The 144,179-nt window shown below is 44.3% G+C and overlaps 6 protein-coding genes, 1 non-coding gene and 1 pseudogene across 7 annotated transcripts; 5 read left to right on the top strand and 3 right to left on the bottom strand.

The window, feature by feature from the left end:
- Positions 1-7,808: 7,808 nt before the first annotated feature.
- LOC147971953 (uncharacterized) lies at positions 7,809-11,692 on the top strand. The gene is made up of 8 exons (XM_087524185.1): positions 7,809-8,360; positions 8,498-8,608; positions 8,721-8,870; positions 8,977-9,075; positions 9,608-10,327; positions 10,443-10,537; positions 10,667-10,723; positions 11,254-11,692. The coding sequence occupies exons 1-8, from the start codon at positions 7,809-7,811 to the stop codon at positions 11,690-11,692; spliced, it is 2,223 nt and encodes a 740-aa protein (XP_087380311.1).
- Positions 11,693-11,736: 44 nt separating this feature from the next.
- LOC147971952 (uncharacterized) lies at positions 11,737-12,462 on the top strand. The gene is made up of 2 exons (XM_087522891.1): positions 11,737-11,800; positions 11,954-12,462. Exons 1-2 carry the CDS (start codon positions 11,737-11,739, stop codon positions 12,460-12,462), a joined length of 573 nt encoding a protein of 190 aa, XP_087379017.1.
- A 10,634-nt stretch (positions 12,463-23,096) lies between these two features.
- Positions 23,097-23,879, bottom strand: LOC147971951 (protein FAR-RED IMPAIRED RESPONSE 1-like). Its single transcript, XM_087524184.1, has one exon. It carries the CDS (start codon positions 23,877-23,879, stop codon positions 23,097-23,099), a length of 783 nt encoding a protein of 260 aa, XP_087380310.1.
- A 709-nt stretch (positions 23,880-24,588) lies between these two features.
- LOC147971950 (protein FAR1-RELATED SEQUENCE 5-like) lies at positions 24,589-26,201 on the bottom strand. Its single transcript, XM_087524183.1, has 2 exons — positions 26,090-26,201; positions 24,589-25,736 (listed from the first exon to the last, which is right to left on the bottom strand). The coding sequence occupies exons 1-2, from the start codon at positions 26,199-26,201 to the stop codon at positions 24,589-24,591; spliced, it is 1,260 nt and encodes a 419-aa protein (XP_087380309.1).
- Positions 26,202-27,520: 1,319 nt separating this feature from the next.
- Positions 27,521-30,611, top strand: LOC125509720 (tRNase Z TRZ2, chloroplastic). The gene is made up of 8 exons (XM_048674744.2): positions 27,521-28,014; positions 28,811-28,973; positions 29,050-29,120; positions 29,226-29,321; positions 29,389-29,502; positions 29,972-30,040; positions 30,161-30,235; positions 30,306-30,611. Exons 1-8 carry the CDS (start codon positions 27,610-27,612, stop codon positions 30,393-30,395), a joined length of 1,083 nt encoding a protein of 360 aa, XP_048530701.1. The 5' UTR covers positions 27,521-27,609; the 3' UTR covers positions 30,396-30,611.
- A 41,502-nt stretch (positions 30,612-72,113) lies between these two features.
- Positions 72,114-77,846, top strand: LOC147971949 (uncharacterized). Its single transcript, XM_087526464.1, has 5 exons — positions 72,114-72,396; positions 72,759-72,865; positions 75,813-76,629; positions 76,801-76,982; positions 77,163-77,846. The coding sequence occupies exons 1-5, from the start codon at positions 72,324-72,326 to the stop codon at positions 77,550-77,552; spliced, it is 1,569 nt and encodes a 522-aa protein (XP_087382590.1). The 5' UTR covers positions 72,114-72,323; the 3' UTR covers positions 77,553-77,846.
- A 1,344-nt stretch (positions 77,847-79,190) lies between these two features.
- On the bottom strand, positions 79,191-79,331 carry LOC147971948 (small nucleolar RNA snoR2/U65). The gene has a single exon (XR_015606939.1). It is a non-coding gene; the product is annotated as a small nucleolar RNA snoR2/U65 (small nucleolar RNA).
- A 3,125-nt stretch (positions 79,332-82,456) lies between these two features.
- Positions 82,457-122,834, top strand: LOC147971947 (uncharacterized; annotated as a pseudogene).
- Positions 122,835-144,179: the final 21,345 nt, after the last annotated feature.

The raw sequence follows: 144,179 nt of genomic DNA, 5'->3' as shown, positions 1-144,179 counted from the left end.
ACTCTAAAATTCTTTGAACTTTTCAAATGTTTCAGACTTATGTTTCATTAAGTAGATATACCCATATCTGCTTAAGTCATCTGTGAAGGTGAGAAAATAACGATATCCGCCACGAGCCTCAATATTCATCGGACCACATACATCTGTATGTATGATTTCCAACAAATCTGTTGCTCTCTCCATAGTACCGGAGAACGGTGTTTTAGTCATCTTGCCCATGAGGCACGGTTCGCAAGTACCAAGTGATTCATAATCAAGTGGTTCCAAAAGCCCATCAGTATGGAGTTGCTTCATGTGCTTTATACCGATATGACCTAAACGGCAGTGCCACAAATAAGTTGCACTATCATTATCAACTCTGCATCTTTTGGCTTCAACATTATGAATATGTGTGTTACTACTATCGAGATTCATCAAAAATAGACCACTCTTCAAAGGTGCATGACCATAAAAGATATTACTCATATAAATAGAACAACCATTATTCTCTGATTTAAATGAATAACCGTCTCGCATTAAACAAGATCCATATATAATGTTCATGCTCAACGTTGGCACCAAATAACAATTATTTAGGTCCAATACTAATCCCGAAGGTAGATGTAGAGGTAGCGTGCCAACCACGATCACATCGACTTTGGAACCATTTCCCACGCGCATCGTCACCTCGTCCTTTTCCAGTGTTCGCTTAATCCGTAGTCCCTGTTTCCAGTTGCAAATATTAGCAATAGAACCAGTGTCAAATACCCAGGTGCTACTGCGAGATCTAGTAAGGTACACATCAATAACATGTATATCACATATACCTTTGGTCACCTTGCCATCCTTCTTATCCGCCAAATACTTGGGGCAGTTCCGCTTCCAGTGACCAGTCTGCTTGCAGTAGAAGCACTCAGTTTCAGGCTTAGGTCCAGACTTGGGTTTCTTCTCTTGAGTAGCAACTTGCTTGCTGTTCTTCTTGAAGTTCCCCTTCTTCTTCCCTTTGCCCTTTTTCTTGAAACTAGTGGTCTTGTTAACCATCAACACTTGATGATCCTTTTTGATTTCTACCTCCGCAGCTTTCAGCATTGTGAAGAGCTCGGGAATAGTCTTATTCATCCCTTGCATATTATAGTTCATCACGAAGCTCTTGTAGCTTGGTGGCAGTGATTGGAGAATTCTGTCAATGACGCAATCATCTGGAAGATTAACTCCCATCTGAATCAAGTGATTATTATACCCAGACATTTTGAGTATATGCTCACTGACAGAACTGTTCTCCTCCATCTTGCAGCTATAGAACTTATTGGAGACTTCATATCTCTCAATCCGGGCATTTGCTTGAAATATTAACTTCAACTCCTGGAACATCTCATATGCTCCATGACGTTCAAAACATCGTTGAAGTCCCGGTTCTAAGCCGTAAAGCATGGCACACTGAACTATCGAGTAGTCATCAGCTTTGCTCTGCCAGACGTTCATAACATCTGGTGTTGCTCCAGCAGCAGGCCTCGCACCCAGCGGTGCTTCCAGGACGTAATTCTTCTGTGCAGCAATGAGGATAATCCTCAAGTTACAGACCCAGTCTGTGTAATTGCTACCATCATCTTTCAACTTTGCTTTCTCAAGGAACGCATTAAAATTCAACGGAACAACAGCACGGGCCATCTATCTACAATCAAACATACATAAGCAAGATACTATCAGGTACTAAGTTCATGATAAATTTAAGTTCAATTAATCATATTACTTAAGAACTCCCACTTAGATAAACATCCCTCTAATCCTCTAAGTGATCACGTGATCCAAATCAACTAAACCATAACCGATCATCACATGAAATGGATTAGTTTTCAATGGTGAACATCATTATGTTGATCATATCTACTATATGATTCACGCTCGACCTTTCGGTCTCCGTGTTCCGAGGCCATATCTGCATATGCTAGGCTCGTCAAGTTTAACCTGAGTATTCTGCGTGTGCAAAACTGGCTTGCACCCATTGTAGATGGACGTAGAGCTTATCACACCCGATCATCACGTGGTGTCTGGGCACAACGAACTTTGGCAAAGGTGCATACTTAGGGAGAACACTTCTTGATAATTTAGTGAGAGATCATCTTATAATGCTACCGTCAATCAAAGCAAGATAAGATGCATAAAAGATAAACATCACATGCAATCAATATAAGTGATATGATATGGCCATCATCATCTTGTGCTTGTGATCTCCATCTCCGAAGCACCGTCATGATCACCATCGTCACCGCCGCGACACCTTGATCTCCATCATAGCATCGTTGTCGTCTCGCCAATCTTATGCTTCCACGACTATCGCTACCGCTTAGTGATAAAGTAAAGCATTACAGCGCGATTGCATTGCATACAATAAAGTGACAACCATATGGCTCCTGCCAGTTGCCGATAACTCGGTTACAAAACATGATCATCTCATACAATAAAATTTAGCATCATGTCTTGACCATATCACATCACAACATGCCCTGCAAAAACAAGTTAGACGTCCTCTACTTTGTTTGTTGCAAGTTTTACATGGCTGCTACGGGCTTAAGCAAGAACCGATCTTACCTACGCATCAAAACCACAACGATAGTTTGTCAAGTTGATGCCGTTTTAACCTTCGCAAGGACCGGGCATAGCCACACTCGGTTCAACTAAAGTTGGAGAAACTGTCACCCGCAAGCCACCTATGTGCAAAGCACGTCGGGAGAACCGGTCTCGCGTAAGCGTACGCGTAATGTCGGTCTGGGCCGCTTCATCCAAAAATACCGCTGAACCAAAGTATGACATGCTGGTAGGCAGTATGACTTATATTGCCCACAACTCACTTGTGTTCTACTCATGCATATAACATCAAACCATAAAACCTAGGCTCAGATGCCACTGTTGGGGAACGTAGTAATTTCAAAAAAATTCCTACGCACACGCAAGATCATGGTGATGCATAGCAACGAGAGGGGAGAGTGTTGTCTACGTACCCTCGTAGACCGAAGCAGAAGCGTTGACACAACGTAGAGGAAGTAGTCGTACGTCTTCCCGGTCCAACCGATCCAAGCACCGTTACTCCGGCACCTCCGAGTTCTTGACGCACGTACAGCTCGATGACGCACCCCGGGCTCTGATCCAGCAAAGCTTCGGGGAGGAGTTTCGTCAGCACGACCGGCATGGTGACGATCTTGATGTTTAACCGTCGCAGGGCTTCGACTAAGCACCGCTACAATATGATCGAGGTGTAATATCGTGGAGGGGGGCACCGCACACGGCTAAGGAACGATCACGAAGATCAACTTGTGTGTCCTAGGGTGCCCCCTTGCCCCCGTATATAAAGGAGCCAAGGGGGGGTGTGGCCGGCCCTAGTAGGAGGCACGCAGGAGGAGTCCTACTCCTACCGGGAGTAGGACTCCCCTCCCTTTCCTTGTCCAAGTAGGAGAGGGGGAAGGAAGGGAGAGAGGAGAGGAAGGAAACGGGGGGCGGCGCCCCTCCCTCCTTGTCCAATTCGGACTAGGGGGAGAGGGGGCGCGTGGCCTGCCCTGGCTGCCTTTCCTCTTCTCCACTTTAGGCCCATGAGGCCCATTAACCCCCCGGGGGGTTCCGGTAACCCTCCGGTTCTCCGGTTTTATCCGAAACTTCCCCGGAACATTTCCGGTGTCCGAATATAGCCGTCCAATATATCAATCTTTATGTCTCGACCATTTCGAGACTCCTCGTCATGTCCGTGATCACATCCGGGACTCCGAACAACCTTCGGTACATCAAAATACATAAACTCATAATGAAACTGTCATCGTAACTTTAAGCGTGCGGACCCTATGGTTCGAGAACAATGTAGACATGATCGAGACACGTCTCCGGTCAATAACCAATAGCGGGACCTGGATGCCCATATTGGCTCCTACATATTCTACGAAGATCTTTATCGGTCAGACCGCATAACTACATACGTTGTTCCCTTTGTCATCGGTATGTTACTTGCCCGAGATTCGATCGTCGGTATCCAATACCTAGTTCAATCTCGTTACCGGCAAGTCTCTTTACTCGTTCTGTAATACATCATCTCGCAACTAACTCATTAGTTGCAATGCTTGCAAGGCTTAAGTGATGTGCATTACCGAGAGGGCCCAGAGATACCTCTCTGACGATCGGAGTGACAAATCCTAATCTCGAAATACGTCAACCCAACATGTACCTTTGGAGACACCTGTAGAGCACCTTTATAATCACCCAGTTACGTTGTGACGTTTGGTTGCACACAAAGTGTTCCTCCGGCAAATGGGAGTTGCATAATCTCATAGTCATAGGAACATGTACAAGTCATGAAGAAAGCAATAGCAACACACTAAACGATCGGGTGCTAAGCTAATGGAATGGGTCATGTCAATCACATCATTCTCCTAATAATGTGATCCCGTTAATCAAATGACAACGCATGTCTATTGTTAGGAAACATAACCATCTTTGATTAACGAGCTAGTCAAGTAGAGGCATACTAGTGACGTTTAGTTTGTCTATGTATTCACACATGTATTATGTTTCCGGTTAATACAATTCTAGCATGAATAATAAACTTTTATCATGATATAAGGAAATAAATAATAACTTTATTATTGCCTCTAGGGCATATTTCCTTCAATTAAATCATTGCATGCAAGTATTGAGAGAAAACTGACCAATGCATGCACTTTATGCATGCATGCATGGCAATTAATGCATTCGTAAACATAATTTTTTTGAGGAAAACAAAAGCATTAATTGGGTGCTTTTGCAAACTACAAAAAATATTCCACCACTCATCATCTACTTTGGTTGGTGAGATTTTTGAATTGAGCCTTATAAACCGGAAAGGAGGGAGTATTATCAGTAGTGTTTTTGCCTACCGAGCGCTACTGCTAACTGGGTATAGCAGCACCGTTAGAAAACCAGTGCTACTGCTACCAGTTAGCTGTAGCGCCTTACTGGTAGCGCTTGTACGAGCGCTACTACTAGGGTTTTCCCTAGTAGTGATTGTTGGGCCCCTCGCCATCCTATGAGCACCTTTGAAAGACCGAGCTGATGTGTCTTAAGATTGACAAAGTCACAATAATCACCTCGCTATCTAGAGCAACGTCGTCTCCCACTAGCCACTGAAGGAATATTTCGTCTTAATAAAACACACAAATGTTAAACATGGAATTGGATCCTTGGTGGACTGGGGTCCAACCACCCTCATAACCATCCAACGATAGATTGATTCTCAGTGCTCTCCACGCACACAAAAAGAGTTGGTTCTCAGTGCGTTTTTGCTTCGGTATGTCACGCCAAACCTGTTTGCACGAGCATAATTCTTCCAACGCCTATTTGCTTCATATCTTTCCTTATTTGTCAAATGTTCTAATGAGCACACATTTCTTGATAGACCTTCGAGAGTGTTCTACCTTTGAAGAGTATAAGACAAAATGGCCATCAATGCATTCGGCCGATTAAGACAAAGAATCCAGCAAAGATATATCATTCGTACATGCATTTTCCATGGACACCAACCTGGCGAGGAGACCGATGACCAGGGGCGACACAAGGTCAATGGCATCAGGCCCGATGGTGTGATTGTGTATGTAGCGCCTTCACTATTAGTGCATGCTCGACCATGAATTTGACAAGGTTTGTTGGATGTCATGGTGGCGCCCCTTGGATTGTTGTGGTTTTTTGGGTGGCGGTGGCTGCTTTCGGCGCATGGTACTTAAGGGGCGTGCCCTTCGCCACCTTCAAAGGCGGTGATGCTCACGGTTTGGTGTTGCGGTGCTTTGATGATCTGTCGTCTCTGCTCCTTCATGAGTCATGGGTCTTTCTTCTCCTCCATGGACTTACCATGTTGGTCTTGAAGGTCTTTCTTCGGTGCGGCGGATGTTTTTCTCCGTGGAGTTTCATTTGGTGCGTTGGTGTGTTTGTTCTCTCCATATGTCAGCTCCGTTGACCGGGGCGGGGGGGTATACGGTTTCACCCGATTTCCTCTAATTAACCGGATAACTATATTCTTTTATATGAAATTCAGGAAACCATGCCCCTCTTGAGGTGTTACTAAAAAGGGTACAAAGTTGTACTAAACCAGCTACGATTAATTTGGACATGAGGGAGTAATTAAGTTCACGAGAAATCTATCCATCAGTCGGCTGGTGGTTTGCAACAAATTCGCACGACGCGATAGCCGTTCGATCCGCATCCAACGCCCCGCGTCGTCCCTGTTGCGCACAGCGCGCGTGGCGCTAGCCGTTACGCCTGTGCTCAGTCGATGACAGGTGGGCCCGTCCGAAACCGCCCGTCTCACCCAATGCGCACGATCCCCACTCGCCCCCTCTCCCTCCTCGCCCACATCTATTTCTTCCTCCTCTGCTGCTGCGGTTTCCATTCCAGTCCCCTCTCGCTCCCCCTCCCCCTCGTCCGCGATGGTTCCTGGTGGTGGCGCGTTCCGGTTCATGGCGGACGGCGTCTGAATCTGCAGTGAGGAACGCATTCCCCACCTCTGTTTCCTTCCTGTTTTGCTCTACCGCCGTTCCGCCATTGATTTAGGGTGCACAGAGCCTTCGAATCCGGTGGTTTGTTGTTCCCATTAGGTTAGATTAAGGCCTGCTTCTAGTTTCTGAGTCAGCGTTGAGCAGCGCATCCCCCCTCCCCCCACCCACACACCCGCCCCACTCTGTTTTTCCTGTTGCTCCGCCTTCATGCTTTGCCGTTGATTTTTGGTGCTCGGATCCTTCGATTCTGGCCGTTGTTGTTGCTATTAGGTTAGATTAGGTCGCCTTCTATTTCCAGTTCAATATGGCCCGGACATCTCGTTTAATTTGTGGTAAGCGTGGGTGTGGATAGGTGTTAGTGGTGGCAAGCGTGGGTGTGGATAGGTGTTAGTGCTGTGGATGTGGATGTTTAGGACATCCAATAGTGTTTGGTGTTTATGGATTTCAAGTTGTGCATCAGTGGCTGGGTATTTGAAAAGTAACCCTAAGTTTTTTCACATAATGTTGTTTTATGTTGGTTTTTGTTTGATGCGGTGTGTCTATTGATTAGGCTTTGTGGTGCTCCAATTAGCATGTTTACAATGCTTGATTTTCTTGTGATGTCTTGTTATGTTCAAATATCATGATGTTTATATTGAACTTGCCAATGACATTTGCACTTAAATTACCAGATGCTGAATCACTGCTATTTATCGGTGGTGTCTTGTTATTGTTAAATTATCATGATGATTGTATTACACTTACCACTGTCATGTTACTGTAGTTATCAGTAGTTTACAATGCTTGATTTTCTTGTGATCTCTTGTTATGTTCAAATATCATGATGTTTATATTGAACTTGCCAATGACATTGCACTCAAATTACCAGATGCTGAAACACTGCTATTTATCGGTGTGTCTTTGTTATGGTTAAATTATCATGATGATTGTATTACACTTACCACTGTCATGTTACTGTAGTTACCAGTAGTTTTCTAGTCTAACTACATGCAGCACAATGCTCATTTCTCATTCATTTGTCTGGTTGTTTTATTAATGAACATGTGTGAATGCTATTTTTTATCAGTGGTAATTTGGTTGTAACTTGCCAATTGCATTGTGCCTCAATTATCAGTCACACATGCTTTTGTATACCTGTGTCATCTGTTTTAATTTTTCTAGCAGGTGTGATGAATCAATTGCAGTTTGCTTGTTTTCTTTTATCAGCTGTATTATTGCTTTGTCAAACACCAGTTTTATAAATGTTGCAGTTAAATGTGTTATCAGTGTTTCAAAGTCATCTAATGGTTTCATTTGCTTTTTTTCCTATGTGTGAGGGAGACAATGCCGAGGAAGCGCAAAGGAGATGGTGACGGAATCGATGAGGTTCCTTCGAAAAAGGCGAAACGCCCTCCTCCGCGGAACAGAGCCTCACCCAGTTCGCTTCTTCTAGCATGCAAGGACATGAATGATGACAGGAAGGCTGCCATTGATGATATGGATTTAACTAGCCTTCGGAATATCCACTGTGACCATCTATTCAACAATCTCAGTGTGTGGCTTGCTGATCTCTACGAACCCAATTCGCGTGAGGTGGTCGTACCAGGCCGAGGCAGGCTTCCGGTCAATGAGGAATATGTGCATCGTGTTATGGGCGTGCCGCGTGGAGGGAAGGATGTCCCTTACAACCTCCCTACTGAAGCTGATATTGAGTTAGGGCTTGAGTTGTTTTGCGAGCTTGGATATGCCCCTAAAATGACTAATCTCGTTGATCTCATAAAGGGTTCTGAAAATTCTGATGATACTTTCAAGCGTATGTGGCTTCTGCTTGCGGGGAATACAGTCATTGCCCCTACCACCTCCAACAAAATTAGCCCCCGATGGTATGCTGTGCTGGTAAGTTTTTTTTGTAATCATGTCATTTTCTTTCTTGTGTGCCTGATAACTTTACTATATGTCAGTGTGGTAACTTTCATTTTTTTTTTGTGGTGCATTCGGTGAACTTCAGTTTCTTTTTGTTTTTTAACTTGCAGCGGGACATCGATGGTATTAAAAACCTCAATTGGTCCAAATTTATTGCTGATGAACTACACAAGGCGCTACTAAAACGCAAGCCTACCAGGGGTTGCCTTCTCTTCTACAATGTAAGTGACGATGCTTTCCTCTTACCTTCTCTTCTGTCATTTGTCATTTCTTTGTCATATTGTGTCTGATTTTTGTTTGTGTTTACCGTGACGCTTGTATTTTTCTTGTCAGCTACTGTACATTCATGCGATTGATCTTTCTAGACTTGGCATCGTATTGCCTGATGGTCCTTTTCCCATCAATGTCTGGACAAAGAAGTTGATAACTCTTGTCCTCAACAAGGATGCTCAGGCTGACAAAGTTTCTTTCGGGAAACTACCGGTAATCTATATCTATGTTTTTCAGTTCACACACTGCTTTGCAACTACATTTTCTTTTCATTGTTTTTTGTTGTTACTTATCTGACATGTCGCTACATTTTTTCCAGTTGAAGCCTGAGTTTGGCATGAATTTCTATCTGTTTTGTGGTCTAGAAGGTCTTGACAAGTTTATGCGTGTTCATACTGCCCCAAGCTACAGTCAGGAGGTGAGCATGTAACTTAGTTTCTTGATTTTTTTCTGCTGTTTTATGATCTTTCATTGGCTGATAACTTATTTGTTGCACTAAATGTGGTGACCCTCTTTTGATGCCAACTTGACACTCTTTACTAATTTGTTTGTTTCCAATGTGTCATATCCTCTATAAAGGAATAATTATGATGCAAGCATGTGATAATTCTTAGTGTAATGCCTTGATAACTTTGTTGCATTCCTGTGATAACTTGATATCATGATAACTTCGGTTGCATTTCTTGTTATGATTCTTAGATAACTTATTTTTTTGCTGATATCTAACTATGCTGTTTTAGCTTTCTCGTATATTGATCTTCATTTTCATGGTGACTCAATTTTTGCTAAATCATGAATACATTCATTTGTTTACTGCAATGACACCACACATTTGTTTTTGGTATTGTTCTTTTGTGTGTGCTTTTTTATTAACTCACTATAACTTTTGTTGCATTTTGGTGATAACTTACTAGTTATTTCTATTTTTTTTGTATTTTTATGCTGAACAGAAATTTGCCAAATCAACTCAAATAGTTGCTCGGTTCACGTCCGCCATGGCTGGCATCATAGGCAATCTTGTGCAATCATTCACCACTTTAGATGATGAGGGCCATTCAGATGCATCCCGTCAGCTAGACGCTGGATTGAACGTTCTTTCTTCTGCCGCCCGTACGACGTCAAGGACTACGCGCTCATCGCAAGGCAGGCGGCCAGAAAGCCCTGGAAAGAATGTTGCTGAAGATTCTGACAGTGATGACGAGTACCACGGAGGCAATGATTCTGATTCTGACGCTGACTCCGATGATGATGATGATGATATGGACTATCGAGTTGTTCGTCGTCGCAGTAAAGATCCTTTTGTTGCTTCGGGAAGTGGTACCGTGGATGTAGATACGGGCAGCGGTCCAGCTGATGATGACACCACACATCTAGATGGTGCAACTGTCAAAGCTCATGATGGCATAGGAGCAGATGTTGAAGACACGCCTATCCGCCCTGTCGATGATAACCTCAATGAGTCTCAGATCATACTCACTGGCACATCTCATGCAGCATCCGTTGAATCAGGTGATGGAGGGCTTAGCCAGCAAGGTCTGACAGATACGCAAGCTGAGGCGGCCACTGAATCTTCTGTCAAGCGGTGTGGTACTCAGCTTGTGAAAAATTTGGCTTATCAGAGGTGCAAGAAACTGAGGCTGCCATCACCCTCCCGTTCAGCTTCACCAACTGTGCCATCACCCCCCCCCCCCCCGTCCAACTTCACCAGTTGTGCCTCCCAGCCCATCGCAAAGGCCGTCTTCACCAATTGCACTGTCAGCATCTGAGATTCATTTAGATGTGAAGAAAGTTGTGGTCCAGGAGCTTGGTATACCTGTGGCTGAAAAGGGAACCGGTGTATCCGTCCCACTATCCACCGTGCGGAAGGAGGCCCCACGCAGGTGAATGATTATTTCCATGGTCTTTTTTATCAATTATGTGCCTGAAACAACATGGTAAACACAGTTGTTTGAGTAAGGTAGTTTGGGTAATTTCATGCTGGTAATTAACTTGCTTTTTTTCCTTTGTAGGGCACCCGGCAAACAATCTGTTGCTGCTAAGGATTCAGGGATTGAACCAGTGAAAAGGTATTCACATTCTTACTTTCGTTTATGTTCAGTAGTTCTTTTCTGATTTTCTATACTGTTCTCATGTGCATTGAAACTATATTTTTGTTTTACACATACCAGCAAGATGGTTATTTTGTTATTGTTGTCTGATAACTTATTTTGATGAACATTGATAACTCAACTTTGCCCCCTGATAATTTAGAGTTACTAATCTTTATAGGGGTATGTGCTTGTAACATTTGGTTATTTTTTTTCATTCAATGCACCTATGTAACAAGTTGCTGCTGCAAAGGGTTCACCAAGTGTATCAGGAAAAATGTGTTCACATACCTTTCTAGTTTGCAGTTATTCAAAACTAATTGCTGGTTTTTTTGTTCATATCATTTGATAACTTTATATTTATAGTCCTTGATAACTCTGTAATTTTTTCCCTAGATGCTACTTATACATGAAGTATGTGACATCTTTTTTTTGTTTGAAACATGTGATAACTTAGGTTTGACAACATGTGTAATCTCACTACTACCCTTGTGTACCCATTTTTTCAGTTGTTCAAAAGATAAAACTGCTATGAAAAAGGTGAAATTCGCCAAGACCAGATCCTCTCCACGACTAAGGGCAACATTGTCGCAGACAACGTCATCAGAGGCAACAGAAGTTATCCATCTTGATGAATCACCCATGGCGGCATCTCTGTCTGAAAAAGCAGCAGGATCTAGCAAGGGCGCATCTGATGCTATTGCGGCGACATCGGCTAGTGTTTCTGATGATGTTGTTTTTCAGCTTGCTGCAACGGCAACTATTACTGCTGTTGTTGAAGATATCGCGAGCGTGGTTGTGGCTGTTGAATGTGAAAATGAAGTCGTCCCAAATATAGTGCATGATGGAGGTGAAGGTATTTCTGTTAGCCATTGCCTTTGTTTTTTTTGTTTCTTGTATTTTATGATGTTTTATGTTGACGATGTGTTGAATCTTTTTCCGCTGTAGCCGTTCGTGACACTGAGAAAGTTGTGGGAGGTACCCCAGTCAATATGCCTATTGATACGGCTATAGCTGGAGGTCAAGAGAATGATGCCCATAATCATGTTGGCACAGGTTGGTAACTTAACTTTCTTATGTTGATAACTTGTCTGTTTAATCCTTGATAACTCAAGTTAATGTTCTGGCACTAACAAATACAATGTCCTCTACATGTTTTCCTGATGCATTTTTTCCTTATTTGTGTGTTACTTGTGGTGTTTGAAGTAGTAGCTGACCCTACGTTGGATTCGAGCACCCCTGGAGCTGGAGAATACGATGGTAATTTTACGCCACCGAGCTGCTCTATTGGGCTTGATGCCGTCTTTGGTGCGAGTCCACAAGTGCCACCATCTACTGAAGCAACTCCAACAGCTCAAGCTACACCAGCATTGGCTCAAGTACCACCTGCAACACCACAAGCATCGGCGGCGGTGCCATCTGTTCAAGTACCATCTACAGCACCAGAAGCACCTGCGGCGGCGCCATCTGCTCAAGTACCACCTGCAGCACCAGAAGCACCTGTGGCGGCGCCATCGGCTCAAGTACCATCTGCAGCATCAGAAGCACCTCCGGCGGCGCCATCGGCTCAAGTACCACCTGCAGCACCTGCTACTGGCCCTGTCACTGTTCTAGGGCTCGCATCCCCTGTTGATGCTGGCTCGAAGGGCAAGGCAGTGGTGAAAGTTACCAAGGCGCAACCGGTTGCTTGGGCTCCGCCACCCAACTCTGGTAAGTGAAGACCTTGTGTCTTCGCTTTTATGCACCGAGAGTGATGGATTGAGATATGTCAGCGTACATCGTATTGTTTGTGCCTTGGTGTGCTCTTTTTATTTATGTGTTTGGAACTTTCTATCATTCCGTGTGTATGGATGAATGTAATACTACTTTCTATGCTTTTGTGTGATGTAATTGAACAGCTCTGCTTTCAGTACCCGGAATATATAATTCTGTTATGCCCGCTACAATTTTTTGTGCGATGCTAGCATAGACGATAACCCCATCCTCTTTCCCCCCTAGTAACTTTGTCAGTTCCGAAAGCCGATGTTATCCGTTACTGACTTTTAGTAGGCGCGTGATACGTACATCTCCTATCATTGCCTATTTATTTTCCTTAATCGATTGTCATGCTTACAAAACAATACTGCACTTTTAGTATCAGGTGTGTACTCTTATTCTGATAAGTCTATATGACACTATTTTGGTAACTCAAATGTTCAAATCCTGACAATTTACGAACCATTGATACCATAACTCCAGCCACATATGCATTCTTTACCAATTATGGGCTATACAATTCTTTTTGGTCTTCTTTTTACATGTTATGGTGATTTGTTGATATCCGAGTTGTTCCTCGTTGTGCACCAGTGATATCTAATTTGTTCCTTAAAATGCCCATACATGTGTGCTGGTAATCCACATTGAAATTACCTGGTACCTTCTATATTGTGTTCCTGATAACTTTGTGTATCTTGTCTCAATTTTCAATACTTGTTTTTTTGCAACAATTTATCTTGTTTATCACTACTCTTCTTGTCCTCATCACTCTTTTTTTATTTAAGTAACACCGGAAGCTGGTCGTGTGCAGGTGTATGATGTTGAGATTGACGATGATGAGGTTCTCATGTGGTGGGAAGTTTGAGCATGACAATCCAGCATTAAAAGGGAAATATAATGTTCAAATAGGTGATTTCTTTTTCTGCTCCATGAACATTGCAACCCTTGCACAAACCCCTTTCTTTGTTTTTCAACTATGGACCACCACTTGATAATCAAAACATGTGGCAGTTGATAAGCTTTGACCCATCACTTGATAATTCCTTGCCCCATCTGCTGATAACTCATGCTTTTCATTTGTTTTTTTTACTTTTTGTTTTAGTCATGTGCTTGTTACATTATACAGCTTAGTTATGTTTTTTCTGTTTTTACCAGACAACCCTCAAAGTCCAACATTTGTTACACCAGAGTTACCACCTCGCACAGAGCATTTAGTACGCAGTTCAACCCCTAAATACTTTATTTGGAAAGTTAGGGTCACCCACCCGTCCAAATACCTGCTCCCGCCTTTTGCCACCCTCACACTGAGCGAGGAGGAAGAGTATGTTTACAATGAAGTTATCAAGCATACTACTGATTCCAACTCTAAGATTAAAGAGTAGGTTTCCATCCTTTTTCTCATTTTTTAACATAAATCATTACTTGTGTGCCATTTTTTGAAATGTATTTTTTGAAATCTTTTTTTTGTTTTTTGTAGTGTTAGGGTTATCGACATTGATGGTAGGTGGGTCACCCTCGGTGAGCTTGCCGATTGTGTGAAGGGAGTTGGGCAACTATCAACCAGCATTGCCGAGTTACATGTTCGCATTCTCCAGTATAAGGAAACGCCAAACAGGCTCATCTTCCCTTGGCTGCTATCTGTGTATCTGTCGATAGGAGACTTCAAATCCAAGTGTGTATTGAAGTATTTTTGACGGGACAAGTCTTACATTCTTAGTCACCAGGATCAGGTATGTTATGTTCGCTGGATCTGGTAACTTTACAGTTAGTGTCTTGGTAACTTCCTGTTAATATCATGTAACTTACTGTTATCTGGGGATATTGTTTTGTTCTTCATGTCATGATAACCTCTTTCATGCACACTGGCAACTTTGACATTTCCGCCCTGATAATTTCTTTTTCTAGTTGCCTCCCATGTGAATTTCATGACCATTTGTTATCTTGGTAATTTTGTTTCTTTTCCAACTCCTTCTATGCTTACTGCCTTTTAATTTTTTGCAGCTGCTATTCCCTGCTTTGCAAAAGTTGGGCCTCGGTCCAGATGATGGGCATTAGTATGTGTTCTCACTAAATCTTAGGGCGAAGCGGTTTGAAGTTCTAGATTTATTACGTGAACAAGATAGTCCTTCTCTTCTCGAGCATGCAACAAGATACATGAACGCTATAAAGAAGGCTTGGTTCATAAATTACAAGGACTCGCATAAGCAAATTCAAGACTATGAACTTGTGTACATTGATGTGTTCAAACAGGATAATGGGTTAGTTGTGGATTATTCACTCTCTTTTTAACACCCCACTATATGTTTCTCATCCCTGTTTATTGACCTGGTCGCAAAACTCCAATTAAACTAATTTTGTGTTGTTTTTTCATCACAAATGTTTCAGCATTGATTGCGGATTTTTTTGTCTGCACGTACCTTGAGGTGTGGGATGGCAAAAATGTTCCAGCCTTAACTCAGGAACAAATTCTAGCTCTCCGAAAAATTATGACATTCAGGTGGTTAGATCATTATCAAAACAAATGCAAACAGTGGCGTTATCATCTGTTCGGCAGCGGGTGATGAGGTGATATTTTTTTTACTACTGTGTGATAACTTCTACCAAAATGTGTTGATAACTTTTTTATATGAATCTGTCATCGACAATGCCATGGAGCAAAGGGTGATGAGGTGATATTTTTTTTACTACTGTGTGATAACTTCTACCAAAGTGTGCTGATAACTTTTTTATATGAATCTGTCATCGACAATGCCATGGAGCAAAGTGTTAACATGTTGTTTTACTATAGTATACACAGTCCGAAGTCACTGACTATATGATAAATTCACTACTGTGATTATATTTTGTTAATAAGCAATTTTTAGAAGTGCAAGCAGGCCTAATTTTTTGTTCATAAGTAATACAATGCAGTGCTGGTAGCCTTCAAAAAATGTAGATATAAAAATATTGGATTTACAAATCCATGTCAATTTCATCATACATTGCTGTAACTGGCATAATAGGGTATTGATAGCTTGCTTAAATTATAGATATACACTTTTTGCATTACAAAGCAATTATAAATCCATGATACAATGCTGATAACTGGAATGTTATTGGGGCTTGTAGCTTGCACATTATGGTCCATGAAAAAATTGTAGCCACCATCTTTCCTTTTAATAGCACCTTCTTCATTTTTATCTTGCTAGGGGAGATTTGCATGTGCGTTTGTCATGTTCCAGACTCCCGCACACACCACATTTCCTTTTTGGCTTGGGTTTTGCAATCTCAAAACCTGACTGCTTTCTTTTTGACTTTGGCCGCCCCTTTGTTGTAGTCTTGGGAGGGTCTAGTATCAACTTTGTGTTTGAGGATGGAGCTGCATCAGGATGTGGGGTCTGGATGCACTACTAGGAAAATGGCTATAGATAGGATTGACACTAATGGCGCACCAGGGAAGTAGTGTGCCACTACTATATACTAATGGCGCACCAGTTGATGATGCGCCATTAGTGTGGAAGACACTAATGGCGCACCAGACAAAAGGTGCGCCACTAGTGATAATTTTTTTTTCATTTTTACATACATACTAATGGCGCATCCGACCGAAGTGCGCCATTACTAGTTCTAACTAGTAATGGCGCACAGGACAAGGAGTGCGCTAGTACTGAATTTTTTTTATTCTTTTTTTGCAAAACAACTAATGGCGCACCGTGTCACAGTGCGTCATTACTAATTTAAACTAGTAATGGCGCACTACTACGCGGTGCGCCATTAGTATATATATTTTTTTCACTACTACACGACTATCTCGGTTACGGTTATCTCGCGGGGCAGGTAGTCCACGGATTTTTTGGATGCGTAAGGTGCATGGATGACACAACGTATCGCCAGCTAGATAGAGATCCCGGGTCTTCGAAAACCGTGTTCATGGAACATCGACGTCCCCCTCGCCGCCGACGATCAACCGCACCCTCCCCCGCTACACAAATTTGAACATATTTTTAAAAAAATTATTATTGTTTTTATAAAAAAATATTACTGTTATGATTTAAACAAGTTTGAACATATTTAAACACAAATAAATATCAAACAGCATTTTAAATGCATAAAAATAAAAATGGGGGAGCCTGGGAATCGAAACCAGGACCTCCAGTGTGTGCTGCATGCTGAGCAGTCGGGCTAGTGGGCGGGTTCTGATGTAGATTGGGTTAGGTGGAATATAACCTGAGGGCTCGAACTGTAATAAAAAAACATTCTAATGGCGCACCGCTGCTGGGTACGCCATTAGTAAGTCCCCCCCCCACTCCACCTATTCCCCTCCCTCCCTTCCTCCCCACTCGACCTAATTTGCCCCCTCTGCCCCAACCGTACACCGCCGCCGCGCCTGCACGCCCCCTCTGTCCCCTCCGTCCCCTGCCGCCGCCGCCCCGACCCCCGCCCCCGCGCCCCCACGCCCCCCATCACTGCAGCTCCCCCGCGCCGCCGCCTCCACACCCCCGCGCCCCACCACTGCAGCTCCCCCGCGCCGCCGCCCCCACGCCCCCACGCCTCCCACCACTGTAGCTCCCCTGCGCCACCGCCCCCGCGCCCCCGCGCCCCGAGCCGGAGGAGGAGGACCAGGAGGAGGACGAGGAGGAGGAGGAGACGACGACCGCCAGCTCAGCCAGGCCACGCGACGTCGCCGTCCGCGCGCTGCTCTGCCCTACCTCAGCTCAGCCAGGCCGGCGTCGTGTACTCCCTCGACTGCAGGTGAGCCCCTCCCCTCCACTTCCTTCTTCTTCTTCTTCTTCTTCTTCTTCTTCTTCTTCTTCTTCCTCTTGCCCTCAACCTCTACTCTGAGTCTCGACCGCTGTGCAGGGCCCGTCCATCTCCGGCGAGCTCACCACACCACGCGAGCTCAACGACCGCTGTGCAGGGCACCACCACGCAGGTGATAGTTAGGTACAGTTACAAAAAATGGCTTGTAAATATGGTTAGGGTTTGGGAGTGGAGACCATGGCCATGGCTTGTAAATTGTTGTTGATTCTCAAGTAAATTTTTCTGTTAGGTACAGTTAGGTACAGTTACAGAAAAATTCACACGGAAAGGTTGTGTCATGCATCACAGGATTTGTAGGAGTTCTTGGAGCCACAAAAATAACTTTAGAACCCAGAGAGGCCTCAGACCAGCATCATAGGCAATAAGATCAGGCAACATCTGTTCTTATTAGTTTAACAGAAGAGAGAGGGATGGAAAAATAGACAAGAAAGCAGAATATAGCCAAGACAAGTAGCATCTATTCTTAAGCAGAGTATAAGGATAGCATAGAAGAAATAGACAGGGTAGCACCCAACTGAACATCTGCTTCTGCAGAACACTACACTCCACTTACACATGGTATTTTTCTGCAAATAGGACACCACACCCACAAGCACTTGGGCTAGTATCATTAGCAGTGCTGCTGTTGTTGGGGAACGTAGTAATTTCAAAAATTTCCTACGCACACGCAAGATCATGGTGATGCATAGCAACAAGAGGGGAGAGTGTGATCTACGTACCCTTGTAGACCGACAGCAGAAGCGTTAGCACAACGCGGTTGATGTAGTCGTACGTCTTCACGGCCCGACCGATCAAGCACCGAAACTACGGCACCTCCGAGTTTAGCACACGTTCAGCACGATGACGATCCCCGGACTCCGATCCAGCAAAGTGTCAGGGAAGAGTTCCGTCAGCACGACGGCGTGGTGACGATCTTGATGTTCTACCGTCGCAGGGCTTCGCCTAAGCACCGCTACAATATTATCGAGGATTATGGTGGAAGGGGGCACCGCACACGGCTAAGAAAACGATCACGTGGATCAACTTTTGTCTCTATGGGGTTCCCCTACCCCCGTATATAAAGGAGTGGAGGAGGGGAGGGCCGGCCCTCTCTATGGCGCGCCCTAGGGGAGTCCTACTCCCACCGGGAGTAGGATTCCCCCTTTCCTAGTCCAACTAGGAGTCCTTCCATGTAGTAGGAGTAGGAGACAAGGAAGGGGAAGAGGGAAAAGAAGGAAGGAGGGGGCGCATCCCCTCCCCCTAGTCCAATTCGGACTAGGCCTTGGGGGGGCGCGCGGCCTGCCTCTCCCTCTCCTCTAAAGCCCAATAAGGCCCATATACTTCTTCTCCCGTATTCCCGTAACTCTCCGGTACTCCGAAAAATACCCGAACCACTCGGAACCTTTCCGATGTCCGAATATAGTCGTCCAATATATTGATCTTTACGTCTCGACCATTTCGAGACTCCTCGTCATGTCCCCGATCTCATCCGGGACTCCGAACTCCTTCGGTACATCAAAACTCATAAACTCATAATATAACTGTCATCGAAACCTTAAGCGTGCGGACCCTACGGGTTCGAGAACAATGTAGACATGACCGAGACACGTCTCCGGTCAATAACCAATAGTGGAACCTGGATGCTCATATTGGCTCCTACATATTCTACGAAGATCTTTATCGGTCAGACCGCATAACAACATACGTTGTTCCCTTTGTCATCGGTATGTTACTTGCCCGAGATTCGACCGTCGGTATCTCAATACCTAGTTCAACCTCGTTACCGGCAAGTCTCTTTACTCGTTTCGTAATACATCATCTCGCAACTAACTCATTAGTTTCAATGCTTGCAAGGCTTAGGTGATGTGCATTACCGAGAGGGCCCAGAGATACCTCTCCGACAATCGGAGTGACAAATCTTAATCTCGAAATACGCCAACCCAACATGTACCTTTGGAGACACCTGTAGAGCTCCTTTATAATCACCCAGTTACGTTGTGACGTTTGGTAGCACACAAAGTGTTCCTCCGGTAAACGGCTCATAGTCATAGGAACATGTATAAGTCATGAAGAAAGCAATAGCAACATACTAAACGATCGAGTGCTAAGCTAACGGAATGGGTCAAGTCAATCACATCATTCTCCTAATGATGTGATCCCATTAATCAAATAACAACTCTTTGTCTATGGTTAGGAAACATAACCATCTTTGATTAACGAGCTAGTCAAGTAGAGGCATACTAGTGACACTCTGTTTGTCTATGTATTCACACATGTATTATGTTTCCAGTTAATACAATTCTAGCATGAATAATAAACATTTATCATGAAATAAGGAAATAAATAATAACTTTATTATTGCCTCTAGGGCATATTTGCTTCAGCTGTAAGTATATATAACAGCAGTAACCTGTAACAACAAGTATAAGTAGCTATTACCCAAAGGTTAGCCAGACCAATGGGAATAGACAGAATTAAGTAACCAACTCCAGGAACTAGAGTAGCATATTCAGTTAACTGAATCCAAACACCCTTTTTATCCTTCAATTTATGTTGTACTATAGTCAAGAGGATCTGATTGTCTGTAGTTCTCATCTCACAGCCATTCTGAAGCACTCGAACCGCAATGTCTTGAAATATCCCACCACAATTTGTTTAAAAAAATGTTTGTTTGCACCTCATCTACTGCTTGCTTCATATTAAGCCTGAACCATCACACCTGCTTAGCATATGATGGGGTCCAAAATCTGTATAACAGTTTAATTTTTTTGCATGGAAAGGTTCACCCAAATTGCCATTAAGAGAAACCAGAGCTCGCTACAAAGTCTCGAATACTAATCTTTATAACTATGTGCTTTCTTTTCTATATTTTCTGACAGGTGGCACATATGTTTCTGATGCCATATTTGTTGGTTTTTTCTGGAGGGTGATGATGTCATGTCTCTACCGTAGATTAAAATAAATGGAAGTTTAAAAATATGAGAGAAGTTGTCTTGACTAATTACATGTTTATGTAAAAAAGAATAGCAGGGATATTTTACAACTCTTGTGTGTGTAGTTGCTTGTTTTTACTGTAGTTGTGGCTGCTTTCTTCTTGTATCATAAAAATATCCCTGCTGCTGTATTTGTGATGATGATGTACTTGTGATGATGCTACTTGTGATCTTCAGAAATGACCCATTGGCGACTTCATTACGTGGGGATAATGATTTTGCAGGTACCCCGAGAGGCCCTTGAGTTTGCCGGAATGTCGATTAACTTCCGTTCCGGCAAATTCGGGTACTCCATATGTCCTATTTTCAGCAAAGGTCATGCTGAAATTTTCCGTGAATTTTAGCATGCCTTTGCTAAAAATAGGACATATGGGGTACTTGCGACTAATGCCTGTTATCATGCATGTTTTATGATCTGTTGTAAGGGTACTAATTGGTCTCTTCTGCTGCTTATCAGAGATGGCGGGAAGCAGCCACCGCCGCTCTGCGACACCGCAGTACGAGTTGGATGCTTCCGAGTTCTTCACTATCATACTTGGGACTTCAGTATCATCCATAACGCAGGTATATAAAATGAGAGATCTCCCCTTCACCCATCTCATTATGATATCTGTTGTTTGCTACATCACTCATTGTCCCAAACTGCAGAGGCTGCCTGACAGTTTTATGAACATGCTGATGGGTGAAGATCCGCCAAATAATGTGAAGCTGCGACAGGCCGGCAGCGGGTTTCGCAGGCAGTGGGATGTGGAGTTGGTGATCAAGGAGGGCCACATGTACTTGTCTCGTGGGTGGGAGAAGTTCTACCGTGCCTACGACCTGTGGCTGGGGTACTTCCTTCTCTTCAGGTACGACGACGACGCCACCATGCTCATTGTGAAGGTGTTCAACGCGACTATGTGTCGCATGCGCTACGCTGACGATGATGATGCCGGTACGTTCTGCCTCTTCTTATTCCTCTACATTTGGCTTTGTCTCACATCGGTTGTTAACGGTCATTGTTGCATTTGGACAGGTAATGGGAGCAGCAGCAGCGACTATGGCTGTAGCGAAAGCAGCAGCGATTAGCGAAAGCAGCAGCGATTCTGGCAGCAGCATAGACAACAAGAAGGATGATCCGGACTGGAGTGCAGGAGAAGAGGAGTAGAGTGGGGATGAGGAGCTGCAGGATGACGATAGGCATCAGGCTGAGGATGACCTAGCGCTGGTGGTGGCTGACCAAGGGCAAGAGATGGTGGTGGCTGACCATGGGCAAGAGATGGTGGTGGCTGACCATGGGTAAGAGATGGAGGTGGCTGAGGATGACCTAGCGATGGTCGTGCCTGAAGGTGGCCTCGCGATGGTGGTGGTGCCTGACAATGACCACGCACCGGTGGTGGCGCCGGCGATCCCATAGCTGGGCGACATGACCACGCCAATTGAGGTAGAAGACTACATCCCACTGCATCCACCGCCTCGCCGTTCTTGGCGCATCAGGATGACGAAGGAGAAGGAGAAGAACAATGCATGAGAACTGAACTTTGTTAGGTATGTCAGATCTCCAAAATGATATATATATATATATATATACTTAGTTACCTATGTTATCTCTAATATGCTTAGTTTCCTATAGGTTAGCTTCATTTTACCTAAGTTGGCTCTAATATGCTAACTTAGAGCTTATATGCTTAGTTTCCTATAGGTTAGCTCCAAAATAACTTATGTTAGCACAAAATGATCAAGTTTACATAATAAGCTTATAGTCTTTTTCTTATTCTTCTTCTTTTCCAAAATGACATAGGTTAGCTTCATTTTACCTAGGTTGGCTCTAATATACTAACTTAGAGCTTATATGCTTAGTTTCCTATAGGTTAGCTCCAAAATAACTTATGTTAGCACAAAATGATCAAGTTTACATAATAAGCTTATAGTCTTCTTCTTATTCTTCTTCTTTTCCAAAATTCTTCTTATTCTTCTTCTAGTGTTCTTCTTCTTCTAGTATTCTTCTAGTCTTCTTCTTTTTCTTCTTCTAACTTCTTGTTTATCATTTTGCAGATTTGATTTAATTCACGGAAGCTTGCATGGATGGAGTGTTTCTTTTCCATTTGTATTTTTATTTTGTATCAATGTGAAACTTTTATGAATTGATGGATAACGGTGTTGGATGAACAATGTGAAACTTTTGTAATATGTAACGATGGAACTATGTGTTGGCTATGTATGTATATATGATGGAACTTGTGTGTTGGCTATGATTGTTATATGGATGCTTGTTGTATATATATGTGTTGGATATCTCATAGGTGAAATAGTGATCTGAGATTAAGAAAAAAAAATAAAAAAATTGTTACTAATGGCGCACTACCATGTGGTGCGCCATTAGTATAGCAGACACCAGTGGCGCACCGTGGGCAAAACTAATGGCGCACTGCCTGGTGCGCCATTAGCATACCAGATACTAATGGCGCACCAGTGATGCGCCATTAGTAAAAAATTCTAGTGGCGTGATACTAATGGCGCACCGGTGGTGCGCCATTAGTAGGCAAAACCGGTGTGCCATTAGTAGGCCTTTTCCTAGTAGTGATGACAAAAGCATGATTGTTTTTGCTAGCATGTATCGTCACACGCACACTTTCTTGCTGTGTGGCGGGGTTACCCTCTCGCTGCACATTAGTAGCACTTTCTTGTTGTGTGGCGGTGTTCTCCTGTCGCTGCACATTAGTGGCACTTGTTTGCTGTGTGGCTGGTTTCTCTAGATGTCTTGCATGGGGGGTGTATTGGTGCTGTGTGACGGGGTTGTCTTCATTCATCCGCCCCACAGGTATCGAGTAGGGATCTGGCTATCCTTAAAACGATCCTTTTGCTTCTTCCTTTTCCTTTCTTGCTTTTTTAAGTTGATTGTTCTTCAGGGTTTCAAGCTCCTCCTTGAAATTATACAGGTGTTTTCTTGCCAATCTGGTCCCGTCATCTGTTAGGAAAGCGTCTTTGGCCGATGCCTTAAATTCTTTAAGAATTGACGTGTATCGCATGACGCTTTTCCCCTCCTCTGGCATCGACTTCTTAACTGTTGGCTGTTCGAAATCAGGTTGAATAAGATCCTCCTCTGGATCCCAGGTCCACCTCTTTAGGATGTACTTTTCAGGTATCTCGTATACCCCAATTTGGTACATAACTCGTAGTACGTGCGCGCACAGTAGACCGTCACGATCAAACTTGCAGTAACTACACGAGTATGTCTCTTCAACCATGTTTGCTTGCACATGGTAGTCCATGTCTCCATATTTTGGTATTATCCCACGCACTGAGCTGACCTTGAAAGTACCATCATCCAATGCGTCGCATTTGTATGCTGATTTCACCTTCATCTCCACCTGGAACTTGCAAAACAAGTTATGTGTGTACAGCCCCCGCGCCTGCATCTCCAGCGGGTTCATCGAGTACATTTCGGTTTCTTTGTACACTGTTTCCAACTGCTCTTTTGACACGCTAGCCATCACCTTATCCTGTATCGCAGTGTACTGTTGTGCGAATTCGACCAGTGAGTTGTTTGGGTTGACATACTTCTTGAGCACAGAGTTAAAACCCTCGCTTCTTGCCATGGTCTGCAAGAATGGGAAAAAATCATGCATATAGTATACCGGGACCCAACACTTCCTGTTCTCCCACAACCATTGGAAATGCTCGTTGTCGGTCTGGCCATGCGCTTCCATCATCACCCACCACTTGTGCTCAAACTCCTCAACTGCATTCATAACATAAACATGGTAACATCAAGTATTTGAAGGATGGTAACATTGGTTCAAACATATTTGGTAACTAGGGAACACCACTGTTGTTGATAATTCTGTCACACATACCTGGTTACTTTAGTTCAAGCATCATGGTAAGTACTTTGCACACAGGATAAGTTTTTTTTCCAAAGCGATTACCACTCTGTGTGTGTAGTAGAAGCATCATTTTTAACTAGCAACAAAAAGATACTCATATCAATCAGCACTAGCTGGTGATTGAAAAGTTTTTGTTGTAAGTAGTGGGGTGAACAACTGAAATGTGTACATCAAACAATGAACATGATAGGGGTAGTACAGAAAGCAATTAATGTAGGTAATTTTGCTATAATCCTCTGGTAACTTGTCACCTTGTTAGATGGTAACTGTTGTTATCATGCATCTAAACCCATTTTCTATGTGCCCATTTTTCTGTGTTTTAAGTTAGTGAGGGGTGAGAAGTAAAATACCAGCCAGGCTGTTGTCAACACAATCCTTGAATGCATTGTTTAGTGGCTTATTGTCAGCCATCAGCTTCTCAAGCTTTCTCTTGTGCTTTTTTCATTATATGTCAGCGACAATTCCTGTGTACTATCCCGATGAACACCTCATCAATAGCACTCCTCATTGCAAAATCTTGATCTGTTATTATGTTCTTTGGCGCAATTCCACCCATTGCATGCAAGAATGCATTAAACAGCCACACAAAGTTACCAGATAGTTCGTTTCGAACAAACCCACAACCAAATTGGATTGACTGCCCATGGTTATTAATGCCAATGAAGGGCGCACATGGCATTTTGTACATGTTTGTCATGTATGTTGTGTCAAATGAGATGACATCATTGTATCTAGCATATGCCCTGCGCGACGCACCATCTATCCAGAATAAATTTTCCACTCTGTCCTCATCATCAAGCTTTATTCTCCAATAGAAATCTGGATCTTGTGCCTTCATATCTTGGAAGTACGAGATTGTGCTCCCCACATCAGCATTGCGGTACTCCATCCGGAATTTAGCTCGCTGGTTTGCGATGTCCTTTGTTGTATATGGTACATCTTTAGGATTCCCGTAGAACCATTGCATTAGTTGCATCTGTCTTGCTGTCTCTATGTTGCATCCGTGCAATATCTTCAAGAAGTCCTGCTCATCTTTTGGAATGTTCCTATGTGTTGATAGGAACTTTGTCAAGGACGGCTTTCTTATTAGAGGGTGGTTGTGGTCATCGTTGAAGCGTTTGACTCTCCACCACGCATCCGTGTGGGTGATGTAAAGGTGGGCCGGACATCCCGACCTCATAACCTTCCCTCTTTTCCTCTTCTTCACGATGCCTTTTGGGTCCTGCACATCCTCTATCTCCTCCTTGTTTGTTTTTGGCTTGTCGTATTTCCCACAAACCAAGAGGACTCTGCTTACAGTATTGTCTTTAATTGTTTTTCTGTATTCCAGTCTCATTCCAAACCCATGTCTCAGTGCATATTGCCTGTAGTGTTCATAAGCTTCCTCAAAAGTATCAAACTTCATCGTTTCATCAGGAGGTTTCGGTGTGGAGTATGCCTCGGTATTTTTGTCTCCCTGTTCAGCATTCTCTCCTCCTGTTTCTGGACTCGCCGGCTCGCTGACTGAATGATCAAAGAAGCTTTCTCTCCCCCCTATGCTGCTAGTAGTCGGTTCTTTGCTTGTCTCTCGAACCACCGGGTTGCTTCTAGATGTAGCACCTGTAATGTGATTGAAAGTTGTTAATTTGTGTTATATTTTCTGCACGCCAAAACTAGTGGTATCTTGTACTCCAGTTGCTTGGTAAAGTTTGCATGCATTAAGATGTTTTTTGTATCTGTAAAGTGAAAGCACGTAATTCCAATTGTAATACAGATTGCATGATAATTCGTATGCAGTAAGTGTGGTAATTGTACCTAAATTCATGGTAACCTGTGCGCATGAAGCTACGTGATTGATGAACTGTTTCATGGTGAATGTGATAGTTGTAAATAACATAGGGTGGTAGTTGCAATTCAAGTACGATGGTAACAAGTTTGTGTACAAAAATGTGGTGGCATGGTAAATGTTTTACCTTCATCTGTTTTGGCAGAACCAAAGCTTGCCGTGTGTGCATATTCACACTGTTGGTTTGTCCCCACACCACTCATAATGATATCCACATTATCCCCGTTGTCATGCGCCATTTTCTTGTGTTGCAACACCTGCTAGCACATATGATTGCATCCATTAATTTTCCACACTTACAAGCAATTTTGATTATTTTTTCACAACAACTATATTTTTTTCCTTTTACTGCACTCATTACTTCTTTTTTATAACAGGTATCGTTTTGGCAGTAACCAGCATATGGGAGTATGACAGCAATAGTTTCTATCAACCTCATTTCATGAACATCATTTCTTATCAAAAAAGTTTGGTGGCAACAATGTAAATCAACACATGGTATTCTTGTAGTGATTTTAGCACCTTTGGTTCTGAGTTTTTCTGGTAATTTGTAATGAATTAGCATGATAACTTGTTCTGACATGGGTTTGTTCAATATAAAAAGGAAGAAAAGGATCTTTTTTATGTTGAATAAATCTTAAAGGATGCTGGTTACTCAATGCACACATTCTGGTAATCTATATTCATTCGAGATGGTATGTCAGTTTTAATGAGAAAATTCATACATGTATTTCTAACATGCTCCAAAAAAGATAGCTTGACAGATTGATGATGATAACCTATATGTGTTTATGTTGGTAACTTAATGATGAGGTAAATCAATGATGTAATCTGTAGGTAGGAACATGGACCAATTTTACCAACTTTTTGGTTGTAAAAGAGGAAAATTTAGTCAATTTTTTTGTTGGTAACCTGACTGAATTTGAGTGGTAACTCAATTTACAACCGAGGAATTTGATTTTATTGGTATGAAATGCAAATGCAACAGATGTATAGAGGTTGAATCACTTACCTCCTTTCTTTTTTGCCTGATTATGACGAAATAGAGACGAACTGATGTAACCCCTGTGATGTTGTTGTGGTAAACCGGGGCCCTCCCTCAAATCCTTGTGTTTTGGTGATGTTTTTCGCGGTTTCCTTTTTTTGGTGGATCAGATCTGGGGCGGAGGTCGCCGGCGATGGAGGCGCGCCGGGAAGAGAGGAGAGAACTGATCGGGGCAGGTGGATGTTTCTTGTGATGGAGGTAAGAAACTAGGTTTTGGGGTGGTAAGTCACGTGCAGGAGGGGGGAGGTGGGCCAAAGGGGCTGTGTTAACAGTCTTGGGCCTCAATGCGTTGCGCGCGGTGGGCCTCGCGAGAGAAGGCTGGGTCGTGGGTGGCGCTGCCGAAGTGGGTCACGCGCGGAGAGGGACGCAGGTTTTCGATCGTGCGGATTTGTCGCTAACCACCAGTCGACTGGTGGTTAGTCACGTCCTTAAGTTCAAACGAAAGGTATTTAGGACAAATTAGACGAAAATAATATCGCAACAAGGCAGGGGCTCCGGCGCGAAAACGTCTCGTTATCCTCGACCCGAGAGCACAGCAAAACCCCCAAACCCCCGGCACCGTCGCCACCGTTCGTGCCGTCCCAGCTCCGCCAGACGCCGAAATGGCGACCACCACCACCACCCTCTTCTCCCTCGCCCCGCTCCGCCTCACCCACCGCCGACTCCTTGCCCCCGCCCCCGGCACGGCCTCCCGCTTCCGGACGCTCGCCGCGAAGAAGGCGGCCGCCTCCACCGTCTCCGGGTCCGGCGGGGGCGCGGGGAGCGGGCTGCTCTCGGTGCTCGACCGGGCGCTCACCGACGAGGAGGAGTACCGCCGCGCGCGCGCCCAGGTGCAGCGCAAGGGCGTGGAGGCGGAGGGGTACGCCATCGAGGGGATCTCGGTGGGCGGGCACGAGACCTGCGTCACCGTGCCGTCCCTCAACGTTGCCTTCGACATCGGCCGCGGCCCGCTCTTCGCCGTGCGCCAGGACCACCTCTTCATCACCCACGCCCACCTCGACCACATCGTGAGCATTCGAGCCCTTTTCTGACTGGTCTCGTCGCTGTTCCGCTTGGTTAATTGGTTTGCTTGTTATGCGTCTCTAGCTAAGCTATGATGCGCCATTGCGAGATGGAGCTCTCAATTTTGCAATACAAATAGCTTTATATTATAGAAATAGACCGTGTTTTAGTACTTGTACCTTGCCTGCAAAACATGTTCTGTGTGATGCATTAAGTAACAATTTCTAGATGTTTCATGATTTGTTTTGCATTTACAGTTAACCTTTTCTCTGAAATCTTTGCTTAATGTAGTATATAAGACGTTTTAGATACTTATATTTATTTACAGAGGGAGTATATTAGTATTTGAGTCCATGGTAATCGATAATGGTAACTTATTAGTAACTGGTAAGTTAATTTGTTTAGCAAGATAGTCAGATACTGTTGTGAGGGATAATATCATCATCCTCAATAGGAGCCTTGGGGGTAAGTTGGCCTGAATTAGGCTGCTTAAAATGTTTTAAATAATCACCTTGCTCTATCAGTTGCACTTTTGAGGGTTAGCAATAGCTTCTTAATTATGCCATTTTATTTCTCTGCTGGAATGCAAATTAAGGTGAGATGCTCTGTTGTTTGCTATTTCAGTGTTCCCATATGCTCCAGTGCCGACTTACCGTTGCTGCTACAACGTGATAACATCATATATATCTCTTTCTCAAGAAAATTAGTGACGAACTCTTATATTTCAACATTTACATCCACTTCCACTAGAGAAAGAAAACTAATAGATCAGTTATTATGGGTAAACTGGCAACTTTTCAGGGCGGTCTTCCAATGTATATAGCAACCCGCGGCCTCTACAATTTGAAGCCTCCAACCGTATTTGTACCTCCGTGCATAAGGGATGATGTTGAGGAGATGCTTCAGATCCATCGTAGAATGAGTAGAATTGACCTGGAAGTTGAATTGGTTGCTCTTGACTTGGGTATGGAGATCATTTCACCGTTTGCCCTTTTGTTTTTTCCTTGTTTACTTCTTAATGTGCAGAATTTCTTTTTCAGGAGAAACATATGAAATACGCAATGACCTTGTTGCCAGACCATTTCAGACTCACCATACTGTACCCAGCCAGGTACTGCTCCTTGACTCAGTAGTTTAATAGAGTTACTCACCATGCAGTTACTGAACATAAGTTAATGCTTATCGTCCCATCTTTTTCCTTGTGAATACCATGAAGGGCTACGTCATATACTCTGTTAGAAGAAAGTTGAAAAAACAATATGCCCATTTGAAGGGAAGTCAAATAGTAAAATTAAAGCAATCAGGCTCTGAGGTGAGTTTTTGTTGTACTCTCAATCAGAAATGTTTCTTATTTTGTAACTCACTCTATGTTTTATTAGATTACAGATACCATACTGTACCCAGAAGTTGCCTTTACCGGAGATACAACATCTGATTTTATTCTTGACCCACGGAATGCGGATGCCTTGAGAGCAAAGGTTCTTATAACCGAGGTATTGTTCAGAATTTTCTTTTCCTGAAAACTCCTTTGCAATGTCAAGTTCTTTCCCTTCACTCCACAGACGGCAAAAGTCGGCCAACGTGTTTGTCTCCGCTGTACTTACATTATTAGGTAACATAAAAGAGAAAAGAAAATGTGGAATGCTATGAAACCGAATACATTTAGGGATTTGATATTGTTACGGAGCATGGGATTGAGTTAAGAAGCAACTAGATGGACAGTGATTAATAGTATAATAGGATGGTGTTCTTTGCATCACATATCATCAGATGTTAGAAACTGGGCTTTGTAACATGGCACCGTTGCTTATATATGAGTACAAGTATCACATTTGTTTTGTTATATAGAAGTAATAATTTCTGCTAGTTTATTCATCAGCGAATATCCCAAAGGCTGTCTGAACTTCCTCCAGTTCTGCACATCTATCATTTGGTTGCCGACATCTTTTGAAATTTTGGCAGGCAACCTTCCTAGATGACCAAGTTGATGTTGATCATGCTCGAGAGCATGGCCACATGCATCTGTCTGAGGTAATAGTTCCCATACTGACACCCCCTAGCCATAGAGCTTTGGGACAATTCTGATGATGAGGAGATATTTGTATATATTATACTATCAGTCACTAACATAAACCCTTTTATGCTTCCTAGATAATGGAGCATTCCCAATGGTTTAGAAATGAGGCAATTATACTCACTCATTTCTCAAATCGATATAGTCTTGAGGTATGTAGCCAGTGAACTATCAAACTACTGTGAAAATGCTACATATCTGACCAAAACTATCATTTTATAGGATATTCGGAAAGCTGTTTCCAGGCTACAGCCAAAGTTAATTTCGAAGGTTGTTGCTCTGACAGAAGGCTTCAAATCTGAATATAGCTAAGTGTACAGAAGTAGAACACCTGGTGTTTCTCATCCTGATCCACTGAACGTATGTTCACATTAGGAACTGCCACTTTGTTGACGAATTTATCTTATAGATATGGCTGTTTTATGAGGTCATATGTGCGCGTCTCTTATCTTTTGCCCCTAGTCTTAGAAAATAAACCTTGTACAGCTTAATGAGTATTTTTATGGAAGAAGTGCTTTTGTACTTGCATATGTAGGATATTCTGTACAGTACATAACCTCTTTCTTAGATACACTTCAGTTCAGAATAGCAAGGTGGAAAAAATACAATAGGTTGAAAAGGTGAAGGGCAAGAAACACAAAAGTACATATACTACTGCATGAAATTTATTAGGCCTTGAAGTGGCAAATATCTTTTCGTGATTATGAAGTGGCAAATATCATATTCCTGGGTAAACCATCTAGTCCATTGCTTCAGTACCATTTAAGTATCTGGTGTGAAGAAATATCCTGAACAATGAGCTTGTTCGTTGTGAACCCCTTTTCTTCCAGCCTTCCTGTTTTGATTTTTGATGTTGCACCAGATAGCAGGCCTTTTAGTATCTGGTAATAGCACAATGAGGTCTCTTCACACCAATGTCTTCTTCGCTTATACTCTCTGTGGATTCGTCATCACTGGAGTAATAACCAGCAGGATCGTTGCGTGCGGGAATGATGAATATGTCGGAGTGATCAGGAGATCTGAAGCTGACTCTCCTGGCTACACTGCGTTGGCTCCTCAGAGTAACCCTGTCGATGGAGAAGCTATCCTGGATATTGGGGGAGTTGTTCTCATAAGGGCAATCCAGGTTAAGCGGACGAACCTTCGGGGAATGCCTTCGAGGTGATGGTGCCCCAATCTCATCTCCCTCGAAGCTCTGCTGAGAGTACAGAATATCCTGAAGAGTATCGTGCCTTACTTCTGCCTTGACTATGCTGCTCTCATAGCGCTGCGGCTTCCCTCCAACGCATCTGGCGCTGCTCTCGCAGCGCTGCGGCTTCCCTCCAGCGCATCTGGCGCCGCTCTCACAACGCTGCGGCTTCCCTCCAAGGCATCTGGGCTTGAGTCTGCTGATGATTGCTTTGACATAGCAAGAACCGCATCCCTGTGACCGTGAGCCCATTTCCTCCCTCCCTCTCTTAGGTGGTGAAAGGAAGTAGCATATGGCTTAAGCAGTTCATGCTAGTCCCCCCTAGCAAATGTGTTTATAGATACGGCATGTGCTTGTGCTTGGTATTTGTTGGTCTTGGCTTTGTCAGACCTTGGCCGTGCCAAAGTAGGACAAACCAGGGAGGTTGGAGCAAAGAACACCAAGAAGGGGACATAGAGAACTTAGTTCAGATTAGCATCGGCTATGGTAATTATATTTTACAATTAACCTTATAGTTCGCCTTGGTGCGATTATTGTTGTCATCGCATCCAGTGAGGGATGTAAATCACAATAATCCTGGTCACATTTGGAGTTCAATATAGACATCCGCGGAGTATACGAAGACCTATTTTGGAATCCTGGCTAGAGAATTGTGGATGGTGGGGTGTGGCTAGGCAATCTTGTCATTACCTGTGTTCTTGTGACTGAGCTGGAACTCCCAGGTGAACACATAGGATATCCAGTGCTGCCACTTGTACAGGGTGTATACAAAAACAGAGTCCAAAGTATAGGTTTCTTCACTGTCCTAACGCCGTTGTTATCTAGTCTCCCTGGTATTTTTCCTTTAGATGTTTTAAAATTGTTGGATAGTGAAATGCTTGGAAGGTGGAAAGCCTCCCGAATCTGTGGTTAATTAAACCAGTCTTCTTCATAGTACCAACTCTGACATCATCGTTGTTTCATCCCTTTCTGTTCTTGCCTTCTTGGCATTGCATGCATAAATAAATAAAATCCAGACGATGGTACTGCAACTTGGCAGGTAACTTAATCTGATATGCCCTGATGACAATTAATTTCCTTGGCATGTACTATGATATAATTTCCATGTCCATACATATGTACCATTTGTTTTATGTTCAGTATCATAGTATTTGCTAATTTCATAAATATAAGATGTTTTGGATATTTCAATATGGACCACATACGGACTGAAATGAGTGAACAAACACAATAGAATATGTCTCTATACATCCGATTCAGATAAAAGTTAGAACATCTTATACTTGTGAAAGGATGGGGTACCGTTTTGTACAACATACTGCTAGGGTGCTGGAGATGATTTTGCGATTCCCAAGTATGAGGTCTATGAGCAACTGTCTAAACGCTGTTTGATGACCCAGGTGACCATGAGCTCATTTGTTTTCATTTATACACGAATTTGTATGAAAATTGTCATGAATCATCTATTTGGTAAAAAACAGCAAAGTTCAATATCAGTCTTCATGCTTCACAACGACATTGACTGGGGGACTAGCAGCAAGATCATGGTGAAAGGTTGATGAAACTAAAATTCCGGTTCTATGATGTATTGCTTGCTGTTGCCATTGCTCATTTGAGGGATGTGGTTGGTTTTAAGATACTAAGGGGTTTTCTGTAAATTGGAGCGGAGAAGTGAGGCCTTGTTGCAAAAATGTCACAGCTTACCTTACAGTCGTTAGATATAGATTTGATAGTCAGAAATGACGGATGACAAACATACCATCATCATCAACCGAGTCTTTTATAACTTTAACCCAAAATGGTGTAACGAATATCTTAAGGAAACAGTAGTGTTATTCAGTTGAACACCCCTTGCACTGCATCCGTAGCAAGTTGCACAGTGCAATAAGACTTGAAGATTCTATGACAACGTGAAGATTGTTGATTTCTTGTGACCATCTCTGCAAGTAATTGTTAGTCAAAGTCTTGTCTCAACCAACAAAATACGCCCTGTGTTTTGAAATGATTGAAATAGTTTCTTTTCTGCACTTTATCGTGCTTATATATTGTTGTGGGAGAAGGCCGTCTCAGGTGATTAATTGTTCAGGTAGTCGTTGGCGGTCGCCAAACTGTCAAGAATGATGTAATCAATGACCAATCTAGTGTTCTTTTAATGATCTTGGCTAGAAATCCATCTAATCGCCTCTTTTTTCGTTTAATAGAAATGAATATCTCATTTAGTTACCAAACTATATTACACTCATTGTTCCAAAATACCTATCATTTTATTAACCGTGTCAATTCTTTATGTTTGACTATGCATCATAAGAAATATCATAAAAATACAACTTATTATAACTATGCAAAGTATATAATAATTCAACCAAGTGAAAAGTTCTGAACTACATCTAAATATCAACAACTAATTACTCATAATTAAGCCATGGTTGGCTCCTTGGTCCCCACCTGAGCAATGCTACGTTAAACTAAAGGTCAATGCTTCTTTTTTCGTAACGAGGAAGCATGTGCGATAGGGGCCATCATTCGTGATTCGAAAGGAAGATTCACATTGGTAAAAAAAATCACCATGTGTCATAGTGGTAATTGGGTTAGGATGCAATGCAGTCTAAGCTAAATCAGACTCGTAGGAAGTGATAGAAGCATGTACATGCCAAGAGGTGCGGTCGAATGATGTTGCCAAGATCTTTGCGGTATGTTGCGTGGATTTGAAGCCAGAGATTAGGAAAATTGATCCGCAACATTCTCCAAGAGAAGTATCCGAGGAGGGGAATCACCACCCTTTGGAGACCGTAGCGATGCTCGTCTGCCTCCCTCCCTCCACCTACCACCATCGTCGCATCCACCATATTGTTGACTCCCCTCACCCCATCGCACCAACTCCCGCACCTACGGGAGTCCTTTCCTCTCTCAGTCCTCTACTCCTGGAGTAGGGGAGATCCTCCTCGTCCACACATGTGATTGATCATGACAGGTGTCGAGATCGTAATACATCCTAAACGTCTCTACAATTTTTTTATGTTTCATTACTATATACATGCCATATAGGCATAGTTTCATGATTTTATCGACTAGCATATTAATTAAGTGTCACCCAATGTTTTTAGTGTTCGTGGTTTAACAGAAAAGTTTATTTTACGGAGATCCAAATTTCTTGGAAAATTGAAAACTAAGTGTTCTTCAAAGAATGAAGAGATGGGCCAAAGATCAAGCAGAGTGGCCACCCAGGGCTCACGACGTGTGGGCGGCGTAGGAGGCTCCTCCACTACCTCTTGGACTCCTGAATCATTAATACCTTGAAAACCTTCGTTGTTTTCTTTGACAGCTTTTTGCCGCCACAGGCGGTTCCGTGGTGAACAAATCTAGCCCTTTTTGGCACTCTACCGGAGAATGTTAGATCCAATGTCGGAGGGGATATAGTCCTTCAGAGCCATGCCCACCAAGAATTGGAGGGGGGGACCCTTCTCCCATCTAGGGGAACGTCAAGGAAGAAGATGAAGGGAGGGGGCTCTCCCTCTCTTTCGGTGGCATCGGAATGCTTCAAAAATAAAAGATAGAAATTTGTCATTCTTGTTTTTTGCGAGAAGAAATTTGTCATTCATTTGTGAAACGTAACAATATCAGTATATGGGGCAACTAATTGTGGGTTACCCCTTGGCTGTGACATCCAACAGACATTTTTCAGGGAGAAAAGTCTAAAATAAACCTTCAACTCGTACGTCAAGTCTGAAATCGAACCTTAAACTCATAAACCCGGAAATCAGCACCCTGACCTTATCGATCCCAGTTAATTCCAACCGTATATTTGTTTGGGGCACCGAAAAGTTTTTTTTTTGAAAAAGGAGGTTAAGACCCCCAGCCTCTGCATCAATCGATGCATGCGGCCATTTTTATTTATTATTCAACAAAGGTCTAATAAGAACATATATCAAGTCATCCGAAGCTACCATTCACACCTACAAAACTCGATCATGTGGAGTGCTCTCACTCCCCATATCTAAATCGGGTGTCGTCGCCGATCCATCCACATAACGTATCAGAACCAACAACCGGTGCAGCAGACCTAAAACATACATCACATGCATAAGTTCTAGACGCTGCCATCTTCATCAGACCGCTGACCCATCTTCAGAGAGAGATCCGCATCATCCTTGTCAGTCCGTCCATCCGCCGACGCCATCATGGCGCCCGCTGACCCATCTTCAGAGAGAGATCCGCATCATCCTTGTCAGTCCGTCCATCCGTCGACGCCACCACGGCGCCCAACGGTGCCACCGCACCGCGCTCGTCCATCCAGACGCGAAGATTTTGGAAGATTTGTCGTGCGTAGCACCTGCTGATCAGGCATGACACAGCGTAGCACCTGTCGGCCAGGCATGACTTGACATCTCCACCAAAAGCTCCATGCAAGACGAAGCCGCTCCACCTCCTTCTTGTGACTTCCAGCGCTACTCGCAGCCATGGACCTCATACCAGTCAACCGCCCTGCAACCAAACAATAGACATCCAATAATGGTCGGTGACTCCAAGACGACGCCTCTAAGGAGGTTACGGTGTCAAGAACGCCGTCGTCATCCGATCTAGAAGCTAGATCTTAGGCTTTCGCCCGGAGATAGCACCGGTCAGACGAGGTGGTGGAGCTTCACGATGGTGCCTCCAAAGAGGAACACGGCGCCCAAAGGCGTAGTCATCATCGGTGTCGACCAAGCCGACACAAGGTTTTCATCTGTAGCATCCCGCCTCACTGCCATCCATGCTGCTGCTATGTCTAATGCTACAGAGCACGGGACCTCATCACCTGCCTCATTGGCATCGCATGTTGTAACGCCCCGAGACCGATGCGCCAGGTGTCTTCCAGTTATTCGTCGTCGTTGCCATGTCATTTGCTTGCGTGTTGCATCGTGTCATGTCATCATGTGCATTGCATCATCATGTTTCAAAACCTGCATCCGTCCGGGTCTTCCGGTTCTCTCCGTTGTCCGTTCTGAGCCCAGACACACTTGCACGCGCCCACGGCATGTCTGAAATATTATTTTATAAGTGGCCAGAAAATGTTCTCGGAATGGGATGAAAGTTGGCATGCGGTGTTTTTATGTTGTAGGTAGGCCGCCTGCCAAGTTTCATCGCGTTCGGAGTCCGTTTGACGCCCCAACGGATAACTATAGCGGCAGTATAGCCGGTCTAACGTCGGACGTTTTCGGTCTCCGAAAACTGTTGCCGGGCTTTCCCTCTCTTTCCTCTCTAGACCGTCTACACAGCCCACTACCTACCGTCAGGTCCAACCTAACCTCTCTTGTCAGCCCGCGGCCCTCCTCGCGCGCGTCCGAAAGCTGCCCCGGACCCGAACCGGACTTTCGTCGCCGTTGTGTCCAGATCATCCCCAAACATCTACAAAACGTCTCTATTTTGTTAATTAGACTTCCTAATTTATTTTTTCCCAACCCTCCGATTACCATCGTAGCGACAGATTAGTCTCTAAATGTATATATATATATATATATATACTCTAGTCTAAATCTAGACCAGGCGCTTGTCCTTGCCGCCGCCGCCACACTTATTCCCCAAATCCCCATCGGGATCTCACCCACAGCCAACCACAAACCTCCCCTGGTCTCCTCCTCGTTCATCGAACCAATCGCACCGCACCAGCTCCTCCCGATCCATCGAGCGCCTCCTCCTCCCTGTTCAGTCCAGAGGAGTGGAGCTCCTCCGCGCCCACGCCTCCTCGCACCTTCCTTCCCTACTCCCAAAGACAGCCACGAGCGAGCGCCCGAGCCCCTGTCGAGCTCTTCCTCTGCTCGCGCAACAGCATCTCGTCTTCGTCACCATGAGCCGCCAGGACCGGCCTCGTCCCTCTCCCTCCCTTCGTTCTCCTCCTCCCATCGTCTCTCTCTCTAAGTACTCTCTCTCTCTCAGGTGCCCGTAGCCGCCGCCCAGGGAGTTCGCCGTTGACCCCGTCTTCGCCAGATCCGGCCGAGATCCACCGGATCCGGGGCCCTGCGAATCGTTCCCGGCCTCACCAGCGTCACCGGACCCGTCGTCGCCGAAGCTTCATCGCGCCGCCGCTTCCTTCCTCCTGCTGCTGCGTTTTCTTCTCGAGGGAGACCGGCGCCCGACCTGAAGCCCGTGTCCCTGCCTCGCGTGGACCTCGCCCTGCCTCCGCTCGATCTGCCTACGAGGCCCAGCTCCGTCCTCCGCGCGAAGCCTAGTTACAGCAACGCCCTGCCTCCTTTCGCCTGGGCCGGCCTTGCCTCGGCCTGCTTCGGCTCCCGATGGACCTCCACGTCGCCCGCGCCTGGGCCTCCTTGCGCAAGGCCCAGCGCGCCAGCACCCCTCTGCAGCCTTCTCCTTTGACCGGGCCGAAGCCCATGGGTGAGGCCACCCACAAAGCCCCCCTCCTTTGTTTTATTTCTACCGTTGGGCCAGACTGCAGTTTTGGCCCGAGATGTGTTTTTTTTTCGCAGAACGTTTTTGCTAATTTTCCTGAGAACGCAGATTTACAGAAAAGCCCTTGCACTTCATGCATTTAATAACTCACCAACCGTGCATCGGATTAAAACAATTTATATATGAAACTTGCTTAGAAATTCATCTAGTTTCATAATATGTCACTCTCATCCATGTTTAACATGTTTAAAATGTTGTTTGTTTAAATTTGCTTAATAACTTGCTAAAATGATTTATTTCATAACTAAATAACCGTAACTCAGTTTGTAACAAACTTTATATGTAAATAGGGAAGAAAAATGTCTAGTTTAACATGGTGGCTTTACTTTGCATGTTTAACAACTCTAAAATTGTGTTTAGGGCAGAACAGTACCAAATCTAATATATGCATATGAGGATTTACCGGAATTGTTATTCGTTGCTTCCGGCCTCATTTAAGCTTGCCTAGATAGGTAGTTTTATTATGTTTCACCCTCTTGCCATGTTTAACAACATTTAATATTGTTGGGTACATAAACAAGTTCGAACCAAATAAGTCACGTGGTGTTTCGTCAATATGCAACGGAGTTGCATATTGAGCTCCACTTAATTTGTAGTATTGTTTGTGCATATTGCCATGCCATGCTTCATTAAACCGGACATGCATCATACTTGATTGTGCATCATGCCATGTTCATGTGTTGGTTGTTTACTATGTTGTTTGCTCCTTTTCCGGTGTTGCTTCTTCGGGTTGGTTCCGATAACGTCGTGTTGTGAGAATCCGTTCATCTACGTCCGTTTGTCTTCTTCATGGACTCGTTCTTCTCCCTTGCGGGATCTCAGGCAAGATGACCATACCCTCGAAATCACTTCTATCTTTGCTTGCTAGTTGCTCGCTCTTTTGCTATGCCTATGATACGATACCTACCACTCGCTTATCATTGCCTCTCATATTGCCATGAGCCTCTAACCCACCTTGTCCTAGCAAACCGTTGTTTGGCTATGTTACCGCTTTGCTCAGCCCCTCTTATAGCGTTGTTAGTTGCAGGTGAAGATTGAACTTTGTTCCTTGTTGGAACATGGAGATCGTTCCTTGTTGGAACATTGTTTTGCTTGTTGGGATATCACAATATCTCTTATTTAATTAATGCATCTATATAGTTGGTAAAGGGTGGAAGGCTCGGCCTTATGCCTGGTGTTTTGTTCCACTCTTGCCGCCCTAGTTTCCGTCATATCGGTGTTATGTTCCCAGATTTTGCGTTCCTTACGCGGTTGGGTAATAATGGGAACCCCTTGACAGTTCGCCTTGAATAAAACTCTTCCAGCAATGCCCAACATTGGTTTTACCATTCGCCACCTAGCCTTTTCTTTTCCCTTGGGGGTCGCGCGCCCAAGGGTCATCATTATTTTAACCCCCCGGGCCAGTGCTCCTCTGAGTGTTGGTCTGACCGAGCAGACTGCGGGGCCACCTCGGGGCAACTTGAGGTTTGGTTTTACTCGTAGGATGTCTCATCTGAGTGTGCCCTGAGAACGAGATATGTGCAGCTCCTATTGGGATTTGTCGGCACATTCGGGCGGTGTTGCTGGACTTGTTTTACCATTGTTGAAATGTCTTGTAACCGGGATTCCGAGTCTGATCGGGTCTTCCCGCTAGAAGGAATATCCTTCGTTGACCGTGAGAGCTTGTCATGGGCTAAGTTGGGACACCCCTGCAGGGTTTTGAACTTTCGAAAGCCGTGCCCGCGGTTATGGGCAGATGGGAATTTGTTAATGTCCAGTTGTAGATAACTTGAACCTTAACTTAATTAAAATGCATCAACCGCGTGTGTAACCGTGATGGTCTCTTTCCGGCGGAGTCCGGGAAGTGAACACGGTGTTGGAGTTATGCTTGACGTAGGTTGTTCTAGGATCACTTCTTGATCATAGTTTCTCGATCGTGCTTTGCCTTCTCTTCTCGCTCTCATTTGCGTATGTTTAGCCACCATATATGCTAGTCGCTTGCTGCAGCCCACCTCATACCTTTTAACCTTCCTATAAGCTTAAATAGTCTTGATCGCGAGAGTGTGAGATTGCTGAGTCCCCGTGACTCACAGATACTTCCAAAACCAGTTTGCAGGTGCCGATGTTACAGAGCAGGTGACGCAACCAAGCTCAAGGAGGAGCTCGATGAAGATCTTGTCCTTTGTGTTGTTTCGTTCTAGTTGATCAGTAGTGGAGCCCAGTTGGGGTCGATCGGGGACCTTGTCGCATTTGGGGTTCTTCTTTTATTTTGGTTCCGTAGTCGGACCTTGATTGTATTTGGATGTTGTAATGCTTTATTCATGTTTTGTGTGAAGTGGCGATTGTAAGCCAACTATGTATTTTTCCCCTTTACTTATTTACATGGGTTGTGTGAAGATTACATCACTTGCGACATTGCTTTCAATGCGGTTATGCCTCTAAGTCGTGCTTCGACACGTGGGAGATATAGCCGCATCGAGGGCGTTACAAGTTGGTAATCAGAGCCTTCCCCGACCTTAGGAGCCCCCCTGCTTGATCGAATTAGCTGATGAGTTGAGTCTAGAAAAAATGCTTTGAGTCATTTAGGAATTATATATCGGAGAGTTAGGAATTCTTTTTACTCCCCAGTCCCTTCGTCGCTCTGGTGAGGCATCCTGACGTAGAGTTTTGTCTCTTCTCTTCTCAAATTTCACTAAAAAAAATTTAGGATCACGCGGGTATCTTGGAATCGTTTTGATCGATTTGTGACGAGAACATTGTTCTTGGTGCCTCCTGTCATTTAGGGGTTGTGGCAGTGTCCCGGGGAGTTGAGCTCCGAGGTGTTGTCGTCACAATTTTATCGTTGCAGTTCTGGAATACCTGAGTTTAGTTTCGCCGACATCAAAAATCTCTTTTATGCAGTTGTTGGTGAGATAACCTCGACGCCACCCAGTACTGGGCGGGAGTTCGGGAGTATTGCCATAACTCATATAACGGATGCTTTTCAAAGGTTGAGGTAGACGATTTCCGAAGGTTTCTTGGTTATGTGTTGAAGGATGGATACTGTTGGATGTAGGATTTGCTAGTTTTGGGTGAGATATTATGCTTCCCCTGTATCCCCAACACCTGATTGCATAACCGGAAAGGTTCGGGAGTTTCATAGGTGGGAATTCAAGTAGCTCTTAGAATATCTTTCCGACAGATGTATGATATGAAATTGGGGTTCGACGTCTAGTGGTCCACCTATTCACGATTGGTTTTACAGTGGTCTCGTTGTGTCTTAAAGAGTCCTTGGCTATGCCGACTCGGGGACGCTTCGTATGTCATGTGCACTGCCTTGTACATGATGGTGTTGTACGATCGAGCCCGTGTAGGCCCCACCACGAAAATTTCAGACGAAATCTCTATCATATGTTTGTTCCGGCTTATTCCGCAAGTCAATCCTTTGTTTTGTTTTGAGTTATGGTATTCGAGTTGCTTCGAAGTCAAATGTTGATTCCATACTTTTCCTAAGCGGTGTTCTCATACTCCAATGTGAACACTAATCCTTCATGATAATCGGGATTGACATGTCAATCCTTTTTCAACCGGCGTGTCTCTCTTCAAGTGGACCCGATCATTTCAACATCAGCAAGATCAATTACCATTTCTTCTCAACGGTGTTTGTTTTCATCCGTCTCCAAGTTGCCTTTGTTTTTCCCTCCCTCCCACCCTTGTTTCTTCGAGGACTCAGATTTCTTAATCAAGTATCCATTTTATTCATGTGTATTTTCTCCATTCCTTTTCGTTAATGTTCTTACCCGGTGGTTCTCATGTAGATGCTCTACTAGTTCAATATTCTCCATTCTTTTCTTCTCCGGTGGATTCAATTCAAGCTTTTGGTGTCGATCACATCCTTTTCCTCGTTTCAAATATGTTCTTATGCCGGTGCACCTCTTAATCTTCCCCGCTTGCTATTCTATTGTTCCAGAGTGCTCAAGATATCTCAATAGGCTTGTCTTGTCATTCAAGATCCGTCCAACCTATTTCGAGGTTGTTATTTCAATTCAAGCCATTTAATTCAATCGGTGCAATCTTTCTTTTAAATCATTCAACGGTGTATCTTTTGAGTGGGCCCTAACCCACAGGTTTTTTTTCCAGGATCTTACCTGACTCTTCTTATTCTTCCGGAGTTATTCTCAAATTCATTTCAAAGTTTAACGTAAGAATGAGTTATCATCAGTCAAATGCTTTTCTCCAAGATCATTCTTTTCTTTCATCGTTGGTTCAACCTTTCTAATTTTTCATCCCGGAGTATCTCAACAATTTAGTGGTGTTTCTCATCGTCATTCTCAGATTTTGGAAGACCGAAGAAGATTCTTCTTTCAATCTTGCTCTTTTCTCTTCAAGATTCGTGATTCTAGCTTTATGCCATTCTCTCATAATTATTTTCGGTTGTGAGAATTCTTTTCACCCTTCCGGAGCAATTCAGGAGTCTTTTCAGTTTGATTATCCAGAGCCCATCATCTCAAAGTTATTCGTTCTCAGCCTTTCAGCTATCATTCTCCAAATCTTACCGGTGCATCATTCAATATTCTCTAATCAGTTCGTGATCCCTTCGTTCACTTATATCTAAATTCTCTAAAGTATCCTCGTTCATTTCATAATTCTTCCCGGTGTTCCTCTGTCTTTCCTTTGGTCATTTTAATTCTAACGGTGGTTCGGTCAAGAGTTCTCTTATTTATCAATTTATTCGATGTTCCAATCCTACCGGCGGTTCGCTGAAGACATTCTCAAGTTTATGTTATATCTCTCTTAATCTTTTCTACGAGAATAAGTAATATGTCAAATACGTTGATTGTCATCAATTTAATTGATGAAGGACAAGCATAATGTAATTCTTATTCTTGTTTCATCCTAATGATTAATTCCTTATTCCGGAGGTTCTTCAAATTCTCGATTCAAGTTGTCCATCTTTCTTTTCCGGAGTTCCAAGTTTCCACTCTATCTCGTCGAAAAGCTTCATCTAAATCATTGCAAGTCTTCACCTTGTGTTTCCGACTTCTCTTTATTTTGTTATTCTTTTGTTACTGGAGTTCTTCATGGAGGTTCTACATGATAGTTCATCAAGGATTTATTTCCTTCTCGAAGTGTTCATCGAGATTCTTTTCTAAGGAGCTCAAGCATTCTTCATCTTGCAATCCGGAGTGCAATTCTTTCTATCTTATCTTTTATGGTGGTGTTATGTCATTTTCGATAATTTTCCTTCATGTTTCACGATTCACAAGTTATCAAGAATGAGATATCTTAAATCCATCAATCTCTTCATTGAAGTATTCTTGGGTTATATTTCACCTGAAGCTTTCCCCAAGGATTGTTGCTATTTATGGTGCTTAAATGATCCAAGTTCTTCATTTATCCTCCCAGTGAAATAAGTTTCTTGTCTCCTTGTTCTTATCAATCAAATTCTTTTGCCGTGAGTGGCAGGTTGTCACCTCATATTTTGAGCTGTATTCCATAAGACCATATCAAGCTTATCTTTTCGTTGTTGTGTTTCCAACAACTCCGTTCGACCCTTCTCCCAAGGATACCTTTTCAAGTTCTTTTGTGGCAGAAGTTGGCATTTTCTTCTCCCTTCTTTTATTTCAATTATCTATATTCTATTCTTTCGTTCCGGAGGCATTGTGTTGTTGCTCTTTTCAACCAATCATCTCATTTTGTCAAAGATCATGCTCTTTTCATGCCTATCCATTTAACCGGAGTGTTGTGCCCTTTTTGCTCAAGTATCTTCTCATCTTATCAAGTTCTTATTCAATCCCTTCCCTTTTCAATCGAAGTTCTGCCCGAAGTTGTTCTTCCTTGTTCATCTTTTCTAATGGAGTGTTTTCAACTTCACGTATCTCCGTTGTAATATTTTCTCGAGTTGGCTATAACTTTTCAAGGTTCTTCGGTCTCACTCGTTTGTCAAAGAAGCAACTTAATTTTACCTCTTCTCTTTCTCTTCCGTTTGCCCTCCGGTGCCATTCTAGATCTCGGGACGAGATCCTCTCGTAGTGGTGGAGTGTTGTAACGCCCCAAGACCGATGCGCCAGGTGTCTTCTAGTTATTCGTCGTCGTTGCCATGTCATTTGCTTGCGTGTTGCATCGTGTCATGTCATCATGTGCATTGCATCATCATGTTTCAAAACCTGCATCCGTCCGGGTCTTCCGGTTCTCTCCGTTGTCCGTTCTGAGCCCAGACACACTTGCACGCGCCCGCGGCATGTCCGAAATATTATTTTATAAGTGACCAGAAAATGTTCTCGGAATGGGATGAAAGTTGGCATGCGGTGTTTTTATGTTGTAGGTAGGCCGCCTGCCAAGATTCATCGCATTCAGAGTCCGTTTGACGCCTCAACGGATAACTATAGCGGCAGTATAGCCGGTCTAACGTCGGACGTTTTCGGTCTCCGAAAACTGTTGCCGGGCTTTCCCTCTCTTTCCTCTCTAGACCGTCTACACAGCCCACTACCTACCGTCAGGTCCAACCTAACCTCTCTTGTTAGCCCGCGGCCCTCCTCGCGCGCGTCCGAAAGCTGCCCCGGACCCGAACCGGACTTTCGTCGCCGTTGTGTCCGGATCATCCCCAAACATCTACAAAACGTCTCTGTTTTGTTAATTGGACTTCCTAGTTTATTTTTTCCCAACCCTCCGATTACCATCGTAGGGACGGATTAGTCCCTAAATGTCTCCCTATTTCTTTATATATATATATATATATATATATACTCTAGTCTAAATCTAGACCAAACCCTGACTTCTAGGCGCTTGTCCCTGCCACCGCCGCCACACTTATTCCCCAAATCCCCATCGGGATCTCACCCACAGCCAACCACAAACCTCCCCTGGTCTCCTCCTCGTTGTCCCATCGAACCAATCCCACCGCACCAGCTCCTCCCGATCCATCGAGCGCCTCCTCCTCCCTGTTCAATCCAGAGGAGTGGAGCTCCTCCACGCCCACGCCTCCTCGCACCTTCCTTCCCTACTCCCAAAGACAGCCACGAGCGAGCGCCCGAGCCCCTGTCGAGCTCTTCCTCTGCTCGCGCAACAGCATCTCGTCTTCGTCACCATGAGCCGCCAGGACCGGCCTCGTCCCTCTCCCTCCCTTCGTTCTCCTTCTCCCGTCGTCTCTCTCTCTAAGTACTCTCTCTCTCAGGTGCCCGTAGCCGCTGCCCAGGGAGTTCGCCTTTGACCCCGTCTTCGCCAGATCCGGCCGGGATCCACCGGATCCGGGGCCCTGCGAATCGTTCCCGGCCTCACTAGCGTCACCGGACCCGTCGTCGCCGGAGCTTCGTCGCGCCGACGCTTCCTTCCTCCTGCTGCTGCGTTTTCTTCTCGAGGGAGACCAGCGCCCCGACCTGAAGCCCGTGTCCCTGCCTCGCGTGGACCTCGCCCTGCCTCCGCTCGATCTGCCTACGAGGCCCAGCTCCCTCCTTCACGCGAAGCCCAGTTACAGCAACGCCCTGCCTCCTTTCGCCTGGGCCGGCCTCGCCTCGGCCTGCTTCGGCTCCCGATGGACCTCCACGTCGCCCGCGCCTGGGCCTCCTTGCGCAAGGCCCAGCGCGCCAGCACCCCTCTGCAGCCTTCTCCTTTGACCGGGCCGAAGCCCATGGGTGAGGCCACCCACAGAGCCCCCCTCCTTTGTTTTATTTCTACCGTTGGGCCAGACTACAGTTTTGGCCCGAGATGTGTTTTTTTTCCGCAGAACGTTTTAGCTAATTTTCCCGAGAACGCAGATTTATAGAAAAGCCCTTGCACTTCATGCATATAATAACTCACCAACCGTGCATCGGATTAAAACAATTCATATATGAAACTTGCTTAGAAATTCATCTAGTTTCATAACATGTCCCTCTCATCCATGTTTAACATGTTGTTTGTTTGAATTTGCTTAATAACTTGCTAAAATGATTTATTTCATAACTAAATAACCGTAACTCGGTTTGTAACAAACTTTATATGTAAATGGGGTAGAAAAATGTCTAGTTTAACATGGTGGCTTTACTTTGCATGTTTAACAACTCTAAAATTGTGTTTAGGGCAGAACAGTACCAAACCTAATATATGTATATGAGGATTTACCGGAATTGTTGTTCGTTGCTTCCGGCCTCATTTAAGCTTGCCTAGATAGGTAGTTTTATTATGTTTCACCCTCTTGCCATGTTTAACAACATTTAATATTGTTGGGTACATAAACAAGTTCGAACCAAATAAGTCACGTGGTGTTTCGTCAATATGCAACGGAGTTGCATATTGAGCTCCACTTAATTTGTAGTATTGTTTGTGCATATTGCCATGCCATGCTTCATTAAACCGGACATGCATCATACTTGATTGTGCATCATGCCATGTGTTGGGGAACGTAGTAATTTCAAAAAAAATTCCTACGCACACGCAAGATCATGGTGATGCATAGCAACGAGAGGGGAGAGTGCGATCTACGTACCCTTGTAGACCGACAGCGGAAGCGTTAGTACAACGCGGTTGATGTAGTCGTACGTCTTCACGGCCCGACCGATCAAGCACCGAAACTATGGTACCTTCGAGTTTTAGCACACTTCAGCTCGATGACGATCCCCGGACTCCGATCCAGCAAAGTGTCGGGGAAGAGTTCCGTCAGCACGACGGCGTGGTGACGATCTTGATGTACTACCGTCGCAGGGCTTCGCCTAAGCACCGCTACAGTATTATCGAGGATTATGGTGGAAGGGGGCACCGCACACGGCTAAGAATATGATCACGTGGATCAACTTGTGTCTAGGGGTGCCCCCTGCCCCCGTATATAAAGGAGCAAGGGGAGGAGGCTGGCCGGCCCTATAGGCACGCCAAGGAGGAGTCCTCCTCCTAGTAGGAGTAGGACTCCTACTAGGAGGGGGAAGGAAGTGAGGAGGGAGAAGGAAAGGGGGGCGCCGCCCCCCCTCTCCTAGTCCAATTCGGACCAGGGGGGGAGGAGGCGTGCGGCCCACCCTTGCTGCCCCTCTCTCTCTCCACTAAGGCCCATATGGCCCATTACCTCTTCCGGTAGGGTTCCGGTAACTCTCTGGCTCTCTGGTTTTCTCCGAAATCACCCGGAACACTTCCGGTGTCCGAATATAGCCGTCCAATATATCAATCTTTATGTCTCAACCATTTCGAGACTCCTCGTTATGTCCGTGATCACATCCGGGACTCCGAACTAACTTCGGTACATCAAAACTCATAAACTCATAATATAACTGTCATCAAAACCTTAAGCGTGCGGACCCTACGGGTTCGAGAACAATGTAGACATGACCGAGACACGTCTCCGGTCAATAACCAATAGCGGAACCTGGATGCTCATATTGGCTCCTACATATTCTATGAAGATCTTTATCGGTCAGACCGCATAACAACATACGTTGTTCCCTTTGTCACCGTATGTTACTTGCCCGAGATTCGATCGTCGGTATCTCAATACCTAGTTCAATCTCGTTACCGGCAAGTCTCTTTACTCGTTTCGTAATACATCATCTCGCAACCAACTCATTAGTTGCAATGCTTGCAAGGCTTATGTGATGTGCATTACCGAGAGGGCCCAAAGATACCTCTCCGACAATCGGAGTGACAAATCCTAATCTCGAAATACGCCAACCCAACATGTACCTTTGGAGACACCTGTAGAGCTCCTTTATAATCACTCAGTTACGTTGTGACGTTTGGTAGCACACAAAGTGTTCCTCCGGCAAACGGGAGTTGCATAATCTCATAGTCATAGGAACATGTACAAGTCATGAAGAAAGCAATAGCAACACACTAAACGATCGGGTGCTAAGCTAATGGAATGGGTCATGTCAATCACATCATTCTCCTAATAATGTGATCCCGTTAATCAAATGACAACACATGTCTATTGTTAGGAAACATAACCATCTTTGATTAACGAGCTAGTCAAGTAGAGGCATACTAGTGACGTTTAGTTTGTCTATGTATTCACACAAGTATTATGTTTCCGGATAATACAATTCTAGCATGAATAATAAACATTTATCATGATATAAGGAAATAAACTAATAACATTATTGTTGCCTCTAGGGCATATTTCCTTCAGTCTCCCACTTGCACTAGAGTCAATAATCTAGATTACACAGTAATGATTCTAACACCCATGGAGCTTTGGTGCTGATCATGTTTTGCTCGTGGAAGAGGCTTAGTCAATGGGTCTGCAACATTCAGATCCGTATGTATCTTGCAAATCTCTATGTCTCCCACCTGGACTAGATCCCGGATGGAATTGAAGCGTCTCTTGATGTGCTTGGTTCTCTTGTGAAATCTAGATTCCTTTGCCAAGGCAATTGCACCAGTATTGTCACAAAAGATTTTCATTGAATCCGATGCACTAGGTATGACACCTAGATCGGATATGAACTCCTTCATCCAGACTCCTTCGTTTGCTGCTTCCGAAGCAGCTATGTACTCTGCTTCACATGTAGATCCCGCCACAACGCTTTGTTTAGAACTACACCAACTGACAGCTCTACCGTTCATTGTAAACACGTATCCGGTTTGCGATTTAAAATCGTCCGGATCAGTGTCAAAGCTTGCATCAACGTAACCATTTACGATGAGCTCTTTGTCACCTCCATATATGAGAAACATATCCTTAGTCCTTTTCAGGTATTTCAGGATGTTCTTGACCGCTGTCCAGTGATCCACTCCTGGATTACTTTGGTACCTCCCTGCTAGACTTATAGCAAGACACACATCATGTCTGGTACACAGCATTGCATACATGATAGAGCCTATGGCTGAAGCATAGGAACATCTTTCATTTTCTCTCTATCTTCTGCATTGGTCGGGCATTGAGTCTTACTCAATTTCACACCTTGTAACACAGGCAAGAATCCTTTTTTTGCTTGATCCATTTTGAACTTTTTCAAAACTTTGTCAAGGTATGTGCTTTGTGAAAGTCCAATTAAGCGTCTTGATCTGTCTCTATAGATCTTAATGCCCAATATGTAAGCTGCTTCACCGAGGCCTTTCATTGAAAAACTCTGATTCAAGTATCCCTTTATGCTATCCAGAAATTCTATATCATTTCCGATTATTAGTATGTCATCTACATATAATATCAGAAATGCTACAGAGCTCCCACTCACTTTCTTGTAAATACAGGCTTCTCCAAAAGTCTGTACAAAACCAAATGCTTTGATCACATTATCAAAGCGTTTATTCCAACTCCGAGAGGCTTGCACCAGTCCATAAATGGATCACTAGAGCTTGCACACTTTGTTAGCTCCCTTTGGATCGACAAAACCTTCCGGCTGCATCATATACAACTCTTCTTGCAGAAATCCATTCAAGAATGCAGTTTTGACATCCATCTGCCAAATTTCATAATCATAAAATGCGGCAATTGCTAACATGATTCGGACAGACTTAAGCATCGCTACGGGTGAGAAGGTCTCATCGTAGTCAATCCCTTGAACTTGTCGAAAAGCTTTTGCGACAAGTCGAGCTTTGTAGACAGTAACATTACCGTCAGCGTCAGTCTTCTTCTTAAAGATCCATTTATTCTCAATTGCTTGCCGATCATTGGGCAAGTCAACCAAAGTCCATACTTTGTTCTCATACATGGATCCCATCTTAGATTTCATGGCTTCAAGCCATTTTGCGGAATCTGGGCTCACCATCGCTTCTCCATAGTTCGTAGGTTCATCATGATCTAGTAGCATGACTTCCAGAACAGGATTACCGTACCACTCTGGTGCGGATCTTACTCTGGTTGATCTACGAGGTTCGATAGTATCTTGTTCTGAAGTTTCATGATCATCATCGTTAGCTTCCTCGCTAATTGGTGTAGGTGTCACAGAAACTGGTTTCTGTGATGTACTACTTTCCAATAAGGGAGCAGGTACAGTTACCTCATCAAGTTCTACTTTCCTCCCACTCACTTCTTTCGAGAGAAACTCCTTCTCTAGAAAGTTTCCGAATTTAGCAACAAAAGTTTTGCCTTCGGATCTGTGATAGAAGGTGTATCCAATAGTTTCCTTTGGATATCCTATGAAGACACATTTCTCCGATTTGGGTTCGAGCTTATCAGGTTGAAGCTTTTTCACATAAGCATCGCAACCCCAAACTTTCAGAAATGACAACTTTGGTTTCTTGCCAAACCATAGTTCATAAGGCGTCGTCTCAACAGATTTTGATGGTGCCCTATTTAACGTGAATGCGGCCGTCTCTAGAGCATAACCCCAAAACGATAGCGGTAAATCAGTAAGAGACATCATAGATCGCACCATATCAAGTAAAGTACGATTACGACGTTCGGACACACCATTACGTTGTGGTGTTCCGGGTGGCGTGAGTTGCGAAACTATTCCGCATTGTTTCAAATGTACACCAAACTCGTAACTCAAATATTCTCTTCCACGATCAGATCGTAGGAATTTTATTTTCTTGTTACGATGATTTTCAACTTCACTCTGAAATTCTTTGAACTTTTCAAACGTTTCAGACTTGTGTTTCATTAAGTAGATATACCCATATGTGCTTAAGTCATCTGTGAAGGTGAGAAAATAATGATATCCGCCACGAGCCTCAATATTCATCGGACCACACACATCTGTATGTATGATTTCCAACAAATCTGTTGCTCTCTCCATAGTACCAGAGAACGGTGTTTTTGTCATCTTACCCATAAGGCACGGTTCGCAAGTACCAAGCGATTCATAATCAAGTGGTTCCAAAAGTCCATCAGTATGGAGTTTCTTCATGCGCTTTACACCGATATGACCCAAACGGCAGTGCCAAAATAAGTTGCACTATCATTATCAACTCTGCATCTTTTGGCTTCAACATTATGAATATGTGTGTCACTACTATCGAGATTTAATAAGAATAGACCACTCTTTAAGGGTGCATGACCATAAAAGATATTACTCATATAAATAGAACAACCATTATCCTCTGATTTAAATGAATAACCGTCTCGCATTAAACAAGATCCAGATATAATGTTCATGCTTAACGCTGGCACCAAATAACAATTATTTAGGTCTAATACTAATCCCGAAGGTAGATGTAGAGGTAGCGTGCCGACCGCGATCACATCGACTTTGGAACCATTTCCCACGCACATCGTCACCTCGTCCTTAGCCAATCTTTGCTTAATCCGTAGTCCCTGTTTCGAGTTGCAAATGTTAGCAACAGAACCAGTATCAAATACCCAGGTACTACTGCGAGCATTAGTAAGGTACACATCAATAACATGTATATCACATATACCTTTGTTCACCTTGCCATCCTTCTTATCCGCCAAATACTTGGGGCAGTTCCGCTTCCAGTGACCAGTCTGCTTGCAGTAGAAGCATTCAGTTTCAGGCTTAGGTCCAGGTTTGGGTTTCTTCTCTTGAGTAGCAACTTGCTTGCTGTTCTTTTTGAAGTTCCCCTTCTTCTTCCCTTTGCCCTTTTTCTTGAAACTAGTGGTCTTGTTGACCATCAAAACTTGATTCTCCTTCTTGATTTCTACCTCCGCAGCTTTCAGCATTGCGAAGAGCTCGGGAATAGTCTTATTCATCCCTTGCATATTATAGTTCATCACGAAGCTCTTGTAGCTTGGTGGCAGTGATTGGAGAATTCTGTCAATGACGCAATCATCTGGAAGATTAACTCCCAATTGAATCAAGTGATTATTATACCCAGACATTTTGAGTATATGCTCACTGACAGAACTGTTCTCCTCCATCTTGCAGCTATAGAACTTATTGGAGACTTCATATCTCTCAATCCGGGCATTTGCTTGAAATATTAACTTCAACTCCTGGAACATCTCATATGCTCCATGACGTTCAAAACGTCGTTGAAGTCCCGATTCTAAGCCGTAAAGCATGGCACACTGAACTATCGAGTAGTCATCAGCTTTGCTCTGCCAGACGTTCATAACATCTGGTGTTGCTCCAGCAGCAGGCCTGGCACCCAGCGGTGCTTCTAGGACGTAATTCTTTTGTGCAGCAATGAGGATAATCCTCAAGTTACGGACCCAGTCCATGTAATTGCTACCATCATCTTTCAACTTTGCTTTCTCAAGGAACGCATTAAAATTCAACGGAACAACAACACGGGCCATCTATCTACAATCAAACATAAACAAGCAAGATACTATCAGGTACTAAGTTCATGATAAATTTAGGTTCAATTAATCATATTACTAAAGAACTCCCACTTAGGTAGACATCCCTCTAATCCTCTAAGTGATTACGTGACCCAAATCAACTAAACCATGTCCGATCATCACGTGAGATGAGTAGTTTCATTGGTGAACATCGCTATGTTGATCATATCTACTATATGATTCACGCTCGACCTTTCGGTCTCCGTGTTCCGAGGTCATATCTGTATATGCTTGGCTCGTCAAGTATAATCTGAGTATTCTGCGTGTGCAACTGTTTTGCACCCGTTGTATTTGAACGTAGAGCCTATCACACCCGATCATCACGTGGTGTCTCAGCACGAAAAACTTTCGCAACGGTGCATACTCAGGGAGAACACTTCTTGATAATTAGTGAGAGATCATCTTAAAATGCTACCGTCAATCAAAGCAAGATAAGATGCATAAAAGATAAACATCACATGCAATCAATATAAGTGATATGATATGGCCATCATCATCTTGTGCTTGTGATCTCCATCTTCGAAGCACCGTCGTGATCACCATCGTCACCGGCGCGACACCTTGATCATCATCGTAGCATCGTTGTCGTCTCGCCAATCTTATGCTTCCACGACTATCGCTACCGCTTAGTGATAAAGTAAAGCATTACAGCGCAATTGCATTGCATACAATAAAGCGACAACCATATGGCTCCTGCCAGTTGCCGATAACTTGGTTACAAAACATGATCATCTCATACAATAAAATTTTAGCATCATGTCTTGACCATATCACATCACAACATGCCCTGCAAAAACAAGTTAGACGTCCTCTACTATGTTGTTGCAAGTTTTACGTGGCTGCTACGGGCTTAAGCAAGAACCAATCTTACCTACGCATCAAAACCACAACGATAGTTTGTCAAGTTGGTGTTGTTTTAACCTTCGCAAAGACCGGGCGTAGCCACACTCGGTTCAACTAAAGTTGGAGAAACTGTCACCCGCTAGCCACCTTTGTGCAAAGCACGTCGGGAGAACCGGTCTCGCGTAAGTGTACGCGTAATGTCGGTCCGGGCCGCTTCGTCCAATAATACCGCCGAACCAAAGTATGACATGCTGGTAAGCAGTATGACTTATATCGCCCACAACTCACTTGTGTTCTACTCGTGCAAATAACATCAACACATAAAACCTAGGCTCGGATGCCACTGTTGGGGAACGTACTAATTTCAAAATTTCCTACGCACACGCAAGATCATGGTGATGCATAGCAACGAGAGGGGAGAGTGTTGTCTACGTACCCTCGTAGACCGACAGCGGAAGCGTTAGCAAAACACGGTTGATGTAGTCGTACGTCTTCACGGCCCGACCGATCAAGCACCGAAACTACGGCACCTCCGAGTTCTAGCACACGTTCAGCTCGATGACGATCCCCGAACTCCGATCCAGCAAAGTGTCGGGGAAGAGTTCCGTCAGCACGACGGCGTGGTGACGATCTTGATGTACTACCGTCACAGGGCTTCGCCTAAGCACCGCTACAATATTATCGAGGATTATGGTGGAAGGGGGCACCGCACACGGCTAAGAATATGATCACGTGGATCAACTTGTGTCTAGGGGTGCCCCCTGCCCCCATATATAAAGGAGCAAGGGGAGGAGGCCGGCCGGCCCTATAGGCGCGCCAAGGAGGAGTCCTCCTCCTAGTAGGAGTAGGACTCCTACTAGGAGGGGGAAGGAAGGACTCCTACTAGGAGGGGGAAGGAAGTGAGGAGGGAGAAGGAAAGGGGGGCGCCACCCCCCCTCTCCTAGTCCAATTCGTACCAGGGGGGAGGAGGCGCGCGGCCCACCCTTGCTGCCCCTCTCTCTCTCCACTAAGGCCCATATGGCCCATTACCTCTCCCGGTAGGGTTCCGGTAACCCCCCGGCTCTCTGGTTTTCTCCGAAATCACCCGGAACACTTCCGGTGTCCGAATATAGCCGTCCAATATATCAATCTTTATGTCTCAACCATTTCGAGACTCCTCGTTATGTCCGTGATCACATCCGGGACTCCGAACTAACTTCGGTACATCAAAACTCATAAACTCATAATATAACTGTCATCGAAACCTTAAGCGTGCGGACCCTACGGGTTCGGGAACAATGTAGACATGATCGAGACACGTCTCCGGTCAATAACCAATAGCGGAACCTGGATGCTCATATTGGCTCCTACATATTCTACGAAGATCTTTATCGGTCAGACCGCATAACAACATACGGTGTTCCCTTTGTCACCGTATGTTACTTGCCCGAGATTCGATCGTCGGTATCTCAATACCTAGTTCAATCTCGTTACCGGCAAGTCTCTTTACTCGTTTCGTAATACATCATCTCGCAACTAACTCATTAGTTGCAATGCTTGCAAGGCTTATGTGATGTGCATTACCGAGAGGGCCCAGAGATACCTCTCCGACAATCGGAGTGACAAATCCTAATCTCGAAATACGCCAACCCAACATGTACCTTTGGAGACACCTGTAGAGCTCCTTTATAATCACCCAGTTACGTTGTGACGTTTAGTAGCACACAAAGTGTTCCTCCGGCAAACGGGAGTTGCATAATCTCATAGTCATAGGAACATGTACAAGTCATGAAGAAAGCAATAGCAACACACTAAACGATCGGGTGCTAAGCTAATGGAATGGGTCATGTCAATCATATCATTCTCCTAATAATGTGATCCCGTTAATCAAATGACAACACATGTCTATTGTTAGGAAACATAACCATCTTTGATTAACGAGCTAGTCAAGTAGAGGCATACTAGTGACGTTTAGTTTGTCTATGTATTCACACAAGTATTATGTTTCCGGATAATACAATTCTAGCATGAATAATAAACATTTATCATGATATAAGGAAATAAAATAATAACATTATTATTGCCTCTAGGGCATATTTCCTTCACCATGTTCATGTGTTGGTTGTTTACTATGTTGTTTGCTCCTTTTCCGGTGTTGCATCTTCGGGTTGGTTCCGATAACGTCGTGTTGTGAGGATCCGTTCATCTACGTCCATTTGTCTTCTTCATGGACTCGTTATTCTTCCTTGCGGGATCTCAGGCAAGATGACCATACCCTCGAAATCACTTCTATCTTTGCTTGCTAGTTGCTCGCTCTTTTGCTATGCCTATGCTACGATACCTACCACTCGCTTATCATTGCCTCTCATATTGCCATGAGCCTCTAACCCACCTTGTCCTAGCAAACTGTTGTTTGGCTATGTTACCGCTTTGCTCAGCCCCTCTTATAGCATTGTTAGTTGCAGGTGAAGATTGAAGTTTGTTCCTTGTTGGAACATGGAGATCGTTCCTTGTTGGAACATTGTTTTTCTTGTTGGGATATCACAATATCTCTTATTTAATTAATGCATCTATATAGTTGGTAAAGGGTGGAAGGCTCGGCCTTATGCCTGGTGTTTTGTTCCACTCTTGCCGCCCTAGTTTCCGTCATATCGGTGTTATGTTCCCAGATTTTGCGTTCCTTACGCGGTTGGGTAATAATGGGAACCCCTTGACAGTTCGCCTTGAATAAAACTCTTCCAGCAATGCCCAACATTGGTTTTACCATTCGCCACCTAGCCTTTTCTTTTCCCTTGGGGGTCGCGCGCCCAAGGGTCATCATTATTTTAACCCCCCGGGCCAGTGCTCCTCTGAGTGTTGGTCTGACCGAGCAGACTGCGGGGCCACCTCGGGGCAACTTGAGGTTTGGTTTTACTCGTAGGATGTCTCATCTGAGTGTGCCCTGAGAACGAGATATGTGCAGCTCCTATTGGGATTTGTCGGCACATTCGGGCGGTGTTGCTGGACTTGTTTTACCATTGTTGAAATGTCTTGTAACCGGGATTCCGAGTCTGATCGGGTCTTCCCGCTAGAAGGAATATCCTTCGTTGACCGTGAGAGCTTGTCATGGGCTAAGTTGGGACACCCCTGCAGGGTTTTGAACTTTTGAAAGCCGTGCCCGCGGTTATGGGCAGATGGGAATTTGTTAATGTCCAGTTGTAGATAACTTGAACCTTAACTTAATTAAAATGCATCAACCGCGTGTGTAACCGTGATGGTCTCTTTCCGGCGGAGTCCGGGAAGTGAACACGGTGTTGGAGTTATGCTTGACGTAGGTTGTTCTAGGATCACTTCTTGATCATAGTTTCTCGATCGTGCTTTGCCTTCTCTTCTCGCTCTCATTTGCGTATGTTTAGCCACCATATATGCTAGTCGCTTGCTGCAGCCCACCTCATACCTTTTAACCTTCCTATAAGCTTAAATAGTCTTGATCGCGAGAGTGTGAGATTGCTGAGTCCCCGTGACTCACAGATACTTCCAAAACCAGTTTGCAGGTGCCGATGTTACAGAGCAGGTGACGCAACCAAGCTCAAGGAGGAGCTCGATGAAGATCTTGTCCTTTGTGTTGTTTCGTTCTAGTTGATCAGTAGTGGAGCCCAGTTGGGGTCGATCGGGGACCTTGTCGCATTTGGGGTTCTTCTTTTATTTTGGTTCCGTAGTCGGACCTTGATTGTATTTGGATGTTGTAATGCTTTATTCATGTTTTGTGTGAAGTGGCGATTGTAAGCCAACTATGTATTTTTCCCCTTTACTTATTTACATGGGTTGTGTGAAGATTACCTCACTTGCGACATTGCTTTCAATGCGGTTATGCCTCTAAGTCGTGCTTCGACACGCGGGAGATATAGCCGCATCGAGGGCGTTACACATGTCCCAGGCCGACCAGGGACAGCTGTGGCAAGGATAGGAGCTGAGGCATCCTGCTGGCCACGGCCGTGAGATGCACCCGACCTGGGCGAGACCTGCCCACATAGGGGCGGGCCAGATCCCCCCCAACACCAGGGTGAAGCGGCAAGGGAGGCCTCCGTCTCACGCTGCCGGTCCAAAGCCCGACCAGATCTGAGGTTCAGGCCCTCAGCCATACATCCACATGCAGCACACCGACCAGATCCCGTCGCCTCGCTCCAGTCGGAGAAGCGCCCCGCCGCCCCCGTCCCCGAGTAACGCCCACGATGAAGCGGCGGCGTGACAAGGAAGAGGAGGGAAGGTGAAGACGGCGGCTGTAGGGTTTCGTCCCCCGAGTCGCCCTCCTGGCGACGCGGGGGTCAGATGCGTTCGTCCACCGGAAAGTAAATGATCCCGGCAAGGATCACTTAGGCTGGTCATAGTGGGAGTAACATGGCTAGTAACATAGCGCAGTCCAAGACAAGTTTGCTTAGACTAGTCACAATGGGGAGTAACTTAGACTAGTAACATCGCATTTTACTATGCTATGTTACTACCTCCACAGTGGGTAGTAACATATGTGTGTTGTCATGTTATGGTTCATTTATTAGCCTATAGACTCATATTGTCTTGGTATGTGTGATGTTACAGTAACTAGCTAAGTTACCACCATCATCTCTCTCATCATTAAATATGTGTCATATAAGCAAAATTATCTTGAAAAGTGTGATGTTACTACACTAGTAGAAAACAGGGCTTTGGTCCAGGCCGGGTCAGCCCATTAGTCCCGGTTCAGTCTAGAACCGGGACCAATGTGGGCATTGGTCCCGGTTCGTGAGCCCAGGGGGCCGGCCGGGCCACGTGGGCCATTGGTCCCAGTTCATCTGGACCTTTTGGTCCCGGTTGGTGGCATCAGCCGGGACCAATGGGCCTCGCTCCTGGCCCACCACCATTGGTCCCGGTTGGTGGCTTGAACCGGGACCAAAGGCTCCCCTTTAGTCCCGGCTCATGTCACCAACCAGGACCAATGAGGTGCCTATATATACCCCCTCGCGCAAGAGCAGAGCACAGTGCTCTGTTTTTTCTGGCCGAGGGGGAGAGGGCTTTGTGGTGCTCTAGCTCACCTCCTATGCACATGAGGTGTTCGATGGAATGCCCGAGCCACACTACTTAAGCTTTCTCCTCTCGAAGCTCGACCTCCAAGCTCCATTTTCCTCGAGATTTGTCTAGATTTAGCGGTCCGTCACGCCCCATCCCCGTCTTCACCGCCGTCGATCACCCGCGCCGATCTCATCACCGACACCACCGTGATGAGCCTCTTGTTCTTATCTTCTTTCTGAAAGGAAAAATATTCTTACTTGTATGTTTAGATAGATACTTGTATCATTTTCTTACATTTATTATTGCATCTTATATAGTGCGATGGTTTTGGTATCCGCCCCCGTCGGCCCTCGTCCTGTCTATGATTCGGATGTGGTATGTATATTATCTTTATAACTATTGGTTCATTTATTGTTTATGAAAATTATGCCGACCAACGTGACATAGATTTTATTTATCTAGGATGTATGTGAATCGGAAATGCCAACTGACCCTATTGTCGAGAGGTTAAATTTAGTTGAAGAAGAAAACAATTTGTTGAAGGAAAAAAATAAAAAAAATTGAGGAGGAGAAGATGATATTGGAGTTGCATGTTGCGGATGTCGTCGATGATCAAAAGATCAAGATGGATGCAATGCGCTTGAAGATTAGAAAGATTAGAAAATATGCCATTCATACCGAGGCTTGGTATCATTATGCCGTTGGATCAGTTGTTACCTTGGTTGCGATTATGATCGCATTTGTTTTCGCATTGAAATGTTTTACATAGTTTCAATGTATGGTTTAATTAATTAGATGCTCTGGAGAGCTATATGTTGTTAGATGAGAATTATGTATGCACTTTGGTTTTAATGTGATGATGAACTTCTATTAATTTGGACACTTAATTATATATAATGCACGCAGATGAACCGGCAATGGATGTACGGTGACAGACACACCCGCGAGTACATTAAGGGCGTGCATGAGTTTCTCGATGCGGCTGAGGCAAACAAGCAGAATGGTTTTATGTGTTGTCCATGCACTGAATGTGGGAATACGAGGTCTTACTCTAACCGGAAAATCCTTCACTCCCACCTACTTTACAAGGGTTTCATGCCACACTATAATGTTTGGACGAGGCACGGAGAAATAGGGGTTATGATGGAAGACGGCGAAGAAGAAGACTACGATGACAACTATGTGCCCCCTGAATACGGTGATGCTGCAACGGGGGGAGCTGGTGAAGATCAAGAGGAACCAGATGATGTGCCCAATGATGCTGCAACGGGTGAAGCTGCTGAAGATCAAGAGGAACCAGACGATGTGCCCGATGATGATGATCTCCGCCGGGTCATTGTCGATGCAAGGACGCAATGCGAAAGTCAAAAGGAGAAGCTGAAGTTCGATCGCATGTTAGAGGATCACAAAAAAGGGTTATACCCCAATTGCGAAGATGGCAACACAAAGCTCGGTACCGTACTGGAATTGCTGCAGTGGAAGGCAGAGAATGCTGTGGCTGACAAAGGATTTGAGAAGCTACTAAAAATATTGAAGAAGAAGCTTCCAAAGGATAACGAATTGCCCGACAGTACATACGCAGCAAAGAAGGTCGTATGCCCTCTAGTATTGGAGGTGGAGAAGATACATGCATGCCCTAATGACTGCATCCTCTACCGCGGTGCATACAAGGATCTGAACGCATGCCCGGTATGCGGTGCATTGCGGTATAAGATCAGACGAGATGACCCTGGTGATGTTGACGGCGAGCCCCCCAGGAAGAGGGTTCCTGCGAAGGTGATGTGGTATGCTCCTATAATACCACGGTTGAAACGTCTGTTCAAAAACGAAGAGCATGCCAAGTTGATGCGATGGCACAGTGAGAACTGAAAGAAAGATGGGAAGTTGAGAGCACCCGCTGATGGGTCGCAGTGGAGAAAAATTGAGAGAAAGTACTAGGATGAGTTTGCAAAGGACCCAAGGAATGTATGGTTTGCTTTAAGCGCGGATGGCATTAATCCTTTCGGGGAGCAGAGCAGCAATCACAGCACCTGGCCCATGACTCTATGTATGTATAACCTTCCTCCTTGGATGTGCATGAAGCGGAAGTTCATTATGATGCCAGTTCTCATCCAAGGCCCTAAGCAACCCGGCAACAAAATTGATATGTACCTAAGGCCATTAGTTGAAGAACTTTTGCAGCTGTGGAATGAAAACGGTGTACGTACGTGGAATGAGCACAGACAGGAGGAATTTAACCTTAAGGCGTTGCTGTTCGTGACCATCAACGATTGGCCCGCTCTCAGTAACCTTTCAGGACAGACAAACAAAGGATACCACGCATGCACGCACTGTTTAGATGACACTGAAAGTATATACCTGGACAAATGCAGGAAGAATGTGTACCTAGGCCATCGTCGATTTCTTCCGACCAACCATCAATGTCGAAAGAAAGGCAAGCATTTCAAAGGCGAGGCAGATCACCGGAAGAAGCTCGCCATGCGCACCGGTGATCACATGCTTGCTATGGTCAATGATTTACACTACGTAATCTTTGGAAAGGGTCCCGGTGGACTAGCTGTTCCGAATGACGCTGAGGGACACGCACCCATGTGGAAGAAGAAATCTATATTTTGGGACCTACCCTACTGGAAAGACCTAGAGGTCCGCTCCTCAATCGACGTGATGCACGTGACGAAGAACCTTTGCGTGAACCTGCTAGGCTTCTTGGATGTGTATGGGAATACAAAAGATACACCTGAGGCACGGGAGGACCTGCAACGTTTGCACGAAAAAGACGGCATGCCTCCGAAGCAGTATAAAGGTCCTGCGAGCTACGCTCTTACGAAAGAAGAGAAAGAAATCTTCTTTGAATGCCTGCTCAGTATGAAGGTCACGACTGGCTTCTCGTCGAATATAAAGGGAATAATAAATATGCCAGAGAAAAAGTTTCAGAACCTAAAGTCTCATGACTGCCACGTGATTATGACGCAACTGCTTCCGGTTGCATTGAGGGGGCTTCTACCGGAAAACGTCTGATTAGCCATTGTGAAGCTATGTGCATTCCTCAATGCAATCTCTCAGAAGGTGATCGATCCAGAAATCGTACCAAGGCTATGGAGTGATGTGGCGCAATGTCTTGTCAGTTTCGAGCGGGTGTTCCCACCATCCTTCTTCAATATCATGACGCACGTCCTAGTTCATCTAGTCGACGAGATTGTCATCCTGGGGCCCGTATTTCTACACAATATGTTCCCCTTTGAGAGGTTCATGGGAGTCCTAAAGAAATATGTCCGTAATCGCGCTAGGCCAGAAGGAAGCATCTCCATGGGCCATCAAACAGAGGATGTTATCGGGTTTTGTGTTGACTTCATTCCTGGCCTTAACAAGATAGGTCTCCCTAAATCGCGGTATGAGGGGAGACTGACTGGAAAAGGCACTCTTGGAAGAGACTCAATAATATACAGGGACGGATATTCTTGGTCTCAAGCAAACTACACAGTTCTACAGAACTCTACCTTGGTGACCCCGTATGTCGATGAACACAAGAACAGTCTGCGCTCCAAACACCCGGAGCAGTGCGACGACTGGATTACATGTGAACACATTAGGACTTTCAGTAGTTGGTTGGAAACACATCTCAGAGGTGACAACACTGTTTGTGATGAGTTGTACTTGTTGTCCAGGGGACCATCTTTAACTGTATTGACTTACAAAGGATACGAGATAAATGGGAATACATTTTACACGATCGCCCAAGATCAAAAGAGCACCAACCAAAACAGCGGTGTCCGCTTTGATGCAGCAACCGAGAGCGGAAAGGATACATATTATGGTTACATAGTGGACATATGGGAACTTGACTACGGACCTGATTTTAAGATCCCTTTGTTTAAGTGCAAATGGGTCAATCTGTTAGGCGGCGGGGTACAGGTAGACCCACAGTACGGAATGACAACAGTGGATCTGAAAAATCTTGGGTACACTGACGAACCGTTCGTCCTAGCCAATGATGTGGCACAGGTTATCTATGTGAAGGACATGTCTACCAAACCGAGAAAAAGAAAAGATAAGAAAGCGAATACATCATACGATGAGCCAAAGCGCCACATAGTTCTTTCAGGAAAAAGGGACATCCTGGGAGTGGACGGCAAGACAGACATGTCTGAAGATTATGAAAAGTTTCATGAAATTCCTCCCTTCAATGTCAAGGCTGACCCAAGCATCCTGATAAACAATGAAGATTATCCATGGTTACGGCGCAATAAGCAAATGACACAAGCGAAGAAAAAGTGAAGACTTTCTCCCGCAACTATTATGATGATACCATGCCAAATTTTAACAGACGAGTATGCTATGCCAACTTTTTCAGAGTTCATTTGAAAACTATGAATTTAGGTCGAATTTTCTCTATAGGTGCATCTATGTTTGAATTTTAACTATTCAAATTTGAAAACTAATGGCACTAACAGAAAGTTTATATTTTTTCTAAAACTAATGACACTAACAGAAAGTTTATAATTTTGCTGACCTAAAAGCAAAAAGAATTAAAAAATAAAGCAAAAAAACAAAAGAAAATAAATAATACAGAAAACAAAACAAAAAAACTGGAAAAATAAAATAAAAATAGCAACAATAAGTATTTTGTTGTAAGTAGAAACAAAATAAAATAAATAAAGCAACAAAGAAAACAAAAAAACTAAAAAAGTGTTTTCAAATTTGAAAACTAATGGCACTAACAGAAAGTTTATAATTTTTCTAAAACTAAAAGCAAAAAGAATTAAAAAAATAAAGCAAAAAACAAAAGGAAATAAATAATGCAGAAAACAAAACAAAAAACTGGAAAAAATAGGGCTCACCCCTATAATATTTGTTATGACTAACTAAAATTACCAAATTGAGTATAATGATAAAACACAGTAATATTAAATAGCAGGAAAAAGATTGACTCAAAAATCAATTTTTATAGTAAAGTTATTCATAAACTAGTGATTCACACAAATTAAAAAAAATCAAATTTAAACTATTCAAATTTTAAAACTAATGGCACTAACAGAAAGTTTATAATTTTTGTGACCTAAAACAAAAAAGAAATCACTACAAAACTATAAGTATTTAGTTCTAAGTAGAAACAAAAAAAACAAAAAAAGTGCCACCTACTGGGCCCCCACGGCCTGAATACGACTAGAAACCCTACCATGGGCTAGGATTTAGGCCCGCGGGAGGCCCAGTAGGCCCACAGGCATAGATTGCAGTGTTAGGCCCGAAAGCCTGCTTTAGAGAGGAGCTCGAGAGGGAAGGCGCACCGCACCTTATAAACAGGTGCGCCTCCCTCTCAACTAGCGAGGTGGGACTAAATATTTGGGTTCGGGGCAGCACAAGCCTTTGGTCCCGATTGGTGGCACCAACCGGGACTAAAGGGGGGCATTAGTCCCGGTTGGTGCTACGACCCGGGACTAATGCCCCCCTTTAGTCCCGGTTGGTGCCACCAACCGGGACCAAAGGCCGCCTTTGGTCCCGGTTGGTGGCACCAACCGGGACTAAAGGGGGGCATTAGTCCCGGTTTGTGCCACGAACCGGGACCAATGCTCTTGCTATATAAACAACACTTTGCAGTTTTCGCCAAAATCCATCTGTTTCTTCTCGCCCCGACGCCTTCTGCTCCTCGTCGCCGTCGCCGCCGAGCCCTGCCCCGACGCCGTCAGGCTGGTGCACCTCGCCGTCGCCGCCGCCGAGCCACTGCCCCGACACTGTCGCCGCGCCCGCCGCCCCTTCCGGCCCCGACACCATCGCCGTCGCTGCGCGCGCCGCCCCTGCCCCGACCCCGTCGCCGTCGCCGCGCGCGCCACCCGTTCCCCGACCCCATCGTGGTCGCCGTGCGCGCCGCCCCTTCCCCGACCCCGTCGCCGTCGCCACGCGCGCCGCCCCTTCTCCAACCCTGTCGCCGTCGCCCCGACCACACGCCGCCACCTTCGGTCCGGCTGCCGGCGCCCTTTCCTATTATTTTTTTCATTATTATAAAAATGTGCATATATGTATATGTTCTCTGTGTATATATATTCATATATGCAAAAGTTAGATTTTAGAAAAACTTTATATATGCAAAAGTTTATATATGCAAAAATTTATACATATATGCAAGTATATAAGTATTTTATATATGCAAAAATTTATATATCTAGCTAGGAAGAAGGAAGAAAGGAAGAAGAAGAAAAACTTATATATGAGAAATGTATGTATGTATATATGAGAAATGTATGTATGTGGATACATGAGGGGGGGTCGATATACCCCCTCTCCGATAGCATTTTTGTGCATTTTAGGTTAGTGTATATATATGTTGATGTATATATGCAAAAAATAGATTTTTAGAAAAAATACTATTTTTTTCTGTTGATGATATGATGATGTTTTTTTCATATATGCATTTTTTCATATATGTATTAATTTTTTTAAGTTGTTAGTAGATATCGATTTTAGGTTAGTGCATTTTATCACTGATTTTAGGTTAGTTGATCGATTTAGTGCATTTTATGTTTGTTGCATTTTAGGTTAGTGCATTTTATGTTAGTGGAGAGGAAAAAGTAAAATAAGGAAAAGGAAAATAAGTAGAGAAAGAAGGAGAAGAAGAAGGAGAAGACGAGGAGAGGAAGAAGAGGAAGAAGAAGGAGGAATAGAGGAGAAGAAGAAGGAATATAGGAGCTTCTTCTCCTTTTTTTTCTCCTCTTTTTTTTCTTTTTCTTCTTAATTTTTATCGGGAACGAGGGTGTCGAGGATCGCCGAGGGGTCGAGGGTCAGGAACTAGGGTAGAGGGTCGAGGGTCGTTAAGGGGTCAAGGGTCGAGGGTTTCAGGGTCGAGGGTTCGAGGGTTCTATAGGGTCGAGGGTCGAGGGTTCCAGGGTCGTCTAGGGGTCGAGGGTTCCAGGGTCGTCGAGGGGTCGAGGGGTCGAGGATCGCCGAGGGGTCGAGAGAGGTTTCCTAGTGTCAAAGTATTGAAGAAATCCATGGCTTCATCATTAGCCGGAAGTAACCAGGGCATGACGAAGTCCTCCAAAATTATTTTGGAATGGTGTCCCGGATAGGATAATTTGCCTTTTTGTATGAATTTCAGCAAAGGCCTTCCAAATAATGATATTTGGAAGGTTCTTGCTGAACTTTGTACCAAAAAGCGAATTATCCTATCTAGGACTTCATTCCAAAATAACTTTGGAGAGCTTCGTACCATCATGCACATGTTACTTTCGCCTAATGATGAAGACATGGTTTTGTTAAATCCTTTGACACTATGCAACCTCCCGACCCCTCGGCGATCCTCTCGAACATGAGAGGAAGAAGAGGATCGCCGATGGGTCGAGGGTTCCAGGGTCGTCGAGGGTTCGAGGGGTCGAGGATCGCCGAGGGGTCGAGAGAGGTTTCCTAGTGTCAAAGTATTGAAGAAATCCATGGCTTCATCATTAGCCAGAAGTAACCAGGGCATGACGAAGTCCTCCAAAATTATTTTGGAATGGTGTCCCGGATAGGATAATTTTCCTTCTTGTATGAATTTCAGCAAAGGCCTTCCAAATAACGATATTTGGAAGGTTCTTGCTGAACTTTGTACCAAAAAGCGAATTATCCTATCTAGGACTCCGTTCCAAAATAACTTTGGAGAGCTTCGTACCATCATGCACATGTTACTTTCGCCTAATGATGAAGACATGGTTTTGTTGAATCCTTTGACACTAGGCAACCTCCCGACCCCTCGACGATGCTCTCAAACATGAGAGGAAGAAGAGGATCGCCGAGGGATCGAGGGTTCCAGGGTCGTCGAGGGGTCGAGGATCGCCGAGGGGTCGAGAGAGGTTTCCTAGTGTCAAAGTATTGAAGAAATCCATGGATTCATCATTAGCCAGAAGTAACCAGGGCATGACGAAGTCCTCCAAAATTATTTTGGAATGGTGTCCCGGATAGGATAATTTGCCTTCTTGTATGAATTTCAGCAAAAGCCTTCCAAATAACGATATTTGGATGGTTCTTGCTGAACTTTGTACCAAAAAGCGAATTATCCTATCTAGGACTCCGTTCCAAAATAACTTTGGAGAGCTTCATACCATCATGCACATGTTACTTTCGCCTAATGATGAAGACACGGTTTTGTTGAATCCTTTGACACTAGGCAACCTCCCGACCCCTCGGCGATGCTCTCGAACATGAGAGGAAGAAGAGGATAAAAAAAGAAGAGGAAGAAGAAAAAAAAGAGGAGAAGAAAGAATAGAGGAGTTCTTCTCCTCTATTCTTTCTTCTCCTCTTTTTTTTCTTCTTCTTCCTCTTTTTTTTATCGGGAACGAGGGTCGTCGAGGGACATAGATGTAGTGTCGTCGTTGTCGATATATACCCCCTCCCGATAGCTTACTATGATTAGGTAGACAGTTCTACGTTTGGCACTAATATATCCATCTGTCATGTTTGAATAATAATTGCCATGTTATAAATATTTGTAGAAACTATGGACACCGCCCTAGACGAAGCAAAAGAAGCGTTGTTGAGGGACATAATCGCAGAAGGAAGTGATGCCGTCTCATTGTTTCTCAACGAAACCGATGGTCTGGAAGGAGAGAGTGAACAAGCTGGCTACGGTGACCTAATGCCGGTGCAAGAAGAAGAACATGAGGACGGCTCCGGTGACCCAATGCCGGTGCAAGAAGGAGACCGTGATGACGGCTCCGGTGACCGAACCGAGTCCGGCCAGGTATATATATTAGTTAAGCCTGTGCTGACTAGCTGATTGATGCATTCATTGTTTTGGTATGTACACATATTAATTAAGTCTTTGTTCTTTTTTCTAGCCCTCCGGATCGAGCACAACTTCGGTAAAGAGACGAGGCCTGAAGAAAAAGTTGAGCTCGGATGAAAAGTTTGAGATCATAGCAATCACGCCCGACGGCCAACCGATTGAACCCCTCCGGACAAAGAGCGCATTTGTTGCTCAGTGCGGGGTTCTGGTTAGGGACAAGATCCCGATAAGCATTCAGCAATGGTTTTAGCCGGCTACAGAAGACCCTGAGGTGTCTTATGTCAATGATATGCAGAAAAATGATCTTTGGACTGAGCTGAAGTCAAATTTCACCCTACCGCCAGAGGATAATCCAGAGAACCCAGTTAAAGAGAAATTAATCAAGTATTTTACTCTTAAGAGGATGGCAGAACTATTCAGGAGGTGGAAGAAAGAGCTGAATAAGTTTGTCGAAAATAATAAGACACCAGAATTCAAGAGCAGATATGAGAAGATTAGAGATCACTGGCCCGCATTTGTGGCCCACAAGACATCGGAAAAGAGTAAGAAGATGTCGGCGACAAGCAAGCAAAATGCTGCGAAGAAGATGCTTCACCATCGCACGGGGTCAGGTGGCTACCTCGTAGCCCGGCCTAAGTGGGCCAAGACTGAGAATGATCTGGTTGATAAAGGGATCGAACTAGAGACAATTAGCTGGCCAGACCGTTGCCGGACTTGGTTCTTCGGGGCTGGTGGAACCTTGGACCCTGTAACAGGGAAGTGCATTTGGACGAACGATCAAATGGACATACCAGTCAGGAAGCTTAAGCAGTATATCGAAGCAACGCAGCAAGGGAAATTCTTTCCAGACAGAGAGAACGACGAGCTCACAATGGCCCTCAGGAATCCTGAGCACCCTGGACGGACACAAGGCACGCCAGGCTCCATTCCGTTGAAGGTTGGGTTTCCGGACGCAAGCGGTTACAAATCCCATGAGAGGAGGAAAAAAGTGCAGCAGACCCAAATCCAGGCGCTGCAAGCAAGGGTAGACGCGATAGAGGAACGAGAAGCAAATGCAGCAAACGTACTGCCGAAGCCTCCCCCGAAGCTACCCCGCCATCTCAGCGCAGAAGCAGCGTGGCTTCCACCGAGCTGCTTCAGCCGGAGCATGCCTTGATGGCTCCTGCCAGCTATCCCGTGGATGCTATCACGGAGTCTCAAAATTGCCACCTTATGATGCAATGGATGAATTTGAAGGTCAAGGCGGCTGTTGGCTCTGTTTATCCTACTGAACCCGGCGCAACTTTTCACTGCCGGCCGATTCCAGAAGGATATGCTAGAGTGATGGTGGATGAAATAATGGAGGGATTTGAGGACCTCCAGCTTGACCACCCTACCAGTGAAGGGGAGACTCGGCTGGGGTCTGCTCTGAAGACTCCATGCCTATGGTGGAAGGAGCTCATCAACCTTCCGAACTGGACGCCTCCGCCTCCTCCTCCTCCTCCGGCGAGTCAGGGCACTCTGCCTCCTCCTCCGGCGAGTGACGATCAGGGCCCTCGGCCGGCTCCTTCTCCGGCGCGTGGCGGCACTCCGCCTCCTTCTCCGCCTGCGCCGACGCGCCCGAGCAGCCAGCCTCCTCCTTCTCCGCCTCGTCAGCAAGGGCGGAAGAGACCTGCCGCCGCTCCAGCTGCTCCGGCGCGTCGTATTCCTTCTCCTCCGCCTCGTAAGCAAGTAAAGAAGACAACCGCTTCGTCTGCTCGGTCGACGTCTAGCAGTACAACCAGAGGCGGGAGGACATACAGATTCGGTCCTTCTCTGAAGACTCCAGAGAAGTTACCATATGAGAGGACCCCGGAGGAGAACGCCGAGATCGCGCGAACCGAAGTGGATGACTGGTTTCAAGGGTTGAGAGCAAAGAGACATCCATCTCCGGAGGAGAAGGTAGATCCGGTGAAAGTGAAGCGCACTTTGGCTGCCCTGGCAAAACCACCCAAGTCTTCGCCGAAAGGCAACTATGAGCGCATTATTGCAAAGACATGGGCCGAAGCGGAGCGGTCGGGAAGTACAGTCAGTGATCAAAGGCTGAAAGAACGACGAGCGGCTGGGAAACAAATTGCCCAGCTCGGCGAACAAGCGAAGCAATCGTGCCCCCCCCCCTCAAGGTGCCTAGCGACATCGTCGATCCGAGGATGGTGCCCGGTTATGGCAATGTTGACGATTACCTGCCCGATGATGTACATTATGATACCATGGAGGTGCAGATACACAGATACGAGTACGGGAAGCCTTTCGTCAAAGATGAAAAATCTTTAACAACGATGATGCGAAGATTACATGATTGGTACTTGAAAATCTGCAGAGAGTCTGGGGGGAGGAGTACTTTGTATGCGAGAGTTAAACCGGAGCATGACCTCGTTGGAATTGAACTGTTTCCTATTCCATTTGAGGAGTTCTATCAGTTTTTCAATCAATTGGCCCTCGATAAAACAACGATCACCTGCTACTGTCTGTAAGTACTACTACTTCTGTCATTAAGTCTCTCTATATAGCTCATCTCTTTCATTGCATGTATTTATAATTATCCTCACTATATTATGCAGAATGAAGATCGCCGAATTGAAGAAAAGACAAATCGGTGATATTGGATTCATTAACACATATCTCATAGATGCAACTGAGGTTCAACATCGTCCCGGAGATACCGAGGCCAACTTGCTACGATCATTCAAAAAAAATGAAAACAAAGATATAATACTCTTTCCTTACAACTTCAAGTGAGTGTTATTGTCTTGTGCATATTCGGTTTCCCTTATATATTAGTCCAGGTTATAGTAATGTAATTGATGAGTTATGCATGCGTGTGCAGTTTCCACTATATTCTCCTAGAGATTAGGCTTGAGCAGGGAGTAGTAACCGTCTTGAACTCTAAACGAAAAGATCCCCAGGAGTATGCAGACATGACTGAAATCCTCAAGAAGTAAGTTAAATCGATCATTATCCATCATATCAGCAACTTTGTTCATTTCTTGATATCAAGTAATTGTTTTCTTTGCCCGGCAGGGTTTGGAGAAAATTCAACAGAACAATTCCGGGACTGCCGAAGGAGCTGGAATTTAGACACCCGAAAGTAAGTACTATAGTAGCATGTTCCGCGCATCTCCTAGTGATTCAAGCGCTAGTTTCATCAATACCATTTAGCATTCTTGCTTATCATTTTGATTGACCTTTATTTCTTGTAAAGTGGTTGTGGTAGGAAAAAGGGAATGATTTCTGTGGATACTATGTCTGCGAGTCCATCCGCCACACGACCTGTGAGCGGGGCGGATACTCTAACGAACAATATGAAGTACGTAAATAACAACATTCACAATTTTATTTTATTACCATCATTTGTATTGAGTTTCATTCATTCATATATATATGTATTGACCCCCTTCTTCAAATTAGATGTTTCGGAAGCGGAATGAACTCCTAGCACCAGCTCGCATGCGAGCAATTCAAGAGGAATTGGCGGCATTCTTTCTTGACCAAGTGATCGCTAAAGACGGAGAATACTATGTGGACCATGAGTCCGTATGATTATATTTGTAAGAGATAATTATTGTATATATGTAGCCGGTAGTGTCGGATAGATATACGAGAACTTGTTGTTCGACCAATCTCTCGGAGAAGGAGAGGTGGTCGATATCACTTCTCTCTGTATGCATATATGTTCATGACGATCTTCTGTTTCCTTCGTTTGCTTACTAGCTAACTAGCGTGTCTAGTCCTCTCTATACGTATGTATAGTACGTAGCGTCGACCAAGCACGGACGTAAGAGAGGACACTTCTCTCTATTAATTATAGCTAGCTAACACAATATATAAAACACCTAAATTAACCCCCCAACCCCCCCCTTTTAAAAAAAACAAAAACCCCAGCCACAGAAATGCTGACGCGTGGATGCCTATTGGTCCCGGTTGGTGCCACCAACCGGGACCAAAGGGTCTCCTGCCTGGGCTCTGCGCACTGCCCACGTGGAGGCCCATCAGTCCCGGTTCTGGATTGAACCGGCACCAAAGGTACAGGGCATTAGTACCGACACTTTAGTCCCGGTTCAGAAACCGGGACTAAAGGCCCTTACAAACCGAGACTATAGGCCCTTTTTCTATGAGTGCTAGTGATGTTACTCCCACTATGACCAGTCTTATGTGGCATGTATTTAATGAGGAGAGATGTGTTTAGAATAACATAATATGTTACTGTAACATAGCGCTTTCCAAAAGAGGATGAGTCTACAAGTTAATAAATGAAGCCAACTATGACACTGCTATTATTTTACTTTGCACTATGAAGATAATAACTCAGACATTATGACCAGCCTTACTACGCTTGCTAATCATATTGGCCCACTCGTCATATACATCACCCTGCGACCGCATCATCTTCCCGGCGCGGAAGCGCACCTCCAGACTGGGAGGTAAATGAGATGCTTTGGATCAAAGGAATCGGAAGAGATGTAGCGATACACGGAGAATGGCACGGAGAAATCTCGCGGAATCGATGAAGATGGCCGGAAGAATTCAGATGAAATGGGCTTCAGGGCGAGACATTAATGTGGACATCAACTTCTCCTTTATTGCCGTGGTGTTGCAGGTCGGCGGAATCGGGCGGAGGCTGGGGATAGAGCGGCGGTTCTCTTCCTCTCGCCAGTCAGCATGCTCCGGTAGCCGTTGGCGGACTCGCTCGTCGTGCTCGAGCCCAAGTCAGACATGATCGATTTCCTCATGGGTTCCAAGGATGTCGTGTAAGAGCTCAGAGTGCCGCGACTCGTGACCATCAGCATCAGCGGCTTCCTCGTAGTTTTCCACGGCAATTTTCTGTTCTCGTGACCCTCAGCACTAGCATGTAGCCTCGTACTTCTCATCCAGGAGTACATGCTTGCGTACGAGCTCGCCTTATATAGGTTCGGAACAAACCAGACGAGCTGCACATCGTAGAGTTTGACATGGGTACGCCGCGGGAGTCGTCGGCCTGGACATCGCGTGGGGCATCACGAGCGCGCATGCCAGTGCTGTCAGGTACGCCATTGTCGAGTCACCATTGATGTGGGACGTGGGCCAGGGCAGACGGTGAGAAAATGTCTGATCCAGGCCGAGATTCTCTTTTCCTGCTTCGACAAACATGCCCAGGACTCAACTTTGTACTTGAGTCATCTATTCTCGAACGGAGAGAGTATAAGGTTGGGGACTAACCAGGATCAATAAGGTCAGGGTGCTGATTTCAAGGATAAACAGTTCAAAGTTTGATTCGGACTTGATGTACGAGTTTAAGGTTTATTTTAGACTTTTCCCTTTTTCAGGGGTGGGAGCACTCCACGTGGTGCGCTTGAGCGTCGCCACATTTCGCACGTTGAACGCTTCCTCCATCATGACTTTTTTTTTGTTGGATTATTTTGTTGTTTCGGTTTCCCTTTTTTATCTTTTTTATTTTTTCCTATCCTTTTGGTTTTCTTGGTTTTCTATTGACAAAAAATGACATAAATGCATTGTGCCACTTGACCCCATCAGAGGAGTTTGATGATAACTTTTGCAAAGATTACTTCCTTAACTCATGATTTCACTGTATATTTTGAGGGAAAAAAATACCGGTCCAGCCATATTGCCACTGGGCCTCTTAGATGGGCTGGTAAAAGGCAGGCCTCCAGGACGAGGTAGAGGCCCAGCAAGGCCTACTCGCGAAGCTCCTAGGGTTTGGTTCACGCCGCTGAGTGCGCGGCGGCGCCGATCCGGTTTCGTCTCCCGCGAATTGCCTTCGTCCGATTCAAAATCGAAATTGTAACTGGGACGGCGGGAAGGCGGTCACCTTTGCCGGGTTCAAATAGACAGAGAGAGGGGGGCAAAACCTGCCCCGATTTCTCGTGTCGGCTTCAGCAGGGTATCATGGGGCTGATGGCGCTCAGCCGGTTGATGTCCATGCGGCGGGATCGGCGCCACCGGAAAATCAAATCCCGTAGTAAGTCGGATCTTGCCCCTCCCTCCCGTCGCGTCGCCTAAGTTGTTTTTTGTGCAGACATACTACGTAGTATTATGCAGAAAATACTCGATTTTTACTCTTTCTGCTGTTTGGATATATAATCCTGCTGTATGTCTGGATATCAAGATATTTATCTCTTTGAGTAACCTATAGATCTCTTTTCTAACCCCAATTCGCACTGGTAAGTAACTGACTCACTGACCAAATGGTGACACAATATTACGGTTCGAGACGACACACCCAGCGTACATTACATACTGAAAACACTAGTACTAGTTTGTTGTTTTCTTTATGTTAATGTCTGCACTATTCATGACCATGGGTGATGTGTCCTGTCCCAGGTATGTCGATTGCTTCAGCGGCTAAACGAAAGGGCTCGCCCGGTCGACAAGTTGATAACCCACGAGGTCGCAAACGGAGAAGGTATTCAGTGCCGGATCTTCCAAAGGTACGCCAATACAACGCTGAGGATTCCTAGCCGAACAATGATATTCAGTGCCAGCCACTCTATTTCACAAATCATTGGAACTGTAGCTAGGCTAAATGTAAGCTGTGACAACATATTTTAATCAAGGACTTCATTCACTAATTTGTTGTTAAAAGTGTGAAAAACAAATAACCAGCTTCCTCGGAATGCTGGGCACAAGTATTTAAAACGTTACAACACACATGCCAGGCACGTTTGCTGTACAACCCACAGTTGTAAAAAGAACACTCAATGATTGAGATCATGTGACACATGGGCTTTGACGACAAATGGTTTCGGGTGGATCAAATGCATCTTCCAATCACTGACCTCCCAGTTCTCGGTATTACTGAATGGTGTGCCCGGCTGTCAATTTGCCTGCTGTAGATCTGTACGACAGGGTGCCCCCCTGTTACCACTCGTATTTGTGCTAGCCGTAGAGGAGTACAATCTTAGCCATGCTAGCATGTGTTAGACTGGCTACACTCATGAAGGAGTTGCTCTTGGATTATGCTGAGTCTATCAGTCTCAAGGTCAACTTTCAGAAATCAATTTTGGTACCCATAAACATTTTGGATCAGACTACCATGGAATTGGCTGCCATTTTCCAGTGGTCTGTTGGTACTACGCCGTTCACATACCTGAGCCTTCCGATGGGGACGACGCGCCTCTCTTGCTGATTTGATGCTGTTGCGCTGTCCTTGCTCTCCCATGGTAGCAAGCTGGCGTTGCTCAATTCAGTCCTCACCTCCATTGCATTATACCCCATATGCACCATCAAGGTATCTCCCAAGTTGGTTGAACAATTTGATAAAATCAGGCGCCGATGTCATTGGAGCAAGAAATCTGAACAAGGGGGGAAGTCCAATTTGCTTGCTGCCTGTGATCTCGTGTGTTGCCCCCAAAATCGTGGAGGCCTAGGAAATCTTGATATCAAGGTACAGAACATGGGGCTACTGCTCAAACATCTCCATTGCTTCTATAACAAGCATGACATGCCATGGATCAACCTTATCTGGTCAACATACTGTGGTAATGATGCCTCTCACAGTTCTGACCCATGCGGGTCCTCCTGGTGGCGAGATGTGTTCCAGCTTAATGACATTTACCAGGGCTAAAAAATTACAGATTCTTCTTCAAAAACCTGCTGGCTGACGGGGCCTTTGGATGGATCTGGAAATCCCAATGCACTATGAAGCTTAAGATTTTTGCCTGGCTCTTGCTTGCTGATCGCCTTAATACTAGAAAGATGCTTTAGAGAAGGCATTATAATGTTCGAAATGATGTTAATTGCGCACTTTGCACCCTTGCAGTCGAAGAAACAGTGGAGCACCTATATTTTCGTCTATTTAGCGTCGCTTGCTGAGCATTTGTCAGTATTTCCTGGTCTGCTGGTGGTGATAGACTTCGCCTTGTCCACTCCGGGCCGGGAGACAGGGGTGGTCCTGCCCTTTGTTCATGGAGATATTCGTCATGGCAGCTTGGAGTATGTGGAAAGAACAAATCACCATATCTCCCAAGGGATCGTTCCCTCCCATCGCTCCTGGATTGCAAGATTCAAGATTGAAGCGACTTCCTGCTGTTATCTCATAGGGCAAACCCTGGCCCTTTTATTTCTGCCTTTGCTAACTCTTTCACCTAGTCCAGCCCCCCCCCCCCCCCCCCCCCCCCAAAATGTAATTAAACAAGTTGTAGCAGCATAATGAATGTGGCTACCTTTCTGTCAATTACCAAAGTCATAAAAGATATCAGAATTATCTAAATAAACAATGTATATACCACAAGATGGTAAAACTTGCTCCATGCTTTTCTCCAGAGTCATCATATGTTTCATATCACTTTAATTGCCTGTTCCACGTTCTGAATAGATTGGTTCCGCATCCTGAATAGATTGGTTTGTCACCTCACTGAAACCTTGTATCTGATCCTTGCCTCAGAAAACAGTCCAGCCATGATCTCAATGGCAAGCAGGCACTTTCTAGCCTAACTAGCACAGTCTACAGATTATTTCTGAGTACTTGATTATTTATCTGAAGACAAATGGTCCTAATTGAAGGAACAAGCGATATTTCTTCCATGATTATGTAAGCCAAAGCTTTTGCCAATCTTAAGTCCAACTCTCCCTTCTTAAATTCACACGTCTCTATCTTTCAAATGTTCTTTCCTCCAACATTCTCTGAAGCCCTCTTGCTACCTTCTGTATGCTTCTTTGCACAATTCGCCTCCTGGCCAAACATTTACTGTCAGTTTCATTCTTGCTGCTTAAGTGACACAGTCTCTAGTTTGTCCTTTTCTGATCACAAAATTAAAGCCAACAAGTTCAGCAATTTCGGTCAAAACTTAGTCACTGAAGAAAAAAAATCAAGACAAGTTAAGAAGCCTACCTAGAGCTACTTTACATAGAATTCCTCTCATACTGTCTTAATGAGCCTAGAAGCATACAACTACGCACTTTCAGAGTTCCAGAACTGCAAGAACTGGCAAAGTTATCTGTTTTGATAAACTTGAGTGTAAGTGTGATATTTCACTACATTGTTGAAGTTATTTTCTGGAACATGTTTCTTCACGGCAAAAAAAAAAAGATGGTGTGCTTCTGCACATTTTATCCTACTTCCATATTTCCCACTAGAGCATTGGCTTCAGTGTTATGCCTTTTAGGAACAAGTAATACCGCTGTTTAGTGAATAAAACAGGCCACATTTTAGGAGGGCCACTAATGACACTGTCAAGAAAACCATTTCTTGATGTAATGCTTGATTTACCCACCACAATCGCATTCTGTTTTGCTATTTAACACTAATACAGCAGACGTTTCACAGAGCACCTGGCGCGTGATACTACTGCATATGGTCCTATTTCCCCCTGGTTAAAGGATCCACTTGCCTATACAATTCCAGTGTTAACTTTTCTCCTATTCTTGTGTTTGCAGGACATCTGGCATGATATACTGTCCCTGCTGCCACTGACTGATGCTGCTCGAGCTGGCTGTGTGTCTCAAACATTTCGGAGCTCCTGGAGATCCCATCCTAACCTCACCTTAAGTATGGAAACACTGCGCCTGGATGGACATACATGCAGAGAAGATAAACTGGGGCGGATTTTCACCAACAGAGTTGACCACATTATGAGAAAACACTCGGGTGGTGTGAAGACATTCAAGCTTCACTACTGTGGTTCTTTTTTTGACAGCAGTTATCTCAACAGGTGGCTTGAGATTGCTGTTACTCCTGGGATTGAAGAAGTCATACTTTCAATGCCTGCAGGATGCAACACAGTTAGTTACGACTTCCCATGCTCAGTTTTACTCAATGGGAGTGGAAACTCGATTCGACATCTTAACCTCGACCGTTGTGCTTTCCATCCCACAGCGGGACTTGGTTGCTTGACAAGGCTGCATCTGTATCAGGTGCACATTACGGGAGATGAGTTAGGACACCTTCTTTCCAACTCTCTTGCTATGGAAGAGCTGAATCTGAATCGTTGTGACAAGATCATCTGCCTCAAGATACCTTCCCTGCTACATCGGCTCAACTGCCTGACAGTGTTTCGTTGCGCAGCTCTGGAAGTGATAGAGAATAAAGCTCCAAATGTTTGCGCTGTTCACATTGATGGCGCCCTAGAGAAACTTCCAGTTGGAGATTTATTGCAAGTGAAAGAACTACAAATGCTGCATGTCGATGAATCTAACCTTGTTCATTATGCTCGTTCCAAGCTTCCATTCATTATGCCAAATCTTGAATTCCTCAGCGTATGTGTTCGGCTGAAGAGGTATATTCTCAAACTTCAGTTTTTCCTTTATTGTTTTGAAAGGATGGCTAGCAGTACATTTGATTGTCAGATGCAGGCACTATTCATATAGCAGTAGTCGTGTCATGGAATATGTTTAACCTTTTTTAGGGAAGAAGTATTTAACCTAGACCTATTCATCTATATGCAGATGTTCAGTACGCCACTCTTAGCTGTCAAACTCCTGTACCTTAAGAACCTGCAGATCTTTCTTGATGATGGACAGCTGGGGGGATTTTCGCCAGCCTATGATTATTTTTCTCTAGCTTATTTTCTGGATGGTTGTCCTGTCCTGGAGAACGTTATCTTGGGTGTAAGTCACTTCTCCTCTACTACTTATGTTCCTAAATGTAAGACGTTTTGGCAGTTTAATTTAAACTGCCAAAACGTCTTATATTTAGGAACCGAGGGTGTGCTTTCAACTATGATATCTAGTCTCTGCATGCTGTCGAACCATTTAACTCTAGCGTGTGTTGTGTTCCTATGGATGCAGGTATTACAGACTCGAGTAAAGCATGAATTGATTTCTGCTGGAGACTCAAGCATGAGACGGATACCAGGACATCAGTATCGCAACATGAAGAATGTCAGTATAATGGGCTTCTGCTCTGCAAAGAGCATGGTCGAACTAACCTGCCATATTCTTGAGAATGCAACTTCACTCGAGTGCCTTATGTTGGACACTGTATACGATAATCGGGAAGACACTGATGGATGTTGTGTCAAGGGATCTTCTGGTGAATGCCGCCCGATAGGCAGGAGTATGATCATGCACGCCCACAAAGGGCTATGGGCTATTGAAAAATATGTTGCGGAGAAAGTTCCATCCACAGCCAAGTTAAATGTTAAGAAGCTATGCAGCCGCTGCCATAAAATTAAATGAGTTGTGCAGCTGTGCAACCGTACCATTCTTTGTAGTAGTATTTGACTAATTTTTTCCTCATGTACCTTTGAGTCAACGAAACAATCTAGTGGTGCTGTACAAGTACATGAGCTGTGTTCTGTCCAGGCTGTTCTGTGTAATGCACATCATTTGTCGGATTGTATAAAATCCAAGGAACTTTCGTGCCCTTGCCAGAGAGGTCAGGCCTACCTTGTTCTTTCATGATTTTGTTCTTACAACGGTGACCTACTTAGCTTGCATTCCTTGTAGAAACTAATGTCACTCGACCATCAATTCTTCTGCTGCCAACATAAATCTTGCGAAACTTATCACCGGGATTCAGAATTAAGCATGTGTATCTGTAGGACAATTTGTTGCTAGCACCACAAGTGACATGTTGATTTACAACCTCTACATGGACGAGCATGCACAAAATACTTTTCTTCTCATTGAGACGGAAACTTGATAGGAAATGCATCAGTTTGTGTTCACTATAATGGCAAATTTAGCATCCATACAGAACTAGGAGCATCGACCGCCATGCAGCGACAGTCCTACTCAGGCACAACATTTTATGTTCCTTTTCAGTGAACCTACACACTCCGAACGCAGACAAGAATTTAACACAGACGGGTTGATGCAAGCACTTCAATCAGCTATAGTACTATAGAACAAATCATATTTGAACACATAATCAACAAAGCAAACATAGCATTTCAGCTTCAGAACGATTACACAGGAGCATTCCGACCACAGAAAATTAGAATCTACGGTAGACAAAGCAACTCAAGTTCCCCATCCTTTGGAGAATTGAGCCACGGAGAAAGGATCGGCTCATCAAGGGACAAGTCACATGATTTGAGTCACACCAAAACAAAGAACAAACGAAGCCACAGACTTCGTTTCGCTTCTGGTTGACACAGAGTTGGTGCACCAGGTTTAAGTGGAATACAAGTGATTCCTATAAAGAAAACAAAGAACAAACAAAATAAGTGCTCTTCAGACTGTTGATACAAAACTAGGTAGACAGAGCAAGAGCATGAATTGTGGAATTGACCAATTCGTATGAAAGAACCCAGGATTGTGCAAGTGCCGACAAAACAAAACATTTGAGAATGGGAGACACACGAACTAACACTTGGTAAACAACAGTATCAAGAACAAAAAGGACGAGATATCCAAGGATTGTGTATCCAGAAGATGCAAAAACTGCGACGATCGGGAGCTGTTCAATTTGGCTTCAGAAATTGCAGAATGGTAGCATGGACGCATAGCGACCAATAAGTCCCAAAAGATGGTATTGTTAACATGTTCTTCATCACCGGACAAATATGAACAAACACACAAACATCATTAGTCTCAAGCCTGGCTGGGCGAAAGCTCTTAGGCGGCAACTGTGAATGTTCAGAGAAACAAGCCTTTGTGATGCAGGAGCATATTGAACATACTATGTTTAGAGTGATGAAGCTCATTGAGAAACACAATGTTGACCAGGAAAAATAACAATGCCCAGACATCCAAGGAATTAGCAGCATCAGCTCTCAAGCCTGGCAAGGCGAAAGCTGGTAGGCGGCAACTGTGAATGTTTTGAGAAACAAGTCTTAAATTTAGAATCATCGCCATACTTTTCCCAGTACCAAATCAACTCAAAATAATAGGCTCCATGGACTTTAAACTGGAATAGTCTTAGGTTCCTATCAATGCGTGAAAACTGATTCCTGGCCCAATAATTGATCCCCTGGTCAATGCTTGTAGCTACCAGAGAAGGACCATTAGGCCCAAGTTAGCAGGCTAAGTCATAAAGAATCCATCAAGGACCGACTTAGAATCACGTACACTCTATGAAAGTACTAAAATACTGTTTGTGTGTTATAGAACAATGCTTTTCAGCTTTTACAACCTCAGAAAGCCACATAAAATTTCATCACTTCAAAATCTGACACAACATGTAGCTAATAATCACCCGGTACTCCATAGATAGCGCAAACATATGCAGTGAACACAATGTGCATCATCAGGAAATAGATGACTTCCCATTCACAGGAATAACATGTCCCAAGACTGTTTCAAGGTTCCATCAACTGATACTGGGTTAAAACATAACATCAAATAAACAATAAAAAGAGAAGAGATGTTCCTGAACATGGCAGAAAAGGCAAAAGCACAATGCGGCAAAGAATGGAGAAGGGATCCATTGCTACCTAGTGGCAATTATAGTTATTTTGTTCAATTCTGCCAGCACTCTACTCAAGGCTTTCAGAAGAGGGAGCTTATTTCTCGTTGTGTTGAATGGAAGCTTCGGTCCAGATAGGCAATCAAAGTAATTTGCAATGGTAAGATCATCGAAAGATATAAAAACTAGAGCAAAGCAATTCAACTGGAAGATATGAAATGTACAGTAAAATGAGCGCAAGCACATTAGTTCAAAATTTATTTACTTCATTTACATCAGAGAGCCAACGATTACCTATTACCATACCCAATCAAGAACAAATATAAAATCATTTACATCAGAGAGAGCCAACAACAATTTATCGCTAGCACAAATGCTAAGTAATGACTAATATAGACAAAATCTCAATCGATTGAGGGACTACAGACAAACCACATTGCATTTGTGTTGCATTATTCGTCTCAAGACCAACTCAGATGATCAAATCATCAAAACAAATCACAGACAAAAAGAGAATACAGTACTAAACAGCATCACATTGCCAACAGGTTGCAGCAGAGCAACATTCCTCATATATTAATATATAGCTTCGGTACACAGGTAGCAATACTGATAGCAAATACGGACATCCAGAATATAGAATACTGCTAATAACGGGTACGGGGACTGATTACAGAAATTCTGGATTGAACTGGGAACAAGAAACAAAGGTAGCAGTGCTCCTGGCGAAATTTCTAGCTACATAGTATGCTATAGTAGTTACGATTCCTTCACACTGATATCTACTATCATCTTGATTTCCTCCACCCACACTTACTTTCCGGTCTTCACGCGGTCGAACAGAGCCCGGCGGTTGCGGAAGAGGGTCATGTCGAAGAGGAGGGAGCGCATGATCTTGGCGAGGGCGGTGTTGAACTCCTGGGCGTAGAACAGCTTGAGCGCGAGGGAGCGCATGCGCTGTGCGAGCCCGCGGACGACGGAGACGAACGCCTTCTTCTTGTTCTCCTTCTTGCCCTTGCGCCCCTTGCCGCGGCGCCCCTTGCCCTTGCGGTTGTTGCGCTTGAGCGGCGTCCCGAAGAAGCGAAGAAGGGGAAGAAGGCCGAACTGACGGCGTGCACGGTGACGACGACGAGCGCGGTACTGGAGCTTGCATTCCCCATCCACAGGTACTTGCAGGGCCACCAGCCCGTCGTAGGCCCCCAGGAGCTCGTGGACGCGCGCCTTTGAGATGACACGGGTGTTGGGCGCGGCCTTGACGATCTTGCCCGCGGCGACGATGTCCTTGCTGAAGATGGTGTTGATGTCGGAGAGGTGGTAGAGGATCTCGTCGTAGTCGATGACGCAGCAACCATCCCGCAGCGCCTGAAGTGCCCGGATCATCTCCGGCACCTGCTTGATCGAGTCGACGGACTTGACGACCACCCGGACCTCCTGCCCGGCGACGTACTTGGCGGCGAGCCGGCGCGCTCCAGCGACCGACCAGATCGGTACCTCCACCGCTCCACGGTAGCCATTTTTTTGAATTGGGGATAGCCGTTGGAATGCTGTGGGAGCTAAACGCCATGCGGGTTTTATAGAAGTAAATAGCATAAAACTACTACTTTACAGGTTAGGGTTGTAAAAAACTATCGGTTTTTAATTTTTCTCAAAAAACTACCAAACGCGAGGTCGGCTGTTTCAAAAAACCCCAAATGACCGTTGTTTAAAAATTAAAACTATTTATGACAGCTCGGGCCCGCACCTAAACGAACCGCCTGTTTAACCGTTTGTTTGACCGTTAACTGACATGTGGGGCCCGCCTGTCAGTGTCTCTCCCCATTTTCTTCTCCCTAGCAATCTTCTTCTCCTCTCTCTCCCTAGGCCGAAGCACACCAGAGAACGTCGACCCTGCCTCCGCGCCGAGGCCGGCCACGCCGCCACCACCTCCAATCGGCGCCGCAGGATAGAGCACGTGGAGCCCCGCCTCCGCGCGCGGCCAGGCCACGCCGCCATCACCTCCAACCGGTGCCACTGGACTGAGCTGGTCGAGCTGCTCCACCCACCTCGAGCCAGCGCGAGGAAGAGGGAAGGGAGAGAGGCCGCGTGGCGGGGAGCTCACGGGTCACGGCGGTTACCGGCACGGCTCGCCGGCTAGAGGAGGCGGTGGCCGGCAAGGAGCTCCGCCTGGATCCTCGCTCGCCTGGAGAAGCCCCGCCCTCGCGCCCTTCCGCCTGACCCGCGTCCTGGCCTGCGACCTCCCCGAGCCGTCTCCTTCCCTGACCCGCGACCAGGCCGCCGGCGAGAGCTCCACACGACAACTGATGGCCGGCGAGCATGGCTGCGGGCACCCGCTCCTCTCGATCCAGAGCACAGCCATGGGAAGGACCCGATTGCCTTTTTAATTTGTTTGCAGGGACCTGATTGCTTTTCTAAAATATTTACAGGGGCCTGATTGCTTTTTGGAAATTATTAGATTATCATGAAGAAACAGACATGTGAGTGAACGGTCAAACAAAAGGTCAAACTAACGGTTCATTTAAGTGCGGGCCCGACCTGTCATAAATAGGTTTAATTTTTAAACAATGATCATTTGGGGTTTTTTGAAACAGTCGACCGCGCGTTTGGTAGTTTTTTGAAAAAAAATTAAAAACCGGTAGTTTTTTGCAACTCTAGCCTGTAAAGTAGTAGTTTTATGCTATTTACTCGTTTTATAGCCGGCGGCGACCGGGCCGAAGGAGGAGGGAACTGGATGATGGGGGCGATCCGCGTGATCGCCCCTCATTGGCTGTCCGCGGGCCACCAATCGATCGTCGGATCAGTGCTCAACGCATCCGATCAAACCGCAAAAACACACTTCGCTGCTAAACAGGACACGCGGCAACGCGGGAGGCGGGAGGCGGGTTGGCGGGAAGTACGTTTCCCATTTGCGCGGGTGATCCGCACACACAGCCAAAGTTTTCGCGCTTTTCTTTTTTCGTTTAATTTCTTTTTATTTGCAGCCCTCTACCTACTTCTTTCCTATATGACCCTGTTCTATTATTGTTTCTATTCTTCTCTTTTTTGTTTTATTGTTTTTCTGGGGGTAAATACATGGATGTATATTACGATTTCTTCAAATATATTACTCGCTCCGGTTCGAATTACTTGTCGCGACGACCATTTTTCAGAAAAAGAAAAAACTTGATCTATTATTGACACAACCGGAGACCCCCTCCGCTTGCCTGCTCCCATCCCCTCCAGCAAGCCACCGCGCAGCTCACTCGCGCCTCCTTGACTAACCCATATGCAGCTCGCCCGATCACTCCTCGGGAAAAAGGACTATTTCTCCTATATGGGGACGAGGGCAGCGACGAGCGTGGCTGTCCAACGAGGCGATCACTGGCTGTAGAAGTAAGCTGCCCCTTCCTAACTTATTCTAGAAGGCCAACCTAAACTTTCATTTAAGAAGCCTACCTAATTAAGGGTCAGCTAGTAGACTTCTAGCCATGTCGGCTTCCGAGAATATGGACCGGCCGAGGACCCCCAAAACAACCAACCAATGGGCCACAATTGTCGGGCCTAGGAGAATCAAGATGGAATCTTCCGAAGGCCGGGTGCGTACTCCAAGACTTTGAGACAATCTTTGGCACATTTATCCTTAGATGTAACCGACCTATCTGTAACCCTAGGCACCCCCAATATCTATATACACCGAGAGGTGAGGGCCATAGGCGCCAACTCATACACACACACAATCTCGTGATAGATCAACCTGCACCATGTACCCCTCAATCAATACAATCGGGGAGGGACATAGGGTGTTACTTATTCGAGAGAGCCCGAACTTGGGTAAAACCCGTGTCTCTATTGAAGAAAATATGCCCTAGAGGCAATAATAAAGTTGTTATTTTATATTTCCTTATATCATGATAAATGTTTATTATTCATTCTAGAATTGTATTAACCGGAAACTTGATACATGTGTGGATACATAGACAAAACACAATGTCCCTAGTAAGCCTCTACTAGACTAGCTCGTTAATCAAAGATGGTTAAGTTTCTTATCCATAGACATGTGTTGTCATTTGATGAACGGGATCACATCATTAGGAGAATGATGTGATGGACATGACCCATCCGTTAGCTTAGCATATTGATCATTCAGTTTTGTTGCTATTGCTTTCTTCATGACTTATACATGTTCCTATGACTATGAGATTATGCAACTCCCGGATACCGGAGGAATACCTTGTGTGCTATCAAACGTCACAACGTAACTGGATGATTATAAAGATGCTCTACAGGTATCTCCGAAGGTGTTTGTTGGGTTGGCATAGATTGAGATTAGGATTTGTCACTTCGAGTATCGAAGAGGTATCTCTAGGCCCTCTCGGTAATACACATCATAATAAGCCTTGCAAGCAATGTGACTAATGGTCGAGAGGTAAAGATTGATATATAGGACGATAGTATTCGGACACCGGAAGTGTTCCGGGGGTACCGAGTACGTATCGGGTCACCGGAAGGGGTTCCGGGCACCCCACCGGCAACTATATGGGCCTAATGGGCCAAGAGAGGGACAGACCAGCCCCTAAGGGGCTAGTGCGCCCCCATGTAGGCCGAAATAGGAGGAGAAATAAAGAGGGGAAGGGAGAAGAAAAGGGGAGTGAGGGAGTCCTGGATTAGGGGGTGTCCGGGTAGCCGGACTATACCTTCAGCTGGACTCCAGGACTATGAAGATACAAGATTGAAGATTTCGTCCCGTGTCCGGATGGGACTTTCCTTGGCGTGGAAGGCAAGCTTGGCGATGCGGCTATTTAGATCTCCTACTATTGTAACCGACTTTGTGTAACCCTAACCCTCTCTGGTGTCTATATAAACCGGAGGGTTTTAGTCCGTAGGACAACTTCATCATACAACAATCATACCATAGGCTAGCTTCTAGGGTTTAGCCTCCTCGATCTCGTGGTAGATCTACTCTTGTACTACCCATATCATCAATATTAATCAAGCAGGACGTAGGGTTTTACCTCCATCAAGAGGGCCCGAACCTGGGTAAAACATCGTGTTCCTTGCCTCCTGTTACCATCCGTCCTAGACACACAGTTCGGAACCCTCTACCCGTGATCCGCCGGTTTTGACACCGACATTGGTGCTTTCATTGAGAGTTCCTCTGTGCCGTCGCAATCAGGAAGGATGCCTCTTCCCATCTTTAAAGACGGCGCCGTTACTAAGGGAGCCTTGGCTGTCGGCCAAACTCTCCGGCTAGGTGGTTTTCTCATGACCGCCTGTTCGGCCGTTGCACCGACGGTGACCTCTCGGGTCATCAAAAGCAATCTTCATGTCAGCTCGGAACTCGTCGAGCAGTTAGATCCAATGGAGCTCTCTTCCGTAAACGAGCTCTTGGATCGCATTGCCGCCTTGGGGGTCACTACGGATTATGACCAGATTGGGCTTAAACCCGATCTAAGAGAAATTAATTCTCCCCAAGTTACCCATCATGTTGCCGTGGTAGAGGCACAGTGCGGTGACTCTTCATCTATCTTAAGGACTAGCTACATCCGGATTCCCGATCCCTCCAAGCCGGATACCCGCGGAGGGGAGGATGTAACTCAAGACCTGAACTTAGAATCAGGCAACGGGCTAGATTCACTGGACAACATCCAAGAATCCAAAATTCAGAGTTCGAAAACTCCTTGGCCTCTGAGTCTCATATTGGGTGAAGTTCCGGACTTAATTCCACCCACCCACCCGAACATAAGCAATCTACCCCAAATCAGGCAAAAGCCCGAAGAAACAGTACATCATTACTGGGCAAGGTTCCTCCTGGTTATGAACAGGATAAAGGACTGCCGCGAGGAAGACGCAATCTCAATCTTCTACAATAATTGCACGGACAAGGGAATCCTCAACGCCACAGGTCGTCGTGATCTTACACGCTTCGCTGACTTGGCATCCATAGTACAAAAGTACTGTGCGATGGAAAGCGCCCGGAAAACCGAAACTAAATTTTGGGACAATCCGGCCCTGAATAGAAACCTCGCCCGAAATAAAAGGGTGCATCATCATCAGACACCCGGGTTAAAAACCAAAAAACCAAAACCCTCTACAGGGCATGGAACCGTACTGGAGGGATGGCTTAATGGACCCTGTAAAATTCATAGTACAGAGGACGCCACACCAACTCATAGCCTTAGAGCATGTTGGATACTCCGGCAGGTGGCCAAAAGGGGCGAAGATCTCCTAATTCCGAAGGCCGCAGAAAGCCACCTCAGGGACTCCAGTACAGTCTTAACAGTCTTCGAGACTTTCACATCAAATAATATGCGAAAAAGAACACTCTGCAGCCTCGCCGAAGTCTATCAAGTAGCAACAATAAACCCATGGAGTGACATGGCTATTACTTTTAATGCCAACGATGAACCTAAATTCCGAACAGCTCGAGCACCAGCCGCATTGGTACTCAGTCCTATAGTGGACGGCTTTCGCCTCACCAAGGTACTCATGGACAGAGGCAGCGGATTGAACCTCATTTATGAGGAAACCCTTCAAAAAATGGAAATAGACTGGAACCGCATTGAGCGAAGCAGCACAACCTTTAGAGGAATAATCCCCAGTCGGGAAGCGTGCTGTGCAGGAAAAATCACACTAGATGTGGTATTCAGCATGCCGGATAATTATAGGTCCGAAGAGGTCACATTCCAAGTGGCCCCGTTCAGTAGCGGATACCACGCTCTACTGGGGCGGGAAGCGTTTACAATCTTCCAAGCAATACCCCATTACGGGTACATGAAGCTCAAGATGCCCGGGCCGAACGGAATCATCATTCTCGCTAGTGATCCGGACATAGCACTCCGCGCCGAAAACAAGACAGCCGCATTGGCCCTTGAGGCACTGTCCGAAGCCCTAGCGGCTGAGGAACTGACTACGCTGCGCTCCATGGTAAACAGGGACGATGTGATACTCGACAGAAGATCCAAGTCCACCTCTTTTAAACCGGCGGATGAAATAGTCCAATTCCAGGTCCATCCAACGGACCCCAATAAAACAGCTTCCATCGGGGCACGATTAAACCCCGATGTAGACGCCGCACTGCGAGAATTCCTACGGGAGAACTAGGACATTTTTGCCTGGCACCCTTCAGACATGCCAGGAATCCCACGCAGGCTGGCCGAACACAGCTTAAATATCCTAAAAGGATTCAAACCTGTCAAACAAGCCCTTCGGCGTTTCTCTGAGCCCAAGAGACAAGCAATGGGAGAGGAGCTAGCCAAACTATTGGAGGCCGGATTCATCAGAGATATAAAACATCCGGACTGGCTAGCAAACTTGGTGATGGTACCAAAGAAGGACAAATCCTGGCGCCTGTGCGTTGACTTCAAAGACCTTAACAAGGCTTGCCCAAAGGATCCCTTCCCCCTCCCCCGCATCGATCAAATTATCGACGCCACTGCAGGACACGATTCGTTGTGCTTCCTCGACGCATACTCCGGTTACCATCAAATCAAGATGGCCGAGTCAGACCAAGCCGCAATAGCATTCATCATCCCATACGGCCCATTCTGCTTCAACACAATGCCTTTCGGGCTCAAAAACGCCGGCGCAACATATCAGCGCATGATTCAGACATGTCTGGCAAACCAGATCGGCAAAATAGTAGAGGCATACGTGGATGATGTGGTCGTAAAAACAAAACATGTTGAATCTCTAGTAGACGACTTGAGGCTTACATTTGACAACCTCCGAGCATATGACATCAAGCTAAATCCGGAAAAATGCGTTTTCGGCGTTCCAGCCGGAAAGCTCTTGGGCTTCATTGTATCCGGTAGAGGAATCGAAGCAAATCCAGCCAAGATCTGAGCTTTGTCACAATTGGATATCCCAAAGGACCTCAAACAAATACAAAAATTAACCGGATGCGTGGCGGCTCTAAGCCGCTTTATCTCCCGGTTGGGAGAAAAGGCGCTACCCCTCTATCGCCTCCTTAGGCGCACCGAACACTTCGAGTGGACGGATGCCGCCACGGCCGGACTCGAGGAAATAAAAGCCATATTGGCAACAAACCCTGTCCTGGCCGCGCCAAACATCGGCGAACCAATGCTATTGTACATTGCAGCAACCCATCAAGTTGTCAGCGCAGTACTCGTCGTCGAACGGGAAACGGACGGACACAAATTCCCCCTTCAAAAGCCAGTTTACTATGTGTCCACTGCCCTCACCCCATGCAAATCACGGTACCCACATTATCAAAAGATTGCATATGCGGTATTCATGGCATCCCGGAAGCTACGACACTACTTTCAAGAGTGTTCAATCACAGTAGCATCGGAAGTACCACTCAACGATATTATAAACAACCGTGACGCAACGGGCCGGATTGCAAAATGGGCCATCGAGCTCCTCCCGTTTGACATAACTTATAGGCCAAGGCGAGCTATCAAGTCGCAAGTTTTGGCCGAATTCGTCGCAGAATGGACGGAGGCCGAACTCCCTAAAGAGTACGACACATATTCAAACTGGATCATGCACTTCGACGGTTCCAAAATGTTGGCTGGACTTGGGGCCGGCGTCGTTTTGACGTCCCCCACAGGAGACACAGTTCAATATGTACTCCAGATTATGTACACGGACTCCAACAATGCAGCCGAATACGAGGCCCTTTTACATGGTCTCCGGATGGCAGTATCCATGGGCATTCAACGCCTAGAGGTGCGTGGGGATTCGAACCTCGCGATATCCCAAATAAATGGAGACTTCGATGCCAAGGATCCAAAAATGGCAGCTTACCACAACGCCGTCCTCAAAATGTCAGCTCGGTTTGAGGCGCTCGAATTTCACCATATAGCCCGAGAAAACAATCAGGCGGCAGACGTCCTGGCACGCATCAGCGCAAAACACGATGCGATCCCCCCCAACATCTTCCTGGAAAGGCTGTTCAAGCCATCCGTAGTATGGGAAGGGGAACATGGCAATATTAGCCCGGACCCAACCGCACTGTCCGACGCCGAACAATCTGACATAATCGGAGGCTCTGCCAATGAAATCACAACCTCAGCCCACGTACTAATGGCCGTTATCGCCCCGTGGACAGAGCCATTCCTAGCCTACCTTACTAGGCAGGAACTCCCAGAGGACCAAAACAAGGCACACTGTATAGTGCGGCGATCTAAAGCCTATAAAGTCCATGAGGGAGAACTTTATAAGAAAAGCACTACCGGAGTCCTTCAAAGGTGCATCTCCGAAGAGGAAGGGCGGAACCTGCTGGCTGAAATTCATGCCGGACTCGGTGGCCATCACGCCGCAGCCCGGTCCCTTGTAAGCAAGGCTTTCCGTACAGACTTTTATTGGCCGATGGCCCGGGCGGACGCTTAGGACTTGGTCCAACGATGCGCCGGTTGTCAGCCTTTTGCAAACCAAAGCCATATGCCACCCACCGCCCTCCAAACTATCCCCATCACTTGGCCTTTCGCGGTCTGGGGGCTTGAAATGGTGGGACCCCTTAAAGGCGGAACCCACAAGAAAAAATACTTACTGGTCATGGTGGATAAGTTCACCAAATGGATAGAAGCCAAGCCTGTTAAGACGGCCGAATCCGGACCTGTGATAGACTTTATATCCGGGGTCGTACACCGTTATGGCGTCCCCCACAGCATCATCACCGATAATGGCACGAACTTTGCGGCCGATGAGGTAAAACTCTGGTGCAAAAACATGGGCATCAAGCTCGATTATGCTTCCGTCTATCACCCACAAACTAAGGTCAGGTCGAACGTGCAAATGGTCTCATCATGAGCGGCATCAAACCCAGATTAGTGCGGTCCCTCAAGGAATCTAACACGCACTGGGTAGAGGAGCTCGACTCCGTACTCTGGGGGCTGCGGACCACGCCGAATCGCACCACCGGATACACACCATTTTTTATGGTGTACGGCGCAGAGGCAGTCTTGCCCTGCGACATAATTCATGACTCACCTCGAGTGCGCATGTACGAAGAAAGGGAAGCCGAGCTCGATCGGCAGGACAGTTTGGACGCCTTAGAGGAGGAGTGCGATGTGGCAAAAGCCCGTTCCGCATTCTATCAACAGCAGGCTCGAAGATATCAAAGCAGAGAAGTGCGGGCCAAAAACTACAACGTTGGCGAATTAGTTCTACGCCTGCCGGATAAGAAAAAGGACAAGCTGAAGCCCAAGTGGGAAGGTCCCTTCATAATCGACTAAGTCCTGACTGGTGGAGCATACCGCCTGCGAGATGCATCGGATAACCGACTCGAGCCGAACCCATGGAACGCAGCCCGTCTCCGAAGATTCTATGCCTAGCGCCGGACTCTGTGTTTGTCTCCTTCCTCTGTCCATTTTTTTCATTTTGTCTTACATTTCTCTCCTTCCCCCCTTTTCTTTTATAGCCCTTAAAGGCTCCTCAAGTGACGTGCTACTCGTGCTCATTAAACCTGGGGGCTTCTTTAACAGAAGCTTATTTATACGGGCTTCATGCCCACCACATGTGTCAAACTTCCGCATGTACCTTTTCTTCACCATTATATGCATCGATATGACTTAAGTTTTGGCCAAGCTGGGTTGCCTGGCTCATGTGCTTACCCCTACGTTCCCGATTGTTCGGCTAGGTGGTAAAGGGAGCACCTCTGCATTGTTACTGCCGGATCAGCCAGATGTGTACCTCAGACTGGGTGAAGCCGAAAGCTAGCGTTCTTAAGGGAATATTCGGTCGGTGAACTAAAAGATGACCTTTTTTACTTATTTATATATATGCCCCCAGATGATTTTCCTGTGTTTGCAGTCCGGACATGCACTTTAGGGCATGCCTCCCAGAGAAAGGAACCCCTAACGGAACTATTCTCTCTGGAAGATGTTTCTTACTAACCATGTAATATAACATAACTAGTTGGGCACTTGTCTGATAAAGCACTAATTACCCCTACGCCTGGTCTCCATGCATACCCCAGTTCTTACATAACCGGTAGGGTATTCGGACACACTCTGGACCGTCAGGTCCTGAGGTTGAAGCGAAAAGGTCGGCAACGACAAACGATCTACAATCCGGCTAGAAGGCATTACACATGTCAATTAAAAATTACGTATTCACTCTGACTGATTGTATTCCTCTTCAATACCATCTAACAGGCTGTCTAACTTATAGTCCTGCTGGGAATACTTGGCGGCCAATTCTACTTGGTCGTACACTAAGCTTACAGGGATCTCCTTCCCGTCAGGCCCCACAGGTCCGACCTCGGCCATGTGGTTTGGGTCAGACTTCGTGTACCGCGTCTTCACCATGGCCCAGGCCTCCCTAGCGCCTTGTCGGCAGGCCGATATCTTCCACAACCGGAAGCGCCGCCGAGCTCCCTTAAGCTTCTCCGAAAGCTCTCCAAGGCCCTCAGGCATGGAGTGGGAAGGCCATAAGGCTTGGGCAACGCCTCGCATCGCCTGCCGAACTCGCTCGTGCAGTTGCGAGAGCTCGGGAAGAAGGTCACCCGTAGAACCGGGCATCTCCTCTGCAGGACGACCCGTTAGCATACCTACAGACATTACTCTGTTAGTCGACTTCCACGCCGAACTCTTTTCTTTCAAAGATTCGCTTAAGCACTTACTAAATATGCCGCGTCGAAGCCGCTGATTCTCCTTAGTGGAGTCCGACAGCTGGCCACGAACATCTTTAAGTTCAACGTCCAGCTTAGTGTTGGCATCCTGAAGATCATTCTTCTTCCGCCTCACCCTTGTCAGCATACTCTCACCGGCCTTTAGCCGGCGTAAGAGTTGTTGCCTCTCCGGATCCAGTCCGGCGCCATCTGCAATATGATTTGCCAGATTTACACCCACGCCGCACTTTGCAAGATACTAATCTTTCGAAGTGTATCTTACCAGAGGGGGTCTCTTTGGGCTCCCCTGCCGCGGCTAGTGCGGCCTCCAGTTGGGCTTTGCACTCTTCCAGCTCCTGGGACAGTACGGTTTTCTTCTCTGTGAGAACCTGCATAACAAATGATCCTTAAATCAGTTATTCTAACTGTTTCAAGTCTCGGGGGCTACTGGTATATATATATATATATATATATTTACCAAAAAAATTCTTACCCGTATGTCTTTTACATATTGCTCCGTGGCTCTGGCTAAACCATTTTGAGCGGCACGGAGGTACGCATCTCCCGAATTGAAGCCATCTAATGCCTCTTGGGAGAAACAAGCGTCGCGAAGAACTGTCCAGCGATGCCTGTGGTTCATGGCACTCTCCACCTCGGAATTGGTGGCAGACAGCCTGTCCGCATCCTCTGTCGGAGGAGCGTCCAGTGCGCGCCTTGTGTTCGTTTCCGCTTCCGGGCCAGGCGTTGGAACCTGGCTGGTGGAGGCGCGATTGGCAACCTCTCCGGATGTAGTCCGGCGAGGTCTCTTCGTCCTGAAGATAGCACGAATGTTAATATGCCCTGAAGGAATAACACCAGGGAAAAAGAGGGTGCGCTATACCTTTGCACCGGTGTCTCAGTCTGGACTACATTCCTTTTTACCCCACGCGGCCCTGCGGCCCCTCGTTGGCTAGCCGCCGCAGGTTCGGCCTCCCGCCTCGGAAACCTCCCCTGCAAAACACGGTCGTTGTCAGGAAAACTGAAATGCGTTAGAATGGATTCCTTCTCTAGGGGATGAGACTCCGCTCTCTGTTACCTGGGAGGCCGGAATTAACCCTGGGTAATCAGCCGTAATGGCCACCAAGGTGTTGTCCTTGCTTAGCTGATGAAACACCCCGTCGATCAGCTCCACCGATATGTCCGGATCCTCTTCGGAGTCCGGATCGAGGGACCGTTCTGGATCCTCGGGCTGTGGGGGACGGCTGTTTATATCCTTTACTTCCTGACGCAGTTCCTGCGTTGAAGTCGTTAGACTACATATTTAGTCATGGGAATATAAAACGGATGGGCAAGCACAATTGTCCACTTACCCAACTCGGAGGGTACATAGTAAATCCGCCCTGCGGGTTGACGCGGAGGAATTCCTCCTCTTCTCCCTTGTACAAAGAGGATAAGATCATTACTAGAGCGGCAGCTGAGGCTGGCCCCTTACGACCATAACGGGTGGCGTCATCCTCCCCGTTAAAATCCCACATGGGGTGGCCTCTATATTGAAGCGGCTGCACCCCCCGCATAATGCATGCGGCCATGACTCCAATCATGGTTAGTCCGGAATGAGCCAATAGTCTTATCCGGCCCATCAGGCGAAGGACGTCCCTGTCGCCTTCTTTCTGAGAGCTCCACGGACGCCAGCTTAGGCGTTTCTTTAAGGGAGCACTGTTGAATTCAGGGAGACCGACCCGGATAGGATCCGACAGCGGGACATCATCTATATAAAACCATTCCGAAGGCCAGTCCCCGGACGCCTTCTTTGGGGTTCCGGATAGATATCCGGTCCCGGCGATACGCCACACTTCGGCTCCGCCCACTTGATATATAGACCCCTCTTGAGAGCGGGGCACCAGGCAGAATAACCTCTTCCACAACGCGAAATGAGCCTCAACACCCAAGAATAGCTCGCAAAGGGCGACGAAGCCCGCGATATGCAATATAGAGACGGGCGTGAGATTGTGCAGCTGGAGGCCGTAGAACTCCAGGAGCCCGCGGAGAAACGGATGAATTGGAAATCCAAGTCCTCTTATTAGATAAGGGACGAGGCACACCCGCTCTCCTTTGGAGGGATTGGGGGTGCTCTCCGCTTGCTCTCCGCCATTATAGGTGGCGAGTCCGGCTCGGACCGGGACCATATAGGCCTAAGGGAGAAATCCCTTGGCCTGAAGCGACACTAGCTCACTGTGCGGGATGGAGCACCTCTCCCAGTCTCCAGGTTTAGGACTGGAAGGGCGAGAGGAGGAGCTGCGACGGCTGGCCATGTTGGAATGGACCTTTGCTGGAGGCACTCTGATGATTACTCGCGGAGAGGAGAAGGTGTGGTTTGGATCTGAATCCCCATCCCATTAAATAGGCGGCTCGTTTATGCGGCTAGGGGTGTGAATGTAAAAACACCCCAACTTTTCGCATTTGTTTGACATGTGGAAGACGACCATTATTGGGCGTGGAAGCCAAGGTGCGCTACATTACGAAAATCGGACATTATTTAGCAGGTACACGGAATTTGGAGAAGAACCCGCCTTGCAATGCCGAAGACAATCTACGCGCCGGACTCGTCATCATTGAAGCCTGGTTCGGGGGCTACTGAGGGAGTCCTGGATTAGGGGGTGTCTGGGTAGCCGGACTATACCTTCAGCCAGACTCCAGGACTATGAGGATACAAGATTGAAGACTTCGTCCCGTGTCCGGATGGGACTTTCCTTGGCGTGGAAGGCAAGCTTGGCGATGCGGATATTTAGATCTCCTACTATTGTAACCGACTTTGTGTAATCCTAACCCTCTCCGGTGTCTATATAAACCGGAGGGTTTTAGTCCGTAGGACAACTTCATCATACAACAATCATACCATAGGCTAGCTTCTAGCGTTTAGCCTCCTCGATCTCGTGGTAGATCTACTCTTGTACTACCCATATCATCAATATTAATCAAGCAGGACGTAGGGTTTTACCTCCATCAAGAGGGCCCGAACCTGGGTAAAACATCGTGTTCCTTCCCTCCTGTTACCATTCGGCCTAGACGCACAGTTTGGAACCCTCTACCCGAGATCCGCCAGTTTTGACACCGACAGGGAGGATTCAGCCTCCCCCTTCCTTCCCCCCTCTCTTTCCTTTCCCCTCTGATGAATAAGGAAGGGGGGGGGGCGAATTGGGGAGGAACCCCAAGTAGGATTCGGCCTACTTGGGGCGCCCCCTTGGCTGCTCCCTCTCCCTCCCACCTATATTATAGGGGGGAGGCGCCTAGAAGACACACCAACATCTGTTAGCCGTGTGCGGGGCCTCCCTCCATAGATTACACCCTTGGTCATATCTTCATAGTGCTTAGGAGAAGCCCTGCACTGATCACTTCATCATCACCATCACCATGCCGTCGTGCTGATGGAACTCTCCCTCGACACTTTGTTGGATCAAGAGTTCGAAGGACGTCATCGAGCTGAAAGTGTGCAGAACTCGGAGGTGCCATACGTTCGGTGCTTGATCGGTCGGAACGAGAAGAAGTTCGACTACATCAACCCCGTTGTCAAACGCTTCCACTTTCGGTCTACGAGGGTACATAGACACACTCCCCCCCTCTCGTTGCTATGCATCTCCTAGATAGATTTTGTGTGAGCGTAGGAATATTTTTGAAATTGCATGTGACGTTTCCCAACATCTATTACCATCGTACCAAGGCTACTAGCTTGGGACTCCTACTCGAGATCTGCTGGATCTAATTCCATCATTGGTGATCCATGCAGGTTCCTGCTACTTCTTGAGCTTGCGTTGATTTTTCCCTTGAAGAGGAAAGGGTGATGCAGCAAAGTAGAGGTAAGTATTTCACTCAGTTAAGAACCAAGGTATCAATCCAGTAGCAGGCACAAGCAAGTCTCCAATCTATGCACTTGCACAAACTAACAAACATTTGTACACAACGCGAAAAAGGGGTTGTCAATCCCTTCACGGTCACGAACAAGAGTGAGATCTAATAGAGATAGGTATAAAAGGTAAATAAAAGGGCAAACTAAAGTAAATATAAATAAATTGCAGCAAGGTATTTTTGGGTTTATAGATCTGAAAATATATGACGGAAAATAGACCTGGGGGCCATAAGTTTCACTAGAGGCTTCTCTCTTCAAAGAAAACATACGGTGGGTGAATAAATTACTGTCGAGCAATTGATAGAAAAGTGCAAAGTTATGACGATATCTAAGGTAATGATCATGGATATAGGCATCACGTGTGTGTCAAGTAGACTGAAACGATTCTGCATCTACTACTATCACTCCACACATCACCGCTATCCAGCATGCATCTAGAGTATTAAGTTCATAAGAACGGAGTAACGCCTTAAGTAAGATGACATGATGCAGAGGGATAAACTCAAGCAATATGATGAAAACCCCATCTTTTTACCCTTGATGGAAACAATACAATACGTGCCTCGCTACCCCTACTATGTCACCGGGTGAGGACACCGCAAGATTGAACCCAAAACTAAGCACCTCTCCCATTGCAAGAAAAACCAATCTAGTTGGCCAAACCAAACCAATAATTCGAAGAGAAATACAAAGATATTTAATTATTCATAAAAGAGTTCAGAGAAGACTCAAATAATATTCATAGATAATCTGATCATAAATCCATAATTCATCGGATCTCGACAAACACACCACAAAAGAATATTACATCGGATAGAACTCCAAGAACATCGAGGAGAACATTGTATTGAAGATCAAAGAGAGAGAAGAAGCTATCTATCTACTAGCTATGGACCCATAGGTATGTGGTAAACTACTCACGCTTCATTGGAAGGGCAACAAGGTTAATGTAGAGGCCCTCCGTGATCGAATCCCCCTCAGGCAGGGTGGCGGAAAAGGCCCCAAGATGGGATCTCACGGGAACAGAGGCTTGCGGCGGTAGAGAAGTACTTTGGTGGATGATGTTACAGGAATATTTCTGAATTTATAGTGCAAACATTAGGGTTGGAGGACTCCAGAGGGGCCCACAAGCCTTTAGGGCGCCCCTAGGGTGCACCTAGTAGGCTTGTGGCCTCCTCGGGAACCTTCTGGCCCCCTCTCCAAGTCCTGTTGGTGTCTTATGGTCCAAGAAAAATCATCGCAGAAGTTTATTCCGTTTGGACTCCAGTTGGTATTCCTTCCCTGTAAAACTCAAAAACAAGGAAAAAACAGAAACTGGCACTGGGCTCTAGTTTAATAGGTAAGTCCCAAAAATAATATAAAATAGCATATTATTGCATATAAAACATTCAAAACAGATAATATAATAGCATGGCAATAAAAAATTATAGATACGTTGGAGACGTACCAAGCATCCCCAAGCTTAATTCCTACTCGTCCTCGAGTAGGTAAATGATAAAAACAGAATTTTTGATGTGGAATGCTACCTAACATATTTATCCATGTAATCTTCTGTATTGTGGCATGAATATTCAGATCTATAAGATTCAAAACAAAAGTTTGATTTTGACATAAAAGCAATAATACTTCAAGCATACTAATAAAGTAATCATGTCCTCTCGAAATAACATGGCAAAATAAAGTTATCCCTACAAAATCATATAGTCTTGCTATGCTCCATCTTCATCACACAAAGTATTTTATCATGCACAACCCCGATGACAAGCCAAGCAATTGTTTCATACTTTTGGTGTTCTCAAACTTCTTCAATTTTCACGCAATACATGAGCGTGAGCCATGGATATAGCTGTTGGGAAATGTTGCATGGAAAACAAAAAAATTCTACGCACACGCAAGATCTATCAAGGAGATGTATAGCAACGAGAGGGGGAGAGTGTGTCTATGTACCCTCGTAGACCGTAAGTGGAAGCGTTTCACAACGCGGTTGATGTAGTCGAACTTTCTTCGCGCTCCAACCGATCTAGTACCGAATGTACGACACCTCCGCGTTCTGCACACATTCAGCTCGATGACGTCCTCCGCCTTCTTGATCCAGCAAGACGGCAAGGTAGTAGATGAGTTCTGGCAGCACGACGGTGTGGTGACGGTGATGGTGAAGTGATCTCTGTAGGGCTTCGCCTAAGCACTACGAAAATATGACGGGGGGTGTAAACGGTGGAGGGGGGCACCGCACACGGCTAGGCAATTGTCTGTTGTCTGCTAGGCGACCCCCTCCCACATATATATAGGTGGGAGGGAGGGAGGAGCAGCCAAAGGAGGCGCCCAAGTAGGAGGAACCCTACTTGGGATCCCTCCCTCCCAAGCCGCGCCCCCTTTCCTTATTTGGAGTGCGGGGAAAGGCAGGGGAGAGTGGCGCCCCCCCATTCCTTTCTCCCATGGGAGGAAAGGCAGGAGGGGCTGGCTGATACGTCTCTGTCGTATCTATAATTTTTGATTCTTTCATACCAACATTATAGAACCTTCACATAGTTTTGGCAACTTTTTATATGATTGATTGGACTAACCTATTGATCCAGTGCCCAGTGCCAGTTCCGGTTTGTTGCATGTTTTTTGTTTTGCAGAAAATCCATATCAAACGAAGTCCAAACGCGATAAAATTTTACGGAGAATTATGTTGGAATATATATGATTTTTTGGACTCGGAATCAACACAAACGGGGGCCCACAGTGGCCACAGGACACCAGGGCGCGCCCTAGAAGCCAGGCACGTGGTCGTGGGTTGTGCTCACCTTGTACATCGGTTGGGGCTCTACTTCGGGCGTGATGACCCACAAGTATAAGGGATCTATCGTAGTCCTTTCGATAAGTAAGAGTGTTGAACCCAACGAGGAGCAGAAGGAAATGACAAGCAGTTTTCAGTAAGGTATTCTCTGCAAGCACTGAAATTATCGGTAACAGATAGTTTTATGATAAGGTAATTCATAACGGGTAACAAGTAACAAAAGTAAACAAGGTGCAGCAAGGTGGCCCAATACTTTTTGTAGCAAAGGACAAGCCTGGACAAACTCTTATATAAAGGAAAGCACTCCCGAGGACACATGGGAATTATCGTCAAGCTAGTTTTCATCATGCTCATATGATTCACGTTCGTTACTTTGATAATTTGATATGTGGGTGGACCGGTGCTTGGGTACTGCCCTTCCTTGGACAAGCATCCCACTTATGATTAACCCCTCTTGCAAGCATTTGCAACTACGAAAGAAGAATTAAGGTAAACCTAACCATAGCATGAAACATGTGGATCCAAATCAGCCCCTTACAAAGCAACGCAAAAACTAGGGTTTAAGCTTCTTTCGCTCTAGCAACCCATCATCTACTTATTACTTCCCAATGCCTTCCCCTAGGCCCAAACAATGGTGAAGTGTCATGTAGTCGATGTTCACATAACACCACTAGAGGAAAGACAACATACATCTCATCAAAATATCGAACGAATACCAAATTCACATGACTACTTATAACAAGACTTCTCCCATGTCCTTAGGAACAAACGTAACTACTCACAAATCATATTCATGTTCATAATCAGAGGGGTATTAATGTGCATAAAGGATCTGAACATATAATCTTCCACCGAATAAACCAACTAGCATCAACTACAAGGAGTAATCAACACTACTAGCAACCCACATGTACCAATCTGAGGTTTGGAGACAAAGATCGGATATAAGAGATGAACTAGGGTTTGAGAGGAGATGGTGCTAGTGAAGATGTTGATGGAGATTGACCCCCTCCCGATGAGAGGATTGATGGTGATGACGATGGTGATGATTTCCCCCTCCCAGAGGGATGTTTCCCCGGCAGAACAGCTCCGCCAGAGCCCTAGATTGGTTCCGCCAAGGTTCCGCCTCGAGATGGCGGCGCTTCGTCCCGAAAGCTTCCTTCTTATTTTTTCCAGGGCAAAAGACACCTTATATCAGAAGATGGGCATCGGGGGGCTTCCAGGTGGCCCACGAGGCAGGGGCGCGCCCTCCACCCTCGTGGACAGTGGGTGGCCCCCCTCTGGTGCTTTCTTCGCCCAATATTTTTAATATATTCCAAAACTGACTGTCATGGAGTTTTAGGACTTTTGGAGTTGTGCAGAATAGGTCTCTAATATTTGCTCCTTTTCCAGCCCAGAATTCCACCTATCGGCATTCTCCCTCTTCATGTAAACCTTGTAAAATAAGAGAGAAAAGGCACAAGTATTGTAACATAATGTGTAATAACAGCCCATAATGCAATAAATATCAATATAAAAGCATGATGCAAAATGGACGTATCAGGGCGCGAGGAAGCTTATATCCGGAAAAAATCATGTTAAAATCTCAGCGCAATCGGAGTTAATCACGGATCTCCGGGAATATAAGAAACGGTTTTCGGCCAGATCTGGGGAACATGAAACAGAAGAGAACAGAGAGGGAGATCCAATCTCGGAGGGGCTCTCGCCCCTCCGCCGCCATGGAGGCCATGGACCAGAGGGGGAACCCTCCTCCCATCTAGGGGGGAGGCCAAGGAAGAAGAAGGAGGAGGGGGCTCTCTCCCCTCTCTCCCGGTGGCGCCAGAGTGCCGCCGGGGCAAGGATCGTGACGGTGATATACATCAACAATCTTGCTACCGTCAACACCAACTCTCTCCCTCTCTATGCAGCAGTGTAACACCCCTTCTCTCCGCTGTAATCTCTACTTAAACATGGTGCTCAACTCCATATATTATTTCCCAATGATATATGGTTATCCTATGATGTTTGAGTAGATCTGTTTTGTCCTATGGGTTAATCGTGATCTTGGTTGGTATGATTGTATATTTTATTTATGGTGTTGTCCTACGGTGCCCTCTGTCTCGCGCGAACGTGAGGGGCCCCTGTTGTAGTTGCAATATGTTCATGATTTGCTTATGGTGGGTTGCGAGAGTGATAGAAGCTTAAACCCGAGTAAGTGGGTTGTTGCGTATGGGATAAAGAGGACTTGATACTTAATGCTATGGTTGGGTTTCACGACCTTAATGATCTCTATTAGTTGCGGATGCTTGCTAGGGGTCCAATCATAAGTGCATATGATCCAAGTAGAGAAAGTATGTTAGCTCATGCCTCTCCCTCATATAAAATTACAAGAATGATTACCGGTACTTGTTATCTATTACCTAGGAACAAATGACTTTCTTGTTGAAAAAAGCTATCTACTTTTATTACCTTGCAATTTATTCGTAGTTTTATTCTCGCAAATTACTCGTAGTTTTGTTCTTGCAAAATAGTTTCATACTTGTTTTAGGTAAAGCAATCGTTAAGTGTGCGTAGAGTTGTATCGGTGGTCGATAGAACTTGAGGGAATAATATTTGTTCTTCCTTTAGCTCCTCGTTGGGTTCGACACTCTTATTTATCGAAAAAGGTTACAAACGACCCCCTATACTTGTGGGTTATCAAGACCTTTTTATGGTGTCGTTGCCGGGGAGCAATAGCGTGGGGTGAATATTCTCGTGTGTGATTGTTTGCTTTATCACTAAGTAATTTTTATTTTTTGTCCTAAGTTGTTCTCTATATTTAGTTATGGATATGGAACATGAAACACCAAAAAAATTAGTGGGACTTGCTACTCATGGAGATGGGGAACCTCCTAAAACCCTCGATGCTCGTTATGTGAAAAATATTATGCACTACTTTGATAATCCTGAGAAAACCCTGTTCAACTTGGATCAACGTGAATACTTTGGGGATTATCGCTTGACACAAAAAGGGAAACTATTATGGGATCAAATTGATATGTTGCATTGGTATGCTTGGAATTTATGCTAGAGATATGATTATACTTGTTGCTCTAGGATGAACGCTCCACATCTTCCCCTTTCATGCAAATTTAATGATAACGAAACCTTGTCTTCTTATGCTAATGGTATATATGATTACTATGATGTGGAACGAATAGAAGAATTTGTTGCTTTTAAGGGTGCTTATGAAATTGAATCTTTGTTTTTAAAGTATGAAGCTTTTGATGATGATGTTTATAGAGCTGAAAATTTTGCCATCCTTAAATATTGCTATGATAATTATAAATATAATTCTGATATTGATGAATTTATTGAGAAAATCTCCGCTGTCCGAGAAGAGGCTAATATTTTGCAGGAGTCTATGGAAGAAGGAATTGATGAAACTGTGAGTTCATTGGATGAAAAAGATGATGAGGAGAGCGAAGAACAAAAGGAGGAAGAGCGGATTAGCTACCCGTGACCATCTTCTAATGAGAGTAATTCTTCAACTCATACATTGTTTAATTTCCCTTCATGCTTACTGAAGGATGAATGCTATGATAATTGCTATGATCCCGTTGATTCTTTTGAAATGTCCCTTTTTGATGAACTTGATGATTGCTATGTTTGTGGCCATGATTCCAATTTGAATTGTGCTTATGGAGATGAACTTGCTATAGTTCCTTATGTTGAGAATGAAATTGTTGCTATTGCATCCACACATGGTAATCCTATTATCTTTTTGAATTCTCCCAAGTACACTATATCAGAGAAGTTTGCACTTATTAAGGATTAAATTGATGGGTTGCCTTTTACTATTGCACATAATAATTTTGATGAATGTAATATGCATGTGCTTGCTGCTCCTACTTGCAATTATTATGAGAGAGGAACTACATCTCTGCCTCTCTATGTTTCCAACACGATAGAATTGCAATAAACTTCTTATGCTATGTATTGGCCTTCACTTGATGTGCATGAATTGTTCTTGTATGACATGCCGATGCATAGAAAGGGAGTTAGACTTCATCATTGCATGATTTATGTTGCTTTGTGCTAATTACTAAATTCCAAATCATTGTTAATTAAAATTGGCTTTGATATACCTTGGGATCTGGGTGGATTCATTACTTGAGCACTTTATGCCTAGCTTAATGGCTTTAAAGAAAGCGCTGCCAGGGAGACAACCCGGAAGTTTTAGAGAGTCATTTCTTTCTGTTGAGTGCTTTTATAAAGTTTAAAAACAAAAAAATATAGAGGGGAACTTAAAAACTTTTTTACAAAAGAGAAGTGATTGGAAGTTATGCATTGGGGAAGTGAGGGTCGACCTTGAACACTTGTGTTCATGCTCATGGAAACAATGTAGAATTTTTCATGAGGATTCTCACAAAAATAATTACCCCCTTGTACAATTCCATTGTATTATAAAAATAATGTGCCAATATTTTCCTTTAGGATGAGTAGATTGCTTGTTGGTATGTGCGGTGCAAAAACAGAAACTTTGGCTGTAGTGCGTGATTTTACATTTTTTACTAGAACGTCGAAAGTTTATGAAACTTTTTGCACAGTCTTTATATACAAGTTTTTTATTTTTTCCTAATTGTTCAGAATTTTGGGAGTACCATAAGTATGGTGAATGTTCAGATTACTATAGACTATCCTGTTTAAGACAGATTCTATTTTTGATGCATTGTTTTGCATGTTTTGATGAAACTATCGATTCTATCAGTGGTATAAGCCATGAAAAAGTTATATTACAGTTAAACAAAATATGAATTGGTTTGCAACAATACTTAGAGTAGTGATTTGCTTTATTATACTAACGGATCTTACCGAGCTTTCTGTTGAGTTTTGTGTGGATGAAATGATCACAGATCGAGGAGGTCTCGATATGTGGAGAAGGAGGAGAGGCAAGATCTCAAGCTTGGGGATGCCCAAGGAACCCCAAGTAAATATTCAAGGAGACTCAAGCGTCTAAGCTTGGGGATGCCCCGGAAGGCATCCCATCTTTCTTCAACAAGTATCAGTATGTTTTCGTCTTCGTTTCGTTCATGTGATATGTGTGAATCTTGGAGCGTCTTTTGTGCTTAGTTTTTACTTTTCTTTTATGCACCATGCTGGTATGAGATAGTCCATGGTTGATTTATAGAATGCTCATTGCACTTCACTTATATCTTTTGAGTGTGGCTTTATAGAATGTTTCATGTGCTTCACTTATATCATTTGAAGTTTGGATTGACTGTTTCTCTTCACATAGAAGACCGTTGTTTGTAGAATGCTCTTTTGCTTCACTTATATTTGTTAGAGCATGATCTTTTTTAAGAAAGAACTAAACTCTCATGCTTCACTTATATCTATTTAGAGAGTCAACATGAATTGGTCAATTGCATGGTTAGTCATAAAATCCTACATAAAACTTGTGGATCACTGAATATGATATGTTTGATTCCTTGCAATTGTTTTGCGATATAGAGATGGAATATGTCGGAGGTACTAGTAAACGGTTGTGGTTAGTAAGAATATTGCTGTTAAGGTTTGTGATTCCCGAAGCATGCACATATAGTCTCTCGTTATGCTATGAAGTTGGAGCATGATTTATTATTGATTGTCTTCCTTATGAGTGGCGGTCGGGGACGAGAGATGGTCTTTTCCTACCAATCTATCCCCCTAGGGGCATGCGTGGTAGTGCTTTGCTTTGAGGGCTAATGAACTTTTGCAATAAGTATATGAGTTCTTTATGACTAATGTGAGTCCATGGATTATACGCACTCCTACCTTTCCGCAATTTGCTAGCCTCTACGGTACCGTGCATTGCCATTTCTCACCTCGAGATGTGGTGCAAACTTCGTAGGTGCATCCAAACCCCGTGATATGATACGCTCTATCACACATAAGCCTTATTATATCTTCCTCAAAACAGCCTCCATACCTACCTATTATGGCCCTTCCATAGCCAATCCAAGATATATTGCCATGCAACTTCCACCGCTTCCATTTTGATGACTTGAGCACTCATTGTCATATTGCTTTGCATGATTGTAAGATAGCTAGCATGATATTTACATGGCTTGTCCATTTTTATATCGTTGTTATGCTAGATCATTGCACATCCTGGTACACTGCCGGAGGCATTCATATAGAGTCATACTTTGTTCTAGGTATCGAGTTGTAATTTTTTATTTCTTTTGAGTTATAAGTAAATAGAAGTGATGATCATCATTATTCATTTTTAGAGCATTGCCCCAGTGAGGAAAGGATGATGGAGACTACGATTCCCCCATAATTTGGGATGAGACTCCGGACAATGAGAGAGGAAAAAAGAAGAAAAAGAAAAAAAAGAAAAAAAGAAAAAAAGGAAGAAAAAATAAAAAAACAAAAAAACAAAGAGAGAAGGGGCATGCTAGTTCCACACTTGTGCTTCAAAGTAGCACCATGTTTTTCATATGGAGAGTCTCCTATGTTGTCACTTTCATATACTAGTGGGATTTTTTCATTATAGGATTGGACGCACACCCACTTAGTTTTCATATTAAGCTTTCATACACTTATAGCTCTTAGTGCATTCGTTGCATGGCAATCCCTACTCCTCGCATTGATATCGATTGATGGGCATCTCCATAGCCTGTTAGTTAGCCGCGTCGATGTGAGACTTTCTTACTTTTTTGTCTTCTCTATATTTACCCCTATCATCATACTCTATTCCACCCGTACTGCTATATCCATGGCTTGCGCTCATGTATTGCGTGAGAGTTGAAAAAGCTGAAGCGCGTTAAAAAGTATGAACCAATTGCTCGGCTTGTCATCGAGGTTGTGCATGATAAATACTTTGTGTTAAGAAGGCAGAGCATGACAAGACTATATGATTTTGTAGGTATAGCTTTCTTTAGCATCGATATTTTGAAAAACACGATTGTTTGTTGGGATGCCTAAGTATTGATGTCTTTATATCAAATTATGGACTATTGCTTTGAATCACTTATGTCTTAATATTCATGCCATGATTAGATATATGATCAAGTTTATGCTAGGTAGCATTCCACATCAAAAATTATCTTTTTTATCATTTACCTACGCGAGGACGAGCAGGAATTAAGCTTGGGGATGCTGATGTGTCTCCATCGTATCTATACTTTTTGATTGTTTGATGCCAATATTATACAACTTTCACATATTTTTGGCAACTTTTTATATGATTTATTGGACTAACCTATTGATCCAGTGCCTAGTGCCAGTTCCTATTTGTTGCATGTTTTTTGTTTCGCAGAAAATCCATATCAAACGAAGTCCAAACGTGATAAAATTTTACGGAGAATTATTTTGGAATATATGTGATTTTTGGGACTCGGAATCATCACAAACGAGGGCCCATAGTGCCCACAAGACACCAGGGCACGCCCCAGGAGCCAGGCGCGTGGTGGTGGCTTGTGCTCACCTCGTACGTCGGTTGGGGCTCTACTTAGGGTGCAAGGAAGCTTATATCCGGAAAAAAATCGTGTTAAAATCTCAGTGCAATCGGAGTTACGGATCTGCGGGAATATAAGAAACGGTTTTCGGCCAGATCTGGGGAACACGAAACAGAAGAGAACAGAGAGGGAGATCCAATCTTGGAGGGGCTCTCGCCCCTTCGCCACCATGGAGGCCATGGACCAGAGGGGGAACCCTCCTCCCATCTAGAGGGAGGCCAAGGAAGAAGAAGATGAAGGAGGAGGGCTCTCTCCCCCTCTCTCCCGGTGGCGCCGGAGTGCCGCCTGGGCAAGGATCGTGACGACGATCTACATCAACAATCTTGCTACCGTCAACACCAACTCTCTCCCCCTCTATGCAGCGGTGTAACACCCCTTCTCTCCGCTGTAATCTCTATTTAAACATGGTGCCCAACTCCATATATTATTTCCCAATGATCTATGGTTATCCTATGATGTTTGAGTAGATCCGTTTTTTCCTATGGGTTAATCATGATCTTGGTTGGTATGATTGTATATTTTATTTATGGTGATGTCTTACGATGCCCTCCGTCTCGTGCAAACATGAGGGGCCCCCACTGTAGGGTGTTGCAATATGTTCATGATTCGCTTATGGTGGGTTGCGAGAGTGACAAAAGCTTAAACCCGAGTAAGTGGGTTGTTGCTTATGGGATAAAGAGGACTTGATACTTAATGCTATGGTCGGGTTTCACGACCTTAATGTTCTTTAGTAGTTGCGGATGCTTGCTAGGGGTCCAATCATAACTGCATATGATCCAAGTAGAGAAAGTATGTTAGCTCATGCCTCTCCCTCATATAAAATTACAAGAATGATTACCGATACTTGTTATCGATTACCTAGGGACAAATGACTTTCTTGTTGACAAAAGCTATCTACTTTTATTACCTTGCAATTTATTCATAGTTTTATTCTCACAAAGTACTCGTAGTTTTGTTCTTGCAAAATAGTTTCATACTTGTTTTAGGTAAAGAAAACGTTAAGTGTGAGTAGAGTTGTATCGGTGGTCGAATGAACTTGAGGGAATATTTGTTATGCCTTTAGCTCCTCGTTGGGTTCGACACTCTTATTTATCGAAAAAGGCTACAAACTATCCCCTATACTTGTGGGTTATCACTAGCCCTCCCCCTTTTCCTTCCCTAGGGCTTGCCAAACAAGGGAGGGGGCGCACCAGCCCCCTTGTGGGCTGGTCTGTCCCCTCCTTTGGCCCATAAGGCCCATAACTTGCCGGGGGGGGGGGGGGGGGTGAGGGGTGCCCGGAACCCCTTTCGGTGACCCGATTCCTTCCTGGTACGTCCCGAAACAGTTTCGGTGTCCAAATACCACCATCCTATATATCAATCATTACTTCTCGACCATTTCGAGACTCCTCGTCATGTCCGTGATCTCATCCGGGACTCCGAACAACATTTGGTGACCAAAACATAACTCATATAACACTATATCATCAACGAACGTTAAGCATGCGGACCCTACGGGTTCGAGAACTATGTAGACATGACCGAGACACCTCTCCGGTCAATAATCAATAGCCTGGATGCCCATATTGGCTCCTACATATTCTACGAAAATCTTTATCGGTGGAACTGTTATGACAACATACGTAATTCCCTTTGTCCATCGGTATGTTACTTGCCCGAGATTCGATCATCGGTATCTCAATACCTAGTTCAATCTCGTTACCGGCAAGTCTCTTTACTCATTCTGTAATACATCATCTTGTGACTAACTCCTTAGTCATTTGCTTGCAAGCTTATGATGTGTATTACCAAGAGGGCCCAGAGATACCTCTCTGATACGTCTCCAACGTATCTATAATTTTTGATTGTTCCATGCTATTATATTATCTATCTTGGATGTTTATGGGCTTTATTTTACACTTTTATATTATTTTTGGGACTAACCTATTGACCCAGAGCCCAGTGCCAGTTCCTGTTTTTCCCCTTGTTTTAGTGTTTCGAAGAAAAGGAATATCAAACGGAGTCGAAACAGAATGAAACCTTCTGGAGAAGTTATTTTTGGAAGGAAAGCTACCCGATAGACTTGGAGTGCATGTCAGGAAAGAAATGAGGGAGCCACGAGGTAGGGGGGCACGCCCACCCCCCTAGGGCACGGCCTCAACCCTCATGGGCCCCTTGTGGCTCCCCTGACGTACTTCTTCCGCCTATATATCTCCATATACCCTAAAAACTTTGGGGAACAGAATAGATCGGGAGTTCCGCCGCCGCAAGCCTCTGTAGCCACCAAAAACCAATCGGGACCCTGTTCCGGCACCCTGCCGGAGGGGGGAACCCTCACCGGTGGCCATCTTCATCATCCCGCTGCTCTCCATGACGAGGAGGGAGTAGTTCACCCTCGGGGCTGAGGGTATGTACCAGTAGCTATGTGTTTGATCTCTCTCTCGTGTTCTTGATTTGGCACGATCTTGATGTATCGCGAGCTTTGCTATTATAGTTGGATCTTATGTTGTTTCTCCCCCTCTACTCTCTTGTAATGGATTGAGTTTTCCCTTTGAAGTAATCTTATCGGATTGAGTCTTTAATGATTTGAGAACACTTGATGTATGTCTTGTCGTGCGTATCTGTGGTGACAATGGGATATCACGTGACTCACTTGATGTATGTTTTGGTGATCAACTTGCAGGTTCCGCCCATGAACTTATGCATAGGGGTTGGCACACGTTTTCGTCTTGATTCTACGGTAGAAACTTTGGGGAACTCTTTGAGGTTCTATGTGTTGGTTGAATAGATGAATCTGAGATTGTGTGATGCATATCGTATAATCATACCCACGGATACTTGAGGTGACATTGGAGTATCTAGGTGACATTAGGGTTTTGGTTGATTTGTGTCTTAAGGTGTTATTCTAGTATGAACTCTAGGGCTGTTTGTGACACTTATAGGAATAGCCCAACGGATTGATTGGAAAGAATAACTTTGAGGTGGTTTCGTACCCTACCATAATCTCTTTGTTTGTTCTCCACTATTAGTGACTTTGGAGTGACTCTTTGTTGCATGTTGAGGGATAGTTATATGATCCAATTATGTTGTTATTGTTGAGAGAACTTGCACTAGTGGAACTATGAACCCTAGGCCTTGTTTCCTAGCATTGCAATACCGTTTACGCTCACTTTTATCGCTTGTTCCCTTGCTGTTTTAATATTTCCAGATTACAAAAACCTATATCTAACGTCCATATTGCACTTGTATCACCATCTCTTTGCCAAAATAGTGCACCTATACAATTTACCATTGTATTGGGTGTGTTGGGGACACAAGAGACTCTTTGTTATTATGTTGCAGGGTTGCTTGAGAGAGACCATCTTCAACCTACACCTCCCATGGATTGATAAACCTTAGGTCATCCACTTGAGGGAAATTTGCTACTGTCCTACAAACCTCTGCACTTGGAGGCCCAACAACGTCTACAAGAAGAAGGTTGTGTAGTAGACATCAAGCTCTTTTCTGGCGCCGTTGCCGGGGAGGTGAGTTCTTGAAGGTATATCTTTAGATCTTGCAATCGAATCTTTTTGTTTCGTGTTTTATCACTAGTTTAGTTTATAAAAGAAAACTACAAAAAAAATGGAATTGAGTTTGTCTCATACGCTTCGTCTTTTAATATCTTTCGTGAGTATGATGGAAAGGAAAATTGTGCCAAAGTGTTAGAAGAAGAATGTATTAAAATGTTTGGCACTAAATCTTTGAATGATGAGCATGATTGCAATGTTGTTAGTATGAACTCCTTGAATATCCATAGTACTAATGATGATTGCATTAGTTATGATGAAAATGTCTCCTATAAACATGTCAATTTTTGTGGAGTGAATTGGGTTTGCACGTACACACCAAATAGGGAAGATAGATATTGCAAGAGGCATAAGTGTTTAGAAACTAAATGGTTGCAAGAAAGGCTAGATGCGTGTGCTGAAAATTTAAACTTTCTTAGCCATACTTGTGAACTTTGCAATGAACATGATCATTTCAGTACCCAATGCAAATTGTTTCATGATCGTATCGTGTCCAAAAATTGTGATGACTTGATTTCCCTTGCACATCATAATGAACTTAGTTTGCTCTTGGGTTATGAAGAAATGAAACGTATAACTAAGGATATTCCAAAATTTGCCCTTGATAGAGTTCTTCATTTTGATCTAGAGGAAATTTATATGTATTGTGCGGTGAATTGCATTGAAAATCCTTATATTGCCAATTACATAAAGAAAAGAAAGCAAATAGAAGATGAAGAGAACACTAATGAAAGGGAGGAGACTTCCCAATATTCTCCTATTATTTCTTACGATGAATCAGGTAACAAGGAGGAGCCTTCTATTCAACCAATCTCATTAATAAGGAGCTCCAAAAAGAGGATTGAACCCACAAATGATGTGGTGAAGAAGAAGAAAAGAAAAAGGAAGAGAGGTAAAAAGGTATCTCTCTCAAATAATGTTGCTCCTATTATTGTTGTGCCTCATGAAAATGAATCAAAAATAATTGTGGAAGATGATGCATTTGATGATGATCTCGTTATGCCTATTGCTTGTTGTGATGATTATGATTGGGAAGATAATGATACTTCTTATGATCTTGAAAATCTATATGAATGCCTCCGGCGGTGTACCGGGATGTGCAATGATCAAGAGTGACATGTATAAAAAATATGAACGGTGGCCTTGCCACCGATACTATGCCAACTACATGATCATGCAAAGCAATATGACAATGATGATATGTGTCATAATAAAACAGAACGGTGGAAGTTGCATGACAATATATCTCATAATGGCTATGGAAATGCCATAATAGGTAGGTATGGTGACTATTTTGAGGAAAGGAAGGTATATGGTTGGTTTAATGCATCGGCGAAAGTTGCACGGTACTGGAGAGGCTAGCAATGGTGGAAGGGTGAGCATGCGTATAATCCATGGACTCAACATTAGTCATAAAGAACTCACATACTTATTGCAAAAATTTATTAGCTATCGAAACAAAGTACTACACGCATGCTCCTAGTGGGATAGATTAGTAGGAAAAGACCATCGCTCGTCCCTGACCGTCACTCATAAGGAAGACAATCAAAGAATAAATCATGCTCCGACTTCATCACATAACGGTTCACCATACATATGCGTGCTACAGGAATCATAAACTTTAACACAAGTATTTCTACCAATCTACAATTACTCACTAGCATGACTCTAATATCACCATCTTTATATCTCAAAACAATATGCAAGGAATCAAACTTCTCATAGTATTCAATGCTCTTTATATGAAAGTTTTTATTATATCCCTCTTGGATGCCCATCATATTAGGACATATTAGGACTAAATTCATAACCTAAACAAACTACCATGTTGTTTAAAGACTCTCAAAATAATATAAGTGAAGCATGAGAGTTCATCAATTTCTATAAAATAAAGCCACCACCGTGCTCTAAAAAGATATAAGTGAAGCACTAGGGCAAACTGCCTAGCTCAAAAGATATAAGTGAAGCACATAGAGTATTCTAATAAATTCATGATTCATGCATGTCCCTCTCAAAAGGTGTGTACATCAAGGATGATGGTGTCAAACTAAAAAGCAAATACTCATATCATACAAGACGCTCCAAGCAAAACACATATGATGTGGTGAATAAGAATATAGCCTCAAGTAAATTTACCGACGGATAGAAGACGAAAGAGGGGATGCCATCCGGGGCATCCCCAAGCTTAGATGTTTGGTTGTCCTTAAATATTACCTTGGGGTGCCTTGGGCATCCCCAAGCTTAGGCTCTTGCCACTCCTTATTCCATAGCCCATCAAATCTTACCCAAAACTTGAAAACTTCACAACACAAAACTCAACGGAAAACTCGTGAGATCTGTTAGTATAATAAAATAAATCACCACTTTAGGTACTGTTGTGAACTCATTCTAAATTTATATTGGTGTTATATCTACTGTATTCCAACTTCTCTATGGTTCATACCCCCGATACTACCCATAGGTTCATCAAAATAAGCAAACAACACATAGAAAATAAAATCTGTCAAAAACAGAACAGTCTGTGGTAATCTGTAGACTTCGTATACTTCTCTAACTCCAAAAATTCTGAAAATTAGGACAATAGAGGCAATTCATATATCAATCTTGTGTAAAAGGATCCACTTGCCTATACAATTCTAGTGTTAACTTTTCTCCCGCTCTTGTGTTCACAGGATATATTGTCCCTGCTGCCACTGACTGATGCTGCTCGAGCTGGCTGTGTATCTCAAACATTTTGGAGCTCCTGGAGATGCCATCCCCACCTCACCCTAAATAGGGAAACATTGGGCCTGATTGGAAATGCATGTGGAAGAGATGAACTGGGGCGGATTTTCACCAACAGAGTTGAGCACATTATGAAAAAACACTCGGGCGGTGTGAAGGCATTCAAGCTTCGTTACTGTGGTTCTTTTTTCAACAACAGTTATCTCAACAGGTGGCTTGAGATTTCTATTACTCCAGGGATTAAAGAAGTCATACTTTCAATGCCTGCATGATGCAACACAGTTAATTACGACTTCCCATGCTCAGTTTTACTCAATGGGAGTGGAAAATCGATTCGACATCTTTACCTCAACCGTTGTGCCTTCCATCCCACAGCGGGACTTGGTTGCTTGACGAGGCTGCAACTGTATCAGGTGCATATTACGGGAGATGAGTTAGGGCACCTTCTTTCCAACTCTCTTGCTATGGAGGACCTGAATCTGAATCGTTGTGACAATATCATCTGCCTCAAGATACCTTCCCTGCTACATCGGTTCAACTGCCTGACAGTGTTTCGTTGCACAGCTCTGGAAGTGATGGAGAATAAAGCTCCAAATGTTTGCATTGTTTACATTGATAGCACCCTAGAGAAACCTCCAGTTGGAGATTTATTGCAAGTGAAAGAACTACACATGCTGGATGTCGATGAATCTAACCTTGTTCATTATGCTTGTTCTAATCTTCCATTCATTATGCCAAATCTTGAATTCCTCAGCTATGTTCGGCTAAAGAGGTACATTCTCAAACTTCAGTTTTTTCCTTTGTTGTTTTGATGAAAGGATGGCTAACATTACATTTGATTGTCAGACGCACACACGATTCAGGTAGTAGTAGTTGTGTTATATGCATGGAATATGTTCAACCTTTTTTAGTGAAGAAAGTATTTAACCTAGACCTATTCATCTATATGCAGATGTTCAGTACACCACTCTTAGCTGTCAAACTCCTCTATCTCAAGAACCTGCAGATTTTTCTTGATGATGGAGAGATGGGGGGCTTTTCCCCACCCTATAATTGTTTTTCTCTAGCTTATTTTCTGGATGCCTGCCCTGTCCTGGAGGACTTTGTCTTGGGTGTAAGTCACTTCTCCTCTAGCTTTCAACTATGATATCTAGTCTCCGCATGCCGTTGATCCATTTAACTCTAGCGTGTTGATACGTCTCCGTCGTATCTACTTTTCCAAACACTTTTCCCCTTGTTTTGGACTCTAACTTGCATGATTTGAATTGAACTAACCCGGACTAACGCTGTTCAGCAAACTTTCCATGGTGTTATTTATGTGCAGAAACAAAAGTTCTCGGAATGACCTGAAACTCCACGGAACATCTTTTTGGAAAATATTAAAAATACTGGAAGAAAAATCCACGTCAGGGGGCCGACACCCTGTCCACGAGGGTGGGGGGCGCGCCCCCTTCCTCGTGGGCCCCCTGATGCTCCACCGACCTGGACTCCAACTCTATATATTCACTTTCGGGGAGAAAAAAATCAGAGAGAAGGATTCATTGCGTTTTACGATACAGAGCCGCCGCCAAGCCCTAAAACCTCTCGGGAGGGCTGATCTGGAGTCCATTCGGGGCTCCGGAGAGGGGAATTCGTCGCCGTCATCATCATCAACAATCCTCCATCACCAACTTCATGATGCTCACAGCTGTGCTTGAGTAATTCCGTCGTAGGCTTGCTGGACGGTGATGGGTTGGATGAGATCTATCATATAATCGAGTTAGTTTTGTTAGGGTTTGATCCCTAGTATCCACTATGTTCTGAGATTGATGTTGCTATGACTTTGCTATGCTTAATGCTTGTCACTAGGGCCCGAGTGCCATGATTTCAGATCTGAACCTATTATGTTTTCATGAATATATGTGAGTTCTTGATCCTATCTTGAAAGTCTATAGTCACCTACTATGTGTTATGATCCGGCAACCCCGAAGTGACAATAATCGGGACCACTCCCGGTGATGACCATAGTTTGAGGAGTTCATGTATTCACTATGTGCTAATGCTTGTTCTGGTACTCTATTAAAAGGAGGCCTTAATATCCTTTAGTTTCCATTAGGACCCCGCTGCCACGGGAGGGTAGGACAAAAGATGTCATGCAAGTTCTTTTCCATAAGCATGTATGGCTATATTCGGAATACATGCCTACATTATATTGATGAATTGGAGCTAGTTCTGTGTCACCCTATGTTATGACTGTTACATGATGAACCGCATCCGGCATAATTCTCCATCACCGATCCAATGCCTACAAGCTTTCCATATATTGTTCTTCGCTTATTTACTTTTCCGTTGCCATTGTTACAATCATTACAAAACCCAAAAAAATATTACTTTTGCTACCGTTACTGTTACTTCCATATTACTTCGCTACTAAATACTTTGCTACAGATACTAAGTTATCCAGGTGTGGTTGAATTGACAACTCAACTGCTAATACTTGAGAACATTCTTTGGCTCCCCTTGTGTCGAATCAATAAATTTGGGTTGAATACTCTACCCTCGAAAACTATTGCGATCCCCTATACTTGTGGGTTATCAAGACTATTTTCTGGCGCCGTTGCCGTGGAGCATAGCTCTATTCTTTGAGTCACTTGGGATTTATATCTGCTGGTCACTATGAAGAACTTGAAAGATGAGAAAACAAAAATCTATCCGTCAACTACGAGGGGAGGTAAGGAACTGCCATCTGCTCTGCACTTGATTCACCTTCTGTTTTGAGTAAGCTTGCGACACTTAAACCTGCTTCTGCTATTCGTTCTGATATGTCGCATGTTATTGATGATGCCACTTCTGCTATGCATGATACTTATGATGAAACTACTTCTATGCTTGATACTACTGTGCCACTTGGTGAATTTCTTGATGAACAACTTGCTAGGGTTAGAGAGAATGAAATTATTGAAACTGATAACATTGATGAAAGTGATGACGAAGACTCTCCTGTTGTTCCTGAGGGTTATGTTTTTGAAAAAGAAGCTGCTCTAGCTATTTTAGCTTGCAAAGATAGATACAAGCTCAAGAGGTTATTAGCTAAATGGAAGCAGCAATCTCTTAATGCTAGAATGAAACCTGGCCCTGCTTTTGCTACTTCACCTATCTGTGTTACTGATAAGGATTATGAATTCTCTGTTGATCTTGATATAATCACTTTGGTTGAATCTAATCCTTTTCATGGCTATGAATCTGAAACTATTGTGGCACATCTTACTAAATTAAATGATATAGCCACCCTGTTCACTAATGATGAGAAATCTCGCTATCTTTATATCCTTAAAATATTTCCGTTCTCATTAAAGGGTGATGCTAAGATATGGTTTAATTCTCTTGATCCTGGTTGTGTGCATAGTCCCCAGGATATGATTTATTACTTCTCTGCTAAATATTTCCCTACTCATAAGAAACAAGCTGCTTTAAGGGAAATATACAACTTTGTGCAAATTGAAGAAGAGAGTCTCCCACAAGCTTGGGGGAGGCTTCTCCAATTACTTAATGCTTTGCCTGATCATCCTCTTAAGAAAACTGAAATACTTGATATCTTTTATAATGGACTAACCGATGCTTCGAGAGATTACCTGGATAGTTGTGCTGGTTCTGTTTTCAGGGAAAGAACATCGGATGAAGCTGAAATTCTATAGAATAATATGTTGACAAATGAAAATAATTGGACACTTACGGAGCCAGCTCCAGAGCCAATTCCTGAGCCTATTCCTAAACCAACTCCGAAGAAGAGAGGTGTTCTATTTCTCAGTCCTGAAGATATGCAAGAGGCAAAGAAATCTATGAAAGAAAAAGGTATAAAAGCTGAAGATGTTAAGAATTTACCTCCTATTGAAGAAATACATGGTCTTAATTTACCGCTTGTTGAAGAAACATATGATCTTAATCGATTACCTATTGAAGAAACTCATGGTCTTGATAACCTGACACAGGGCTATAGATTTGATGAAGGTGATATTCCTCACTATAAGTCTGCTAGACAATGCTTAGAAGAGTTTGATAATTTTATTGTCAAACAAGAAAACTTCAATGCTTATTTTGGTAGACAATTGAAATACAATTCTGATACGCTTGAACACTTGGGTGATTATATGTCTAGAGTTAAAGGTGAAATTAAAATCATTACTAAACATGCTTCTATGGTTACCACTCAAGTAGAACAAGTACTTAAAGCTCAAAATGATTTGTTCAATGAATTAAATAGTAAGAATAATGATTATGCTGTTAGAGTGGCTACTAGAACTGGTAAAATGACTCAGGAACCTTTGTATCCTGAAGGCCACCCTAAGAGAATTGAGCAGGATTCTTAGAGAAATAATATTGATGCACCTAGTCCTTCTAAAAAGAAGAAAAAGAAAAATGATAGGACTTTGCATGCTTCTAGTGAACCTATTGCTGAACCACCTGAGAATCTAACTGATATATCTATTTCTGATGCTGAAACACAATCTGGTAATGAACATGAACCTAGTGAAAATGTTAACGATAATGTTCATGATGATGCTCAACCTAGCAATGATAATGATGTAGAAATTGAACCTGCTGTTGATCTTGATAACCCACAATAAAAGAATCAATGTTATGATAAAAGAGACTTTGTTGCTAGGAAGCACGGTAAAGAAAGAGAACTATGGGTTCAGAAACCCATGCCTTTTCCTCCCAAACCATTCAAGAAAAAGGATGATGAGGATTTTGAGCACTTTGCTGAAATGATTAGACCTATCTTTCTGTGTATGCGACTAACTGATATGCTCAAAATAAAACCTTATGCTAAGTATATGAAAGAAATTGTTACTAATAAAAGAAAGATACCGGAAGCTGAAATTTCCACCATGCTTGCTAATTATACTTTTAAGGGTGGAATACCAAAGAAACTTGGATATCCAGGAGTACCCACTATACCGTGCTCCATTAAAAGAAACTATGTTAAAACTGCTTTATGTGATCTTGGAGCCGGTGTTAGTGTTATGACTCTCTCTTTATATCATAGACTTGATTTGAATAAGTTGACATCCACTGAAATATCCTTGCAAATGGCTGATAAATCAACTGCTATACCTGTCGGTATTTGTGAGGATGTGCCTGTTGTGGTTGCAAACGTTACTATTTTAACGGACTTCGTTATTCTTGATATTCCCGAGGACGATAGTATGTCTATTATTCTTGGAAGACCTTTTTTGAATACTGTAGGGGCTGTTATTGATTGCAACAAAGGCAATGCCACTTTTCATGTTAATGGTAATGAGCATACGGTACACTTTCCGAGGAAACAACCTCAAGTCCACAGTATCAACTCTATTGGAGAAATTCCATCGATAATTTTTGGAGGTTTTGAATTTCCTCTTCCTAGTGTCAAGAAGAAATATGATATTCTTATTATTGGGGATGTGCATATCCTCGTTGAGGTAACATAGTGTTATTCGAAATTTCTCCGGTTCCATGTTATTCGGAATGAGTTTGTTAACAAGACTTGATCAACCTTGTTAGTGGATTCCTTTTGATGAGCATGAGATGGATGAATCTAGAAGGCACAACCTTCTGTACCCTCTTTCTACTTTCTGTTATTTAGTTGAAATAAAGTAAAAATAGTATTTTTCTGTCTGTTTTCTGAATTATCTGTGCAATATAAAAATACCCCGAAAATAAAAGTTCTCCAAATGCCCTGAAAATGGAATATGATTTTTTTGGAATATTTGAGAATATCTGGCACTGAGAACACGACAAGGGGAGCAAGCACCTGGCCACGAGGGTCCAGGGCGCGCCCCCTGCCTCGTGGGCCCATGGTGGCTCCCCTCCACTTATTCCTGCACCCACACACTTCTTCTTCCTCCCAAAAAAAATCACCATCCAGCTCAAGCACGAGTTCTAGCTCATTTTGCTGCGATTTTCGATCTCCTTGCTCAAAGCACCTCTCACAAAACTGCTTGGGGGGGATTGTTCCTTGGTCTGTGACTCCTCCATTGGTCCAATTAGTTTTTGTTCTAGTGCTTTATTCATTGCAAATTTGTGCTGCCTAGGTGACCATGTTCTTGAGCTTGCATGTCAAATTTATATGGTTCCAAGTAGTTCTAATGCATGATATAGTCTCTAGGCACTTGTAGGAGTAGTTGCTATCAATTTTGTTGAGCTTGGTTCACTTTTATTTTGAAGTTGCTAAAAATTTCAGAAATTTTCAGAAAATAATGAAGAGACTTTTAAGGGGCTCATCGAGCCGAAGCTCGAAGGAAAAGCAAAGTGAAGAAGCACAGAGGCCCAAATATAATTTGCCTCGCACAGCGGAGGTTCGGCCGTGTGAATGGCCTTCCAATGATTTCTTGAGAGCAGCCGGGATTTATGATGATTTTTATGAATTGGCTGAGAATGCAGGCCTCACCGACTTCCTCCGCGACCAATGCAATCAGTATCTCTTACTCACCAATACTTTTGTGCAAAACTTCTACTATTATCCTAAGGAAACACCTCCTTCAGTAGAGTTTCATTTATATGATGTTGTTAAGAAGATGCCACTAGATGAATTTTGCAAGGTTTGCAAAATACCTTTTGAGGGTAGTTTAGATGAACCACATCATGAAGATGTGGATGGGTTTATTGACACTATTACTGTAGGGGAAACTAGGAAGGTTTCCGATGCAAGAATCACTAGCATACATTTTCCTGTTTTACGCTATTTTGCCATATTTGCTAGTCGTTGCTTAATTGGTCGCGGAAACTGTGGAAACCTTAGTGTTCCTGATATTATCATTTTGTTCCATGGTTTATTTTGCGATAACACTGTTAGTATGGGCGGTATTATTGCTAAATGGTTAAGTTTGAACCGTACAAAGGGCCCCATCTTTGGAGGTATTTATGCTTCACGCATTGCTGCACATTATAACATACCTATTAGGCACTACGAAAAAGAAGAAAAATTGCTGCCCACTGCTTATTTAGATTATAAGAGTATGGTAGCGCATGACTTTATTGTTAAGAATAGGGAAGGAGCGCTTAAATACAAATTGTTCTTTGATAAACATCACCCTGAGACTATCACCTTGCCTGATCCTTCCTTGTTTGATTTATCTGCAGGTCTGTATCTCGTTCCGCTAGCGGCCATTCACGCCTACCAGAACCCTACTTCAGCCACAGAGCAGGAGCCGGAACCACAATTTGAGCTTCCACGACAATCTAACTACCAGTAGGATCTGGAGATGATTGCCAACCAAGTGGCAGTCAGAGTCCTCTGCATCTTAGTACGACCCCAACTACAACTATGGATATCCACCGGGCCATCCGTGGCAATAAACCAACTTAGGCCAAAAGCCTAAGCTTGGGGGAGTACGTATTTCCCGCCGATAGTACATTTATGTTTACACACTCATTGCTAGATGTCAGTGCTCATACTCTTTCACTGTACTATCCATGATAGTTTATTTTTCCTTTTTATGCTTTCTTCTTGTGTGTTTGATAAACTTTAAGAAAAACAAAAAAATAGTGTAGTTTTTAGTTAGTTTACTTTTCTTGTTGTAGTAGTAATAATTAAAAAGAAAACCCAAAAGATTTCCTGTTCTTCTTTTGCTTGTTGGGAGCTTTCCCATGTAAATAGTTTTATTTCTTTTCTTTTCTTTGGGGGTCGATAGGAGAAGACCATGATTAAATTGTTGAAGTGGCTCTTATATGCATTATTGTTGATTTAACCAAGAGCCCATATTGCCTTGTCTTCTCCTGTTTATTGAATGCTTGCAAATTCCAGCTTAGTCCAATGCACGTGCACTCTTGTTATTATTCACATCGTTCAGTCATGCAAGTGAAAGGCAATTATGACGATATATGATGGACTGACTGAGATGAGAGAAGCTGGTATGAACTCGACCTCTCTTGTTTTTGTAAATATGATTAGTTCATCGTTCCTGATTCAGCCTGTTATGAATAAACATGTTTGCAATGACAATTAGAGATCATAGTTGCTCGTGCCATGCTTGATTAGCTATGAGTTATAATGGTTTACCTTGCGTGCCAACATGCTATTAAAATGGTTGCGATGTGGTATAGTGGGGTGGTATCCTCCTTTGAATGATTTAAGTGACTCGACTTGGCACATGTTCACACATGTAGTTGAAACAAATCAACATAGCCTTCACGATATTTATGTTCATGGTGGATTATATCCTACTCATGCTTGTACTCAATGTTTATTAATTTTAATGCATGTTCATGACTGTTGTCGCTCTCTAGCCGGTCTCTTCCCAATCTTTTGCTAGCCTACACTTGTACTAAGCGGGAATACTGCTTGTGCATCCAATCCCTTAAACCCCAAAGTTATTCCATATGAGTCCACTATACCTTCCTATATGCGGTATCTACCTGCCGTTCCAAATAAATTTGTATGTGCCAAACTCTAAACCTTCAGATGAAATTCTGTTTTGTATGCTCGAATAGCTCATGTATCAACTAGGGCTGTCCGTATCTTCCATGCTAGGTGGGTTATTCTCAAGAGGAGTGGACTCCGCTCCTCACTCACGAGAAAATGGCTGGTCACCGGGATGCCCAGTCCCATGCTTTATGCAAACTAAATCAAAATAATTCCAAACAAAACTCCCCCTGGGACTGTTGCTAGTTGGAGGCACTCGTTGTTTCGAGCAAGCCATGGATTGATGCTTGTTGGTGGAGGGGGAGTATAAACTTTACCATTCTGTTTGGGAACTGCCTATAATGTGTATAGCATGGAAGATATCGCCATCTCTTGGTTGTTAGGTTGACAATGAAAGTATGCCGCTCAAAATATTATTTATCTCTATTTCAAAATCGAGCTCTGGCACCTCTACAAATCCCTGCTTCCCTCTGCGAAGGGCCCATCTATTTACTTTCATGTTGAGTCATCACCTTCTTATTAAAAAGCACTAGCTAGAGAGCACTGCCGTCATTTGCATTTATTACTATTAATTTATATTGTGTATGACTATGATTGGATCTCTTTTACCATGAATTACAATGTCTAGTCAGTCCTTGATCTTTAAAGGTGCTCTGCATTTATGTTTTGTGGTCTCAGAAAGGACTAGCGAGATACCATCTTATTATATCATATCATGATTGTTTTGAGAAAGTGCTATCATTCGAGATTTATTATTATTGCTCGCTAGTTGATTATGCCATTGATATGAGTAAACATGAGACCTAAGAGTTATTGTGCATGTGCTTAGTAATAATCTTTGCTGAAAACTTGAATGCTAGCTTTACATATTTACAACAACAAGAGCAAACAGAGTTTGTAAAAGTTTTTCTTTATCACTTTCAGTTTATCAACTGAATTGCTTGAGGAAGAGCAAAGGTTTAAGCTTGGGGGAGTTGATACATCTCCGTCGTATCTACTTTTCCAAACACTTTTGCCCTTGTTTTGGACTCTAACTTGCATGATTTGAATGGAACTAACCCGGACTGACGCTGTTTTCAGCAGACTTTCCATGGTGTTATTTATGTACAGAAACAAAAGTTCTCGGAATGACCTGAAACTCCACGGAACATCTTTTTGGAAAATATAAAAAATACTGGAAGAAAAATCCACATCAGGGGGCCCACACCCTGTCCACGAGGGTGGGGGGCGCGCCCCCTGCCTCATGGGCCCCCTGACGCTCCACCGACCTCAACTCCAACTCCATATATTCACTTTCGGGGAGAAAAAAAATCAGAGAGAAGGATTCATCACGTTTTACGATATGGAGCCGCCGCCAAGCCCTAAAACCTCTCAGGAGGGCTGATCTGGAGTCCGTTCGGGGCTCCGGAGAGGGGGATTCGTCGCCGTCGTCATCATCAACCATCCTCCATCACCAATTTCATGATGCTCATCGTCGTGCTTGAGTAATTCCATCGTAGGCTTGCTGGACGGTGATGGGTTGGATGAGATCTATCATGTAATCGAGTTAGTTTTGTTAGGGTTTGATCCCTAGTATCCACTGTGTTCTGAGATTGATGTTGATATGACTTTGCTATGCTTAATGCTTGTCACTAGGGCCCGAGTACCATGATTTCAGATCTGAACCTATTATGTTTTCATGAATATATGTGAGTTCTTGATCCTATCTTGCAAGTCTATAGTCACCTACTATGTGTTATGATCCAGCAACCCCGAAGTGACAATAATTGGGACCACTCCCGGTGATGACCATAGTTTGAGGAGTTCATGTATTCACTATGTGCTAATGCTTTTTCCGGTACTCTATTAAAAGGAGGCCTTAATATCCCTTAGTTTCCATTAGGACCCCGCTACCATGGGAGGGTAGGACAAAAGATGTTATGCAAGTTCTTTTCCATAAGCACGTATGACTATATTCGGAATACATGCCTACATTACATTGATGAATTGGAGCTAGTTCTGTGTCACCCTATGTTATGACTGTTACATGATGAACCGCATCCGGCATAATTCTCCATCATCGATCCAATGCCTACGAGCTTTCCATATATTGTTCTTCGCTTATTTACTTTTCCATTGCTATTATACAATCATTACAAAACCTAAAAAATATTACTTTTGCTACCGTTACCGTTACTTCCATATTAATTTGCTACTAAATACTTTGCTGCAGATACTAAGTTATCCAGGTGTGGTTGAATTGACAACTCAACTGCTAATACTTGAGAATATTCTTTGGCTCCCCTTGTGTCGAATCAATAAATTTGGGTTGAATACTCTACCCTCGAAAACTGTTGCGATCCCCTATACTTGTAGGTTATCACGTGTGCGTTGTTTCTATGGATGCAGGTATCACAGACTTGAGTAAAGCATGAATTGATTTCTGACGGGGACTCGAACATGAGATGGATATCAGGACATCACCATTGCAACATCAAGACTATCAGGATAATGGGCTTCTGCTCCGCAAAGAGCATGGTCGAACTAACCTGCCATATTCTCGAGAATGCAACCTCGCTCGAGCGCCTTACGTTGGGCGCCGTATATGACAATAGTAGTTATGAAGATGCTGAAAGGAATTGTGTCGGGAGAAAAGGTGAGTGCAACCCGCAAAGCAGGAGTATGATCATGCACGCCCACAAAGGGCTGGGGTTTATTTCTAAATATGTCGTGGAGAAAGTTCCCTCCACGGTTCAGTTGAGTGTGAAGAAGCTCTGCAGCCGTTGCCACAAAATTTAGTCCAAGGTGTTTAGGTAGCAGTATCGGGCTACAACTCCCTAGCGTCGCACACAAGATCTATCAGCGTCTTACTGTAATGTAAAATGATGGTGACAGTTGCATGGCGATATATATCAGAATGACTATGAAAATACCATGATAAGTAGGTAAGGTGGTTGTTTTGAGGAATGTATTTGGACTTATGTGTAGGAGAACATGAGAAAGTACTCCCACGGGATTTGGATGTATAATTGAAGTATGCTTCAAGTCTAAAGATGAGAGTGAGCGATGGTTGATACCAAAGAGGCTAGCAATTTAAAAATGATATGAAAGTGCTTAAAGCTTTTGAACTTGTATCAATCATCAAGAACTAGGGTACTACACAAGCGCTTTGTGGCATCTAATACGTCTCCAATGTATCTATAATTTTTTATTGTTCCATGCTATTATATTATCGATATAGGATGTTTTACATGCATTTATATGCTATTTTATATGATTTTTGGGACTAACCTATTGACCCAGAGCCCAGTGTCAGTTTCTGTTTTTCCCTTGTTTTGAGTATCGCAGAAAAGGAAAACCAAACGGAGTCCAATTGACCTGAAAATTCATGGAGCTTATTTTTGGACCAGAAGAAGCCCGCGAAGTATTGGAGATGGGCCAGAAGAGTCCCGAGGCACCCACGAGGGTGGGGGTGCGCCCTACCCCCTGGGCGCGCCCCCTACCTCGTGGCCACCTCGGAGACCTCCCTGACTTGTTCCCGACGCCAACACCTCTTATATATACCCAAACTTCCATAACATAACCTAGATCGGGAGTTCCACCGCCGCAAGCCTCTGTAGCCACCAAAAACCAATAGGGACCCTGTTCCGGCACCCTGCCGGAGGGGGGATCCATCACCGGTGGCCATCTTCATCATCCCGGCGCTCTCCATGAAGAGGAGGGAGTAGTTCACCCTCGGGGCTGAGGGTACATACCAGTAGCTATGTGTTTGATCTCTCTCTCTCATGTTCTTGATTCGGAATGATCTTGATGTATCACGAGCTTTGCTATTATAGTTGGATTTTATGATGTTTCTCCCCCTCTACTCTCTTGTAATGGATTGAGTTTTCCCTTCGAAGTTATCTTATCGGATTGAGTCTTTAAGGATTTGAGAACACTTGATGTATGTCTTGCGTGGGATACCCGTGGTGACAATGGGGTTCTATTGATTCACTTGATGTATGTTTTGGTGATCAACTTGCGGGTTCCGTGACCTTGGGAATCTATGCATAGGGGTTGGCACACGTTTTCGTCTTGACTCTCCGGTAGAAACTTTGGGGCACTCATTGAAGTACTTTGTGTTGGTTTGAATAGATGAATCTGAGATTGTGTGATGCATATCGTATAATCATACCCACGGATACTTGAGGTGACATTGGAGTATCTAGGTGACATTAGGGTTTTGGTTTATTTGCATCTTAAGGTGTTATTCTAGTACGAACTCTAGGATAGATCGAACGTAAAGAATAGCTTTGTGTTATTTTACTACGGACTCTTGAATAGATCAGTCAGAAAGAATAACTTTGAGGTGGTTTCGACAATAATCTCTTCGTTTGTTCTCCGCTATTAGTGACTTTGGAGTGACTCTTTGTTGCATGTTGAGGGATAGTTATATGATCCAATTATGTTATTATTGTTGAGATAACTTGCACTAGTAAAAGTATGAACCCTAGGCCTTGTTTCAACGCATTGCAATACCGCTTGTGCTCACTTTTATCAATAGTCACCTTGCTGTTTTTATATTTTTAGATTACAAAAACCTATATCTACCATCCATATTGCACTTGTATCACCATCTCTTCACCGAACTAGTGTACCTATACAATTTACCATTGTATTGGGTGTGTTGGGGACACAAGAGACTTTTTGTTATTTGGTTGCAGGGTTGCTTGAGAGAGACCATCTTCATCCTACGCCTCCCACGGATTGATAAACCTTAGGTCATCCACTTGAGGGAAATTTGCTACTGTCCTACAAACCTTTGCACTTGGAGGCCCAACAACGTCTACAAGAAGAAGGTTGCGTAGTAGACATCAGCATCTACATATAATCAAACACCCATGTATTCCTACAGGGGTAGGTTGTTGGAGTTAACCATTGTGCATCCCGTCTTAAACCAAATCAAAAAGTTAATCAGTGACATCATGTTCCCATATTGATTTTCTCCAATCTATACTTAAGTCCCCAACTTTAGGTTTCTTAAGTGAAAGAATGTTGTCAGTTCAGTCAAGTTTAAGACATTAACTGCTTCTAGATGCAAGCTCATCCATGTGAATGCACATATATTATCATAAAATTGTCTCATAGAAATGCCAAAGAATGCAGTTCTCAAGTTTTAAACTTTGAAGGATTGTCCATGCAAGTTCAGGGCCCTATACATTTGCGGACGCGCTCGCGGATAGTGACTGTGACCCTCAAATGACCCAATTTGCAATCACAACCCTTACTTTTGAAACATCAAATATGAAATATATACAGACACATACATGTTGATCATCGCGACCAAACAATGAATAGTGCACACAAATGCAAATTATTCATACTTAAGAATACATAATCAAAACATAGTGCAAACATAAAAAATGTTCATAGTGCATAATTAAGAAATTAAAAACAAAGTTTATTGATTTCCAGTGTGGATCCACATATGCTTCGCAAGATCATTCGGAAGTTGCATATGCACCTGTTGATCTAGAAGTTGTCGACGCATCTCTAAAAAGTTGGCACTGTGCTTTGCCTCTTGTTCCAGGAGCCGAACCTAAGTTCCGGACTTGTAAAAATCATGTGTGTTGGCTGCCCCTTCACCCTCATCCTCGACAATCATATTGTGCAAGATTATGCAACATGTCATGAGCTGGAAAAGTGTCTCCGCTTCCCATATCATTGCAGCTCCACGAACAATGCCCTAATGAGCTTGGAGGACTCCGAATGCCCTCTCCACATCCTTCTTAGCTGCATCTTGAATTGTTGCAAAATGACTTTGTTTGTTTTCATGGTGATTGAATGGTCTTCAGACCCATCGAGGATAGGTACCATTGGCAGGGTAGTACCCATATTATAGTTGTGCCCGTTGACGGTGTAGTTGCACGGTGGAGCTTCCCTATCACAAAGAGTCTCTTGAACAAAGGAGACCGTTGGAGCACATTGATGTCAGCACACAAATCAGGCATGCCAAATCCACAAATCCTCCGATGTCATTGCTTCAAGTATGATGGTGGATTCTTTGACGTACATGACCTTGGTATTACCCACGCAAACCTTTTGGGCAGTTCTTTCAATGCCAGTGCATGCAATCAACTGAACCCAACATACCTGAGAATCCTCTTGATGCTTCAATTGCCAACAATTGTTCTATGTCCTCCACAGTCGTCTCTCTCAGGTACTCTGCTCCAAACACCTTCACCATAGTGCATGTCAATTGCATCGTGTTGTTCAGGACCATGCTCTCCCCAATCCAGATTTCAGTATCAATGGCATATGCGGCCTTACCGTAAGCAAGCATCCTGATAACAGTCGTGCATTTCCGCAAAGGACGGAAAGAAAGTTGTCTGCAACAATCCTTCCTCAGCTTAAAGTTGTCACTAGCCTGATCCACGACAGTCACTACAGGCAAGAATAAATCTCTGCTCATTCGAAAGCGACGTCGAGAGGAACCTTCATGGTATGTTGGGTCCCATGTGAAGTAGTCAGTGTACAGAAGTCGTGCACCAGAAATCCTATCCCGGGAATAACTCTCCGGCCCATTATGGAACCCTTGAAGTCCAGTACGTGCCCCTCTGCCTTCTCCATCCCTCTTGGATGCTCATCATCATCATCATCATCATCATCATTTCAGCATCTTTGTCATTTGAATCAGACAGAACGATGAACTTGTTGAATATGAATTTCTCAAGGTCAGTGTTTCCATAGCCATCATTCCACGACGAATCCATCGATGACCTCGAAATGACCAATAGAATAAAAAACTATTGGGAAACATTGCATGGAAAACAAAAAAAATCTACGCACACGCAATGATCTATCCATGGAGATGCATATCAACGAGGGGGAGAGTGTGTCTACGTACCCTCGTAGACTGTAAGCGGAAGCGTTTCTCAATGCGTTTGATGTAGTTGAACTTCTTCGCACTTCAACCGATCAAGTACCGAACGCACGGCACCTCCGTGTTCTGCACACGTTCAGCTCGATGACGTCCCTCGCCTTCTTGATCCAGCAAGACGTCGAGGTAGTAGATGAGTTCCATCAGCACCACGGCATGGTGACGATGATGGTGAAGTGATCCTCATAGGGTTTCACCTAAGAGCTACGAAAATATGACCGAGGGTGTAAACGGTGGAGGGGGCGCCGCACACTGCTAGGCAATTGTCTGTTGTGTGCTAGGTGCCCCAAGTAGGACCAAATCCTACTTGGGCTCCTCCCAAGCCGCCCCCTGCCATATATATCGGAGGGGGAAGGGGGAAGGAAGGGGGAATCCTATTACCTTTCTTTCCTTTACTCCTTCCCCTTTCCTTCTCCACTTTGGCCAGCCCATATGGGGGGCGCACTAGCCCCTTGTGGCTGGTGCGGTTTCCCCTCTTGGCCCATAAGGCCCATATCTTTTGCCGGGTGTGCCTGGAACCCCTTCTGGTGATCCGATATGTACCCGGTACCCTCCGGAAGACTTCCGGTGTCCGAATACCATCGTCCTATATATCACTCTTTACCTCTTGACCATTTCGAGACTCCTCGTCATGTCTGTGATCTCACCCGAGACTCCGAACAACATTTGGTCACGAAATCACATAACTCATATAATACTATCATCATCGAACGTTAAGCGTGCGGACCCTACGAGCTCGACAACTATGTAGACATGACCGAGACACCTCTCCGGTCAATAACCATTAGCGGAACCTTGATGCCCTACATATTGTACAAATATCTTTATCGGTCGAACCATTATGACAACATACGTAATTCCCTTTGTCCATCGGTATGTTACTTGCCCGAGATTCGATAGTCAGTATGTTCATACCTAGTTCAATCTCGTTACTGGCAAGTCTCTTTACTAGTTCTGTAATACATCACCTCGTGACTAACTCCTTAGGCATTTTCTTGCAAGCTTATGATGTGTATTACCGAGAGGGCCCAGAGATACCTCTCCGATACTCGGAGTGACAGATCCTAATCTCGATCTATGCCAACTCAACAAACACCTTCGGTGATACCTGTAGAGCATGTTTATAATCACCCAGTTGCGTTGTGATGTTTGATAGCACACAAGGCATTCCTATGGTATCCGGGAGTTGCATAATCTCATAGTCGAAGGAATATGTATTTGACATGAAGAAAGCAATAGCAATAAAACTGAACGATCATTATGTTAAGGTAACAGATGGGTCTTGTCCATCACATCATTCTCTTAATGATGTGATCCCGTTATCAAATGACAACACATGTCCATGGTTAGGAAACATAACCATCTTTGATCAACGAGCTAGTCTAGTAGAGGCATACTAGGGACACAGTATTTGTTTATGTATTCACACATGTATTTAAGTTTCCAATCAATACAATTCTAGCATGAATAATAAACCTTTATCATGATTTAGGAAATATAATAATAACCATTTTATTATTGCCTCTAGGGCATATTTCCTTCAGTCTCCTACTTGCACTTGAGTAAGTAATCTAGTTCACATCACCATGTGTTTTAACACCCACAGTTCACATCGCCATGTGACCAACACCCAAAGAGTTTACTAGAGTCAATAATCTAGTTCACATCGCCATGTGATTAACACCCAAATAGTACTAAGGTGTGATCATGTTTGGCTTGTGAGAGAGGTTTAGTCAATGGGTCTGTCACATTCAAATCCGTATTTATTTTTGCAAATTTCTATGCCTACAATGCTCTTCATGGAGCTACTCTAGCTAATTGCTCCCACTATCAATATGTATCCAGATAGAGACTTAGAGTCATCCGGATCGGTGTCAAAGCTTGCATCAACATAACTCTTTATGACGAACTCTTTATCACCTCCATAACCGAGAAACATTTCCTTAGTCCTCTTTAGGTACCTATGGATAATTTTGATCGCTGTCCAGTGATCTACTCCTAGATCACTATTGTACCCCCTTGCCAAACTCATGGCAAGGCACACAACAGGTCTGGTACACAGTATGGCATACTGTATAGAACCTATGACTGAGGCATAGGGAATGACTTTCATTCTCTATATATTCTGCCGTGGTCGGGTTTTGAGTCTTACTCAACTTCACACCTAACATAGGCAAGAACCCTTTCTTTTACTGATCCATTTTGAACTTCTTAAAAACTTTATCAAGGTATGTGCTTTGTGAAAGACCTATCAAGCGTATTGATCTATCTCTATAGATCTTGATGCCCAACATATAAGCAGCTTCACCGAGGTGTTTCATTGAAAAATTCTTATTCAACTATCCTTTTATGCTATCCAGAAATTTGCTACTTCTTGAGCTTGCGTTGGTTTTTCCCTTGAAGAGGAAAGGGTGATGCAGCAAAGTAGAGATAAGTATTTCCCTCGGTTAGATAACCAAGGTATCAATCCAGTAGGAGACAACACACAAATCACCAATACTTGCACAAACAATCAAACAACTTGCACCCAACATGATAAAGGGGTTGTCAATCCCTTCACGGTTACTTGCAAAAGTGAGATCTGATAGATATATATGAAACTAAACAAACGGTAAAGTAAATACTTTTGGTATTTTTGGTTTATAGATCGGAAAGTAAAAGATGGCAAAATAGTAGATCAGAAACTAATATGATGGAAAATAGACCCGGGGGCCATAGGTTTCACCAGAGGCTTTTCTCATGATAGCAAATAATACGGTGGGTGAACAAATTACTGCTGAGCAATTGATAGAAAAGCGCAAAGTTATGATGATATCTAAGGCAATGATTATGAAATATAGGCATCACGTCCATGTCAAGTAGACCAAAACGATTCTGCATCTACTACTATTACTCCACACATCGACCGACTCCTGCCTGCATCTAGAGTATTAAGTTCATCAAGAACAGAGTAACGCATTAAGTAACATGACATGATGTAGATGAATTAACTCAAGCAATATGATGAAAACCCCATCTTTTTATCCTAGATGGAAACAATACAATACATGCCTTGTTGCCCCTACTGTCACTGGGAAAGGGCACCGCAAGATTGAACCCAAAGCTAAGCACTTCTCCCATTGCAAGAAAAACAATCTACTTGACCAAACCAAACCGATAGTTCAAAGAGAATTACAAAGATACCAAATCTTTCATAAAAGAATTCAGAGAAGATTTAGATAATATTCATAGATAAGCTGATCATCCACAATTCATCGGATCTCGGCAAACACACCGCAAAAGAAGATTACATCGGATAGATCTCCAAGAAAATCTAGGAGAACATGCTATTGAGAATCAAAGAGAGAGAAGATGCCATCTAGCTACTAGCTATGGATCCGTAGGTCTATGGTAAACTACTCATGCTTCATCGGAAGGGCAATAGAGTTGATGCAGAAGCCCTCCGTGATCAAATCCCCCTCCGGAAGGGTGCCGAAAAAGGTCCCTAGATGGGATCTCACGGGTACAGAAGGTTGCGGCAGTGGAAAAGTGTTTTCGTGGATGCCTCTGGTGGTTTGGGAATATATGTGAATATATAGGCGAAGGAATTAGGTCAGGGGAGTCACGGGGGGCCCACAAGACAGAGGGGCGTGCCCTACCCCCTGGGCGTGCTCTCCACCCTTGTGGCCGCCTCGTGTCTCCTCCGACTTGATCTCCAAGTCTCCTGGGTGTCTTCTAGTCCAAGAAAAATCATCGCGAAGGTTTTATTCCGTTTGGACTCCGTTTGGTATTCCTTTTCTGCGAAACTCTAAAACATGGAAAAAACAGGAAGTGGCACTGGGCTCTAGGTTAATAGGTTAGTCCCAAAAATCATATAAAATAGCATATTAATGCATATAAAACATCCAAAACAGATAATATAATAGCATGGAACAATCGAAATTATAGATACGTTGGAGACGTATCAAAATTCTGTATCATTTCCCATCAACAATATGTCATCCACATATAATATCAGAAATTCTACAGAGCTCCCACTCACTTTCTTGTAAATACAGGCTTCACCAAAAGTTTGTATAAAACCATATGCTTTGATCACCTCATCAAAGCGTATATTCCAACTCCAAGATGCTTGCACCAGTCCATAGATGGATTGCTGGACCTTGCACACTTTGTTAGCACCTTTAGGATCGACAAAAACTTCTGGTTGCATCATATACAACTCTTCTTTAATATCCATTAAGGAATGCAGTTTTTGACATCCGTTTGCCAGATTTCATAAAATGCGGCAATTGCTAACATGATTCAGACAGACTTAAGCATCGCTACGGGTGAGAAAGTCTTGTCGTAGTCAACCCCTTGAACTTGTCGAAAAACCTTTTTGCAATAAGTCGAGATTTGTAGATAGTAACATTAGCATCAGTGTCAGTCTTCTTCTTGAAGATCCATTTGTTCTCAATGGCTTGCCGATCATCGGGCAAGTCCACCAAAGTCCACACTTTGTTCTCATACATGGATCCTATCTCAGATTTCATGGCCTCAAGCCATTTATCGAAATCTGGGCTCATCATAGCTTCTTCATAATTCGTAGGTTCGCCATGGTCTAGTAATATGACTTCCAGGATAGGATTACCGTACCACTCTGGTGTGGAACGTGCTCTGTTCGACCTATGAGGTCCAGTAGTAACTTGATCTGAAGTTTCTTGATCATCACCATTAGCTTCCTCTCTAGTTGGTGTAGGCATCACGGGAACGGATTTCTCTGATGTGCTACTTTCCAATTCGAGAGAAGGTATAATTACCTCATCAAGTTCTATTTTCCTCCCACTCACTTCTTTCGAGAGAAACTCCTTCTCTGTAAATGATCCATTCTTAGCAACAAAGATCTTGCCTTCGGATCAATGGTAGAAGGTGTACCCAATTGTATCCTTAGGGTATCCTATGAAGATCACTTCTCTGATTTGGGTTCAAGCTTATCAGGCTGAAGCCTTTTGACATAAGTGAAACCCCAAAATTTAAGAAACGACCTCTTAGGTTTCTTGCCAAACCACAGTTCATACAGTGTCGTCTCAACTGATTTAGACGGTTCCCTATTTAACGTGAATGTTGTTGTCTCTAGTGCATAACCCCAAAATGATAGTGGTAAATTGGTAAGAGACATCATAGATCGCACCATATCCAATAAAGTACGGTTACAACCTTCGGACACACCATTACGCTGTGGTGTTCCAGGTGGTGTGAGTTGTGAAACAATTCCACATTGTTTTAAATGAAGGCCAAACTCATAACTCAAATATTCGCCTCCGCGATCAGATCATAGAAACTTTATTTTCTTGTTACGATGATTCTGTACTTCACTCTGAAATTCTTTGAACTTTTCAAATGTCTCAGACTTATGTTTCATCAAGTAGATATACCCATATCTGCTCAAATCATCTGCGAAGGTCAGAAAATAACGATACTCGCCGTGTGCCTCAACACTCATTGGACCGCATACATCGGTATGTATTATTCCCAGTAAGTCATTGGCTCGCTCCATTGTTCCAGAAAACGGAGTTTCAGTCATCTCGCCCATGAGGCATGGTTTGCAAGTATCAATTGATTCGTAATCAAGTGATTCCAAAATCCCATCTACATGGAGTTTCTTCATGCGCTTTACACCAAATATGACATGAACGGCAGTGCCACAAATATGTTGCACTATCATTATCAACTTTGCATCTTTTGGCATCAATATTATGAATATGTGTATCACTACGATCGAGATTCAATAAATCATTCACCTCGGGTGTATGACCACAGAAGGTTTTATTCATGTAAACAGAACAACAATTATTTTCTAACTTAAATGAATAATCGTTTTGCAATAAACATGATCTAATCATATTCATGCTTAACGCAAACACCAAATAACATTTATTTTAGGTTCAACACTAATCCCGAAGGTAGAGGGAGTGTTCAATGGTGATCGTATCAAACTTAGAATCTCTTCCAACACACATCGTCACTTTACTCTTAACTAGTCTCTGTTTATTCTGCAACTCCTGTTTTGAGTTACTAATCTTAGCAACTGAACCGGTATCAAATACCCAGGGGTTACTACAAACACTATTAAAATACACATCAATAACATGTATATCATATATCCCTTTGTTCACTTTGCCATCCTTCTTATCCGCCAAGTATTTGGGGGCAGTTCCACTTCCAATGACCCTTTCCTTTATAGTAGAAGCACTCAGTTTCAAGCATGGGTCCAGCTTTGGGCTTCTTTAAGGGAGTAGCAACTTGCTTGCCATTCTTCTTGAAGTTCCCTTTATTTCCCTCGCCCTTTTCCTTGAAACTAGTGTTCTTGTTAACCATCAACACTTGATGCTCTTTCTTGATTTCTACCTTCACTGATTTCAGCATCGCGAAGAGCTTGGGAATCGTTTTTTTGTCATTGCTTGCATATTATCGCGTTCCCTTAATTCAGGAATGGGTGGTGAAGGCTACTTGTTCCTTGTATATATATATATATATATATAAAGGAAAGGGGTTATTTTTTCCTTTACGGCAATAAGAGTTGATTCCCTTGCTTGTAGTTTTGGATCGATTCCGTGTATTTCACAGTTCATCACGAAGTTCTAGTAGCTTGGTGATAGTGACTAGAGAACTCTGTCAATCAGTATCTTATCTGGAAGATTAACTCCCACTTGATTCAAGTGATTGTAGTACCCACACATTCTGAGTACATGCTCACTGGCTGAGCTATTCTCCTCCATCTTCTAGGCAAAGTACTTGTCAAAGGTCTCATACCTCTTGAAACGGGCATGAATCTGAAATATCAATTTTTAGCTTCTTGGAACATCTCATATGCTCCGTGGCGTTCAAAACGTTTTTGAAGTCCCGGTTCTAAGCCGTAAAGTATGGCCCACTAAACTATCCAATAATCATCATATTGAGCTTGCAAAACGTTCATAACGTCTGCATCTGCTCCTGCAATAGGCCTGTCACCTAGCGGTGCATCAAGGACATAATTCTTCTGTGCAGCAATGAGGATAATCCTTAGATCACGGACCCAGTCCGCATCATTGCTACTATCATCTTTCAACTTAGTTTTCTCTAGGAACATATAAAAAATAAAACAGGGGAGCTATACGCGAGCTATTGATCTACAACATAGATATGCAAATACTATCAGGACTAAGTTCATGATAAATTAAGTTCAATTAATTAAATTACTTAAGAACTCCCACTTAAATAGACATCCCTCAAGTCAACTAACCCATGTCCGATCATCACATGAGATGCGGTATTCATCAATGGTGAACATCTCTATGTTGATCATATCTACTATATGATTCACGTTCGACCTTTTGGTCTCTAGTGTTCCGAGGCCATGTATGTACATGCTAGGCTCGTCAAGTTTAACCCAAGTATTCTGCATGTGCAAAACTGTCTGGCACCCGTTGTATGTGAACGTAGAGTCTATCACACCCGATCATCACGTGGTGTCTCAACACGACGAACTGTAGCAACGCTGCATACTCAGGGAGAACACTTTTACCTTGAAATTTAGTTAAGCGATCACCTTATAATGCTACCGCCGTACTAAGCAAAATAAGATGCATAAAAGATAAACATCACATGTAATCAAAATATGTGACATGATATGGCCATCATCTTGTGCTTTTGATCTCCATCAAAGCATCATCATGATCTCCATCGTCACCAGCTTGACACCTTGATCTCCATCGTAGCGTTGTTGCGTCGAGGTCGTCATGCCAACTATTGCTTCTACAACTATCGCTCACGCATAGTGATAAAAGTAAAGCAATTACATGGCGCTTGCACTTCATACAATAAAGAGACAACCCTAAGGCTCCTGCCGGTTGTTGATATTACAAAACATGATCATCTCATACATCAACATATATAACATCATATCTTGACCATATCACATCACAACATGCCCTGCAAAAACAAGTTAGACGTCCTGTACTTTGTTGTTGCAAGTTTTACGTGGTTGCTACGGGCTTCTAGCAAGAACGGTTCTTACCTACGCAAAAACCATAATGGTGTTTCATCAAGTTTACTGTTTTAACCTTCTTCAAGGACCGGCCGTTGTCAAATTCGATTCAACTAAGGTAGGAGAAACAGACACCCGGCCACCTTTATGCAAAACTAGTTGCATGTTTGTCGGTGGAACCGGTCTCATGTGTGTGGACATGTAAGGTTGGTCCGGGCCGCTTCATCCCACAATACCACCGAATCAAAATAAGACGTTGGTGGTAAGCAGTATGGCTATTACTGCCCATACCTCTTTGTGTTCTACTCGTGCATATCATCTACGCATAGACCTGGCTCTGATACCACTCTTGGGAAACGTTGCATGGAAAACAAAAAAAATTCTACGCACACGCGATGATCTATCCACAGAGATGCAGAGCAATGAGGGGGGTAGTGTGTCTATGTAACCTCGTAGACCGTAAGCGGAAGTGTTTCTCAACACGGTTGATGTAGTCGAACTTCTTCGTGCTTCAACCGATCAAGTACCGAACACACGGCACCTTTGCATTGTGCACACGTACGTTCAGCTCGGTGACACATCCCTCGCCTTCTTGATCCAGCAAGATGTCGAGGCAGTAGATGAGTTCCGTCAGCACGACGGCGTGGTGACGGTGATGGTGAAGCGATCCTCGGAGAGCTTCTCCTATGCACTACGAAAATATGACCGAGGGTGTAAACGATGGAGGGGGGCGCCGCACATGGTTAGGCAATTGTCTGGTGTGTGCTAGGCGGCCCCCCACACATATGTATAGGTGGGAGGGGAGGGGAGAGGCCAGGAAGCGCCCCAAGTAGGACCGAATCCTACTTGGGCTCCTCCCAAGCCGTGCCCCTGCCATATATATCGGAGGGAGAAGGAAAGAGGGTGAAGGGGGAATCATATTCCCTTTCTTTCCTTTCCTCCTTCCTCTTTCCTTCTCCACTTTGGCCGGCCCATATGGGGGGCGCACCAGCCCCTTGTGGCTGGTGCGTTTCCCCTCTTGGCCCATAAGGCCCATATCTTTTGTCGGAGGTGCCGGAACCCCTTCCGGTGATCCGATATGTACCCGGTACCCTCTGGAACACTTTCGGTGTCCAAATACCATCGTCCTATATATCAATCTTTACCTCTCGACCATTTAGAGACTCCTCGTCATGTCTGTGATCTCACCGGGACTCCAAACAACATTCGGTCACCAAATCACATAACTCATATAATACTATTGTCATCGAACGTTAAGCGTGCGGACCCTACGAGCTCGAGAACTATGTAGACATGACCAAGACACCTCTCCGGTCAATAACCAATAGCGGAACCTGGATGCCCATATTGGCTCCTACATATTCTACGAAGATCTTTATCGGTTGAACCGTTATGACAACATACGTAATTCCCTTTGTCCATGGGTATGTTACTTGCCCGAGATTCGATTGTCAGTATCTTCATACCTATTTCAATCTCGTTACCGGCAAGTCTCTTTACTCGTTCCATAATACATCACCTCGTGACTAACTCCTTAGTCATTGTCTTGCAAGCTTATGATGTGTATTACCGAGAGGGCCCAGAGATACCTCTCCGATACTCGGAGTGACATATCCTAATCTCGATCTATGCCAACTCAACAAACACCTTCGGAGATACCTGTAGAGCATCTTTATAATCACCCAGTTACATTGTGACATTTGGTAGCACACAAGACATTCCTCCGGTATCCGGGAGTTGCATAATCTCATAGTCGAAGGAATATGTATTTGACATGAAGAAAGCAATAGCAATAAAACTAAACGATCATTATGTTAAGGTAAAGGATGGGTCTTGTCCATCACATCATTCTCCTAATGATGTGATCTCGTTATCAAATGACAACACATGTCCATGGTTAGCAAACATAACCATCTTTGATCAACGAGCTAGTCTAGTAGAGGCATACACTACAAAAAAAAGACACATCCGTGACATTTTGGGCCGAACGAATTTTTTTTCTGTCATACATATGACACTTCTATGATGATAATTGTGACAAAACCCGGTATCATCATAGATGTGGAGGGCTCCTACTTCTATGACAAAAAATCATGACAAAAAATGGGCTTTTCGTCCTGGGCGGGCCGGAGACGCAGGTGCATGACATTCTTTGGGCCGTCCATGACGGAAAAAACCGTGGTAGAAGCGAGGGCGAGGAAAATTTCAGGGAGTTCCCGGTTATGGTGGGAGGTCGGGGGCCGAGAGATGCGCGTTTCTCTCGTACACGTACGCGCATGTGTGCGAGGCGTTGGCTCTAACTGAACCCGAGCGAGGCGTTGGGCTCTAACTGAACCCGAGCGATTGCACTGCAGGCTACGCGTTACTGAACCCGAGCGATCGATTGATGGATGTTAACTGAACCTGATTGATGGCTGTTACTGAATCCTTCGCTACTGCTACTAACTGAAGCCGATCAATGCTGCCTCTGGATGAACAGTGAGCATTGCTGGGGGGTTTGGATGAACAGTTCCCGGTGGGGGTGGATGAACAGGACCCCGTGGTGTTGCCTCTGGATGAACAGTACCCCGATCGATCGAGCCGGTTGGGGCTGGATGAACAGGACCACCCCATGGAGGGCAGGATGAACAGTAGACGGTGGAGGGGTGGTTGAACAGGAGCCCGTGGAGAGGGCTGGTTGAACAGTAGCCGGTGGAGTAGCGCGCGGTGGAGGCTAGATGAACAGGAGCCCGTGGATGAACAGTCGCAGGTGGAGGCTGGAGGAGGTCGACGGTGGATGAACAGTAGCTCGTGGAGGCTGGAGGGGGTCGACAGTGGAGATGAACAATATCCCATGGAGTCCTGTTTTGCGGCACGCCACACCCCTCCCGATGAACAGGACCCCCATTTCGACCGTAGGAGGTCTGTTTCGTCCGTTTTGCGGTACGCCACACCCCTCCCGATCAACAGGACCCCCTTTCGACCGTAGGAGGTCTGTTTCGTCCGTTTTGCGGTACGCCACACCCCTCCCGATCAACAGGACCCCCGTTTCGACCGTAGGAGGCCCGTTTCCTCCGTTCTGCGGTATGCCAGGCCTCATTTCCATCGCCTGTTCCATCCAAGCCCTCCCGATGAACACGACCACGCATTCCGTTCCGACCCAGCCGGTTGGCTCCCACGCGTTCCGTTGCCTACCGATGAACACGACGCATTCCTTTGCCTCCCCATGAACACGACGCATTCCGTTGCCTCCCCATGAACACGACGACGACGCTGTTTCTCTGTTCCGACCCAGCCATGTCAACGAGCCCTCGCCGTACGTATGCGCGAGTAGGAGTTCGAGACCCCGCCCGTATGTACACATACGTGGCCATATTTTCTTTCTTGCACCCTGGCCGCCTCTACTACGACACGTGCGCGCCTCTACATCCACCAGTATATATGTACGTACACGTTCGCGACCAGAATGACAACGCTATGTACGCTTCGACCAGGTGGGTCCTGACTGTCAGACACTTCCTTGCGTGCGAAGATATAGCTGGTGGGTCCCAGCAGTCAGGGGGTGAATTGTTTTTTTGCCCGGACGCACTTCCTTGCATGCGAAGGTGTAGCTGGTGGGTCCCAGCAGTCAGGGGAAACGTTTTTTTCGCAAAATACGGTGGCCCGTCCGGTGGGTCCCCGCTATCAGGTGGAGGAATAATTATTTTGCACATAATAAGGAGGCACTTCCTTGCTGCGGCCGTGGACCCAGCTGTCAGCCTCTCCACGTACAGTCCACGTCCGATGGAAGTCATTCCTTGACCACGTTGACCATGCCGTGCCGAGAGCACCAGGGCGGTGGACGACGGCGAGGCCTAGGAAGGGGACGACGGGGAGCCGGGGAAGACGCGGCAGTGGAAGCCCACACGGAGAGGAGTACGAGGGTTCACTGGTTCAGCTGCGGTGTGAGGCTGCTGTCGGCGCAGGGCCTGGCCAACGGTGGGAATAGTAGGGGGCGGTGAGGCCTCCGCTGTAGCACAGCCGGCCACGGGAGGCAGGAGCATGCGGCACGACCGGCACTGCTTTGGGCGGCTGGAGCAAGAAGACCAGAGGTTGAAGAAGCACTACGGCCGTTGGATGGACATCGTACGATCACTGGAGCTAGAATCGTTCATATTGACTAAAGTTGACAAAGGCCCCCGTCCCAGTCAACTTAGTAGGCCCACAAGTCAGCCTCCCACCATGGTGGGTCCTAGCTAGCAAGGGGAGTATTCATTTTTTGTGCATAATAAGGAGTCACTTCCGGTGGGTCCGAGCTGACAGCGGGGGGAACGTTTTTTTTCATGAAATACGTTGGCCCGTCCGGTGGGTCCCAGCAGTCAGGGGGGAAACGTTTTTTCATGAAATAAGGTGGCCTGTCCGGTGGGTCCCTGCTGTCAGGTGGAGGAATAATTATTTTGCATGTAATAAGGAGGCACTTCCTTGCGGCCGCCTGGACCCAGCTGTCAGCCTCTCCACATACAGTACTCTTCCGATGGAAGTCAGTCGTTGACCACGTTGACCATGCCACGCTGAGAGAACCAGGGCAGTGGTCTAGATGACGGCGAGGCCTAGGAAGGGGACGACGCGGAGCCGGGGAAGACGCAGTAGTGGAAGCCCGCGCGGAAAGGAGTACGAGGGTTCACTGGTTCGGCTGCGGTGTGAGGCTGCCGTCGCCGCAGAATAACAGGGGGTGTGGGTGAGTGGAGGGATGGCCTGGCCAGCGGTGGGAGTAGTATGGGGGCGGTGAGGCCTCCGCGGCAGCATGGCCGGCCACGGGAGGCAGGAGCAGGCGGCACGACCGGCGCTGCTTTGGGCGGCTGGACCAAGAAGACCAGAGGTTGAAGAAGCACTACGGCCGTTGGATGGACATCATACGGTCACTGAAGCTAGAATCATTTATAGTGACTAAGTTGACAAAGCCCTTGGTATGCTCCAACTTAGTAGGCCCACAGGTCAGCCTCCGAAACGGTGCGCCGCAGATGTCAGGGGGAGGAATCATTTTTTGGACGGCCGAAGCTAAGAATATCCAAGATTGAAGAAGAAGCACGACATCCGTTGGATAGACATCCAACGGCCACTGCTGCTAGAACCATGTGTTGACTATAATAAGTTGACAAAGCCTTGCATACGCGTCAACTTATTTTTTTATGGGACGCGTCACTTAGTAGGCCCACAAGTGTGTGGCAGAGAACTTATAGCCCATTTGCGTTTTGTAAGAATGTACAACCCATTTTTGAATTCTAATGGAATTTACAACAGCTCATTTACAGTTTGTTAAAAGTACAACCCATTTTCTAGCTAGGACAATGATTAATAATTTCAACCAACCGTTGAAGACAGAATTCAATAAAATTTCCCATATTTTGATGGGCTCCGAAATATTTTTATCCCGAAATTTCTAGTCAGATTAAATATAAATTTGTATTACGTAAAAATCCAGCGAAACATTGCGCGCGCAACAATGAAAATTTAAGATTTTCAAAATCCATAAATAATATTTTATAAACTAATTTCGTGTTTGGTGCATTTTTTTATAGTTACTGCCCAATTTTTATAATTACATCCCATTTATTATTTTTTAAAGCCCATTTTCCTGTTAAGCCTAATGCATCCCTCCTAGGAAAGATTTGCATCCTAGCGGGGCGGAGAATAACAAGTTGACCTTTCCTGGGTATTCCTCAAAAAGACGTATAACTGGGCTAGCCATTTTCATCTTGAAAAAATTAGTATCTGGGCTGGATATCTGGCCTGGGCTAGACGGGCCACAGCCCGCCCAGTTAATACCCTGCTCTCCTCTAAACAACAACGAAATCATCGCCAAGAAGAACTCTGCAGTGCTCACGCCTCAAAAACACAAATACTGCTCGAGCTGCTTGGTCCCAGCTGTCGGCCGCACCTTGTGCAATTCTCTCGTTTATATTGACTACATAGGTTGACAATGGTGTGGGACCGTGATGTCAGGAAACCAGGAGAAAGCAAAAAAATATAGTTGTACATAATAAGGAGGCACTTGCGTACGTACGACTATGGCCCTAGTGGGTCCCTAGTGTCATCCAGTCAAAATAAAGTCATCTCCTGAATCCTCATGTTCGTTGACGATGTTAACAATGCTCGGCGCCACGACGAGTGCAACAACTCGAAGGACAATGGAGAGGGCCTCGCGGGCCCTACGGATGGTCTGATATAGCGCCCGCTGCTCATTCAGGAAGCCAGGATCATCGGACACCTATGAGCACCTTCGAGAAACTGAGACGGCATGAAACGGTAAGGCCGCGCTTGGGAGCTCTGGTTTATTTCAAACCTGTATTAACATACAAGTGTAATTTACTCGTGATCGGAAACAACGCGTAAAATACAGGCGTAATGAAAACCAAGGGCCCGAGGTCTGTAAGTAAAACCGGCGGGTTACGCGTGTAATTTGAGAGACCAGTGTATATTTTACGAGCACTGCTATATGGACGACATTACCATATGATACATGCACAACGTGCGTATCATGCCATCCATGGGCAAGGCTGAAACAGGAGCTAACGGCTGGATTAGCAATCGTCCGAGTGTCGTTCAGCGTTTTTATCGTGTGTCAAGTACTTCCAATATTTTACTAGTCGAAATCGACCAACCAAGCGCCTTCGCCCGAGACCATCTGCTTTAATTTACAAGCGTCAGTTTTACAAGCGGTTTTGGTTGGAAAATGACGATCCAATCACGGCCTAATATCATGAGTTGGTCGGAAGATCATATGGTTTCACGTCTAACCTACCCGACTTGTCGTATAGGCTATGAATGAAACATCAGACGATGAACTTCTTAAGCACGGAAACAACAGAAGAGGATGATCTTCTTAACAAGCAAATCACTGGCATTAGATCGACATGCAAAACAATAAGAAGCATTATTCTTAGGAGGCACGGTGAACAGCTCGTGATGCCGCATGACACAACATTCCAAGCTCAAATTTGCAATCAAACACAAGGCCTGGCATTACATAGAAAATATTCAGAACAAACTCTTAACACAGGAATATCTCAGCAGAGTAACTATTTACTTCTAAACTGAACACAGGAATAGGAAAAAACACTCGACGCTGCTCACAGCAAGGGAGTCCCACTCAAAAATATCAAATGCATGTCTTCTGGCTAACATTAATGAGCAAATTTTGACAAGTTTTTCCAATTCCAATATATTAAACTAACGTCTTCTTGCTAACATCAATGATTAAACTTTGACAAGCTTTTCCCATTCAAAATATGTAATGCCTATGATCGTGGAGTCCTGTCGCTTCTTGCTAACATCAATGATTAAACTTTGACAAGCTTTTCCCATTCAAAATATGTAATGCCTATGATCGTGGAGTCCTGTCGCTTCTTGTACTTGTTTGGGCACTATTTGCCCAGGGCACTCCACGTGTTGTTAAATTGCCAATGGTCTCTGCAGACTAGTCATGTCACCGGTGTCTAATATTTATGGCACCGGCTGAAGCAATGGAGGGATTCGGTGCCAAACTAAGAAAAGGTGAAATTGGCACCTCTTTTGGCCTACATAGTGGAAGGCCTAATACTCTATAAAGCTTCTCGGTCATTCCTTCTGTAATGTAGCGTAAACAATGACTGCTTCTTTCTGCAAAGTGGAACGACCAACTGGACCCAGTAATGCAGCAGTTTTCCTTGGACACATTGGCTCCTTTTGTGCAGTTGAACTAAAATCGAAGTTGGAATAAAACCGAGCTTTAATTTTGATATCCCTGTAAGCAACAAAAGGTATAAGGGAAACAATTACTGAGAAATAACGGTTGATGACTTGTACTCCCAGAAGAAAAACATCTACTGATCTACCTTATCTTAATGGGAAACAAAGCAGGAGAGTAGCAATTCTCAATCAATGTGATTCATTCATATTAACTGAGACATTATCTTAACAATGCCTTGTTTCAACATGTATAAAGAACGAAAAAGCAGAAAAGTATCATTCCTAAAACAATGCGACTGATTCATTTTAACAGAGACATTATCTTAACAATACCTTGGTTAAACATGTAGAAAGAACTACAAAGCAGGATAGTACCATTTGTAGAACACTGTAAGTCTGTAACTGATATATAATAACAGAGACATTATCTGAACAATACATTTCTTAAACATGTACTCCGGCCGATCCCTAACAGAAATGGTACTCCTGCCGATCCCTAACAAGTGTTTGCAGTTTTGAACTAAGATTCAGTAGTTAATTCTGAGGAAGGTCGGTACTGACCATTCAAGACCAAGATTTGAAACAACTCGTGAGGAAGATCTCAAAGAGATCTCAACGCATATATGGAAATCCGGTCTCATTTTGTGCAGTTCCACCAAAATTAAGCGAAGCAAAATGTCGCAATAGCAACAAGTTGAATAGATATCCCTGTTTTAACAGAGACAAAAAAGGAATCAATTACTGGCCAATAAAGGAGGATGAAACATGCGGCCACAAAAATGGTAATCCCGCCAATCCCTAACAAGTGCTGCAGTTTTGAACTAAGATTCAGTAGTTAATTAATTCTGAGAGTGGCATTGCTTAATTTTACTAGCGGCATTAGATTAACGAAAAGCATAAACAGTTCCAGGGGAGAGTGGGCGCAACAACAGTATGTGCTTCCATCTACTTATAAAGGGGGTGATGCAGAGTTTGTTGTAACAAAGCAACAAGCATAATGTTTGGGTTGGTCCCATTTTTGTTCACTACTTAATGGGAAAAGACAGCAATACAATAGCTTCAATTCATCATTTATTTAAAATAGTACCAATACAAGTAGCACAGCATCTCAAAGCACACTGGACAATCATGTGGATAAAGGCCTGTACTGACCTTTCATGAGACGACCAACATAAAATATGAATCTACCAACACGAATAGGAAATCCAATCAAGTTTTGTGCAGTTGCACTGAAATCAAGCAAAGTTGTCGGTAAGACATTTAAGTTTTCTATAGCAACAAGTTGAATAGATATCCCTGTTTTAAGAGGCAAAAAAGAAAACAATTACTGGCCAATAAAGGAGGATGAAACATGCGGCCACAAAAAGAAGCATCTACCTTATCTTGATGGAAAACAAAGTATAGGCCAGTAGCATTTCTAAAACGGTTGCATTGATTCATATTAACAGAGAAATTCTCTTAAAACAGATCAGTAGTTAATTCTGAGAGTGGCATCAATTACTGGCTTATAAAGGGGGTGATGCTGAATTTGTTGTAACAAAGCAACAAGCAT

This window comes from Triticum urartu, chromosome 5A (assembly GCF_056163025.1).
Source record: "Triticum urartu cultivar PI428250 chromosome 5A, HENAU_Tu73, whole genome shotgun sequence".
NCBI lineage: Eukaryota > Viridiplantae > Streptophyta > Magnoliopsida > Poales > Poaceae > Triticum > Triticum urartu.
This window is presented reverse-complemented; position numbering and strand designations above follow the sequence as displayed.

Coding starts and splice junctions, on each gene's coding strand:
- LOC147971953 (XM_087524185.1), top strand. CDS start 7,809: ATGCCGAGGAAGCGCAAAGGAGATGGTGACGGAATCGATGAGGTTCCT. Junction 10,328..10,442: donor CCCGTTCAGCTTCACCAACT/GTGCCATCACCC, acceptor TTAGATGTGAAG/AAAGTTGTGGTCCAGGAGCT. Junction 10,724..11,253: donor GGGATTGAACCAGTGAAAAG/GTATTCACATTC, acceptor CCATTTTTTCAG/TTGTTCAAAAGATAAAACTG.
- LOC147971952 (XM_087522891.1), top strand. CDS start 11,737: ATGCCTATTGATACGGCTATAGCTGGAGGTCAAGAGAATGATGCCCAT. Junction 11,801..11,953: donor CCATAATCATGTTGGCACAG/GTTGGTAACTTA, acceptor TGTTTGAAGTAG/TAGCTGACCCTACGTTGGAT.
- LOC147971951 (XM_087524184.1), bottom strand. CDS start 23,879: ATGCATGATTTTTTCCCATTCTTGCAGACCATGGCAAGAAGCGAGGGT.
- LOC147971950 (XM_087524183.1), bottom strand. CDS start 26,201: ATGGCGCATGACAACGGGGATAATGTGGATATCATTATGAGTGGTGTG. Junction 25,737..26,089: donor TTCTGCCAAAACAGATGAAG/GTAAAACATTTA, acceptor ATCACATTACAG/GTGCTACATCTAGAAGCAAC.
- LOC125509720 (XM_048674744.2), top strand. CDS start 27,610: ATGGCGACCACCACCACCACCCTCTTCTCCCTCGCCCCGCTCCGCCTC. Junction 28,015..28,810: donor ACGCCCACCTCGACCACATC/GTGAGCATTCGA, acceptor GCAACTTTTCAG/GGCGGTCTTCCAATGTATAT. Junction 30,041..30,160: donor GCCACATGCATCTGTCTGAG/GTAATAGTTCCC, acceptor TATGCTTCCTAG/ATAATGGAGCATTCCCAATG.
- LOC147971949 (XM_087526464.1), top strand. CDS start 72,324: ATGGGGCTGATGGCGCTCAGCCGGTTGATGTCCATGCGGCGGGATCGG. Junction 72,397..72,758: donor CCGGAAAATCAAATCCCGTA/GTAAGTCGGATC, acceptor GTCCTGTCCCAG/GTATGTCGATTGCTTCAGCG. Junction 76,983..77,162: donor TGGAGAACGTTATCTTGGGT/GTAAGTCACTTC, acceptor CTATGGATGCAG/GTATTACAGACTCGAGTAAA.